General features: G+C 39.3%; 1 protein-coding gene across 2 annotated transcripts; it reads right to left on the bottom strand.

Annotated features, from left to right (window-relative positions):
* Window positions 1-58,443: 58,443 nt before the first annotated feature.
* Window positions 58,444-134,551, bottom strand: ACVR1 (activin A receptor type 1). 2 transcript variants are annotated; one of them, XM_082691386.1, is made up of 10 exons: window positions 134,258-134,551; window positions 115,936-116,009; window positions 98,669-98,932; window positions 96,224-96,435; window positions 92,456-92,555; window positions 88,694-88,840; window positions 81,964-82,239; window positions 77,675-77,872; window positions 60,618-60,748; window positions 58,444-59,665 (listed from the first exon to the last, which is right to left on the bottom strand). In XM_082691386.1, the coding sequence occupies exons 2-10, from the start codon at window positions 116,000-116,002 to the stop codon at window positions 59,531-59,533; spliced, it is 1,530 nt and encodes a 509-aa protein (XP_082547512.1). In that variant the 5' UTR covers window positions 116,003-116,009; window positions 134,258-134,551; the 3' UTR covers window positions 58,444-59,530. The 2 variants fall into 2 exon arrangements, with proteins under 2 accessions (XP_082547512.1, XP_082547513.1); XM_082691387.1 differs by having other exon boundaries at window positions 134,374-134,550.
* Window positions 134,552-144,179: the final 9,628 nt, after the last annotated feature.

Below are 144,179 nucleotides of genomic sequence, written 5' to 3'. Positions count from 1 at the left end.
ATGCTAAAAACTATAGAACACTTATGAAAGAAATTAAGGAAGACACAAAGAAACAGAAAAACATTCCATGCTCATGGACTGGAAGAAAAAATGTTGTTTAAATGTCTGTACTATGCAAAGCAGTCTACATATTCTGTTCAATCCCTATCAAACTACCCTCAGCATTTTTCACAGAGCTGGATAAAACAAGCCTAAAATTTGTATGGAATCAGGAAAGACTCCAAATACCGAAGTAATGTTGAAAAAGAAAACTAAAGCTGGAGGCATCACAATTCCATATTTCAAGCTGTGTTACAAAGCTATAATCACCAAGGCAGTATGGTTCTGGCCCAAAAACAGACACATAGATCAGTGAAATAGAATATAGAACCTAGAAATGGACCCTCAACTCTGTGGCCAACTAATCTTTGACAAAGCAGGAAAAAATACCCAATGGAAAAAAGACCATCTCTTCAATGAATGGTGTTGGAAAAACTGGACCACTTTCTTAAACCATACATAAAAAATAAATTAAAGATGGATTAAAGACTTAAATGTGAGACAGGAATCCAACAAAATCCTAGAAGAGAAAGCAGGAAGCACCCTCTTTGACCTTGGCACAGCAACTTCTTACTAGACATTTCTCCAAAGGCAAGGGAAACAAAAGAGAAGGAAAAATGAGATGAAAACAGAGAGGGCAGCAAACCCTAAAATTCTCTTAAATATAGGAAATAGTTTAGCTGGTGGGCAGGTGAAAGGGGGAAGGGGTAATTGGGTGATGGACACTAAGAAGAGCATCTGATATAATTAGCCCTGGGTGTTATGTGCGACTAATGAGTCACTAAATTCTACCCATGAAATGAATAATATTCTATATGTTACTAAACTGAACTTAAATAAAATATTAAAAAATAAAGTTTCCTGAATTATTAAAAAAAAAACCCCTTTCAGTTTTTCTTCCTTAAAAAGCTTTATTCAACTTCATTTTTGAAGGACGTTTTCACCAGCTATCTGATTCTAGATTAACATAAATTTTCAACACTTCAGAAGTGTCATTCCAATGACTTCCAACTTGCAAGCTTTTAATGAAAAGTTTACAAGTTATTTCTCTGTACATATTGTGGACTTTCTTAAAATCCACATTACTATATTTTTCACTGATTTTTAGCAATTTGATTCTGCCACATCTTGGTGTCATTTTTCTTAGTTTTTGCTAAGTTTAGGGCTTATTCGGTTTCTTTTGTGGGATTTCACTCATCTCCTTAGATCTATGTAGGTAGCATTCATCATTTTTGGTAGATTTTTAGACATCATTCCTTCAAATATTTTCTTTCTCTTCACTTTCTGAGACTTCAACTACATATATATTAGACCTCTTGATATTGTCCCCAAATAACTAAAGCACTTCTTTTTTTTTTTCATATTTTTTTTCCTTTTCCCTTTGTTAATTTTTATTTCTATGTCTTCTAATTTTGCTTTTTTTTTTTTTTTTTCCTTTCAAGACTGTGTTTAAATTAAACTTAGTTAACATACAGTGTGGTATTAGTTTCGGGGATAGAATTTAGTGATTGAGCACTAGCATATACCACCCTGTGCTCATTACAACAGGATTACTGACTTCCTCATCTTTTTTGTCTCATCTGCTGGTATCCTAGCAAGTAACATTTCCATTTTGTTTATTGTCATTTTCTCCTCTAGTATTTCAATTTAGTCAGTCCATATTTTAAGTCTGATCACATTAACCATATTTAGCTGTTTTAAGTATCTTTGTTTCCATTTCTATCACCTACATCTGTATTGTCTTTTGTTGTTTTTGGTTATGTATGTATTACATTTTCCTTCTTTGTATGTGCAATAATTGCATGCCAGATTTGTGCATTTTCATTGTTGAATGAATGGTTGTATTTGATTCCTTTAAAGAGTTTTGGACTTTGATTTGGAAAGTATTTAAATTATTTGTGAATGAGTTTGAAAATTATAATTGATGGGGTTTTCTGAGTTTTGTTTGTTTTTTAATAGGCCTGGGAGAGACATTGTTCTAAGTTTAACTTGACACTGCTACTAAGGCATAGCCTTTCTGAAGTCTCTACAGAATATTTTATGTATTCAACAGGGAGTCTTTATTCTGGTTATTATGAACAATTTCTATCCCAATTTAAGCTTGGGGAATTTTTAACTCTGAGGGTCCCCTATGATTATTTATTCCTTAGGGTAGATCATGAAGCTAGATGATAAAAACTTCTAAGCATGTGCAAATTGTTACTCAACCAGAGATTTGAGCATAGCCCCATAAATATTCTTAATGTTCTTTCTCTGTGGGACAGAGTAGTGGAGAAGATGGAATTATACAAATTCCAGCCACCTTGGTTTCTCCAATCTGCTCAACCCGGTAATATTGCAAGGATTATTTCTTGTTCTTACTCCCCCATCTCTACATCCTCTCTTCCTCATTTTTAGGACTTACCTCATTTGGCTTTCAGCTCTTTTCAGCAGAAAGCAAGTATCATTATAAAGTTTACCTCAGTTGTCTTCCATCTCCTGGCTGTCACAGTCCAGTGTTGTCCATCGTGCTGCCTCATGAAGATGTTTCATGTATTGTATCCAGTTTTCTAATTATTTATGCTAAAAAGGTAATACTGCATATTACCGTTCTTGTACTCAGAGTCACAAGTGGAAATCTGGACTGTTTTAAGTAATTTTTTTTTCAAATATTTAAAACATTTAAAAACAAGGGGTGCCTGGCTGGCTCATCTGGAAGAGCATACAACTTGATCTCGGAGTCATGAGTTCAAGCCCTACATTGGGTGTAGAAATTAATTTTTTTAATAATTTTAAATCTATTTTAAGCTTATAACTCATTCATGTTAAAGTGTATTAGTTTCCTAGTTCCTGCCATAACAAATTATTATAAACTCATTGGCTCAAAACAACACAAATATATTATTTTACAGTTCTCTAAGTCAGAAAAGCAAGACTGGTCTCATTGGGCAAAAAATAGTTTTTCATAGGATTGCAATTCTTCCTGAAAGATGTTTTCTTGTCTTTACAGTATCTAGTATCTAGTGGGCCCTTCCTTCATCTTCAAAACCAGTAGCATTGCATCTGTTAGACCTTTTTTCCAGTCACATCTCCCCTCCTCTTTTCTTCCAACGTCTTCTACTTTTGAAAACCTCTGTGATTACATCAGGTTCACCTGAATAATCCAGAACAATCTCCCTTTTTTAAGTACACCTGCTTAATAAACTTAATTCCATCTATACCCTCATTACCCCTTTTCAATGTAACCTATTTATAGCTCTGGGGATTAAAAGAACATCCTTACAGTACTGTTAATCTACCTACAACAAAGGACAAATACACAGTCCATCATAGCATCTTTCCAATTTTGATACTGGATTTGGCTTAAGACCTAAATCTAAAAATGTAATTTCTTATATAACACTAAACCCTACTGTTTACAGTCTTAAGAATACCATTGGCAACAGGATTTTAAAAGCATAAAGTTAATTTCCATTTATATTTTTGTAAACTAGAATGTAAATGAGAAAATGAAAAATTCTGATTTATAGATTTCTAAATGGTTACTTTTTTCCTTTTAAGTTATAACTTGCACAAGTCATAAATAGATGTAGATATGGAGTTACGGAGGTACATCTCATTTATAGTAGTTGCAATTTTACTATAAAGCCATGTGCTTATATGAAAAAACAGCTCCTTTTCTAAGGTGTGGGATCTTCGAGATTTTCTTCTCCAGTTATATTCAAATACAACTGATATACAGTGCTCATAAGTTTAAGGTGATATGGCTTGACTTATTGATTTGACTTCTATTATGAAATGACTACCAAAATAACTTTGTTAACATCACCAACTACTACAGATACAAAAAGTTAAAAGAATTTTTCTTTTTACTTTGTGGTGAGAACACTTAGGATTTGGTCTCTTAACAACTTTTAAATCAACCATACAACAGGGTCAACTATAGGGATATGCTGTACATCATATTCCTAGTACATATTTATCTTATAAATGGCAGTTTATACCTTTTTAACCACTTCATCTACCTTAACTTTATGTCCTCTGCTGACACATAAATTCCCCTTCCTCCACTGTGTCTCTGGTAACCACAAATCTGCTCTTTTACTCTAAGCTTGCGGGGCAAGGGATGGTCTTGTTTTTTGTTTTTAGATTTCCACATGTGAGATCACACTACATTTGTCTTTTTTGTCCGACTTATTTTACCTAGTATGATGCCTTCAAGTTCCATCCATATTGTCACAAATGGCAGAATTTCTTTCTTAATGATTGAATAATATTCCACATATATGTGTATATGCAACATATATGTACAAATAATGTATATATGGTGTATGTTTGTGGTTTGCATACATACATGCATACATATGTACTCATATACATGAATACATGCACAGACCCATTTCTTTATTCATTTTCTGTCTATGCAAACTTACTTTGTCTCCATGCTTTGGCTATTATAAATGATGTTGCTAAGAACATGGAGGTGCACTTTGACATGGTAATTTTGTTTCCTTCAGATACATTGCCAAAAGTAGAATTGCTAGATCATATGGCAATTCTACTTTTAATTTTTTGAAAAACCTAATATTTTTTTCCATAATAGCTGTACCAGTTTGCATTACATTTCTACCATTCCATTTTTTCCACATTTTCAGCAGCATTTTTCCTCATTCATTCATTCATTCTAGTGAGGGGGGAGGAGAGGCAGAGGCAGAGAGGGAAAGAGAAAATCTTAAGCAGGCTCCATACTCAGCATGGAACCCAACATGGGTCTTGATCTCACAACCCTGATATCATGACCTGAGCTGAAATCAAGAGTTTGACACTTGACTGAGCCACCCAGACACCCTACTTTTCTTTTTTTTTTTTTTTTAATGACAACCATTCTAATAGATGGGAGATGATATATCATTATTGTTTAGAATACAAAATCTACAAACACGGGTACCTTTCCATTTATTTGTGTCTTCTTCAATTTCTTTCATCAATATCTTCTAGTTATCAGTATAGAGCTCTTTTACCTCCTTGGTTAAATTAATCTGTAAGTAAGTTAATCTGTAAGTTTTATTGTTGACACTTTTGTAAATGGGACTACTTTCTTTATTTCTATTTCAGATAAACCATTCTTAGTGTGTAGAAATGCCACTGGTTTTTGTTTGTCTTATTTTCTTTTTTTTTTTTTTAATTTAAATTCAAGTTACTTAACATATGGTGTATAATTAGGTTTAGGGTAGAGTTTAGTGATTTATCAGTTGCACATAACACTCAGTGCCCATTACATCAAGTGCCTACCTTAATGCCCATCATCCAATTACCCCATTCCACTACCCACCCTCCTCCATCAACCAAATAGTTAAGAGTCTCTTAGGGTTCCTGTGTGGCTCAGTCATTAAGCATTTGCTTTCAGCTCAGGTCATGATTCTGGGATCATGGGATCAAGCCCTGCAATGGGCTCCCAGCTCAAAGGGAAGCCTGCTTCTTCCTCCCCCTGCTTGTGTTCCCTCTCTCACTATGTCTCTCTGTCAAATAAATAAATATCTTTTTTTTTAAGTCTCTTATAGTTTGCCTCTATTTCTGTTTTTATCTTATTTTTTCCTTCCCTTCCTATATGTTCATCTGTTTGGTTTCTTAAATCCCACATATGAGTGAAATCATATGCTATTTTTCTTCTTCTGACTTATTTTGCTTAACCTAATATCCTCTAATTCCATCCATGTCCTTGCAAATAGCAAAATATCATTCTTTTTGTTGGCTGAGTAATATTCTACTTTATGTAATACCACCACATCTTTATCCATTCATCCACGGATGGACATTTGGGTTCTTTCCATATTTTGGCAATTGTGGGAATTGCTGCTATAAACATTGTGGTGCATGTTCCTCTTCAAATCACTACTTTTTATCCTTTGAATAAATACCTAGATGCAATTTCTGGGTCATTGAGTAGTTTCATTTTTAACTCTGTGAAGAACCTCCATAGTGTTTTCCAGAGTGGCTGCCCTAGTTTGCATTCTCACCAACAGTGTAAGAGGGTTTCCTTTTCTCTGCATCCTCACCAACATCTGTTGTTTCCTGAATTGTTCAGTTGAGCCATTCTGACAGGTATGAGATGGCATCTCATTGTGTTTTTGATTTGTACTTCCCTGATGCCAAGTAGTATTGAGCATTTTTTTCAGGTGTCTGTTAGCCATTTGTATGTCTTTTTTGGAGAAATGTCTGGATCCTGTCTTCTGCCCATTCCTTGACTGGATTTTTTTTTTTTTTTTTTTTTTTTTTTTTGCGGGGGTCGTTGAAGTTTGGTAAGTTCTTTATAGATTTTGCATCCTAGCCCTTTATCTAATATGTCATTTGTGAATATCTTCTGCCATTCCATAGGCTGCCTTTTAGTTCTGTTGATTGTTTCCTTTGCTGTGCAAAAGCTTTTTTATCCTGATGAAGTCCCAATAGTTTTTGTTTTGTTTCCCTCGTCTTTAGAGACATCTAGTAAGAAGTTGCTGTGGCCAAGATCAAAGAGGTTGCTTCTTGCATATCCTTTAGGATTTTGATGGATTTTGATGGATTCCTATCTCACATTTAGGTCTTTCATCCATTTTGAATTTATTTTCTGTCTATGGTGTAAGAAAGTAGTCCGGTTTCATTCTTCTGCATGTGGCTGTTCAGTTTTCCCAACACCATTTGTTTTCCACTGGGTATTCTTTCCTGCTTTGTCAAAGATTAGTTGGTCATGAGTTAAGGGTCCATTTCTGGATCTTCTATTTTATTTCATTGATCTGTGTGTTTGTTTTTGTGCCAGTACCATACTGTCTTGATGATTACAGCTTTGTAACACAGCTTGAAGTCTGGTATTGTAAACCCTCCAGCTTTAGGTTTCTTTTTCAACATTACTTTGGCTGGGGGCACCTGGGTGCCTCAGTCATTAAACGTCTGCCTTCAGCTCAGCTACCAATTCCAGGATCCTGTGACTGAGTCCCATGTCAGTCTCTCTGCTCTGTGGGGAGCCTGCTTCTTCCTCTTCCACTCCTCCTGCTTATGTTCCCTTTCTCTAGGGCTCACTCGCTCTCTCTATCTATCTCTCTGTCAAATAAACAAACTCTTTTTAAAAATTACTTTGGCTATTTGGGGTCTTTTCTGATATAAATTTTAAGATTTTTTTTTCCAGCTCTGTGAAAAATGCTAATAGTATTTTGATAGGGATTTCTCTGAATGTGTAGGTTGCTTTGGGTAGAACAGATATTTTAACAGTATTTATTCTTCTCGTCCATGAGCATGGGATATTTTTCTATTTCTTTGTGTGTTTCTCAATTTTTTTCACAAGTGTCCTACAGTTTTTAGCATATGGATCTTTTACCTTTTTGGTTAGGTTTTTTCCTATTTATCTTATGGTAATGCTACTGGTTTTTATGTTAGTTTTGTATCCTGCACCTTCACTAACATCATTTACTACACCTAAAAATTGTTTGGCGTCTTTAGGAATTTCTGTAAAACTATTTCATTGGCAGATAAAGAAAAATTTGCTTCTTTCTTTCTAATTCTGATGTTTTTATTTCTTTTTCTTGTCTGATTGCTCTGGCTAAGACTTCCAGTACCAATTTGAATAGAAATGAGAGTGGGCATCCTTGTCTTGTTCCTGAACTTAAAGAAAAAGCTTTCACTTTTTCAGCGCTGACTATGATGGTAGCTGTGGACTTGTCATATATGGTCTTTATGATGTTGGGGTATGTTCTTCCTTTAGCTCATCTAAGAGTTTTTCTTATGAACAGATGTTGAATTTTGTCAAATACTTTTTCTGCACCTATTGTTACCATATGTTTTTTCTCATTCTACTAATGTGATATACTGTTTGAGTATGTTTAAAAATCCTTATTACGTCCCAAGGATAAAGCCCATCTGATCATGGTGAATGGATCCTTCAATGTGCTGTCAAGTTCAGTTGGCTAGTATTGTAATTGTTGTATCTATATTCATTGGGTAACAACTGTGGGTTTCTCAGGTCCTTTTCTGGGCTTTAGAATCAAGATAATGCTGATCTTTTTGTATTTTTGGGTCATGGGCAAGGAAGAAGAGTTTAGGGAATATTAGTGTTAATTTTTCTTTAAATTTTGGGTAAAATTTATCAGCGAAGCCATCAGGTACTGGCCCTTTCTTTTTGGGAGTTAGTTCATTACTGATTCAGTCTCCTTACTAGTGGTTTGTCTGTCCAGATTTTCATTCTGATTTCATCTTGACAATTTGTACTAAGAAGTTTCTAGGTCTTCCAGTTTGTTGGTATATAATTGCTCATAGTATTCTCCTATGATCTTCATATCTCTGGAATATCAGTTTTAATATCACTTTTTAATATATAATGTTATGGGTCCTCTTTATCCTTGATTAGAATAGCAGAAGATTCTCAGTTTTGTATTTGCCTTTTCAAAGAAAAAACTCTTACTTTGGCTAATCTTTTCTCTCATTTTCTTGTTCTTTTATTTACTTCTGCTTCAATCTTTATTTCCTTCCTTTTAAGGTAATTTTGGGCTTCATCTGTTCCTTTTTTAGTTCCTTGCTCCTAGGTTGTTTGAGAGATATTATTTAGATATTCAATTCTATAAACTTCTCTCTTAGGACTGTTTTTGCTCTGTACTATAAGCTTTATGTTGTATTTTCATGTTCATTTGTTTCAGATTTTTTTAAATTTCCCATTAACTTCTTTTTTTCATGGACTATTCAGAAGAGTGTTTTCAGTTTCCATGTATTCATGAGCTTTTCAGTTTACCTTCTGCTATTGATTCCTAGTTATATATTGCTGTGGTCAAAGAAGGTACTTGGCATGACCAATTTTCTCTAAATTTCTAAGACTTGTTTTGTGGCCTAACATATGGTCTATCATAGAAAATATTCCATGTGTGCTTAAGAATGTATATTCTGTTGTCAAAGACAATGTTCTGTATATATCTGTTAGATCTATTTGGTCTATAATGTTCAAATTGGTTTTTCATAATTCATTTTGTCTGGATGATCTATCTGTTCTTGAGAGGGGGAGGTATTAAATTTGCCTAATTATTATTGTATTAATGTTTCTATGACCTTTAACTATTTGGGTGTTCTGATGTTTCGTGCATAAATACAATTGTTAGGGGCGCCTGGGTGGCTCAGTGGGTTAAGCCGCTGCCTTCGGCTCAGGTCATGATCTCAGGGTCGTAGGATCGAGTTCCGCATCAGGCTCTCTGCTTGGCAGGGAGCCTGCTTCCCTCTCTCTCTCTCTCTGCCTGCCTCTCTATCTCCTTGTGATTTCTCTCTGTCAAATAAATAAATAAAATCTTTAAAAAATAAAAAATAAATAAATACAATTGTTATATCTTCTTGATGAATTGACAACTTCCTTATATTAAGACTTTTTTATTACTTTTAGTTTAAATTCTATTGTCTGTATAAATATAGCTACCTGTGCTTTGATTACAATTTGATTGAAATATCTTTTCCTTTCCCTTCATTCTCAGTCTATGTGTCTTTAAGGCTAAAGTGAGTTTTACAGACAGCACCTCATGGGATCTTGTTTTACTTTGTTGCTGTTGTTTAACCCATTCAGCAAGACTATGTCTTTCAATTAGAGAATTTAGTTCATTAACACTTAAAGCAATTATTTATTGGTAAAGACTTACTACTGCCACTTTGTTCATTGTTTCTGGCTGTTTGTAGAGCCATTTTTCTTTATTTCTTATCCTGCAGTCTTTTGTTATGTTTTGATATCAATTGGTATCAGTATGGCTACAACTTTATCATGTATTTTTGTATAATTTCTTTTTTTTAACTATTTAAAATTTTTATATAATTTCCACAGGTTTTTTATTTATGGTTACCATGAGGCTTACATGGTAATTTCTAACACCCTATTTTCAATAGATACAAATTAACTTCAATAATATTCCTAAACTTTACACTTTTACTTTCTCCCTTTGCATTTTAGCTTATTGAAGTTACAGTTTACATATTTCATATTGTTTATTCAGTAACAGTCTATTATGGTTATTTTTGTCATGTTTCAACTTTTATACTAGAGTTGTAAATGAATTACACACTATTATCTTACAGACTCTAACTTGACTATTTATTTACCATCATCCGTGAGTTCTTTTCTAATTATGTTTTATGATAATTCACATCCTTTTATTCCCACTCAAGGAACTTCCTTTAACATTTTTTGTAAGTCAAGTCTGATGGCATTTGTTTGGGAAAGAGTTTATTTCTCCAAATCTGAAGGACAATTTTGCCTGATATAGGCTTCTTGGTTGACAATCTTTTCTTCCCATCCTCTCCTGGCCTGAATTGTTTGTTGAGAAATATTCTGAAAGTTTTATGGAGGGTTTCTTATATATAACTTCCTGCTTTCTTGGTGTATTCAAAAAAAAACTTTTGTCTTTGATTGTTGACAATTTAATTATAATGTGTTTGTGCAGGCCTGTTTGGTTTCAATCTGTTTGGGATCATTTGGGGCCTCATAGATCTAGATATCCCATTTCCCAGGTCTGAAAGGTTTATCCTTTTTGCTTAAAATATATTTTCTATCTCTGGTATTCTTTCTTTTGATTGTGTCTTATAAATCCCATAGGCTTTACTCACTTTCATTGTTTTGTTTTGTTTTGTTGTTTTGTTTCTTGGTGCTCTAACAGGATAATTTCAAATATCTTCTCTTTTAGGTCATTGATTTCACCCCTACCATCCGAAACCTACATGACCTCACCACCCCCACCAACACACATACACACACACACACACACACACACACACACACACATTTTCCTGCTTGGTCAACTTACTTTTGAAAGTCTACAATGTTCTTCAGCTTGGTTATTTTTCAGCTCTAGGAATTTCCATTTATTTTTTGATGGTTTCTATTTCTTTGAACTTCTCTTTGTATTTTTTTTCACACATTGTTCTCCTACTTTGATTTAGTTGTTTCTGTGCTCTTGTTCACTAAACTTAAGTGAATTATACTGAACTCTCTGGAGTTCATAGATCTCCTTTTCTTTAGTTATTGAAGGTTTATTCATTTCCTTTGGTGTCATGTTTACATGATTTTTTTCATGATCCTTGATTTCTTACACTGGTATTCATACATTTGATTGCATGATCTTCTCTTCCAGTACTTAGTTTTACTTTTCAGAAAGCATTCTTTACCAGTCCATTCAGGTTGGAAACATGTCCACTGTTAATATCCCAGGGTGGGTGGTATTTGCTATTAGGGTCTCTTTTGGGCAAAGTCACTGCCTGAGCTCTGAACTTGGGAGAATTGGATTGGCTCCGTTTCCTGTCCAGGTGAGGCTGTAAGTAAATTTCCATGGTTTCCTAGGCTCTCTGCTCAGGTTTACTAGATGGTCAGGATGAGGTGCTATACTCAGTAGTTGGCAGGCTATGAATTAGCTTCTGTTCCCTGGTGGGACAGCAAGACAGATCCCAAGGCCTGCATGGCTTATTGTTTGGGGACCTGAATTTAAACAAGACTGTGCACTGAATTACCTGGCCAACAAGTTACAAGTTTTTGCTCTACAGATGGGTAAAATCACAACCTAAGCTTTCTGTCCAGTAGCCCTACAGCAGGGCCATTGGATGGTCATTTTCACTGGGTTTCCTAGACAGGCAAGCTGAAGGTGGTATTCAGTAGTGAATGGGGCACTGAATTCATTTCTTAGATTGTCTGGAGCAGTAGAACCAGCTGCAAGTCCAACAAGGCCTTTTCTTATTTGTTGTTCTGACATGAGCTAACCAATGTTCTCTAGACAAATAGGGCCAACTGTCTTTTCTCTGTGAATGATCAGTTCTGCCTGCTGTATTCAGCTCAAACATTGCTAGGCTATGCAGCTTCTATGTATTCTGGCCAGCTTTTCTGGTTACATGGGGCAAAAAGCTATTCACAGCAGTGAAATGGGCTTAAAACTAAGATCCCCAGCCTTACTAGGGGCAGAGTAGGCTCCAGGGATGGCAAAACTTTGTTTGAAGACCCAAATCAGGAAGACCTACATCTTGCCAAGTTCCCTGATCAGACTGTACTGCCAATTTGGTTCTGCAGATGAGCCAAGCCACTGGCTGGGACTAATACTTGGTCATTGCAGATAGAAATATGGTCTGCCAAAATTTGAGCGCTGGTTATTGCAGTTCTCTCCCCCTTCAGCAACACAATCAGATTCCCAGTAATAGAGCCATGGGGTAATTCATGTGAAATGAGACCAGATTGGCATTCCCAAGAAGTAACCCACAATGCTCAAGGAGGTAGATGTTCACCTTATGTTCTCTTTTCCCATGGGAGGAACCATGGGCTCAAGGGAGACCTCTAGCTATGGTCCTACTCTTGCCTGAATGAGGTGCAATGCTATCAGCATGTAGCCATTTTTCTTAGCCTATCTTGTTTTCTTTAGAACAAAGAGGTTCTTCAACCTCATTCCTGTGTTCTAGGATTTTCTCAATGGTGTCTTGTCCAAGAACAGTTTTTAGTTCTTCTTGTTGTGAGGAAAGATAGGAATTAGGAACTATGTCACTCTCTTGCTGATGTCACTCTTGCTTTTATTTGGTTATTTATAATAATTCATCTTTTATGTAGGTCAACTTGTAATCTTCTGATCTTTGGCACAATATTCACTTCAGAACACATTCTGAGGTTTATGTTCTTCAGAGGCCATCTTAAGTTTTTATAGTAATTGGCAGAAGCTAATAATGCCTAGACCTCGTTGAGCTTTTCTTTTAAAGAAGAAAAGAAATCTGACTTTGTTTTTGCAATATTAGATTGCAAGAGTACGAAAAAAAAAATAATAAGCCTTTCTGTGTGAGGAGATATTGGCAAAGCAACTCTCAGTCAAAAGTCAGAATGTTTTTTCCCTTCTCTAATATCTCTCCCCTGCTTCATATTTTGCAACTTCCCTATCCATACTCTTCTATGGCTGGCTCGGTTTCTTTCCCAAGCCAATGATAATTTTCTGAAAATATAGACATGACAGCTGTTACCTCATGTTACCTATTTTTCCTCAGTGAATGTTGCTTATAACCACACCTGGTACACAAAGGTATTGAAGAAACATTCATAAAAATTAACAAAATTTCACTCCCCTGAAGATGACGCACTCTTCTAGGAAATTCTTAACACATTCTATATGAACTTCAGGTATTCTCAAAACTGTGTGTGTGTGTGTGTGTGTGTGTGTGTGTGTGTGTGAGAGAGAGAGAGAGAGAGAGAGAGAGAGAGAAGTATCTTTTCAGACCTTGTTTATGTTATGGTTCTTGCTCAAAACAAACAATGATTATGAGTATGATTGCAGTCAAAGGGAGTTTCTAGGAAACACTTCCACAAATCATCAGGTTCCCCAACAAGCAACCCAACAAAAACATCCCACTGAACTCCAAAAAACAAAGCAAGTTCCATCCTGTCACATTGATGCTACAATGACAAATCATCACAACTTCTTAGCTATATCCTATGAACTGCCACTTCCTTGAGAAAACAGTTTGTGAAAGCTCTATTTAGTCCAGTGATTAGCTTTTCTCCACTTCCTCTTTATCCTAGTGTTGTTCTCATTAGTCTTTATTTTTCTTCACCTTTGTTCTCTCTCCTTTTGAAATCCTTTTCTCCTCTACTAGCTTAATGATGGCTTCATTTGATCTGGCTCTGTTACAGATTTCCTCATAAACTACAATTTTTTGGTTCTCATATGTGTGTCTGTGTCTTTGCAAGCTAACCAAATCATCTACAAAATTTCAAGTTTTTATAAAAGTAAAACATATAGAACTCACTTAAAAATTTTGAACCTCAGGGACATCTGGGTGTCTCAGTTGGCTGGACGACTGCCTTCGGCTCAGGTCATGATCCCGGAGTCCCGGGATCGAGTCCCGCATCAGGCTTCCAGCTCCATGGGAGTCTGCTTCTCCCTCTGACCTTCTCCTCGCTCATGCTCTTTCTCACTGTCTCTCTCTCAAATAAATAAATAAAATCTTAAAAAAAAATTTTTTTTTGAACCTCAGATTCTCTTGGTATGGCAGCTTTGTTCTTTAGTGGCAAATTTTATATAACAATACAAATTTCTGACTTATCTTGAAAAACTGGAAAATCTGGCAACATGGGGTTATCATTCTTGTATGGCAGAAAATGACAAAGTAAATAACAGTTGCCTCCATTGATTAAACCCATACTTTCTATTATGTCTCAGTCCCTAACACTCCTTCTATTACTTTTAGCCCACCTGATTTTTTTAAAATGTGAGAGCTTTAGACTAGACAGAACTGCCAGGTAAGACAAGCACTGCAGGAAGGTACAGGAGCATTTATGACACCTCCAATATCTACAATAAAGGGAAGAAAAAAATCTTATGTATCAGGTATGTGCCAAGTGATCCTTGCTATTAAATAGCTTACATTCTATTAGGAGAGAAAGCCAAATAAACAACCCAGGTATAATAAGACACCAAAACCCAGGTAAGAAACAGCTTCTTTCTTGTTTGTGATCAGCATTCCTCTAGGCAGGCACTGACAGAGTAATTCCAGCAGCAACTATAAACTCAAACATTGGAATCTGCATTTAGGACAGAATTCCAAAACTTAAAGGAGACCGTCAATGCAAGGCAGGAATAAGGATTACCTAAGTTATCCATACATCAGTTTCCTCTTCTGTAAATGGAGATAATATCTTCTCCTTAGATTGTAGAAGTTAAATGAGTTGACATAGTAGATGAGCTAATGTTAAGCCATTAGAGTGACTTAGAACAAACTAATTTATAAAAATTTTAATAAAACTCTTATAATAAATTTTAAGACAGGCTTCTAAGGTAGAAACTTGATTATGGTGACAGTGGTGAGGGGAAGGAGTGTGGGGACAGGAAACCAGGACAGACTTGATTACAGGGAACATGTGGAGAGCTCAGAGACTATACCTCAACAAAATATACTATAAAGACCTTGCAGCAATAAAGAGCTCCTGGCTCCAGATTCCCATGACCATGAGAGTATGCGTTGCCTTTTTGCACACCTTTCTTCTTCCAGGGCAAGATAGAACTTCTTGTTTGCTTTCTAGTACCTGCTACAAGCTTACCTCTTAGTAGGTCATTGATAAAAGTTTATCAAAACAAGTGTATGAAAGAAGTGTATTATCAATTCAATTTCAAGTCCTCAATTGTTATCAGAGCTTTAGGAATGACAGGGCTGAGGCTAGAGGTGAGTAAAGGAGCCCCATCTGGGGAATGGAACGCCTCATGGGCAAAGAATGTGATAACAATTTAAACAATTCCTGAGTGCTCAAAATTTGTGGGTGATTGTATCAGCTGTGCATGTTTTCCTGCCATTTGCAGAATCAGTTCTCAGATTAGGGTCTATTTAAGAAGAGGCTGATTATTTAAATATGAATAAATTTTCCTTTTGGCAAGGAAGAGATAAACCACTTACAGAAACCAAGAGAGCAGCCACTTTTGTCTCCTCTTTTGTCCTTCTTGTCCCATTCTTGACTGGCAGAGAGGAGAGGCGGGTCATTACGTGGCTAAGAGAGACAATAAGAAGCTAGAGCAAGGCCTTCAGGACAAACAAATCTGCCTGTCTGGGAATCTGGCCCACTGCTGTTGAAAGCCTATTTTTTCTCAAGATAAATGCTTTTGCCCAACATTGTTGCAACTCCTTTTCAATGCATGCTGCCCTGTGGCATGAACTCTCCCCTTTTTTTAAATGCTGCCAACTTCCTCTCTGGAGCCAATAGCCTGTTTACCCAACATGGCTTTAGGGATCAAGAAATCCCAAAAGCTGGGGCTATGGTCCCTGAGCGTGGTCCCTTAGCTCATTGCCCTTGAAAGCCTTATGTGCATAATAGGATTAGTAACCACCAGCTCCCAACTCTGTACAACCTTCTCATTTCCTAAACTCCCTCTGCTTTCAGGAAAGAGAAAATTTGGAAAGATTATTCCTAATCAAGAAACTTTCCAAGAAGAAAGACTGTATCCTACTTTGAATATTCTCTACAGCTTGAGTAACCACTGTCATACTCAATTCTCTGCCTGATTAGAACAAACCTGTATGCAAATGAGTTTGGCAGCTTCCTGATTCTGGGGACTCAAGGGCACTGGAAATGTTCCCTAAGATTCCTTCCCTATTTAAACTGAATTCTAAGAACTTTTTTTTTTTTTTTTTAACTTTGGCACCTATCAGAATTACCTGCAGGGCTTGTTAAAACACAGATTGCTGGCTCTATACAATGCCTCACCGTCCAGTTTCCAAGTCTGTAGGTCTGAGGGACAGCCTAACTTACTTTTCTAGTAAGTTGCCAGGTGATACTAATACCATTGATTTAAGAATCACATTTAGCCACTGTCCTAAGGTATCAACTCAAAACCCAAACTTAATTTTTAAGCATTAGAGAAAACAAATGCTATGTATTATATGTGTGAAAGAGTAAAAAGATTTCAAATGAGGTCTTCTGGAGGTAAAGGCCCATATTGTATGAAGAATATTCAGGTGGTTACAGATCGTGTGTAAGAAACAACCCAAAGCTGGAGAAAGTAACCTGAAAGGATTAGAGGCAACTGTCTTTGGTTTCCACACATGACCAGGAATAATGTCTGTTTTTGTTTTAATAATGCCTATTGCTACTAAGGTTGAAAAATTTATGATTTATGGGGCATTGGGCAAAGTACATAGAAAAATCTTGCCTCAGTAGAGGGACTTACTGTCCCTAGTTTGAGTACTGCTCAGGCCCACCTAATAAATCTTAAAAGCAAGAACCAAAACAACTAAACTGCTTTTAAGTAACTTGAACCAAGAACAAAATTTAGAAATATTTAAAAGAATGGGAAAATATCTGGCACTGAGTAAGATAAAATTCACAATGTCTGACAACCAGTAAAAGACTAGCAGCATTGTAAAGAAGCAACAAAGTATGGCCTGTGATGAGAAGAAAAATCAATGAATTGAAACTGTCCCAGAATTGACATGGATGTTAAATTAGAAGACATGCTCATGAATCAGTTATTAGAATTGTATCCCATATAGGTAAAACTTTAGTGACATGAAAATATTTTTAAAACATACAGATTGGGGGGGCGCCTGGGTGGCTCAGTGGGTAAAGCCTCTGCCTTCAGCTCAGGTCTTGATCCCAGAGTCCTGGGATCAAGCCCCGCATCGGGCTCTCCACTTCTCGGGAAGCCTGCTTCCTCCTCTCTCTGCCTTCCTCTCTCTCTGCCTACTTGTGATCTCTGTCTGTCAAACAAATAAATAAAATCTTTTAAAACAAAACAAACAAAAAAACCATACAGATTGGGAAAAAAGCACTCAGATTGAACTAGAATTCTAGAAGTAAAAAACTGCAATAAGATGAAAAACACTTAGATAATATCAAATTGGACATTGCAGAAGAAAAGATTGGTGAACTTAAAGACAGAGTAATAGAAACTCTAAAATAAAACCTAGAAAGAAAACTATTAAAAAATAGCATCGATGAACTATATAACAACATTAGGTGGCCTAATATATAATTAAAATTCCCAAAGGGAAGGAGAAGAGAATGGGGAACTGAAAAAAATATTATTGGAAGAGCTATACTTTCCAAACTTGATAAATGATATATTCAGATCCAAGGAGCTCGACAAATGCCAAGAAGAAAAACAAAACACAATAAACAAAAACAAACCACTAAGGCACTTCATATTTAAATACTCAAAAACAATGATTAAAGACCTATTAAAAGCAATCAGTAGGGTAAAAGACTTTATAAATGAGAAAGGAAGAAGGAAAATGATACCAGAAGATTGTGTGGCTCTGTACAGTAAAACAGTAAGGACATGGGAAAGTATAAAAGGTTTTTTCACCTGTTGATTAAATTGTTGAATTCGGCAGCCAGGTTTATCTGGGTAACTAGGAATTGTCTAGATGAGTTGTTTTTCCTCAGTTTCTCCCACCAATCTGGAAGAAAATAAGTGAGAAACAAAAGCTTGGGGAAGATTCATGGGAAACATGAAGGCAAAAGGTTGTAGTCTTCAAAATGAAACAAGAAAAATCTTAGACTAGAGTCTTAATTAACTGAATAAGCAAGAGTTATATTTAAGGAGATAGATCAATCATATGGTCAGTTTTTAACTTAAGTTTTAGGAAGCTAGCCACTTTTAAGAAAACTTCAGGTTGCTTTGTTACTCATCTGGGGAAATTATTTTTTCTTCCGGCTCTGCTTTTTTTTTTTTTTTTTTTTTAGGATTTTATTTATTTATTTGACAGACAGAGATCACAAGTAGGCAGAGAGGCAGGCAGAGAGAAAGGGGGAAGCAGGCTCCCACCCAGCAGAGAGCCTGATGCAGGGCTAGATCCCAGGACCACAAGATCATAACTTGAGCTAAAGGCAGAGGCTTAACCCTCTGAGCCACCCAGGCACCCCCTGCTCAGCTTCTTATCTTAGGTTTATTATCAAATCATCCTTAGGCATTCATATTTCAAAAAGCTGATCTTTCCATCATCCACATCCAAATCTAATTTTATGAACAAAAATTATTAGCCTCTTGTCAAACAACAAACTAGAGAAAATTTGAAATCTTAAAGGCAGGGTGTTTTCATGGAAAAGGAAAATCCATTCATGAGGATTTCTTTAGGTATCCCCTTCCCCAGGAAAAACCTGAATTGCTTTAACCAATCATTATAATTAGGAATAAACCTACTCTTCCCGATGCAAGAAATATCCTTCACTCTAACTCCTGATTCTTTATAGTTCCCTTCAGACTTGCCCACTCTATCCTGAGTTCTACATATTACAAAATGACCATGGCAATCATTTAATAGAGAGTAAAGTGCATTTTTTAAAAGATTTTATGTATGTATGTATGTATGTATTTATTTATTCATTTATTTGAAAAAGAGTGAGCATAAACAGGGGGATCAGCAGGCAGAGGGAGAAACAGGCTCCCCACTGAGCAAGGAGCCCAGTGAGGCATTCAATCCCAGGACTCTGGGATCATGACCTGAGCCAAAGGCTGAAGCTTAACTGACTGAGCCACCCTGGTGTCTCTAAAGTGCACAAGCTTTGAGGTCAAACGGATCCAAGTCGTCACTATTACTGCTCTCCTGCCAAACAATAACCCAACCTCCCCATTTTTGTATATGTATTATTTTGGGCCTAACCAAGGCCATTCTTGATCATATCTGGCAAGTCAGAATTTCAATACTTCTATATTATACATCATAAGAGACACTGATACTATGCACCATTGAGAAAGCAACTTCAGAAAAAAAATTAAGAGTAAGCTAAAATATATGTATATTCTAAAAATACAGAGTGAGTATTATTTATAATGCCAAAATGTGGAGGCAACCCAAGTATACATCAAATCTACTGATGAATGTTTGTTTACTGATTATTACAACTTTGTAATATAACTTGAAGTCAGTAATTGTAATACTTTGAGTTTTGTTTTTTTCTTTTTTATTTGGGGTCTTTTGTGGTTCTATACAAATTTTAGGATTGTTTGTCCTAGTTCTGTGAAAAATGTTGGTATTTTGTTAGGGACTGCATTAAATGTATAGATTACTTTGCATAATATAGACATTTTAACAATGTTCATTCTTCATATATGCGAGTATGGAATGTCTTTGCAACTCTTCGTGTCATTTTTAATTTTTTTCTTCAGTGTTTTATAGTTTAAAGAGTACAGGTCTTTAACCTCCTTGGGTAAGTTTAATTCCATGTATTTTATTTTTGGTGCAATTGTAAATGAGATTATTTTCTTAATTTTTCTTTCTTCTGCTTCATTATTAATGTGTAGAAATGCAGCATATTTCTGTACATTGATTTTTGTATCCTCCTACTTTACTGAATTTATTTCACTCCTAATAATTTTTTAGTAGAGTCTTTAGGGTTTCTAAACATAGTATCATATCATTTGCAAATGTGAATTTTACTTCTTTCTTACCAATTTAGAAGCCTTTTATTTCCTTTGTTGTCTGGTTGCTGTGGTTAGGACGTCCAGTACTATGTTGAATAAAAGTGGTGAGAGAGGACACCTTTATCTTATTCCTGACCCTTGGGAAAAATTCTGATTTTTCTTATTGAGTATGATGCTACCTATGGTGTTTTTCATATAAGGCCTTTTTATGTTGAGGTATGATCCCTCCAACCTACTTTGTTTAGAATTTTTATCATGAATCAGGATGTTGTACTTTCTCGTTTTTATTTATTTATTTATTTGCATCTATTGAGATATATTTTATCCCTTCTCTCATTGGTATGTAACATGTTGATATGCAAATACCGAACCACCCTTGCATCCTGGGACTAAATCCCACTTGATTGCTGTAGATGATTTTTATAATGTATTGTTGAATTTGGTTTGTTAAATTTTGTTAAGGATTTTTGCAGCTTTGTTTATCAGCAATATTGGCCTGTAGTTCTCTTTTATGTTGTGGCTTAATCTGGTCTTGGTATCAGGGTATGGGATGTCCTCATACAATGAATTTGGAAGTTTTCCTTCTTCTCCTATTTTTTGGAAAAATATTAAGAATAGGTGTTAATTCTTCTTTAAAATGTTTGGTAGAATTCACCTTTGAAGTCATCTTATCTTGGATTTTTGTTTGTTGGAAGTTTTTTTGTCATGGCCTGGAAACAAACACATAAATCAGTGGAGAAGAACAGAAAGTCCAGAAATAAGCCCACAATTATATGGTCAATCTTCAACTAAAGAGACAAGAATACGCAGTGGGAAGAAGACAGTCTCTTCAACAAATGGTGGTGGGAAAACTGGACACCAACATGCAAAAGAATGAAACTGGACCACTTTCTTATACATATGCAAACATAAATACAAGATGGACTAAAGACCTAAATGTGATACCTGAAACCATAAAAATCCTAGAACACACAGGTAGCAATTTCTCTGACAGTGGTCATAGCAACATCCTTCTATATATGTCTCTTGAGGCAAAGGAAACAAAAGCAAAAATAAACTATTGGGACTACTTCAAAATAAAATCTTTTGCACAGCAAACGAAATGACCAAAGAACTAAGACAACATACTGAATGGGAGAAGATATTTGCAAATAACAATATCCAAAAAAGGGTTAATAACCAAAATAAATAAAGAACTGATACAATTAAATATCAAAAAATTATATGATCCAATTAAAAAACAGATATTTCTTCAAAGAAGACATACAGATTGCCAACAAATACATGAAAAGAAGCTCAACATCACTCCTCAGGAAAATGCAAATCAAAACTACAATGAGCTTCTACCTCACAGCTGTGAGAATGGCTAAAATCGGGGTACCTGAGTGACTCAGTAGTTAAGCATCTACCTTTGGCTCAGGTCACGATTGCAGGGTCCTGGGATCCAGCCCCGCATCAGGCTCCCTATTCAGCAGGAAGTCTGCTTCTCCTTTTCTCTCTCTCTCTCTCTCAAATAAATAAAAAAAAATTATTAAAAAGAATGGCAAAAATCACACAAAAAACAACAGGTGTTGGTTAGGCCATGGAGAAAGGAGAACCCTCTTGCACTGTTGCTGGGAATCCAAACTGATGCAGCCACTGTGGAAAACAGCATGGATGTTCCTTTAAAAATTAAAAATAGAACCACTTATGACTCACTAATTGTACTACTAGGTATTTACTCAAATAATATGAAAACACTAGTTCAAAGGGATATATAAACACTTATGTTTATTGCAGCATTATTTACAATAGCCACACTATGGGCAGCCCAAATATCCATTAATAGATGAATAGATAAAGAAGGCATGTGTTGTTCGTGTGTGTGTGTGTGTGTGTGTGTGTGTACACACACAGTGGACTATTATTCAGCCATAAAATGAATGAAATCTTGCCATTTGCAACAATAAGGATGGATCTAGAGAATATAAACCTATGCAAAATAGTCTGAGAAAGACAAATACCATATGACTTCATGCATATGTGGAATTTAAGAAACAAATGAACAAAGGGAGAAAATGATACACGAAGAAACAGACACTTAACTACAGAGAAGAAACAGATAGTCACCAGACAGAAGGTTGGTGGGAAGATGGGTGAAATAGGTGAAAGGTATTAAGAAATGCACTTGTGTTGCTGAGCACTGAATAATATATGGAAATGTTGGATATCTACATTGTATACCTAAAGCTAATATAGCACTGTTTGTTGTTACACCAGATTTAAAATCTTAAAAACATTTTTTAAAATGTTTAAATGTGGTATGCTTTAAATATTGTCTTAAAGAGAAAGGAAATTGATTTAAGAAATTAGATCTCAAATACATGCATTTATTGATATATTTTTTTAATTTTTAATTTTTTCAGTGTAACAGTATTCATTGTTTTTGCACCACACCCAGTGCTCCATGCAGTCTGTGCCCTCTTCAATACCCACCACCTGGATGCCCCAACCTCCCACGCCCCACCCCTTCTATGGGCTCTGAAAAACAATCTGAGGGTTTTGATATAATATTTCTTAAAACTGCTTTTGCTGCAACCCACAAGACTTGGTGTGTTGTATTTTCATATTTATTTGTTTTGAGGTAAAATGTTATTTGTTTTGATTTCTTCTTTGCCTCCTCCTCCTCCTCTACATATTTGTAGATCTTCTCATTTGTTGATTTCCAGCTTTATATCACTGTGGTCAAAAAAGATAGTTGGTATGATTTCAATGTTCTTAAGTTTGCTAAGATTTGTGTTTTTGTACTATCGTATGACCTATTCTGCAGAATGTTCCATGTGCACTTGAAGAATATATATTCTGCTGATATTAAATGTCCTGTATATGTCTATTGAATCCATTTATTCTAAGGCATTTTTTGTTTTGTTTTGTTTTGGATTTTTTTGTTTGTTTGTTTTTTATAATCTAAAGGAATTTTTAAAAAGACTTATTTATTTGAGAGAGAGAGAGCGCATGAGAAAGGGGAGGGTCAGAGGGAGAAGCAGACTCCTTGCCGAGCAGGGAGCCTGATGCTGGACTTGATCCTAGGACTCCAGGATCATGACCTGAGCCAAAGGCAATCGCTTAACCAACTGAGCCACCCAGGTGCCCATATTCTAAAGTATAATTTAATTTCAACATTCTGTTGTTGATTTTTCTGTCTGAATGATCTATTGTATTGTTGTCTTTTCTCCTTTAAGATCTGTTAGTATTTGCTTAATATATTTCAGTACTCGTGTTTGATAGCATATATATTTATGTTTGTTGAATGATTTTGATGACTTGATCCCTTAATCATTGTGTAATATCCTTCTTTGCCTCTTTTTATCATTTTGCTTGAAGTCTATTTTTAAGTAGATTTGCAGATAAGTTTAGTTATGTTATACTCTTTGTTTCTTCTTCATCCCTTCACTTTGAACCTATGTGTACCTTTGGAGCTGAAATGAATCTTCTGTAAGCAACATATAGTTGGGTCTTATTTTAATCCATCTAAGGGAAAAAAAGCAAGAGGTATTATGCTTTCTGGTTTTAAACTATACTACAAAGCCATAATAATAAAAACAATATGGTATTTGCAAAAAAAAAAAAGTCCTATTGCTCTACATGTCTAGGATTCCAAAATTAACTGTCAGCATATATGGTTAATTCATATTTGACAGGGTAGCTAAAAACACTAAATGGAAAAAGGCCTGATTCTTCCACAAATGGTGCTGGGAAAACACACCATGAGAAACGCATGGGAAACAATGAAATTGACTTCTATCTCCCACCACTTACAAAAATCAATTTGAAATAGATCAAGGCCTTAAACATATTACCTGTGCCCTAAAAATCCTAAAAGAAAACAAAAACAAGATCTTCTACATTGGTCTTGGCAATGATTTTTTGGACATGACACGAAAAGCACAAATAACAAGCAAAAATCAACAGCTGTGACCACATCAAACTCAAAAGCTCCTGCATAGCAAATGAAAAATTGACAAAAAACAAATTGAAAGAACAGCAAATCTGGAAAAATGTCTACTGTATGTAGACAAATGTCTTCATATTTTAAGTAGGAATTATAATGGCCAATAGACACCTGAAAGGATGCTCAACATCACTAATCATCAGGGAAATGCAAATCACAACAGCAGTGAACTGTCACCTCACATGTGATAGAATGGCTGTTATCAAGAAGATAGACAAAATGTGCTCGTGAGAATGTGGTGAAAAGGAAACCCTTATATACTGTCAATTGCTCTAACCATTATGGAAAACGATGTGAATTTTCCTCAAAAAATTAAAAATAACTTATCACACAATAAAGCAATTCTACTTCTGGTTATATGCCCAAAGGAAATGAAAACAGGATTTTGAGATATAAGCACTCCCATCTTTATCACAGCGTTATTCACAATAGCTAAGATACGGAAACAACCTAAATGTCCACCAGCAGATAAATGGATAAAAGATGTGGTATACATACACAATGGAATATTATTCAGCCAAAAGAAAGGATATCCTGCCATGTGTGACAACACAGATGAATCTTGAGTACATTATCCTAAGTGAGATAGGTCCAAGAAAGACAAGTGTTGTATGTATCACTTACATGGAATTTAAGAGCATCAAACTCGAAAACAAACACACACATAGATTTTGGATGAACGTGTCTTCATTCTCATTGGTTTCCATGAATTAAGTTGTTCTTTGATTTCCTGGTTGATTCAAACATTCTTAAGTAAGGTGGTCTTTAGCTTCCAAGTGTTTGAATTCCTTCCAAAGTTTTTCTTGTGGTTGAGTTCCAGTTTCAAAGCCTTACAGTCTGAGAACACACAGGGAATAACCTCAATCTTTTGGTATTGGTTGAGCCCTGATTTGTGACCCAGAATGTGGTCTATTCTGGATAAAGAATATGTACACTCAAGAAGAATGAGTATTTTGTTGTTTTAGGGTGAGTATTTTGTTGTTTGTTTAGGATGAGTATTTAAAATAAGTATTTTGTTGTTTTAGGGTGGAATGTTCTGTATATATCTATGAGGTCCATCTGGTCCAATGTGTCATTTAATGTTCTTGTTTCTTTATTGATTTTCTGCTTGCATGACCTCTCTATTACTGTGGGCGGCATGTTAATATCCCATTCTATTAATGTATTCATATCAGTATGATTCCTTATCTTGATTAACAGTTGTGTTATATAGTTGGCTGCTCCTGTATTTGGAGCATAAATATTTACAGTTGGTAGATCTTCTTGGTGGATAGACCCTTTAAGAATGATGTAGTGTCCTTCTTTATCTCTGACTACAGTCTTTAGTTTAAAATCTACTTTATCTGATATGAGAATCACTACCCCAGGTTTCTTTTGAGGCCCATTGCCATGAAAAATGTTTCTTCATCCCTTCACTTTCAGTCTGGATGTATCCTTAGGTTCAAAATGGGTCTCTTGTAGACAACATATGGATGGGTCCTGTCATTTAATCCAATCTGCAGCCCTGTGCCATTTTATAGGAGTGTTTAGGCTGTTCACTTTGAGAGTGATTATTGAAAGATATGTTTTTATTGACATCATGTTGCCTGTAAAGTCCCTGTTTCTATAGATTGTCTCTGTAAATTTCTGTTCTTGACACTCTTGGGTTCTTTCTTCTTTAATAGAACCCCCCCTTAATATTTCTTGTAGCACTGCCTTGGTGGTCCCATACTCTTTGAAACCTTGCCAGGCTTGGAAACTCTTTAATTTTGAATGTCAGCCTTGCTGGATAAAGTATTCTTCACTGAGTTCTTCTCATTTTGTGCCCTGAATATCTTTTGCCAGCCCTTTCTGGCTTGCCAGCTTTCTATGGATAGATCCCACATTATTCTGATGAACCTTCCTTTGTACATAAGGAAGGTCCCCTACGTGCTCTCAAGAGCTCCTCTCTAAAATTATGATTCATCAATTTCACAATGAGGTGTCTTGAGGTCTTTCTAGATTCTATGATTTGGTGTGTGGGGGGGGGGGGATCTTTCTGCCTCTAGGACACGAATGCTTGTTCCATTCCCCAGATTGGGAAATTTTTCATAGAGAATTTGTTCAACTATATCTTCTAATCTTCTTTCTTTCTCTTCCCCCTCAGGGATCCCAATAATTCTGACTTTGGAATGTTTCATGGTGTCATTACTTCCCTAAATCTGTTTTCATGGCTTCTAAGATGGAGAGGAGAAGTGAGTTGGGGGAAATTGGGGGGAAAGACAAACCACGAGAGACTGTGGACTCTGAGAAACAAATTGAGACTTTTGGAGGGGAGGGGGTGAGGGTTGTGTGAGCTTGATGGTGGGTATTATGGAGGGCATGTATTGCATGGAGCACTGGGTGTGGTGCATAAACAATGAATGCTGGAACATTGAAAAGAAGTAAAATAAAATAAAATGAAAAAAATTAAAAAGCAGGTGATTTCATGAGTCCTAATATTCCTCAAAGAGTACCTTTCTCTTTATAGTGGCTAATAAAGAATATCTAATCAGACCAAATGGGTTAGTTACAAAGATGTATTAGATCTGGTTTCATGATGGTTTGATTTTTTTTTAATCTATGATTGAAAGGCATAACAATAGTTAAGGGTTCCTTAGACTTAAAATGTCCATATGTCAGAAAAAAGATGTCCATATGTCAGACTTCTGTATTTTAAAGGCCCCCTCCTACACATGAAGCCTCAAAAATGGTTTTTGTGGAATCTAGCTGCCTCTTCTGCTGCATCAGGTCCCAAACCAAATTTAAAAGGTACTGTATCAAAAAAAAAAAAAAGATACTGTATCAATACAAGGGCATGTATGATTTTTCCCTGAAGTTCTTGAGCTTATTTTGAGTGATTAAGCACAAGCTCCCTGCCATTGATAATAGGGTTCTTGCTAACTCCACCCTATCTGCATTTTAAACTCACTACAGCTGAAACAGAAGGATTTCTGTTTCTCTTCCTCTAATAAGCCTCTAATAAGGTATCTCTATATGTACTTGTTTTTACCTCTGTTCTTTAGAAAGTTCCATAAGGTAGTTGGTTCAGGGTACTGTTCAAATGTCACTTCTTGTCCTGTCATTGTCAATGAATGCTGTTGTATTGAGATAAAAAAACATTTGTTGATAGAGATTTTTTAAAACCTACCATTGGGTGATGAAAGATTGATGTCAGTAATTTCAGTTTGGGTTGAATTCCTGACTAAATCAACACATTGGTTAACTCCTGAGGAATATTTTCTCTGAACCTCAATTTTAAGTTTTATAAGGTAATCACTTGCTGCTTCAAACATCTTAAAATACCGAAATGTTAATGTCAATTTCTGAAGAATTTTCAACCCATTTGTGTGGGGGGGAGACACTTCTTGCCATGTGGGTGATTAATGGAATGTTAACACTGAGAAATATTTTAAAGTAGTTCATTTCTCATCCAACCTTTTCATTTTACTGAACAGAGACATGTTGAGAAGTCAAATGCCTTAGCCAGATAACTAGTGTGGCAGTGAGGTACTTGAACTTGGATGTCCTGACTCATTGTCCAGTCCTATCTTCCTCTCAGTCACCCCAAAATGAACATGACAGGCAACTATCTCTGAATCACTAACGTAATGTGAAAAATTACAAACTGCTGGGCTGTATTCAGAATGACCTATCAGGTCTTACAATCAAAGAATCCATATTTTTTGACTCCTTACCACCAAAAAAACTCTGCTATGAAGTTAAGTTTCCTATTAATGCCTCCTCCTAGCTGCCTGGGATCTGAGTTAGTTAGCTCAGTGATGAGAATGAGAAAAATTAATTTCCAAAAGAAGAGATTCAAGGCTCCATGCATCACAGAGTTGTCTAGCATGATACACTGGGGAGTGGGAAGAAATTTCAATGTGTATATATACTCACATGACCTCTAAAGAAAATATTTTAAGCATTATGAATAATAACTCAAGGGTGGCACTGGCAGCATTGCTGGTGTTATAAATCAGAGTGGAAAATGCCCAGTGTAGATGAGTGAACAGAGCACCCCTCCCTCAAGATTTTGTTTGCTTTCAATGTATTGAAATAAATTTTTTTTAACTCCAAAGTTCATTATCATATAGTGTAGCATTGATTTCAGAATTATAATTTAGTGATTCATCACTTACATATAATACCCACTGCTCATTTAAACAAGTGCCCTTTTTAATACCCATCACCCACTGAATCCAATACCCTACCCACTTCCCCTCCAGTAACCCTCAGTTTGTTATCTTCATTATAGAGTCTCTTATGGCTTGCCTTCCTCTTTGTTTTATCTTACTTTTTTTCTTCCCTTCCTCTATTTTCATCTGTTTTATTTCTTAAATTCCACATATGAATGAAATCATATGGTATTTTTCTTTAATCTGACTTATTTCACTTAGCATAATGCACTCCATTTCCATCCATGTTTTGCAATGGCAAGATTTCATTCTTTCTGATGGCCAAGTAGTATTCCATTGTGTGTACATACTATCATTTCTTTATCCAGTCATCAGTCAATGAGTGCACATTTGGGTTCTTTCCATAATCTGGCTATTGCTGATAGTGCTGTTATAAACATTGGGATGCATGCGCCCCTTTGAATCAACACTTCTGTATTCTTTGAAAAATACCTAGTAGTGTAATTTCTTGGTTGTAGATACTTCTATTTTTAACTTTTTGAGGAAACTCAATACTGTTTTCCAGAGTGGCTATACTAGTTTACATTCCCACCAACCAGGCAAAAGTGTTCCCCTTTCTCTGTATCCTCACCAACATCTGTTGTTTTCTGAGTTATTAATTTTAGCCATTCTGAGAGGTGTGAGGTGATATCTCATTGTGGTTTTGATTTGTATTTCCCTGATGATGAATGATGTTGCGCATTTTTTCATGTGTCTGTTAGCCATTTGTATATCTTCTTTGGAGAAATGTCTGTTCAGATCTCCTGCCCATTTCTTAACTGAATTATTTTTGGGGTGTTGATTTTGATGAGATCTTTATGGATTCTGGATAGTAGCCCTTTATCCAAGATCTCATTAGCAATATCCTCTCCCATTGGTTGCCTTTTAGTTTTGTTGATTGTTTACTTTGTTGTGCAGAAGAATTTTATCTTGTTGAGGTCCCAATCGTTAATGTTGCTTTTGTTTCCCTTGCCTCTGGAAACATGTCTAGTAAGAAGTTGCTGTGACTGAAGTCAAAGAGATTGCTGCCTGTGTTATCCTCTAGGATTTTGATGGTTTCCTGTATTACATATAATGCTTTCATCCATTTTGAATTTATTTTTGTGTATGGTATTAAAATGTGGTCCAGTTTCCCCAACACCATTTGTTGAAGAGACTGTCTTTGAAATAAGCTATTCTTAAGGTTAAGTGAGCTTTTGAATTATGTATCTACTTCAAGCCAAACTAACTCCTAGAAAATAACACTTTAAAGAAAACTTCAGGTTAAATATTATAATGAAACCAAAAGCAAACAACAACAACAAAAAATACCCAGCAAAGATTACCCATCTTATTCTTAATGTACCTAATGCATAACTCATACCATCAGGTAAAAAAGCATGATTATCAATTAATGTTTTGGCTCACTTGTTTAATCTTAAGAAGACTCAAATATGGATTTACACATACTATTGTCAATAATGAACAATAATAAAATAATTACAAAAATTGATATGATTAAAATAATAAACTTTCTTAATTGGATTTCTAATGTCTTACTCTTAAATATGAATAGACAGCCAAGGATCTTGAGACAATTAGGGATTGCTCTATGGAAAATGCAAAAACTTGAATAAGAATTAGGAAGAAACAGAAATGAGGGAGTTAAAGAAAACTTTATAACATTCTCCAAAGGATAGTGAATTTTACCTCCTGAATGAAGAAGAGTCTTTAAAAGGGTGCTTTCACAACTTATGGAAATTCAAATATTGTGAACAAATGAAATATGGAATATACCTTATAAAATCTATAATAAAAATATTAAGAAAGGAAAACTGGATAAATATTGGAAGATAAAACTGATAGCCCTGAAATATTAAGAAATATTAATAGCTATTATTTGAGAGTTTACCTATAGCAGGCACTGTTCTAAGTACTTTCTAAGCCCTGTTCGGTACTGTTTCTAAGTTACTGTTCTAAGTACTAACTCTTAATCTAGGTATTAGCTTAACCCTCACAACAAGCCTGTAAGACAGGTACTACCATCTCCATTTTATAGATGAAGAAGCTAACGCCCCCAAAAATAAAGTGACTTGATCAAAATTAGATAGCTACTAAATAATAGAACTAAGTAAGATTAAGATTGAGGCAGATATGCATAGAGTCATCTTTAATATCTTCATCCTAAAGCAAGTACAACAATCTGGAAAACAGAAAAGTTTTTTTAATGAGAAGATTAGCTAAGAAGGTCCAACATTCAAGTAGCTTCAGATAGAAACGTGGAGATAAAGATTCTAGATTATTCTTCCAGCATTGAGTTGTGCAAGTTCTTTAGGTGTCTTAAATATTAGCCCCTTAGCAGATATTTCATTTGCAAATAATGTCCCCCATTCACTGAGTTGATGTTGTGTTTGGTTGATGGTTGCCCTTACCATGCAAAACTTTCCATTTTGGTGCAGCCACCATCGTTCATTTTTGCTTCTGATTCCCTTGCCTAAAGGGGCATGTCCATAAATATGCTACTAATGATGATGGCCAAGAGATTACTCTTTCTATTCCTTTAGGAGTTTTATGGCTTCAGGTATCACATTAAGATCTTTAATTCACCTTGAGTTTATTTTTAGGTATGGTGTAACAAAGAGATCCAGTTTTGTTTCTTTTGCATGTAGCTCACTAGTTTTCTCAGCAACATTTATTAGGGGGTAAAAAGTCTTTTTGCCATTGTATATTCTTGCCTTTTTTGTCATAGATTAATTGACTATGTAGGAGTAGGTTGATTTCTGGGCTTTCTATTCTGTTCCACTGATCTATGTGTCTATTTTTGTGCCAGTAGCATACTGTTTGACTACTACAGTTTTAGAATATATTATGAAATTTGGGATTACAATACCTCCAGCTTTGTTCTTTCTGAATATTGCTTTGGCTATTTGTGGTCTTTTGTGATTCCAATCAAACTTAAGAATGAATGATGTGACTTAGTTCTGTGAAAAATGCTATCGGTATTTTTTTTAAGGATTTTATTTATTTGACAGAGAGAGAGAGATCATAGGTAGGCAGAGAGGCAGGCAGAGAGAGAGAGAGGGGAGGAAGCAGACTCCCTGTGGAGCAGAGTCCGACACCGGACTCGATCCCAGGACTCTGGGATCATGACCTGAGCTGAAGGCAGAGGCCACCCAAGCACTATTGGTATTTTGATAGGGATTGTATTGATTCTGTAGATTGCTTTGGGAGGTAAACATATTAATGATTTTAATTCTTCTAATCCATGAGCATGGCATACTTTTCCATTTGCTTTTGGTTGTCTTCAATATCTCTCATCAGTGTTTTATAGTTTTCAGAATATAGCTCTTTCACTTCCTTGGTTAAGTTTATTCCTAGATATTTTATTCCTTTTTGGTACAATTGTAAATAGAGTTTTCTTAACTGCAACTGTTTTCCATATATTAATTTTGTATCCTGCAACTTTACTGAATTCATCTATTCTACTCATTTTTGTGTGTGTGTGTGGTGTCTATAGGATTTCCTAGGTGTGTCATGCTGTCTGAAAATAGTGACAGTGCTCAGAGGGGACATCTTTGTCTTGTTCCTGATCTTAGAGGAGTAGCTGTCAGTTTTTCACCAGTAAATATGATGATACCTGTGGGATTTTCCTATATGGCCTTCATTATCTTCAGGTATGTTCCCTTTAAACCTATCTTGTTGAGAGTTTTTATCATGAATTAATGTTGCTTTTGTCAAATACTTCTGTTATTGAGATAGCCATATGGTTTTTATCCTTTCCCTTATTAATGTTATGTATCGCATTGATTGATTTGCAAATATTGGATCATTCTTGCATCCCTGGAATAAATTTTACTTAATTACCATGAATTATTTTTCAAATATTATTGAATTCAGTTTGCTAATATTTAATTGGGGATTTTTACCTCTATGTTCATCAGAGACATTAGCCTGTAGTTCTCTTTTTTTGTACAGCCTTTGTCTGGTTTTGGTATATGGATAACTCTGGCCCCATAGAATGAATTTGGAAGGTTTACTTCTGTTTTTTTGAATCATTTGAAAAGAATAAGTATTAATCTTTTTTTTTTTTTTTTTTTTTTAATGATCGGTAGAATTCACCTGCAAAGCCATCTGATCTTGGTTTTTTGGGGGGGAATTTTTTGATTACTGATTCAATTTCATTGTTACTAATTGCTCTCTTCAGACTTTGTATTTCTCCCTGATTCAGTTTTAGAAGGTTACATATTTTAGGAATATGTTCATCTCTTGCCCAGTTGGTTGGCATTTAACATTCATAATGTTCTCTGATATTCCGTTGTGTTTCTGTGGTATCTGATTTTATTTATCTAAGTGCTCTCCCTCTCCTCCCACCCACTCCTCTCTTCTTTCCTTTCCTTTTTCTTTGATGAATCTGGCTAAAATTTTATCAATTTTGGTTATCCTTTCAAAGAACCAGATCTTGATTTCATTGATCTGTTCTATCATACTTTTAATCTCAATTTCATTTGTTTCTGCTCTAATTTTTATTTTCTTCCTTCTTCTGGCTTGGGCTTTGCTTGTTCTTCTCTTTTTAGTTATTTATGTAAGGTTAGGATGTATATTTGAGATTTTTCTTGTTTTTGCGATCAGTCTGTATTGCTATAAACTTCCCTCTTGTAACTTCTCTTGCTGCTTTCCAGAGATTGGGGACCACTGTGTTTTCATTTTGACTTGTCTCCATGTATATCCACTTTGATTTCTTTGTTGACCCATTCGTTCTTTGGGAGCATGTTGTATAGAGCCTCCATGTATGTGTGTTCTTACCATATCTATTCTTGCCATTGATTTCTAATTTCATACCATTGTGCTTGAATAAAAGATGTCAATCTTCTTAACTTTATTGAGACTTGTTGACTTGTTTCATGGCCTAACACATGACCTATCCTGGAGAATGTTCCAGGTGCATTGGGAAAAAAATGTGTATTCTCATTTTGGGCTGAAATGTTCTGCATATAGGTTAGGTTCACCTGTTCTAATACATTGCTTAAAGCCACTGTTGATTTTTCTACCTGGATGATCTATCCTCAATTGTAAGTGGGGTGGCAAAAGTCACCAGACATTATTGTATTACTTTCAATTTCTACCCTTATGTTTGTTAATATTTGCTCTATGTATTTAGATGCTGCAGTGTTTTTATAAATTTATGATTTGTTTTATAAATTTATAATTGTTACATGCCCTTGTTGAATTGATCCCTTTCTCCTTATGTTATGTAGCACCCTTCTTTCTTTGTCTCCTGTTGTGGTCTTTGTTTTAAAGTCTGTTTTGTGTGATAAAAATATTGCTACCCCAGCTCATTTTCCACTACAGTTTGCCTGGAATATTGTTTTCCACCCCTTTTCTTTAGGGTGGAATATCTTTAGGGTGGAAGTGAATCTGTTACAGACAGCATATAAATGGAACTTGCTTTTTCATCCATTTGATGACCCTATCTCTTTTGATTGAAATATTTAGGCTATTTTCATTTAAAGTGATTGTTGATAGGTGTGTACTCCCTTGTCATTTGTCATTTGTCATTTTATTCATTGTTTCTGGTTGTTTTGTAGTTCTCTGTTACTTTCTTTTTCTCTTGCTCTCTTTCCTTGTGACTGATGATATTTAGTGTTCTACTTGGCTTCCTTTTTATTTTCTATGTGTCTATTACAGGTTTTTGGTTACCATGAGGCTCATATACAGCATCTTAAGTATACAGCAGTCCATTTTAAATTGATCGTCACTTAAGTTCAAACACATTCTAAAAGAACTTCATAAAGAGCAAAATTCTCCTCCTCCACATTTTCTGTGTAGGTTTTACATCTTTATTTTGTGAGCCCCCATCACCAATCTTTAAGATATAACTGATTTTACTATTTTTGTCTATTTATCTTCATACTGGCTTTAGAAGTGATTATTCTGCTACCTCTACTGTGTGCTTGCTTTTCCTCATGACTTTTTGCCTTTCATAATTTTCTTCCTTGTAATTATGGTCTTTTTTTTTTCATTAAATAAGACCTTTTAACATTTTTTGGAAGGTTAGTAGGGTGTCAGTGAACTCCTTTAATTTTATTTTTCTAGGAAATGATTTATTTTTTCCCTCAATTCTGAATGACAGCCTTGCTGGGTAGAACATTTTTTTTAAATTAATATATAATGTGTTATTAGCCCCAGGGGTACAAGTCTGTGAATCACAAGGTTTACACACTTCACAGAACTCACCATAGCACATACCCTCCCCAATGTTGATAACCCCACCACCCTCTTCCTACCCCACTCCCCCCGGCAACCCTCAGTTTGTTTTGTGAAATTAAGAGTCTCTTATGATTTGTCTCCCTCCTGATCCCATCTTGTTTCATTTATTTTTTTCCTACCCCCACAACCCCCACATTGCATCTCCCCTTCCTCATATCATGGAGATCATATGATAGTTGTCTTTCTCTGATTGACTTATTTCACTAAGTATAATACCCTCCAGTTCCATCCATGTCATCACAAATGGCAAGATTTCATTTCTTTTCATGGCTCCATAGTATTCCATTGTATATATATACACCAATCTGTTGATGGACATCTAGGTTCTTTCCATAGTTTGGCTATTGTGGACTTTGCTGCTATAAACATTTGGGTGCACATGCCTCTCTGGATCACTACTTTTTTTTTTTTTAAATATTTATTTATTTATTTATTTGACAGAGAGAGATCACAAGTAGGCAGAGAGGTAGGCAGAGAGAGAGAGAGAGAGGAGGAAGCAGGCTCCCTGCCAAGTAGAGAGCCCTATGCGGGACTTGATCCCAGGACCCTGAGATCATGACCTGAGCCAAAGGCAGCAGCTTAACCCACTGAGCCACCCAGGCACCCCTGGATCACTACATTTGTATCTTTAGGGTAAATATCCAGTAGTTCAATTGCTGGATCATAGGATAACTATTTTCAACTTTTTGAGGAATCTCCATGTTGTTTTCCAGAGTAGTTACACCAGCTTGCATTCCCAACAACAGTGTAGGAAGGTTCCCCTTTCTCCACATCCTCCCTATCATCTGTCATTTCCTGACTTATTAATTTCGGCCATTCTGGCGGGTGTGAGGTGGTATCTCATTGTGGTTTTGATTTGTATTTCCCTGATGCCGAGTGATGTGGAGCACTTTTTCATGTGTCTGTTGGCCATCTGGATGTCTTCTTTGCAGAAATATCTGTTCATGTCCTCTGCCCATTGCTTGACTGGATTCTTTGTTCTTTGGGTGTTGAGGTTAATAAGCTCTTTATAGATTTTGGATACTAGCCCTTTATTTGATATATCATTTGAAAATATCTCCCATTCTGTCAGCTGTTAACTGTATCCTTTGCTGTGCAAAAGCTTTTGTTAACTGTATCCTTTGATGTGCAAAAGCTTTTGATCTTGATGAAGTCCCAATAGTTCATTTTTGCCCTTGTTTCCCTTGCCTTTAGCGATGTTCCTAGGAAGAAGTTGCTACAGCTAAAGTCAAAGAGGTTCCTGCCTGTGTTCTCCTCAAGGATTTTGATGGATTCCTTTCTTACATTGAGGACCTTCATCCATTTTGACTATATTTTCATGTGTGGTGTAAGGAAATGGTCCAGTTTCATTTCTCTGTATGGTGCTGTCAATTTTCCCAACACCATTTTTTGAAGAGACTGTCTTTTTTCCATTGGACATTCTTTCCTGCTTTGTTGAAGATTAGTTGACCATAGAGTTGAGGGTCTATTTCTGGGCTCTCTATTCTGTTCCATTGATCTATGCATCTGTTTTTGTGCCAGTACCATACTGTCTTGATGATGAAAGCTTTGTAATAGAGCTTGAAGTCTGGAATTGTGATGCCATCAACTTTGGCTTTCTTTTTGAATATTCCTCTGGCTATTCGAGGTCTTTTCTAGTTCCATATAAATTTTAGGATTATTTGTCCCATTTCTTTGAAAAGAATGAATGGAACTTTTATAGGGATTGCATTAAATGTGTAGATTGCTTTAGGTAGCATAGCCATTTTCACAATATTTGTTCTTCCAATCCAGGAGCATGGAGCATTTTTCTATTTCTTTGTGTCTTCCTCAATTTTGTTCATGAGTACTCTATAGTTTTCTGAGTATAGATTCTTTGCCTCTTTGGTTAGGGTTATTCCTAGGTATCTTGTGGTTTTGGGTGCAATTGTAAATTGGATTGACTCCTTAATTTCTCTTCTGTCTTGTTGTTGGTGTAAAGAAATGTAACTGATTTCTGTGCATTTATTTTATATCCTGACACTTTACTGAATTCCTGTAAAAGTTCTAGCAGATTTGGGGAGGAGTCTTTTGGGTTTTCCACATGTAGTATCATATCATCTGCAAAGATTGATAGCTTAACTTCTTTGCTGATTTGGATGCCTTTAATTTCTTTTCATTGTCTGATTGCTGAGGCTAGGACTTCTAGTACTATGTTGAATAGCAGTGGTGATAATGGACATCCCTGCCATGTTCCTGACCTTAGTGGAAAAGCTTTCAGTTTTTCTCCATTGAGAATGATATTTGCGGTGGGTTTTTCATAGATGGTTTTGATGATATTGAGGTATATGTTCTCTATTCCTACACTTTGAAGAGTTTTGATCTGAAACAGATGCTGTACTTTGTCAAATGATTTTTCAGCATCTATTGAGAGTATCATATGGTTCTTGTTCTTTCTTTTATTAATGTATTGTAACACATTGATTGATTTGCAGATGTTGAACCAACCTTGCAGCCCTGGAATAAATCCCACTTGGTCATGGTGAATAATCCTTTTAATGTACTGTTGGATCCTTTTGGCTAGTATTTTGGTGAGAATTTTCATATCTGTGTTCATCAAGGATATTGGTCTCTAATTCTCTTTTTTGATGGGATCCTTGTCTGGTTTGGGGATCAAGGTAATGCTGGTCTCATAAAATGAGTTTGGAAGGTCACCTTCCATTTCTATTGTTGGGAATAGTTTCAGGAGAATAGGAATTTATTCTTCTTTATATGTTTGTAGAATTCCCCTGGGAAGCTGTCTGGCCCTTGGCTCTTGCTTGTTGGGAGATTTTTGATGACTGCTTCAATCTCCTTACTGGTTATGGGTCTGTTCAGGTTTTCTATTTCTTTCTGGTTCAGTTGTGGTAGTTTATATGTCTCGAAGAATGCATCCATTTCTTCCAGATTTTCAAATTTGCTGACGTATAGTTGCTCATAAGGTGTTCTTATAATTGTTTGTATTTCTTTGGTGTTGGTTGTGATCTCTCCTCTTTCATGATTTTATTTATTTGGGTCCTTTCTCTTTTCTTTTTGATAAGTCTGGCCAGGGGTTTACCAATCTTATTAATTCTTTCAAAGAACCAGCTCCTAGTTTCATTGATTTTTTCTATTGTTTTTTGGTTTCTATGTCATTGTTTTTTGCTAATCTTTATTATTTCTCTTCTCCTGCTGGGTTTAGGCTTTCATTGTTGTTCTTTCTCCAGCTCCTTCAGGTGTAGGGTTAGGCTGTATATTTGAGACCTTTCTTGTTTCTTGGGAAAGGCTTGTATTGCTATATATTTTCCTCTCAGGACTGCCTTTGCTGTGTCCCACAGATTTTGAACCGTTGTGTTTTCATTTATTTCCATGATTTTTTTTCAATTCTTCTTTAATTTCCTGGTTGACCCATTCATTCTTTAGTAGGATGCTCTTTGGTCTCCATGTATTTGGGTTCTTTCCAAATTTCCTCTTGTGATTGAGTTCTAGCTTCAGAGCATTGTGATCTGAAGATATGCAGGGGATGATCCCAATCTTGTGATACCGTTTGAGACCTGATTTATGACCCAGGATGTGATCTATTCTTCAGAATGTTCCATGTGCACTAGAGAAGAATGTGTATTCTGTTGCTTCGGGATGGAATGTTCTGAATATATCTGTGATGTCCATCTGGTCCAGTGTGTCATTTAAGGCCTTTATTTCCTTGTTGATCTTTTTCTTGGATGATCTGTCTATTTCAGCAGGGGAGTGTTAAAGTCCCCTAATATTATTGTATTATTGTCGATCTGTTTCTTTGATTTTGTTATTAATTGGTTCATATAGTTGGCTGCTCCCATGTTAGGGTAGAGATATTTAAAATTGCTAGATCTTCTTGTTGGACAGACCCTTTGAGTATTAAATAGTGTCCTTCCTCATCTCTTATTATAGTTTTTGGCTTAAATTCTAATTGATTTGATATAAGGATTGCCACCCCAGGTTTCTTTTGATGTCCATTAGCATGGTAAATTGATTTCCACCCTCACTTTAAATTTGGAGGTTCTTTGGGTCTAAAATGTGTTTCTTGTAGACAGAATATTGATGAGTTTTTTTTGTTTTTTTTTGTTTTTGTTTTTTTTACCCATTCTTATACCCTGTTTCTTTTGATTGGGGCATTTAGCCCATTTACATTCAGGGTAACTATTGAGAGATATGAATTTAGTACCTTTGCGTGTAAGGTGACTATTACTGTATTTCCTCTCTGTTCCTTTCTACTTTTAGGCTCTCTCTTTGCTTGGAGGACCCTTTCAGTATTTCCTGTAGAGCTGATTTTGTGTTTACAAATTCTTTTAGTTTTTGTTTGTCCATGAAGCTTTTTATCTCTCCTTCTATTTTCAATGATAGCCTAGCTGGATATAGTATACTTAGCTGCATGTTTTTTCTTGTTTAGTGCTCTGAATGTATCATGCCAGTTCTTTCTGGCCTGCCAGGTCTCTGTGGATAAGTCTGTTGCCAATCTAATATTTTTACCATTGTATATTACAGACTTCTTGTCTCAGGCAGCTTTCAGGATTTTCTCTTTGTTGCTAAGACTTGTAAATTTTACTATTAGATGATGGGGTGTGGACCTCTTCTTATTGATTTTAAGGAGGGTTCTCTCCACCCTTCGATGCTTGTTCCCTTTGCCATATTAGGGATTCTCTCCAATAATTCTCTCCAATATACCTTCTGCTTCCATCTCTCTTTCTTCTTCTTCTGGAATGTCAATTATTCTAATATTGTTTCATCTTATGGTATCACTTATCTCTTAAATTCTCCCCTTGTGGTCCAGTAGTTGTTTTTCTCTCTTTTGCTCAGGTTCTTTATTCTCTGTCATTTGGTCTTCTATATCACTTTCTTTCTTCTGCCTCATTTATCCTAGCAGTAAGAGCCTCCATTTTTTATTGCACCTCACTAATAGCTTTTTAAATTTCAACTTAGTTAGATTTTAGTTCTTTTATTTATCCAGAAAGGGCTTTTATTTCTCCAGACAGATTTCTCTATTATCCTCCATGCCTTTTTCAAGCCTGGATAGCATCTTGAGAATTGTCATTCTGTCAACTCTAGATCTGACATATTGCCAATGTCCATATTGATTAGGTCTCTAGTCTTCGGTACTGCCTCTTGTTCTTTTCGTAGTGAGTTCTTCTGACTTGTCATTTTATCCAGATAAGAATATATGAAGGAGTGAATAAAATATAAAAGGTTGGCAAAGAACCTGGGAAAGTGTACTTTAACCAAAACAGAAGAGACCCCAAATTGTGGTGGGAATAAAGGGGATAAAAAGAACTTCAGAAAAAAAAATTCTTTAAATGAAGGAAAAATAGAAAAAATAGAAAAATATAAAATAAAAATACAAAAAAGAAAAAATTATATATAAAAATATAATAAAAATATATAAATAAAAATCATAAAAATAATATATATATAATATATACATAATATATATTTTATATATTTTATATAAATATAAAAATATATAATATTTATTTAAAAATTATAAAAAATTTAAAAATTATATATATCTAATATATATATGTATATATATATTAGACTGGTGAAAAGAACAGGGTCACCCACTTAATTTTGGGAGTATTTGAGTCTCTTAGAAGAAACCCCCACAATTTTAAAGAATGAAAAACATATATAAGGGTGAACAATGAAGGGATGGAATAGGTCTTTAAAGATGAAAAAAAAAGTTTTTTTTAATTTCTAAAAACAGAGTTGATAAGCTGGCTGATAGAATAAAAAAAAAAAAAAAGAAAATGGAGAGAATTTGCTCAGGCTGGAGACTAGAACAAAGCCCTGTGCTAGATTTAGGGTATATTTTGATCTATTAGAAGAAGTTGTATCCCAATTTTTTTTAGAAGAAAAAAACCCTATTTGTATACAAAAAATAAAGTTAGATACAATGAAGGATAAAATAGGACTATAACAATGAAGGTTCAAAAAAGATTTTTTTTTATAAAAGGTATTGTTAAGATAAACTAGTTAAAAATGTTAGAAGAGGAAAGGGTAAATCTTAAAAAAAACTAGGAGAAGAAAAAAAAAAAATAATTAATTAACTTTGCAAAACTAAAGAACCATGGCTAGAAAGCCATGAATTCCATGCTTTGCTTTCTCCTCCTCTGGAATTGCGCTGCTCTGCTTGGTAAATGAACTTGGTCTTGGCTGGATTTCTTGCTGATCTTCTGGTGGAGGGGCCTGTTGTAGTGATTCTCACGTTTTTTTGCCAGAGGTGGAACTGCACCACCCTTACTAGGGGTCATGCTAAGTAATCTGCTTGGGTTCGCTTTTGGGAGCTTTTGTTCCCTAACACTTTCCATAGAGTTCCAGAGGATGGGAATAAAAATGGTGGCCTCCCAGTCTCCGGCCTGGAGGAGCCAAGAGTTCAGGGCCCCAGTCCTCAGTGCGCCCTTGGAGAAAAGCGCTCAATCACTCCCATCTCCCTGACCTTCGACTGCACTCCGAGCTCACCCAGCCTGTGACCAAGCATCTCTGTCTCTGGCACATAGCCCTGCCTGGAGTCTCCAAACCCCACAGACCCTTGCACTCTTCTGGGGGGGGTCTCCCCGGATCTTGTGGGGTCTCTTCTCACAGAGCAGTGGCCTGTGCCATGGATCATGGTTCAAGGTAACCCTGAGTTGAGAGCTTTCTCCTTGGCACCATCTTTGTAGCCACCTTCCCTGCTCTAATACCTATGAGCTCTGTGACCCTCAGGCACCCCAATCCTTCCATGACCCCACAGGACCTGGGGCCACACTGTCCCTGCATGGGCTTCACTCTGGCTTAGCCTCTGGAGCGATGTCCCTCAGTGGAGCAGACTTAAAAGTTCTGATTTTGTGCTCCATTGCTCTGCTGCTTGCCAGGAGCCAGCCCCTCCCTCCGTGGTCTATGTTCCCATTGCTTTGGATTCACTTCTCTGCTGGTCCTACTTTTCAGAAAGTGGCCAAATTCCTGTTTCTAGAATTGCTGCTCTTCTTCTCTTCAATCTCCTGTTGGATTTGTAGGTGTTCGGAATGGTTTGATTAGCTATCTAGCTGATCTTTTGCTACCTGATGTTGTCTTAGCCTGCTGCTTCTCCACCATCTTGACTCTTCTGGGTAGAAAATTCTTGCTTATAGAATTCTTTTGGTCCAGCACTTTGAATATATCATGTCATATTTTTTTGCCTTGCAAAATTTCCATTAAAAAATCATTTGATAGCTTTCCCTTGTATGTTACTTTTTTCTCATTGCTTATTAAATTCTGTCTATGTGTTTAAAGTTTGACATTGTTATCATAACATGGCTTGGTTTTCTTTTTGGCTCAAGTTGTTATCAGCTTTCTGTTCCTTCTCTCCCTGAATGTCTTTTTTCTCTGCAGATTATGGAAGTTTTCATCTGTTACTTCGTATAAGTTTTCTGTCCTTTTCTCTTTCTCTTCTTTTTTAAGAATCCCTATAATGCAAATGTTGTTATGGTTGTTGATGTTGCTGAGTTCTTTTACCCTGTTCTTTTTTGTTGTTGTTGTTATTGATTTTTCATTTTCTCTTTTTAAGTTCTCACTGAGCTATCCATTCTTTTCTTAAGACTAGGATATGTCTTTATAACCATTATTTTGAATTCTTATCAACCGTACTTATCTCCTTTTCATTTTGCTCTTTTCCTCTGATTTTTTTCTTTGTCATTTATTTGGACATATTTCTTTGTTTCTTCACATGTCTAACTCTTTACTTTTGTCTCTTAATATTTTAGAGATCGGTTATACAGGAGAGTGTTAATTTCTATAATTTCTTTTAGTTTTACGGCTATTGTTGATTTCTGGTTTTATACCATGTGGCTAATGAAGATGTATAGTATGATTAATCTGTTTCTATTTGCTAAGACTTATTTTGTCTAGAATGTCCCATTCTAGAATATTTTTCATGTGCACCTGAGAAGAATCTATATTTTGCCATTGTTGTATTGTGTGGATATATTATTTTTGGATATTAGATTTATGTTCTGTATATGTCTGGTTGTCTATTTGGTCTATAGCATTGATCAAATCTATTTCCTTGTTGATTGTTATATGCATTGTTAAGAGTAGAATTTAACATCCCCACTATTACTATATTGCTGTTTACTTCTCTTTTCTTTGTTAGTCTTTCTTTAGATATTTGGTGCTCTGATGTTGACTGTATAAGTATTTATAATAGTTATGTTTTTTTGATGGATTGACCCCTTATATAAATGACTTTTTAACCATTTTTTAAAGATGTTTTTTATTTATTTGAGAGAGAGAGCATAAGCAGGGGGGAGGAACAGAGACAGAGGGTGAAGCAAACTCCTGCTGAGTGGGGAAACCAACTGAATCCCTGGCCAGACAAGGCCACTAATTTGCTGTACAAATGGGGAAAGCCACAGGCTGTGTTTTGTTTAAGTGCCACTGTGAGCAGTTGGATGAGATATCAGCTTTCTGTGGCTCTCTTTAGGTTCCCTGGTTGGGTAGGCTGAAAGATGTGTTCAGCAATGGGCAAGGCTATGAATAAGTTTCCATACTTGGATATAGTGGGAGAACCAGCTCCAAGACCAGTAAGGCTCTTTATTTGTGGTTTGACTCAAGACAACACTCTCCCACCACCCACCTGGCTAAACAGGCCTCTTTGCATTGTTCTTTAGACTATTAGCTCTGCCTGCATACTCTCTGCTTGAGAATATGGGCTGTGCAAGTTCCAGATGTTCTAGCCAGCCTTTCTGGTAAGGCAAGATCAAAAGCTACATTCAGCAATGGGCTAGATTATGACTCCACTCTCCTCTGAGTCAGACTAGGCTCCAGCTACTTGCCAGCTACCCTCTTTGTTTGAGTACCTGAATCAGTCAGACTTGTAAATCACTTCTCTGGTTAGACTGTGTCACCAGATGCATTCTGCAGATGAATGAATGATGTAGGGACCATTACTTAGGCATTGCACAAAGGAATACAATCTGCTATGATCTAAGTGCTGATTTTTTTTTAAGATTTATTTATTTATTTATTTATTTATTTTATTTGACAGACAGAGATCATAAGTAGGTAGAGAGGCAGGCAGAGAGAGAAGAGGAAGCAGGCTCCTTGCAGAGCAGAGAGCCTGATGCAGGGCTTGATCCCAGGACCCTGGGACCATAACCCGAGCCAAAGACAGAGGCTTTAACCCACTGAGCCACCCAGGTGCCCCTGAGTGCTGAGTGTTGCTAGACCTTCCCCACCTCGTCATAATCAGACTCCCATGGATCAGGCCATAGATCTTCCTGCAATTTCCAAGGGGTGAACCAAAGTGGGGACTCCAAAGAAAAGTAATCCATAATACTGCAGGAGCTAGATACCCATGCTGATCCCTCTTTTCCTCCAACGGAATCATAGGTTCAGAGAAGACCTTTCTGTGTTATGCTGTGCCAGTCTGGAGGTGGGGGCTGCGTAGTCATCATGTAGCCATTCCTCTTAACCTCTTAATTCACTCTGTCTTGGTATCTGTGGTGGAGGAGGTATTGCAACCTCCCCTTTGTGTTCTAGAATTCTCTGAGTGGTGTCCAGTCCATGAATAGCTTTTAGTTGTTTTTATGAGGGAGAACATTAGGAATATCTATGGCATCATCTTGGTAATGTTATTCCCAATTGCTCCTTTTTGTTATAAACCTTGTAGAACAATTAACCTTTTTATATAATGACATGTATAACTTAGAAAAAATAAAATTATAAGTTTACTAAAATAATTATTAGTTACCCATTAAGTCTCATTAATTAGCAGACAAACCAGACTTCTCAAATCAACACAAAATTGTCATTCCTCTAACATTCTATAATACATTCTCATTGAAAGATGGAAAATATGAAAATAATGAAGAAATAAACTTAGAGTAGCATTGCTCAGAGGTAATAGCATTAAATATTTTTGTATAATCTGACTTTTTCCTAGGTATTCCTTCATGAACTTAGTTCATACCTGCCATGTAAATTTGTGTCCCATAGTCATTTCTAAAAACATTAGAACTAAACAAGAGGAAAAAATAATTTGGGGAGAAAAAAAAATGCCAACCTCTCACTACTCATAATATGGCAATTCAGTATGTATATTCAACTGAAAAGAAAATCAATGACGTCATTTTCACACCAAAAAGAAGACAGAAAAAATGAGTAATTTCTTCTTACAAGCAGCAGTACATAGTATATTAGGAGCACAAGTGTTGGCGTCAGTTTGCCTGGGTTTAAATCCTGCTTTAGTGGTTTCTGGTTGTGGGATAGACAGTCACCCTGCCCTGAGAATTAGTTTCTGTCAAGTAAAAATTAGAATAATGTCTGCCTGCTATTCTTGCTATGAGTACCTATAAAACAGCACAGCACCAAGCACCCAGTAGTGAATGCTCAGTAAATGTTAACTATTATTACTGAACTTATTATGAATAGTAACAATCAAGAGGGTGAATTTCACACTGCAACACACACACACACACACACACACACACACACACATGCCAGGCAGGATAAACAAAGAGCTATTACAAAAACACACACAACAGGTTATCAGTGTGGGTGGAAGGGCAGGCCTCTGTTCTCTGGAGAGAGACATTGAGAAGACACTCAATGATTATTTGCTAAATAAATGAACTGTGGACACACTTTTTTTTTAAAGATCTTATTTATTTGGCAGAGAGAAAGAAAGAGCACAAGCCAGGAAGCAGTAGGCAAAGGGAGAAGCAGGCTTCCCACTGAATAGGGACCCCAATGCAGGACACGATCCCTGGGATCCTGATGTGAGCCAAAGGCAGATGCCTAAACAAATGAGCCACCAAGGTGTCCCTTGTGGACACACTTTAAAGGCAAATCTTGCCACTTCTGGAGTGACTTGACAATATTACGACTTCGGGATTAAGAAAAGATAACAGCTATTGAAGGTGAGTCAGTTGGTGGAAACTATCAAAATCAGAATGCAGGAGGAAATTCAAAGTATAAGGCTTGCATGGCAGCACATCTCCTGAAATACGTGTATTAATTCTGTTTTGAAAAACTGTGTATTAGGTGTCTGACAGAGGGAGAAGATGAGGCAGGAGGTTTTGGAAAGAAGGCTTGAGAGCCATAGAAGTGTTTGGAAGTCATAGAAGTAATTGAGAAAATCATTAAAAGCATTCCAATTTAATTGGAGATATTGTCATTTATTAAGGAATAGGGGCAGAAACCAGAACAGCTCCTTTGTACAGAAGGGAATATTCTAGGGGGAAAAAAGATTAGGTTAAGACATACGTCATTTAGAATTCAAACACAGTGAGAAATAAAACCACAAATACAAGGCCTAATGACCTTCCTTTTCTTAGTGTTTCTCCTTGGAGGGATATGAATTTGGGGGTGAGGGTAGGGATAGGCTTGAAGGAGTCACAAGGTAACAGAACTCTGGCCTCAAAATTTAAGAATCCAATTTTAGTTCTGCTACTAACTAGTTGAGCAGTCACCCTTCACTTATTGTCTCAATTTTCTGATCTATAAATTGGGGTTGTAACGTCTCTACCTCAAAAAGTGTCATTTGGTCAGGGGACAGCGACTATACCAGATTTCTGTTCTTCAGTGGAGAGAATAGTTAACTAGGTATAACAAATTATTAATGGGGTAACTAAAAAGGCCTAAAAGACACATTAAGATATGGCCAAGAAAACAACTATCAGAGGAGCTACACCCCAAAGGGTAGAGCAACAAAGGGAAGAGGGCAGAATTAGTAGAACTCAGAGGGTTAAGAGGGAGGACACATAGCTGACCTTCTGATCTCAGAAGAGGTGGAACTTGTGGGGCGAATGCTGGTGGTGTTACATTCAGAGGTGGACCCATGTGGCGGGACTCTACTCTTTGAGAAATGAACGCTTGGGGTTAGTGCTCAGATCTCGAGGTGGGGGCGCAGTGAAGCTACTTCTGCAGATATTGGAACCATGGCAAACCATTTCACCCGCTTACTACTTAAAGCCCTACGCCTGCTGGGGCAATGTTGATGGAGTAAGAAGCACGATGGAAGGGCCAAGTCCCCTCTTTCACCTCCTGCCTTTTCAGTCTCCCTCTGATGCCTCTCCTTGCCAGGGCAGAGCCAAGCCAGGGTGCTCAGAGCCCCACCAACACAAGGTGCTGTATAACGGGTTTTCAGCTGGGAAGTAACAGCTTCACATGGGGTACAATGCCCATAAGAGAAAGAATAACACCTGCCTGTTATTTTTTTCTTACAGGTCCTTTGGAATATGACATCTCTGTGATATTAGAAGACAATTGGGTGGGGGTACTTTAAGGAAGTGAGCAAGTCAAATACACCCTCACAGAGCTTTCAATAATGGCCGTGCAGCTTGGAGAATGGGATTCCATGCCCATGAAGGTGGGAGAGTATCCTTTGGAGGACTGCAGCGTAGACTGAGAAATTTTATGGTGGTCTTGGAGTTAAAAGGTCTACTCCTGACCCACCAGCAGAACTCTTTGGACCTTAGTTTACTTACTGGATACCCAGGTATTATGATTCTGTGTAAATCTGGTGTTTTAGAGGATCTAGTGTGTTTTATTGTCTTCTTCTGTCACCATTCCCTGACCTCTTCACATACATAAATTTTGAATTGTGATTAGGTTTCAAGACCAGCAAATAAGGGAAGAAGTCTTTGTGGTCAAACTTGCTTAGAAATACGCCATTTGGGAACACCAAGGTGGTTCAGTTAGTTGTGTCTGCATTCGGCTCAGGTCATGATCTCAGTCTTGGGATCGAGTCGCACATGGGGCTCCCTGCTCAGCAGAGTCTGCTTCTTCCTCTCCCTTTGCCCCTCCCCTGACTCTGTCTCTCTTTCTCTCAAAGGAATAAATAAAGTCTTTTTAAAAATATGGCATCTTGAAACCTCCATATAACCCCTCATCTACACAGCCAGATTATCCTCCAGAGTGGGAACAAATTTTTCAAAAGATGAGTACCAGATGAAGTTGTTAGATTGTTAAAGGCTCATGTTGTGTAAAAAATAACACGGATCACAAAATGCTAGACTCCAACTCCGCCAGCACGTGGGAACTGAAATCTATATATACATCTTAGAACTCGTTCTCACATGTGTTCTACAGTCACTGAGAATGGCAAGAGCTATTTAAACAGTAGCATTTACTCCACCCTTTCTTTGTTTTGTTTTGTTGGGTTTTTTTTTTTTAAATATGTGTACAACACCCACCAGAATGACTAAAATGAAAAAAAAAAAAAATTAAGTACTACTAAAGTTTCAGGACAACCAGAACACTCAAACATGACTGGTAGGAACTTAAATTGAACAATCCCTTTTGGAAAATGGTTTATGTTTACAAAACCTAAATCTGTCCCAAACCTTATGATCTAGTGATTCCCTCTTGCATACGCACCTACCAGCATTCATACTGAATGATTTTAGGAGAAGTTCAATAAGTGACTATAATCTATGCTATTAGGAGTCAGGATGGTAGCTACTCTGTGGGGCTGATAAGGGAGACAGGAGCTGAAGGGAGGCTTCTTATGTGCTGCTTATGTTTTGCTTTTTTAATTGACATATATTTGACATATATATTGCATGAGTTTATTGTGTATAACATGTGATATTACATTTGTATACTGTAATATGAATGCCACTGTATCACATTACAGGATTATCTTTTTAGTGGTTGGAATAATTAAATTCTAGTCTCTTAGCAAGTTTGTTGCTTATAATGCAATATGGTTATCTATATTCATTATATTGCGCATTACATCTCCAGGGCTTATTTATTACTACTAAGTTTTCACCCTTAAACACCTGTCTTAACCATCCACTCCCCATTCTCTGGTAACCACCCTTTTACTCTGTCTTTACAAGTGTGGTTTTTCTTAGATATCATACAATACTTGTTTTTCTCTGACTTACCTCAGAATGCTTTGCTCAAGGGTAATTCATGTCAAAAATGGCAAAATGTCCTTGCTAGTGGCTGAATAATATTCATATGTGTATTCAGGAATTTATTTACATAATCTTTAGTCCTTCATCTCTTGGTGGGCACTTAGGTTGTGTCTACATCTTGTCTATTGTGAACAATGCTGAAATAAACATGGGAGTATCTCTTCAAAATCCTGTTTTCATTTGCTTTCAATATTACTTGGAAGTGAAACCACTAGATCATAAGGTAGACCTATCTTTAAATTTTTGAGGAGGCCCCATATTGTTTTCCATAGTGATTGAACCAATTTGTATTCCCACCAACAGCCTTATAGTGTTCCCTTTTCTCCACGTCCTGGCCAGCACTTGTTATCATTTTTCTTCTTGATACTAGTCATTCTAATAGGTGTGAGTATCTCATTGTGCTTTTGATTTCCATTTCCCTGATGATTAGAGATGCTGAGCGTCTTTTCATGTACCTATTGGCCATTTGGCTGTGTTCTTTGGGGAAAAAAATGTCTATTTAGTTCTGCCAATTTTATAATTGGACTTCTTGTTGATTATCAGTTTGTATGGTTTTTTAAATATATTTTGGATCACTATTAACCCCTTTTCCAATATATGACTTGCAAAAATGTTTTCTCATTCTATATGTTGCCTTTTCATTTTTTAAATTGTTCAGTCTGTGCAGAAACTTTTTAAGTTTGATTTAGTCCCACTAAATTTTTACTTTTATTGTTTCTGATTTTGTGTCATATCCAAAAAATCACTGCCAACACTAATGTCAAGGAGTTTTTTCCCTATGTTTTCTTTTAGAAACTTTATAGGATCAGGTCTTACGATTAAGTCTGGTCCATTTTGAGTTAATTTTAGTGAATAATGTAGTATAGGGGTCCAATGTCATTGTCCTGCATGTTTTCCTAACACCATTTGTTGAATAAACTATCCATTCCCCACTGAATATTCTTGGCTCCATTCTTGTCTAATGTAAGTTGACTAGATATGCAGAGGTTTAATTCTGAGGTTTTGTTGTTTTTTTTTTAAAGATTTTATTTGACACACAGGGAGAGAGAGTGTGTGTGTGCACAAAAGGGAGCTGCAGGCAGAGACAGAGGGAGAAGCAGGACCCTTGCCGAGCAAGGATCCCAATGCGGGACTCCATCCCGGGAACCTGGGATCATAACCTGAACCAGAAGCAGAGGCGTAACTGAGCCACACAGGCTTCCCTAATTCTGAGCTATTTTATTCTGTTGGTCTATGTGTCTACTTTTTGCCAGTGTCATACTGTATTTATGATGATAGCTTTATAGTATAGTTTGAAGAGATTAAATGGGATACTTCCACATTTATTATTTTTCCTCAGAATTGCTTTGACTATCAGGGTCTTTTGCGGTTCCTTAAAAATTTTAGAATTTTTTTATTTCTGTAAAGAAAGTCATTGTTATTTGGGGGGATTATGTTAAATCTCTAAATGGCTTTTGGCATGGACACTTAAACAATAATAATTCTTCTGGTCCATAAACATGGGATGATTTTCCATTTGTGTCATCTTTGATTCCTTTCAGCAAAGTCTTGTAGTTTTTATTGAACATATCTTTTACTTTCTTGGTTAAGTCTGTTCCTAAATACCTTATTGTTTTTGAAGCTACTGTAAATGAGATCATTTTATTTAATGAGAGAACATCTGAAAAAGAAATAGTGTATAGAAATGCAACTGGGGCATCTAAGTGGCTCAGTCAGTGAAATGTCTGTCTTTTGCTCAGGTCATAGTTCCAGGTTCCTGGAATCGAGCCCTGTATCGGGCTTCTTGATCAGTGGGGAGCCTGCTTCTCCCTCTCCCTCTGCCTGCCACTCCCTCTGCTTGTACTCTTTGTCAAATTAAAAAAAAAAAAAAAGAAAGAAACTGATTTTTGTATGTTGATTTTGTTTCCTGCAGCTTTACTGAAATTGTTAATTAGTTCCAACAGTCTTGGTTGAGTCTTCAGATTCTCTGCTTTTAAAATTACATCATCTGGAAATAGCATCAGTTTAACTTTTTCCTTCTGATTTGAATTCCTTTTATTTCTTTCTTGGTCTTGCCTAATTGCTGTTGCAAAGATTACCAGTGCTATATTGAATAACAGTGGTGAGAGTGGGCACCCTTGAAAGGAAAAGCTTTCAGTTTTTCTCCATTGAGTATAATGTTACCTTCGGGCTTGTTGTATGGCCTTTATTATGGTGAGCTATGTTCCATTCTGTTGAAAGTTTTTATCATGAGAGTATGTTATATTTTGTTGTATGCTTTTTCTGTCCCTCTTCAGATGATCGTGGAATTTTTACCTTTCATTTAAATGGTGTATTGCATTTATTGATTTGCCTATGTTGAACCATCCTTGTGTCTGAGGGATAAATCCCACTTGGTCATGATGTTTAAACCTTTTAATGTGTACTTGACGTTGGTTTGCTAACATTTGGTTGAGAATTTTGCATCTATATTCATTAGAAATAGTGGTCTATAGTTTTCTTGTGGTGTCTTTATTTGGCTTTGGTATCAGGGTAACACTGGCTTAGAATGAATTTAGAAGTATTTCCTTCTCAAAATTTTGGAGGAGTTGAGGAGGATTAATGTCCATTTTTCTTTAAATGTCTGGTAGAATTCACAAGGAAAGCTGTGAGGTCTGGGCTTTTCTGTGTTAAGGCTTTTTGATTAATAATTCAGTCTCTTTACTTGTTAATGACCTATTCAGATTTTCTGTTTCTTCATGGTTCATGTAGGTTAGGTTGAATGTTTCTAGAGATTTATTATTTCTTCAAGGTTATCTTTGTTGGCATATAAATTTTCAAATGTCTCGTGATCCTGTGTATTTCTGTGATATCTGTTGTAATGTCTCCTCTTTCACTTCTAATTTTATTCATCTTACCTTTTTTCTTTCTCTATTTCATTTATTCTACTCTGATTCTTATTATTTTCTTCCTGCTAACTTTACGCCCAGTTTGTTCTTTTTTTTTTTTCCCCACTAGTTGCTTGAAATATAAAGTTAGGTTGTTTGAAATATTTCTGATTTCTTCATATATGAACTTATCACTATAAACTTTCTGCTCAGAACTGTTTTTGCTACATCACATTAAGTTTTGATATGTTGTATTTCCATTTTCATTTGTCTTGAATAACTTTATATTCTGTTTGGCTTCTTTTTGACCCACTGATTGCTCAGTAGTGTGTTGTTTACAAATATGTTTCTCACATATTTGTAGATTTTCTTTCCTCTTTATTGCTAGTTGATACCATTGAAATCATACCAACTATCTTTTCTGGCCACAATTTTCTTTATGAATATGATTCATATGATTCACCATGGAGATCATTCTGTGCACATTTGAGAAGAAAGTATACTTGGCTGCTATTGGACAGAATATTCTATAAATTTATCTTAAGTTCCAACATTACATTATTGATTTTCTGCCTGGGTGACCTATCCATTGCCAAAAGTGACATATTGAACTGTACTTGAGAACAAATGAACTTGAATCTCCTATATTATTATCATCTATTTCTCTTTTTAGAACTAAATTTGCTATATATATATTTTCATGCTCCAGTGTTGGATGTGTATATATTTCTGATCATTATATATTCTTCATGTATTGACCCTTTTATCATTATATAATGACTTTGTCTCTTGTAACTTTTTGTTTTTGTTGTTGTTGTTTTCATTTTTTTCCCCCCTGGGGGGAGGGATAGAAATTTATTTGGTCTGATAGAAGTATGGCTATTCCTGCTTTCTTTTTAGTATTTTCACTTGATGGAATATTCTCTTCCATCCCTTCGCTTTGAGCCTATTTGTATCTTTTAGAGATGAAATCAGTTACCCTGTAGGCAGCATATAGTTGGGCTTTAAAAAAAAAAAAAAATCCCCCTGGTGACTTTGCTCTTTGGTGAATTCAATTCATTTGCATTTGAAGTGATTATCGATGTATAAGGAGTTTATATATTGCCATCTTGTTGTTTGCCTTCTGGTTGTTTTACACCGTCTCTTTTTTTTCCACCTTCTGGTTCTGCCTGCCTTTGAGCACATTACAAGGAATACCATCAATTTACAATATCCCCCTTATGATTTATAATTCTCTTCTAGATTTTTGCTTTGTGGTTACCATGAGGCTTACATAAAACATCTTGCAGATAAAAATAGCTTTTTTTTAAACTTTTTTTTAAAGGTTTTATTTACTTATTTGAGAGAGGGTAAGTGAGAGAGAGTGAGAGTGAGAAAAAGAGAGAGAGCACAAGTTGGGGAGAAGTAGAGGGAGAGGGAGAAGCAGGCTCCCCGCTGAGCAGGGAGCCCAGTGTGGGGGCTTGGATTCTGGGATCATGAGCCGAGGCAGAGCTTAATTGACTGAGCCACCCAGGCATCATTTCAAATAGCTCATTTTAAGCTGATAGTAACTTATCTTCATTCATCTATAAATTTTCCCACTTTTGTTTCTCCCCTTATATATTTTTGATGTCACAATTATATAAAGGTCAAAAGAAGGAGGGTTAGTTAACAAATTCACAGCATAAAAAGAATTAAGTGGTTAGCATATTAATATAGTTTTCTAGTTCTAATTTTCACATTTACCAGGATATTATGTATTTATTTTTTGTGTCACTAATTGGCATCTTTTCATATTCTTCTTGCAAGGCAAGTCTACTGGTGGTGAACTCCTCCAGCTTTTATTTATCTAGCAGAGTTGTCCTTGAGAGGAAGGAGGCTTTCCCAAAGTGTTCTTTGCTGGCACTTTATATCTTTCATCTCTTTGAATATTTCACTCCACTCTCTCCTGGCCTGTAGAGTTTCTGCTGAAACATCTATGGATAACCTAAGAAGGAACCGTTGTTAGTCTACTCCCCCACCCCAACCCAGGACATCTTTTTGCATTGAGATAATAGGGTGTTCTACTAGTATATTGTGAGCCTGTATGTCCAATTCCTTCCACAGGTTTAGGAAGTTCTCAGCTATTTTTAAATAAACTCTGTCCCCCTTCTCCTTCACTTCTCCTTAAGGTACAGCAGTTCCTCTACTTTTCCTCTTCTTCTTTTTTGAAAAATAACTGTATTTAATTAATCATCTGAACTCCTACAATAGTTTTATTTCTCTATACTTTTTGGGTGCGTATTCTCTGACCATCTTTTCATATGACAACAATTTTACAATATTTTCCCTATAGAATGTAGGAATGATAATTCAGTCTTTCTTTATAGGTTGGTTGAAACCCTTTAGTATTGTAATTTTACTTTTTATATCTTCTAAGTTTTATTTTAATGTCAGTACTCTACTGCTTTGATCGCTACAGCTTTGTAATGACTTGAAGTCTGGAATTGTGATGTCTCCAGCTTTGCTTTTCTTTCTCAAGTTTGCTTTGGTTATTCAGGATCTTTTGTTCCATACAAGTTTTAGGACTATTTATTCTAGCTCCGTGAAAAGTGCTATTGATATTTTGATGGTGATTGCATTAAATGTATAGATTGCTTTCGGTAGTATAGACATTTTAATGATACCTGTTCTTCCAATCCATGAGCATGGAATGTTTTTCTATTTCTTTGATTCGTCTTCAATTTCTTTCATTAGTGTTTTACCATTTCCATGGTACAGATCTTTCACATCTTTGGTTAGGTTTATTCTTACGTACCTTGTTTTTGGTACAATTGTAAATGGGATTGAATACTTAATTCTCTTTCTACTGCTTCATAATTGGTGTATAGAAATGCAACAGATTGCTGTATGTTGATTTTATATCCTGCAACTTCACTGAATTTGTGTATCAGTTCTAGTTTTTTGGTGGAGTCATTTGGGTTTTCTATATAGAGTATTATGTCATCAGCAAATAGTGAAAAGTCTGTCTTCTTCCTTGCCAATTTGGATGCCATTTATTTCCTTTTGTTGCCTGATGCTGTGGCCAGAACTTCCAGTACTATGTTAAATAACAGGGATGTCCACTTTCACCACTGTGTTGTTTCTGACTTTAGAGGAAAAGCAAAAGTTATCTCTTTTCCCCCACTGATGATGATATCAGCATGGCCTTTATTATCTTGAGGTATGTTTCCTCTAAACCTACTTTAAGGGTTTTTTATCATAAATGGATGTTATACTTTGTCAGATGCTTTCTCTGCATCTATCAAAATGATCATATGGTTCTTATTCATTTATTAATGTGGTGTATCACATTGATTCATGAATACTGAACCACCCTGGCAACCCAGGAATAAATCTCTCTTGATTGTTGTGAATGATTCTTTTAAAGCATTGTTGCTAGTTTATTGAGAATGTTTGCATCCATGTTCATCAGGGTATTGGCCTGTAGTTCTCTTTTTTAGTCATCTTTATCTGGTATTGGTGTCAGCTAATGCTGGCCTCATAGAATACATTTGGAAGTCTTCTTCCTTTTCTATTTTTTGGAATAATTTCAGAATAACAGGTATTAACTCTTCTTTAAATGTTTGGTACAATTCACCTATGAAGCCATCTGGCCATGGGCTTTTGTTTGCTGGGAATTTTTTGACAAACTTATTTAGTTTCTTGTGGTTTATTGGTCTGTTCAAGTTTTCTATTTCTTCTTGGTTGTTTTAGCTGATTGTATGCTTCTAGGAATTTATCCATTTCTTCCAGGACGTCCAATTTGCTAGCATATAGTTTTTCATATATTCTCTTATACTTGTATTTCTGTAGTGTTGGTTGTTATTTCTCCTCTCTCATTTGTGATTTTATTTGGGTCTTTTCTTTGTGATAAGTTTGACTAGAGGTTTATCAATTTTATTGGTATGTTTCAAAGAACCAGCTCTTGATTTTATTGATTTGTTTTATGGTCCATTTTTTAAAGTTTCTATGTCATTTATTTTTGCTCTAATCTTTATTTTCTTCCTCTGCTGGCTTTAGGTTTTGTTTGTTCACTTATTTGAGATCTTTCTTGCTTCTTGTTGTAGACCTGTATTGCTATATGCTTCCCTCTTAGGACTACTTTCGCTGCAACCCAGAAGTTTTTGACCATTGTGTTTTCATTTTTGTTTATTTCCATGTATTTCTGTAATTTGATGGTTGACCTATTCACTCAGCATGTTGTTTACCCTCCATGTATTTGTGGTCTTTCCAAATCTTTCTTGTGGAGGACTTCTAGTTTCATAGCATTGTGGTCAGAAAAAAGTGCATGGTAGGATTTCAATTTATTAGTTGAGGCTTGTTTTTGTGACTTAATATGTAATCTATTCTTAAGAGTGTTCCATGTGCACTTGAAAAGAATGTGTATTTTGCTGTTTTAGAATGAAATCTAAAAATATCTGTTAAGTCCATTTGATTTTCCTTATTGAACCTGATACCTCTCATGGGGTTTCTCCACCCCTAAAAAAGAAATAGTTCTTTCCAAGTCACTTGTTCTTTTCTTTCATCTGGTCTATCCTATTACCTATGCTCTCTAATACAGTCTTCATCTCATTCATTGAATTCTTCGGCTCCAGAATTTGTTTGAAATTTTAAAAAAAGAACTAATTTCTTTGATGATGATTTCTGTTTATTAAATTTATTCCCGAGTTCATTGAATTGCCTTTCTGAGTTTTCTTGTAGCTTGTTGAATTTCTTCATAATGGCTATTTTGAATTTTTTAATCAAATCACAATGTTCTGTGCCTTTGAGTTTGGTTGCTGAAGAATCAGCATTTTTTGGTAATATCATATTTCCTTAATTTGTTGTTGTTTCATACTTCAAATGCAAAAGAAGAAATACATATCCTTTCTTTAGTGAAGAATTTGTTCACTCTGGTTTTTATAGTTCAAGACACTGACAATTGGAAACCTTGTGTCCCAGAGGTAGTGCTATAATTCAAGTTTTTAGTTTTTTCTGTTGGGGCTGGAGACTGCACTCAGCAATACATAGAGCTAGCAGAAGGTTCAGAGGAGGCATGGGCTTAGCACCTGGGGCTATGGGGGTGCCCATGATTGAGAGGCGGATTTTCCAGAGTGGGACTCCAAGAGGTCCATCGGTGGACCTCCTGCCAAGATCCAGAAACAGAAGGAAACACGTTTCTTCAATATGCTTTGGTATTCTTGTTGACCTCCTTTCCTTTTCTTTCTTTCATCTCAGTAATGGAGATCCCACCTCAGAAGTTTAGGGTCCTACTGGAGAGAAATGGATCACTTCAGCCACAACCCCTACAGGTGGGCAACCACATTTGCTTTCCATTTTCTCTAGCAGAGAGGTAGCCACTGCTGCTGCTGACAAAAACCCAGTATGTTGCCACACTGCCGGAGAGAGGTAGCACGGTGAGTTCCTGTGTAACTGCACCCCAGCAAACTCTAAGCCAAGGATGGACGATGGTCTTGGAATAGCAAAGAAATGACCAGGAGATAGTGCGTGAGACAGAGGTTTATTGAGGGAACTTACAGGAAGCCCAGGAAAGGCTGACTAGGCAAAGCACCCACTGCTAGAATCTGCACAAAGCAAGTTTTTATAGTATAACAACTAGCTTAGGAACTAACTGTAGCTATCCCCCTCCTAGCACAGCCAGTGTTTTGAGGAGATCAAGGTCTGCCACCCAGGTATTCTTTCATTACGGAGGTCTTCCAGGTTACCCATTCCCAGAACCTCAGACCTTGAATGCTAAACCACACATTCTTCTGTATCTTTTGCTTGATGGGAATAAAGAAGGAGGATGGGATCTATATATTCTCAAGACAGTGATTAATGGGGACATTCGGGATGTTCTTGTATAAACCAAACATCCAGCATATATCATGCAGTTCCTCTCTCTCTGCCTCCAAACTCCTCCCAGTCCCAATGGGATGACTTGCTAGGATCCTCCATCAGGTTGGTTTAGACCCCTACAAATATGTGCATGTCTACCCAGTTTTGTACTCTCCAGGTTCACCTTTTCCCCAATCATAGAAGGGGAGGGTGGGGTAGGCTCACTGACTCCCTTGGGAGTCTCAGTCTCTTCCAAGGTCCTATCCATCCACTTTCAGAGACATAGGTACATAGAAATTGCTTAGGTGTCCTGCTGTAATGTGCAAAGGCACTTTTGTTGGATTTACAACTAACTGGACATCAAAAACAAAGGATGAGGGGAAAAAGGATTCATGCCACCATGATGCCGACTTCACTCTAGAGAATTCAATGCTGTGCTTCTTGATCTGGGTGCTGTTTCCATGAAAATAACCAATTAATAAAAACTTGTGAACAACAAAAAATTTAAACATGCATCAAGCCATACAATTGGATGCATATGTATATATATGCATACTTCAATATAAGTTAAATGTGATTCTATTCTTCTTTAGGGTATATAGCCAAAAGAAATGAAAGCAAGAAATCAGATATACACCCATGTGGATGGCAGCAACCTAATTCTCCATCAAGAGGTGAACAGGTAAACAAAAAAAATATATATATATTTTATATATAAAACATTGGAATATTATCAGCCATGAAAAGAAGAAAATTCCAGTACATGCTATAATAAGGGTGAATCTTAAAGACGTTAGTTAAGTAAAATAAGCGAGTCTTGCAAATACTATATAAACCCACATAGGAGGTAGTTAGAGTAGTCAAATTGTAGAGAAGGAAAGTAAAATGATGGTTGCCAATGACTGTGGGCAGTAAGGAATAGCAAACTGTTGCTTAATAAGTAGAGCGTTTCAGTTTTGTGACAGGAAACAAGTTCTGTGGATGGACAGTGGAGACATCAGCAAAACAGTGTGAAATGTACTTAACCACTTGATTATGTGTACTTTACCACAATTTTTTTAAGTTACTATATGCCCTCTAAGTAAATGCATCTTAATGATGTTATCAACTTACCTCTGGTGAACATCCCCAAAATTCACCCCTCATCTCTTATTTGGGTCATTTTAAACCTTACCTTTTCAATCCTGTTGAACACAAGAAGTGAAGAAAACCAGCAGCGGGCTCTCTCCAAGCAGCAAGGTGAGAGATTTAAGACCACTTTCCACTCATACAGGACCTCATACTAAAAAAAATGCTCGGATATCATCCCTCCTATTTATACTCACAACCCTTAAGCAAAGAAGACAGATCAAAAGGCTCCATCACCTTCATTTCACAACTGGGTGCACAGACCAGGAATAAATAATCACAACCAAAAAAAGAAAGAAAATTCAAATTTTCTGATATCACATTCAAGCTGGATATCACCCTCATAAGACCCTCAAGATTGTCAAGAGACTTGAAAAGCAAATTTGATTTACAAATTCATTTTGTGCTTCTATTGTTCCCATAATAAAATGCATTCTAGAATATAGATCTTATATGGCAAAAAACGTTCACTTTTTGACTTGAAAACCTTTTATTTAATTTATACAAATAACTACTAAATACAAAAAGTAGATTAAAACAAAATAGTTATTTTTTTTCTGGCAGAGTTTAAATGCACATAATGGATAATTCCGAAGAAAATGCATTTTCCCCACAGCGTTCAGGACTAAAATTCTACTGAAATCTTTGCTTCTAAATCAGTAATATATTCGGTGGTGTCACATGGGTAATGGCTAAATACATTTTTGCATATGAACTGAAAAAAGTTACAGTCTACACACATACAAATGTGAAGCACTTAAAATGTGAATTTAACTGATAATAAAAGAAAATGTCCATTTCAGAGTATAGTGTTAAAAACATTTCAGTAATAAAATCATAAGACCACATAAAAATAAGCTTTAACATATGCACGAAGCAGTTTTGTAAAAACTGCTAAGGGCACAAGTAATAAATAATTTGCAAAGTTGTATATAAACAATTCCTAATGTTTCAGCATCATTGTAAACATCAGCACATGTGTAAAATGCAGCAAAATCTGACATTACATTTTGTTTTGCCAAATTGAATTCCTATTATCCAAAGACAGACCAGTGGAGTACGCAGCCAACGTTTTGGCAAGTTGGGTCTTTAAAATTAAGAGTAACAGTGCAAGTAAGGAATGCAAAGAATTCCTAGTGCAATAAAGAAGAGAAGCACAGGCAATATTGCTGATAAAAATTCACCACCTCCTTGAGTTTCCCATGGGGAGAGTCTAGGAGACCTGTGAAAGATATGCAAAGCCACTGTCTTAATGCCCAGATCTCTTTTAGGATTTCTCTGTGTTCCTCCAGTTCCCCTACCTTTGCAACAGTGTCTGTCCGACATGAGTCTCTGTGGTGTGAACAGTTTGTGAAATGCCCAGTTCACAGTCATTGAGCGAGGTTAGGGTGGTTTTGGTGTCTCCCCAACACATGGCTGGGTCGAATGTCTGCCTTGTCAAAGCAGCCATTTGCGGAGGGAGACAGCTGGATTCTGTTCTGACAACCAGTCAGGCCAGCGTTAGGTCCCAGCTGGACAATGACAACGTCAACTCTTCCTTCTTGACACCATGAAAATGTCAACAGTCAGTTTTCAATTTGTCTAGGGAATTATCAATTTTGGTCAAAGTCTTTTTGATACGCAGGGCTGTGAGTCTTGCGGATGGATTTTGATACCAGCATTCTTTCATCAGCTTAGCCAGAGAGGTTAATGTCTGAGGAGAGAAAGAACAAATACCAGGGTGAAAAAGTAGCTTTTTCATGGCCCTAGAAAGTTGGCAGATGCTGTGTCAAGAGATTTTGCAGAACTCTGCGGGTCTTGGTAGGTCACAATGATGTTACTGCCATCTTCTTTATCAAATAATCTAAGCCTTGACCCCTGATAAGAGTCCCTCTTGAGTTTTGATGAGTTCTGGCCTTTGGACTCTGAATGCTATCAGCTGACTTTGAGGTAAATTACAAAGAATTGGCTGGACCCCCTGATGTTTTATGCCTGCTAAAAGAGATAATGCTATCCCAGAGTTAACAATGAAATCTGCAGCCTGCGTCTTATCTCAATGTTTCAGACTTGCGGCTACTGAAGAGAAGCAATAAGAATCTTCAGGGATGCCTGGGTGGCTCAGTAGGTTAGGCCTCTGCCTTCAGCTTAGGTCATGATCCCAGGGTTCTGGGATCCAGCCCCACATCAGGCTCTCTGCTCAGCAGGGAGCCTGCTTCCCTTCCTCTCTCTCTGCCTGCCTCTCTGACTACTTGTGATCTCTGTCAAATAAATAAATAAAATCCTAAAAAACAAACAAACAAACAAAACTTCAGCTGAACAGCTCTGTTTGGAATTTTGGATATGCAGATATGGAAAAAGGTTAGTCTTGCATTTTACTTGTGAGCAGCAGAGTAATGAATCCCCTAACTCCTGGAGCTAGTCAATAGTAGAAACTCCTGTGACTACTATCACTTACTAGCAAGATCAGAGAATTTCGCTCTTTCAACGATACCATTTTGTGAACTGACTAAACTAGGTCCAAGACCCTTCTACATAACATAGAAAGCAACAGACAGGGCGATCATTCAGGAACTATACTATTGGCTTACTCTTGACTTTCAAGAGTAAAGTACTTTTCTAGTAAAAAGGTGAAGGTTGCTCTAAAACTGAGAAACTGGCACTCTTACCGGGTCTGAGAACCATCTATTGGGTATGTTTGGCCTCTGTTGATCCACACAGACCACCTTTCTCATATCTTCAAAACTTGGGTCATTGGGAACCACGTCGTAAAATGGTGGCTTGTAATCCTCCACGATACCTGCACACGTGGACAAGAATAGTGTCAGTTAGCAAGAGGACAGAGAATCCCCCTGGGGATTTCTTAACTGGTACCATGGGTTATAACATGATCAGAGAAAAACTGAACATCTTCCTTACGTCAAGGTGATTCTGAAAGCTACAAAATAAGTGGAGAACGAGGTAATAATTCTTCAAATCTCTGCAGGAATTACATTAGAAGAAAATGTGGCTACTACTCATGTAACTACATTTATTGACAAATGAGGACAAAATTCCTTTCATAATCACAAAATAACAACATTCCAGTACAAGATGGTGACCTAGGAAGAACCTGAACATCTCTCCATTATGGATACCCCAAATCTATACCCACTTATACAGCCATTCCTCCTGAAGAAGAACTGGGGGCTGAATGAACAGCTTCTGTACAACAAAAGACCATAGAGAGAATGGCATAGAAATGGAGACATAGAAATGAAGGGAGCCCATACCCCCAACACTGTGGCACTATAGCAGGGACAGCTAGTACCAGGGGACCATGGACAGGTTTATCTACCTGGGGCACAGAAAAAAATGTCACAGTTTAAAACATCAACTAGAATATAAAAGAGCCAGCCCTGCAACTCCACCACATGCAGGGAATCTGCTGGAACTCTCTCAGTCAGGGCCTGGTGAACACCACTGCTAGGTATTCCCCTCCCCGCCCTGCCCTCAGCCCTTAGTGCAGACAAGAGAAGGGTCTGCAAACCACAGCTGGCTGACTGTTCCAGTGAGCTCCAGGCCCACATCCCACACTAGCCCTAGCCATCCACCAAGGCAACCACATGCAGCACACACTAAGACCCTCCTGGTCAGTGCTCACTATGGCTCCAGTCATCTTGTCAAGGTGACACAGGTATAAACTACCCAGGAACACTCCAGACCCGTAACACTTCAGTTCTAGACAGCCTGGCAGGGCACCACCTCTGTACACTGCACCTGCTTCAGCTCAGGCTAATCCAACAGGATCCCCCTTCATGAAGCACCCCCATCTACCCCTGGCCTGCGCAACACTTCAGCTCCTCTTGCCCTGCCAGGATTCCCTCCTCACAGAGTACCCTGGGATAACCTGACCTGCAGCCACTTTAGCTGTCCTGCAAGGATGCCTTCTGTGTAGAGAGCCACAGATCTAGCCAGCTAACCAAAGTTACCAGGCATTGTCTTATGGGAAAAGACAGTAAAACAGACCATCCCTTCAATTTTAAAAGAATTAGCTATTCTGCCTAATCCATAGAAACTTTGAAAGCCAGGCAAAATGAAGAGATAGAGGAATATGCTTCAAAAGAAATAAGACAACAGCTCAGGCAAGGAAGTAAATGAAATTGAAATAAGCAATCTACTTCATAAAGAGTTCAAAGAGATGGTCACAAAGATGCTACCAGACTGGAGAAGACAGGGGATAAACTCAGGAAGAATTTCAATAAATTAAAAAACAGAATCAATTGGAATTGAAGACACAATAACTGAAACAAAGTATTTACTAGAGGGAATCAATTGTAGATTAGAGGATGCAGAAGAATGGATCAATGATCTATTGGTAAGCAGTCTAAGGTAATGGAGAGCATCCAAGAACAGGAAAAAGAAAAAAAAATATTTAAAAATAAGGACACACTGGGATCTCTTAGACATAAAAAAAGATCTGCATTCTATGGGTCTCAGAAAGGAAGATAGAAAGGGGGCAAAAAACGTACTTGAAGAAATAACAGCTGAAAACTTTCCTAACCTGGCGGGGGGTGGGGGGTGTACAGCAGACTTCTAGGTACAGAAGCACCAAAAGTCCTGAACAAGATGGAAACCAAGGAAGTCCACACCATGACACATAATAATTAAAATGTCAAAGAAAAAGACAAAAGCAAATAGTCAAATACAAGGGAAACCCCAAAAGGCTATCAGCTGATTATTCAGCAGAAACTTTGAATATATCATGTCACTCCATTCTGTACTACAAAATGCTGAAAGGAAAAAATCAAACAAAAAACCACTAAGACCAAGACTATCTCCTTAAATTCTGAATGATAACTTTTCTGGTAAAGGGTTCCCCTAATACACAAAAGTTAAAGGAGTTCATCACCACTACTAAATAGATTTTATAAGAAATGTTAACAGCACTTCTATAAGTAAAAAAGGAAAAGGCCAAAAGTAGAAGAAAATGATGAAAGAAAAGAAAATTCATGTGTTCAAAGCAAACACACTAAAGGTAGTAAAGCAATCACTTATAAAGCAAATATGAAGATTAAAAAAGACAAAAGTAGTAAAATCAATTGTAGGTGACAGGTCTTCACAAAATAAAAATGTAAAATATGACAACAAATAAAACGAGGAAAATAAAGTTCTTTTAGAATAATGTGTTCAAATTTAAATGACCATCAATTTAATACAGACTGCTCTATACTTAGGATTTTATAAATAAATCTCATGATAAACACAAAACAAAAACCTATTGTTTGGGGGGATGGAGAATCAAATTCCCCACTGAGCAAGGATCCTGATGTGGGACTTGATCCCAGAACCCTAGGATCATGACCTGAGCTAAAGGCACTTACGCAAAATGGAGGCACCCAAACACCGCAAGAGATTCACTTCTGACCCAAAGACAGAGTGAAAGTGAAGGGATGGAAAGAGACATTCCGTTTAAATGAAAGCTGAAAAAAAAAGGTTAAAAGCTGGGGAAGCAATACTTAGATCAGATTAAATGGATTAAAGCAAAGACTGTCACAACAAAGAGCATTACATAATGATAGAGGGTTCAATCCAAAAAGAGCATTATAACAATAGTAGATATCTATGCACCCAACACTGGAGCATCTAAATACATAAAGCAAATAGCAACAGACAGAAGGGAGAATTTGACAGTAATGCGCTAGTAGTACAGGACTTAACATCCCACTACATCAACAGATCACCCAAAAAGAAATCAACAAGGAAACAGTGGCTTTGACACATTAGACCAGATGGACTTAAGTATACACAGAATACTCCATCCAAACACAGCAGAGAACACATACTTTCCAAGCGCACATGGAACATTCTCCAGGATAAAATGTCTGCCCACGAGTCTCAATAAATTTAAGTAGACTGAAATCCTACCAAGCATCTTTTCCAAACACAGTAGTATAAAACTAAAAACCAATTACAAACAAACAAACCTGGAAAAGACAAAAACAACATATACTACCAAAGAACAAACAGACCAACAAAGACATGAAAGAGGGAATACAAAAAAAAAAAAAAAAAAACACAGACAAATAAATATGAAAACACAAGGGTCCCAAATCTTTGGGACACAGCAAAAGCTGTTCCAGAGGGAAGTTTACGGCATCCAGGCCTACCCCAAGAAAAAAGAAAAATCTCCATCTAACCGTACACCTAAAGGAACTAGAAAAAGAATAAACCCAGACTTCGTGGAAAAAAGTAAATAGTGGTAATCAAGGCAGAAACAGAAAATTGAAAACACAGAGAGAAGAAAAGGTTAATAGAACCAAGAGCTGGTTCTTTGAAATATCAAGAAAATTAGTAACCCATTAGCCGGACTCATCAAGAAAAAGAAAAAAGGCCCCCCAAAAATCAGAAGTGAAAGTAGAGAAGTAAAAACAGAACACAGAAATAATCCCATCCATTGGTAGAATGCAAATAATATGAAATAGTCATTTCTTCGTTCTATGGGCAATGAGTCACCTCAGACTGCCAGACGCAGTTGCTTGCTTGATGGCTCTATTATCTACTTTCAGACTGAAGGCATGAAATGAAATGTAGAGAGAGACTGTCATTTGGGAAGACAGTAGAATGGCTGAAAAGCATGAACTCGCTTCTTACCCCAAGCAAACATGAAAGAGGTTAATTTCAGCTGAGCATAGCTTCCAATGCCTTAGAAACCCTTTTTCCCCAGAAAAATTACTCTTCTTTGTGAAAGAAATTGATGTAATTCTACAAAGAGAGAAATTTTAAGCTTCATCACTTAGAATTAGAAAATTGATTCTTCTCCTTAAAGAGAAGAAACCAAGAAATTCATTTTTCTTCTATCATCAAAGGCTTCAGCAATGAGGCCAGGGGACTACTTGGTTGACTGTTCTCTTTTTCTTTCTCCATGTAACTTTCTTCTATTCCTAAATACCTAACAGGTTGTTTGGGGAAAAGAAAGAAAAATTGAATTTTAACTTTTTTCACAGCCTTCTAGTTCCTACAGGTCACCTGAAAAGCTTCAATCCCTTTGTTACTGATCAAAGAAATTAAGTTACTTAACTGCAAGAATCCATTTTATAAATCCTGTATAAATACACATCGTTTATGCAAAAGACCAGTCATGATAAGGAACGTGCTTAAGATCTATGCAATTTCTTTAACTTCATTGATTTGACTAAGTTAATTGATAACTACATTCCATGTTTCCAGTAAGGAAAAAAAGGTTTCTAATTGAGACTGTTTAAGTCTAAATAACTTACCCACATTGTATAACTGTAATCACGAAGGATATTAGTCAATGGATTAAAACCTTTCCTGGCAAAACCTAAACCACTGCTTTCAGAAGATTTGTGACCCCTCATCTCAAGGGCCTTATCTCCTCCTGTGAAAAGCCCATGAAACTTTTAAACAAAAGTATTTCCTTCTAGTACTAAGACATACCACACAAAATACAACTAGACATGGATGCTTATAACTTATTTAAGGGCCACATGAATTTATAAGAAATATAGTGAGAGATGTGCCCTTCACGGGGTCTTAATTCCTCCAAAAGAGACTACATTTAGTAGCCTAATTTAATTTTTTTAAGTTAGCATAATAGCATTGCCTGTTCACACTCACTTAGCCAGTGAATAAGGGGATAATCTGCCTGAGCGAAGTGGAGTTTTTATTACAAATATGCCAAAGAAAAGGGCATGGGTGGATTTTTAAAACATGAAATCCAGTGATCCCGAACAACACATTTCACTATACAAATCTGGTTTTCCCTCGTGTTTATATTTCCCATACTTTAATCTCATTATCTATCTGCCCCATGTTTTAACAAAAGGAATCCAATTTAAAAAGAAAGACCATTTAATGGATTATGCCTGGGATTTAGTCACACTTCTCTTTCTTCAACTACTGGTCAGTTGCTGATAGCCTCCATCTTATTCTGGAGAAGCATGACCAGTGCCAAATAAATCTGGGATTAAACTGTAAGAGTCAGGTGGAACTCCCTCTGGCCAAAGAAAGCAGTGATTTTATTTCAGTCAATATAAAGTACATTATGTGTCTACAAGGTGTGGAGCACCATATTAAACAATAAGGATGATGTAAGTGGAAGACATGCTCTTGTTTGTCAAGGGTCTGGAAATCTGTGGATGAGGACAAGCCCTTCTTACTTTAGACAATGGAAATCTTATAAAAACAAAAGAACCTCAAAAATGGTTTTGACCCCACTACTATCTATCTTTGCCTTTCAAAATACATTTTTATGTGCTCGTTCCTAAATTGGCATACACAGTTTACGGGATCAGAATGGTTACTGAGTCAGAGGTTGTGTTTGGCACTGGGGATACAAGAATAAAAAGAGATGTGGTGCTGGCAATAAGGCGCAGAACAAGAGGCAAGGGAACCAGGACAAATTAGAGACAGGCATTAGAGGAAAGAGCAGGGAGAACGTGCGGGATAGGATACTCCACAAGTCTTAGAGGAAAAAACCAGCTGTGTGGTTTTTTGACACCAGACATAACGGGGTGTCATGGAAGCCTAAGTAAGCTTTCCGGGAGCTAGGGCTTAGGAAGACAGATGGGAATGAGAAGCACCAAAAAGGGACATTTGTGGGGGGAGGGGGACCAAGGACAAAGACACGGGTTACAGATGACCCTCACTTGTTGTAAACGGGGAGGAAATTCCCTGTGGCTGAAATCAGGTGCACAGGAGGGCAGGGAGAGTGAGAGGTCAAGGATGATGGAAATGGTGTGTTGTCAAGGTAGGAAGTTACTTCTAACTGCTCCTCACTTCTGCCAGAAATTGGGGGAGCCAGGCAAAAGAGCGGACTCTTACGTCCTTTGAAGACAGCACTCAATGAACAACTGCCAAATTATGAGCCAGCAGAGAGGACAGCAGGGAAAGTGACTAAAAATGCAAAGTACTTGGAGTGCCAGATGAGGGGTGCATACAGCAAAAGGTGTGGGAACGCAGGGGAGGCAGAGCCCTTACCCAGTAGTCGGGGAAGGACCGAGGGAGCCAGGCCCTGCTTTTCCATGAAAGGTGGCTGGCGTGACTCAAAGGGCACAAGAAAGGAATCAGAAATTATTCATAAGCTACTCCCCCACAACTCTTGGCATACGTATTTGATTTCTACAAAAATGTTTTTCCTGGGCATATGTCTGTTTGGAACTCTTCTATTCTCTGCCGCAAATATATCTTTACCAAGCAGTAGCCCTCCCCTGGATCTGCTGCACAGTCCTGAGTAAAGAAAGCCCTTAATTGCCAGGCCTTAGTTCCAACACCTTGAAGTTCACGCCACAAAGCTGATACACAGACCAAAAAGAATGCCCTCCACAGTGTACCAAAAAGCATGAGATGCCGGCCTTGCATCTTAGACCACTCTCTGGAAAGGAAGTCTTCTCTGCAATCCTCCCCCAACAAAGCCTTAGATCGGGGTATCACTTCTCCCTGCTGTGACAGCTGTATCTGGGACTTCAAATCCCCTCCCCCGCAACTAGCCACTCACCATATCCCCGGCCCCCTGCAAAACCTTTAGGAGAAAAACTGAGGGGAAAGCTTCTTATGTCTGCATGGGCTCAGGCTCATTACCCCCAGCATGCTGCCCCACATACCTGGGCATCGCCACACTAGCGTGGCTTGCGCTTCTGGACATAGGGCACCTGTATCAACCCCCACAGTGCTTCCTTTTGCCCAGGATACCAACTGTCATCCTCATTGGACTGTATTTCTCATTCCCATCTACATGTCCGCCCAGGCTAGTCCACCTGACTGGCTCCTTTCATCTCACGACTCAGTTCACGCTTTCTATCTTCAGAGAAGAACCCTCCCTCCTCGCTACCACAATTCCAGGCCCCCGGACAAAGTTCCATGTCCTCCCCACACTCTGTGACTTCCCCATACACCTCAACCATAGTCACTTCATCTAGTAAATATTAAAGAGATAAATTAGAATTTTTTTTTTTTTTTTTTTTTGCTCAACTGCTTTCCAGGGCCTAAAGGAATACCTAGTATATGCATACATATTACTTGAGTGAATGTTGATTATGTCCACAATCCTTTATCCAAAACCCTTGAGGTTAGATCTGTTTGAGGAATCTGGAGGGTTTTTTACACTTTACAAAGGAAATAAGGGGCACATACCCTATTTATATGATACCCTAGCAGAGTCTGAGGGATACCCCGCAACCAAACACATTTCTATACTGAAATGGATGAACAGTCCCACTAAATGGGATAAATAAAAGCTATAAATGGATTTATTTCAATTCAGGTCAAGTCTGACTGCTCAATGAGCTCAGGTATTCTGCCAAGTAAGTTATGAAAGGCTTGGATTCTAAAGTCGATGAATTTCTCAAGCACAGATAAGAGACTATTGACCTGGTTATATATCGAATAATCTGAAGGTTAAGGTGAAGAGACATCATGGGATGTCAGAATCGTGTCCGTTACATCGCAGTCCTCTTCCTTCACAAGAAAAAAACTGAGAACTACACAGGAAAACTTACTTGGTCCAAGTTCCCAGGTAATTAACAATAAAGCTAAACTAGCATCCAATGCCTTGTTTATATTCTAGAATTTTTCCCAACAAGCTGACAGTGACATAATGAATTACACTCCTCTCTGCACTAATCTCATGTCGCAAGCTGCTCACTTCACTGTCTCTCTCCACTGTCCTCCAACGTGGGCAGTCACCGTGATATCCAGGGAACAGGCGAGGGGAGAACATCATCCCTCACACCTACATCCACACCGAGAGCTGCTGTAAACTCCTAGAGAAATTCTGAAATCCTTCAGAGACTAGAACTTTACAAGTAAAGCCATTTTAGTAAGAATTAGAATGGTTTGTGTTTGGCTCCTGAGAGAACTGGAAGATAAAACACTATTTCCTTCAAGAGTAGCATATGAGAAAATCTGAAGTGGTCATGGACAAAAACCCTTTCATCTTCACACACAATATCATACTCCATAGGGAAAAGTCGAGAGATTTTCCTCTAAGATCTGAAGTAAGACCAGGATGCACTCTTGCCACTTCTACTCAGCATAGCACTGAAAGTTCTAGCCACAGCACTCAGACAAAAACACAAGAAATAAAAGGCAATAAAGTAATAAAACTGTCACTATTTTTAGATGACCTACCACTATACATAAAAAGCACTAGACTCCACCAAAAAACTACTTGACTAAAAGAATTCAGTACAGTTGCAGGATACAGAATTAATGCGCAGAAATCTGTTGCATTTCTATGCACTAATCATGAACAGCAAGAAATTAAGAAAACAATCCCATTTATAATCACATCAAAACGAATAAAATACCTAGGGATAAACTTACCCAAGGAGGTGAAAGATTTGTCCTCTGAAAACTATAATCTCTGATGAAAGGAACTGAAGATATCACAAGGAAACGGAAAACCATACCACAGACTGGAAGAATTAATTCTGTGGAAATGTCCACATTACCCAAAGTGATCTACAGATTCCATATGATCCTCATCAAAGTAACAATGGCATTTTTCACAGAACAAGAACAAATAATCCTAAAACTTTTGTGGAACCACAGAAGACTCTAAAGAGACAAAGTAATCCCGAGAAAGAAAAAGCTGAAGGTATCACAATCCCAGATTTTAAGACATATTACGAAGCTGTGATCATCGGGATGCGTAGGTGGCTCAGCTGGTTAAGTGTCTGCCTTTGGCTCAGGTTATGATCCCAAGGTCCTGGGGTGGAGCCCCTGTTGGGCTCCCTGCTGAGCGGGAGTCTGCTTCTCCCCCTCTTGTTCCCACTGTCTGTGTGCTCTCTCTTGACGGCTCTCTCAAATACATAAAATCTTAAAAAAAAAAAAAAGCTGGGATAATCAAAGCACTATGATACTAGCATAAAGAGCAGACACATAGATACATGAAATGGAACAGAGAGCCAGAAAGAAAAACACACACTTACATGGTTAATTAACCAATGACAAAGGAGGCAAGGATATACCATAGGGAAAAGACATTCTCTTCAATAAATGGTGCTGAGAAATCTGGACCACTTTCTCACACCATAGACAAAAATAAAGTCAAAATGGTTTCAAGATGTAAACATGGCACCCAAAACTATAGAACTCCTAGAATGTAATATCGGCAGTAATCTGGACATCAACCATAAAAACAGTTTTCTAGATACGTCATCAGGCAACAAAAACAAAAGGAAAAATAAACCATTGGGACTATTCCAAAATAGAAAGCTTTGCAGAGTGAAGGAAATCATCAATAAAATGAAAAGGGAACCCAATGAATGAGAGAAGATATCTGCAAATGATATATCCAGTAAGGGGTCAATATCCAAAATATAAAGAATTTAGACAACTGGACACCAAAAAATAAATAATCTGACTAAAAGTGGCAGAAGACCTGAATAGACATTTCTCCAAAGAAGACATCCAGATGGCCAACAGACACATGACAAGATGCTCAATATCACTCATTATCAGGGAAATGCAAATCAAAACCACAACAAGGTATCGCCTGACACCTGTCACAATGGCTAGTATCAAGAGGACAAGAAATAACCAATGCTGGTGAGGATGTAGAGAAAAACCCTCATGCAGGAATATAAATTGGCACAACCACTGTGGAAAACAGTAGGGATGGTCCTCAAAAAAACTTAAGAGAAATACCATCCAATACAGTAATTCCACTACTGGGTATTTACCCAAAGACAATGAAAATACTAGTACAAAAAGATATATGCACACCTGCATTTATTGCAGCATTATTTACAATGGAAGCAATCCACATTCCCATCAAGAGACGAATGGATAAAGACAATGTGGTGTGTGTATCTACACACAAACACACATGCATGCACATACATATGTACCGAGTGGAATATAACTCGGCCATAAAAAAGAAGGAGATTTCACCATTTGCCACAATAGGAATGCACCTAGAGAGTATCATGCTAAGTGAAATAATTCCAACAGAAAAAGACAAACACCGTATCAATTTACTTATTACGGAATCTTAAAAAACAAAACAAAAGGAAAAACAAAAAGCAGAAATGGACCCATCAATACAAAGAACAAACTGATGGTTACCAGAGGGAGGGGGTGGGGAGATGGGCAAAATGGGTAAAGGAGAGGTACAAGCTTCAATTATGGAATGAGTAAGTCACAGGCATGAAAGGTACAGCATAGGGAACAGAGTCAGTGGTACTGTAATAATGTATGGTGATAGTTGCTGCAATCGTGTGAAGACAGCCTAACGTACAGACTTGTTGAATCACTATGTCGTATACCTAAAACTAACATAACATCATCAACCAGGCCTCGAAAATGAAGTTTGAAAAAAGCCAAGTTAAAGAAAAAGATTAATAAAGGTACAAATTTGGATATGGGAAAAAATCACAAAGGTAGTATGTGCATAAATGAATTTAGTCTCACCAGAAAGAATGCTTGCGAACTCTGTTCTTTAAGAACCATAAAGGTATTTCCGATATTTGTGTTATTGCGATTAACATTCCTAACAGGAAGCCTTCAGACATTTTTTGTGCTGTGCCCCACATCAAACACTGCTAATAGGTGAATGGATAAAGCTGCTCAGAGCAGAGCTGACGACAATGCAGCAGGTTCTGGGCCCCCTGGGTCCTGGCTCACTGCTGGAGATTTAAGAGAATCAGTAGCTCAAGGCCTTTCTGTAATCTAACACCACACACTTGGCGGGAAGCCCTGCCTTACCCCGTGGCAAGTACTCCTTTCTGCAACAGGAAGGGAGCTGGAAGAGCAGGTCTGCCTATTCCCTGCTAGGTAGAGAACACGTATGGCATGTCCTCATGCCTCTACCCCCACTGCCATCCACAAGCATATGGAAACATGCACGTCACTCAAGCCAAAACGGACTCTGTTCTCAGACATCTGTGTCAAAATTACATAAGTAATTTCTATTATCGAGATTCTCATCAATGTAACATAGTTACAATGTAACATAGTTTACAGATCACTGTGTAGTCGGACCCTCCTAAAAGTATACATTAATGTCACAGTTAGTTGTCAGAGGAAGAGGACAAAAAGCCTAGGAGAGTTAAGCCATGAACAGGATGTCTCAGATCTGGCCTAGGGTCAACACCTAGAGGGAGAGGGAGAGGTTCCACGAGAGTCCCAAACAGTTGGCAGCTTCCGGGGTCTCCCAGGAGAGGGAGAATGTTTCACTGAATGCTGGGCTGTTACAAGGTTTAAGACCCTGATACCTGAACAGCACCCAGTCAAGTTCTGCCAGGCTCAGATTATTTGGTCATGAGATCAGTTGATGACCCTCCTCTGGTCTGGATCTCTAAATCAGGCCCATGAAATTCTGGGAATCAGTGGGAAAGTAGCCTTCTTTCCTCCCTCCACCTCTAAACTCCTGTCCCCAGCCCCTTAACGAAAGGATCAAGAAAACAAGCAAACACAAAAACACCTGAAAGAAATTAGTCTAATATTGAATATGACAAACATTCCCTAACATGAGAATTCTTCCCTTTGTTCAAATCTTTCCGTTTTTAAAAATTATTTATTTATTTGATGAAGAGAGAGAACAAGTAGGCAGAGCAGCAGGCAGAGGGGGAGCGGGGAAAGCAGGCTCTTGGTTAAGCAGAGAGACCAATGCGGGGCTCGATCCCAGGACCCTTAGATCACGACCTGAGTCGAAGGCAGAGGCTTAACCCACTGAGCCACCCAGGTGCCCCTCTTTGTTCAAATCTTAATATATACAAGTGGAAAAAAATCATGAAACGTGGATATGAAGTTGCTAAAGAAAAGTTGTCATGGTTTCCATACACAAGCCCATTGGGCTTAGGAACGGATGTGCATGCAGGTCCCTGGCAAGCCCAGGGATTACTGAGACTAAGTCCATGTTTGACACACATGCTTGAAGAATCTATTCTAACAAATATTTCCTAGTCATCACCCCACAGAGGATGCAGCAAGATACATTTTCACATGAATCCATCACAAAATAAGCAAAGCCAGTAGCAGTGAAACAAGCGTGTGTCCACCCAGTCCTGGGGTGGGGAGTCAAGAGGGAAATGCATGTAGTGTCCCAGTAAAGGGCCGGCATAAGGAGAGGTGAAGGAAGGCCAGTGGAGAATCCCATGCGTGGCCTCCACCACTCATTTCCAGGGAACAGCAAATACCCACGGCTGGGTTACTGAACCCTGACCACATGCCAGACACACGCAGGGTGCTCTACACACACGAGCTCAGTCATCATCAGAACACGTTCAAGTAAATTCTATTACCAGCAATATTTGCTGGACGATGACACTGATGTATGTGATCAAGGCAGAGTATGACCGAGAGCCTGACATGTTAAGGCTTACACTACCTCCTCAGAAGGCCCAGGGCCGCAGCACACAGCTGCACAGAATGACACCCTTCCCAGCAGCTTCCCTGCACGGAGCTCTGGGCATGAGGAAAGCCAAAGCAAGGGAAGCGAGAAACATGGCACAACAAGGTACTTAGCAACCAAACATAACGAAGGAACAGGATCTATCCCATCATCTAAATGTGCTTGCCTATACAATCTGGGCACACTGCCTTTTCAACATTCCTAGTGCATTAATCCTGAAGTGTGCCTGTCACAGAAACAATAATGTTATATGACATGAAACTGCCATGAAATATACAGCTGTCTGTGAGCTGTGTGGAGGTGAACAGAGGCTCAAGCTGCTCAGACCATGCTACTCAAAGATGTGCTGGAAGATGGATGATGAAGATTATCTTACTTGGTTTTTAAGTCCTTGAGCAGATGATCCCAGTGTTAGAACAACACACCTCCCGAGTTTCTGCATATAGAGATCCAAACAAGGTATGACACTGAAATCTGAGGCTCCAGAGAAAGAGCTTCTATCCTGGGGAGGGAACATACTACTGGGGATGCTTAGAAGGGTGACTCAAGATCTTCTATCAGACCAAAGCTAAATGGCACAAGTCCACAGTAACAATGTATCTATTTACCTACCCAATCCCCATGTAAGGTTCTGTCCTCACACAACACAGAACTCAGGTAACCAGACACAAATCTAGCCACTGATCTCTGTATCAAAGGAGGAAAAGAAGAGTACTGTCAGACGAGTAGCAAAAACCTAGAAAGAAAGGCCATGAGCTAGATCCAAGACTCTTAAAGATGAACCCCTCTTAAGCTTGCAAGAGAGAGCAGGTGTCACGTAAGGTATCAGAAACATATCACAGGCATCCCGCTCAGAGAGACTGTCGGCATCCTGGAGGCTGCCTATTTCCCAGCCTGGGAAGACGGATCCCATGTCAACAGGAGCTCTCGAGAGCATGGTCCCTGATGCAACAGTAGTATGGGGATCACCTGTGGCCCTGTTAGAAAGGGATGTTCTCCGTCCAAACCTTCTAAGTCAGAAACCCTGGGGCGGCAGGCCCAGCATTCTGTTTCTAGACAAATCTGACGCACACACAGTTTAAGAACTATCAATCCAGGCAAACCTCTGCCTTAAGCGGACCCCCAAAATTCACACAGGAAGGGTAAGAAACCATTTTCCTTCTCACCGACTGCAAATTCGGTGTCAGACGAAACATAATAAGTATAAAAGACACTAGTGAGAAGTTTTCAGATGTGCACATGGACTTAATTCTCATTTCCTATATAGAAACAGCATGAAGTTTATTATTAGCAGCAAATAAATGTAACATTCCAATGAAAATACAAAATGCAACATATTTTTATACTCATGGTTCACTTGAGGATCCTATTGCTCCTGGAGAACTATCTGGTCATCAATTTTTATCACGGACTCAGAAACTCAAAGGATGCATAATTATAACGACCTTCCTAAGATAAGACATTCATATATTTAAATGAGCTACATTTTATATGCAATAATTTCAAAAATATATATTCTTTTAATGACAGTTCCTAAAGCTAGTAAGAAAGTGAAATAGGTACATCACACCCTGGGGTGAGCGGGAGATTGGAAATTAGTGCAACTCTTATGAAAAGCAATTTGGCAATATGTGTCAAGCCATAAAACCTCCATACTTTTTGACCTATTAGGTCGACTGGTTTCCAGATTAAGAATTAATTCCCCAAATGAAAAAGTTATATGAACAAAATGTACCTAATATAGGACCCAAATGGAGGAGATGGGATGTCTGCAACATGATCATGGCTAATAAAATATCACGCGACCACATAAAATAAACACAGACTAATGACACACTTGAATGAAAAAGATGATACAGAACTGTGTCTATATTATGACGCTAACAAACTCAAAAACACATACAAGGGTGCATAGAGAAAAGCACAGGATGTTAGAACATACGGGTAAATTTTCTCTTATTTTTCTTTCTACTCATCTTCGTTTTGGTGTAGTAATAACTAAAATATTAATAATAAACCTAGCAGTGTTCAATCCCACATGCAAACCTATTTTGAGTCCAGATAAAGTGATTTCCATCTGTGCGCGTGCGCGCGCCTGAGAACATTCATGGGAGGAGTGGGGGGGGGACTAAAAAGAGAAGGGGAAAATATCAAATTAGTCACTGCCAAGGGACAGTAACTGATTTAAAAGGAGACACAACATACCCTTACCTCCCACTAAAAATCTAACCACACCACAGAAGAGAAGTTCAACCCACAGAATTTTAGGAACCACAGAGCCACCTAAATGATGATGTAACAGGAAGTCAATCAATCAAACAACCAAAATAGTCTCTCTTCCTCTACTCTCCATGATCTTTTTCAGCAAAATAACATTCAGCATAACTACCATTTGCTGAGCTCAGTTTTAAACCGGCGACTCTAATTTCACACGGACTCCTATTAGGAACAAGTGATCTTTAAGAGCCACTTGGGTTGATGCCTGTGACACAGGGAATGCATTTGCAACATGAATTCTTACAAAGCCCAAATCCCGCATTTCTGCCAAGCTCCGCTTTCATCATGCAGGCCTGCTTGGAGCTGCTCCAGCCCAGCGGCCGCTGGCCAGCTACCATCCTGGCCTCGGGATATTAGTTTCCTCTTCACGGGGGGCAAGTTCCCCAGTGCATAGTTGATTATGACGCCAATCCTTCTCTAAACTGTGTGCTAAAATAAACAAATTAAAATTAGATTTTCAGTTCCAAGATGCTCAAGGATTATTGGGGAGAGGGTGAGCAAATGAAGTCGATGTGTAATTCCAGGCAAAGTTCAGAGCTTCATAAATCAGCAAAACAATCTCCCTGCTGCAGATAATTCTCAAGGCACTGGACAGCCCAAAATGCTAGTCGGTAAGCTCCCAACGATTGAGAAATAATTACCAAGAAGATGTTCATGACTCCATCAGAAGAACGAAAAGAAAAAGAAAATTAAAAGAACGGTCAGGTAGCAATGCATGTACGTTTATGTTTAATCTGAAACACTGCCTTTAACAAACACTCTCAAGGGTCTCAAAGCCAGACACACTCTGCTGTTAGAGAAAAAAAAGAAAAGAAAAAGCAGCAGCAGCAGCTACCATGAAGGCATGCCAATTTGAATTACTGCACACGAAAGCTAGGGTAAATTATCCCGATGCCACTTTCCTCAAAGAACTTCCTATTCTCTGGTTATGTTGTTCAGAAAAATTATGATTGCCCCAAGAATCTCAGTCCTTAAGAATTCACACATTATTTCCTTCATACTTCAAACCAGGATTCCAAGGACTCCTAGGAGGGGAAAGTAGCTTTTGAAAATAAATATTAATCTAAACAAATAGTATTTTCCTGTTTTTCTGGAGCAATTTCTGACCTGCCCTCTGAAAGAAGACTTCCAGCGGAGAAGATAGAAGTCTATTTATTTAGGTGGTTCAAGAGAGCCTGCCGTAGAAATCCACTTTCTGGGTAGCTGGGGCAGGTGCAATTTAAAACAGTCCACTTAGTCCTTTCAGAATACAGTGAACTTCCAGTAAAGTTCAACAATGTATTTGCGGTTGATTTGCATACAGGAAAGACCAGAATAAGTTAAGACTTGATTGTAGGGGCCACAGGTTGAAAATGACTGACACGTGCTTCTGTAACCATGAAGATGACACCATTTCACAAAACTTACTCGTAAGAGGACCAGCACTGGCCACCTACTCAGGGCTTCCTGAATTTGAATCCCACAAATTCAGAACACACAGCCTGCTCCTGACAAGGAGGTGAATTCTGAGTGTGCAACCTGAGCCTTTTCTCAATAACCCACATTTAAGAAGTAAAAATACCTAAAACAGCAGAATTCACTCGTAGATTTACTGGAGCACTCTTCTCATGTTAAATCCCACTTGTGGGAAGAACAAAGGAGGAAAGTAGGTGGGAAGAAAGGCAGAATAGGAAGATGGAGAAAGGAAGGAATGAAATATGGACCAAACAAAAGAAGAGCCAAAGACTAACTAGACTTAACTAGACTTTTCCAGAGATATTCTTTTTTTTTTTTTTTTTTTAAGAGTCAGGCAGTGTTTATTGGGGGCTTACACTCAACCACCAGGGAGGCAGTGCCAGGACCAGATGTCCCAGCCTGAAATATTCTTCTTTTTCAACCCTCATTTCCTCTTGTGTAGCTAAAATATAATGCCATTACATTCCACCTACTAGCCATAAATCAAATATAGATGCTGATAGCTTGATGTATGATTCAAAGAATAAGTATGATTCATGGAACAATGTGGACTTAAATATTTCCTTTGCCCTTTTATAGACAGCAGAATCAAGAGGACTCGGGGAAGGACATTACTACATTCGATCAGGTACTTACCATTGCTCACCATACGTCTGGCCACTTCCCACAAGACAAGTCCAAAGGCCCAAATATCAACTCTCTTGTAAGAATCGAAACAATCCACCTGGATGGTTTCATCTAGAACTTCAGGGGCCATGTAGCGTTTGGTGCCCACACGGGGGTTGTTCCCCACATCGAGCTGATTGGTACTCTGGGAATGCATGACTGCCAGGCCTGAAAGGGAGAAAACAGGGTGGGTCAGTTTACTTCCTTTCTTGGAGAGGGTTGCTGAAGAGTTTTTAAACAGACCCCATCAGGAGCGCCCTCTGGTGGTACTCCTGGTCACTGTGGCACCATACCCAGAGTAAGTAATCTCTGGAATATTGTGGAGAGGACTTCTGTGACAAAAGAAAAAAGAACTAATGCCAGAAACAGTCGGAAGCTCTTAGGTTAACACCTGAACCTCTGAAACAAAAAGATCTGGATGAATAATAAACCAACACACCAAACCAATAGGAAGCCAGTATTTCAAGTCCACAGGAAAATAGTCTCACAGGCTAAGTGGGAACCTCCAAAGGTCTTAGGAGAAGTAAAGCTCTCATGTTCCACCACAGCTCCCAATAGTGGGCAAACACAGACTTCCAACAGTGTGAGGCAGAGAATGTGAGGTGATGTATCACTACTTGAAGGACGGGCTGCTGCAGGCACGGCTCCATCCCTTTCAGAAGAGCTGTTTGTCTGAGAAGTAGTGACACTGACCAAACCCACAGGCCTTTCTCTACAGTCATGCGTACACCCAGCATCAAGCTAGACCTCGATTCAAAGCTCAACTCTCATGCTAAATGGCTTTGAAGCACTTTCTCAAACCATGACTCATTTCAGAATTCTTCAATTAGAGAGCCCTGGCATTCCTCACCGACCAGGAGGGTTAGGCAGATACATGCATGATTCATTTGAGAATGAAATTACTTTTTGAGGTAGATGCTGACCAACTCAAAATGATTCCTTTAACACTCAAAATAATGAGAGGTGCCAAACTGGAACAAATGGCCTATGAAAACCTCTGCAGCCCAACGATCCCTTGGGGACCCCTCAAGCTTTCTGTGGAGAATGCTTCTCCCCTTAGCTCCATGGCTTTGAATGTGTGGGATGAGGACTCCTTCTCATGCCAAGGAGATGGCACATGGTATCACACCCTTAATAATTACAGAGAAATCAGCAACTGCATTCACTCTACTACACTGGTTCCTTTTCCTGGTTCTTCTACTCAACCCCAAGATTCTGTGGCCGTGGTGAATATCTCCCGAAACATATACACTTCTCTACGGTTTCCAAAACCAAAGAGTCAAAATACCAGAATATGAAAGGTGTAGTTTAAATAGATCACAGCAATACTAGCTGTGGTGGTTTAAAAATACGTCCTCAAGTTCTTTAAAACGTCTCCCTTCTGGAGGTGAAACCCAATTCCCCATGCCCTGAGTGTGGGCTGGACAGTCACACAGACCACGGCAGAAGTGAGCAGAGATCTTCAAAATTAGGACATAAATGGCACCATGGCTTCCTCTCTGCTCTCTCTCTCAGTTCTCTTGTGTTATGAGGACACTCACGCAGCCCTGTGGAGAGGTCCCCAAGACCAGGGACTGAAGCTTCCTGCCACCAGCCATGTGACTAGAACCATCCTGGGAGTTCCTTCAGCCCTGACGAAGCCTTTAGATGCTTGCAGCTCTAATCACCAGCTTGAGTGTGTAACCCCTACAAGAGATCCTGAGCCAGAACCAGAGGGCATAGTCATCCCAAGATTACTGACCCTCAGATAACGACATAGAATAACAGATTTGTGTTATTTTAAGCTGCTAAATTTTAGAGGTAATATGTTACCCAGTAATAGATAATTATCATGCTACCTAAAGAGGTAAAACAACCAAATGCAATGTGTAAATCTTGGCTGAATTCTTGTTTGAGAAAACTAGGAAAATCTGAAAATGGACATTAAATGCTATTAAAAATTATCAATAGTTGTAGGTGCTATAAACTGTGATTATGCAGAAGGCATATTTTGAAGTATTTAGGAGTAAAGTGTTGTGATGTCTGTAACTTATTTTCAAATGTATGAGTAAAGACAGATGTACGCCTACATATAAAGCAAATATAGCAAAATTTTAACAATTGTTGAATCTAGGTGTTGTGCATATGATCATTATACTTACTACTCTTTCAGTCATTTTGTTTGAATTTTTTATAATAAAAAGTTAGAAAAATAAATAGAATACTGGTATTTCTGCAGTATCAATAACAGAACATGATTTCAAATGAAGGATCCTTAATTTCTGGGTATAAAGTGACACACAAATGACGGTGTCATCGGAGCTGTCTTCGGTACCAAGAAACTATCCCCTGAATAGTATGACCTTAACACAGATTTGGGTACAAATCCGTATGTCTAATTGGAAGGCTACAGGCCAAAAGAAAGAAAAATGAATAATTAGTGGGACTTACTGAAAAACACCTCTGACTCCCTATCAAGCCCTATAACCAAAGCCAACAACGTCCTCAATTTTCCATCTCCCTTAGACCTCTGTACTATAATAGCAGTGACCATCTGATGCTTACTATTTGCCAAGCAAGTATAATAATTTCTGAATTTTACAGGAACCATGTGATTGATTTTGAGTAACATGAATAATACTCGGGCACATAATGAACATTTGAAGCAATACTGAAGTAGAGTGCAGAGTGTCGAATGCTAAAGTGTTCCTAGCTAAGCCCCCCAAACGAGTAGAAGTGGTCCTGCACTCTGGGCAGATAAACAGATTAAAATATCTGCAGAGATATATGGGGTGATAACTGGGAAAGCCAGGATTCAAATTCAAATCACCCTGCTCCAGAAGCCAGGGCATGGCCATAAAAGTCCTCTACATCACAACTAAAACTACCCACAAAATACTTTAGAGCCATACCCTTTCAACGCTATCCTAAATATTTTTCTTCTCACACTTGCAAAATACCGTAAAATAATTCTCAGCATGAATACAAAGACTTTAAAGAATTTCAAAAGAAATACATTTTCTGGACGTGTCAAATCCTTTGTCTAAAAAATAAGAATAAATTTCATCATGTATATACAAGAACTAATACTATCCAAACCTTTATCAGCCTCACAATGACTACAATGATATGAATATAATATAAACCATGTTTTAATCAAATAGAGCGAGGACTCTCCATAGTTCCACTGAAATGAATAACCAATATTACAATTCAGTTCTCATTAGTGTAATTATTCAGCCAATATCCAAGTTGACTATGGTTTTCTATACAGTGTCACTACAAATGAAAATAATCTTATTTATAATGCAATTAAAGCTACACTGAGCATTACCCTAACACCACAGAAATGAGATATCCCAGCAGGGCAAACTGTGAATTTGTTGCAGAATATTTTTCTTCTTTCTTGACTGATAATTTTGCCATGGTTACAGAAAAACAACTTTAGAAGCCATTTTTAAGATGAACTCATTCCAGAGGTTTTCGGGTTTTGTTTTTTTTTTTTTAAGATTTTATATATTTATTTATTTGGGGGGAGAGAGAGACTGGTGGGAGAGGGAGAGAGAGTCTCAAGCAGACTCCACACTGTCCATGGCACAGGGCTCCATCCCACGACCCTGAGATCATGACCTGAGCCAAAACCAAGAGTCGACACTTAAGCGACTGAGCCACCCAGAGGCCCCTCATTCCACAGGTTACTTAATTGTGTACCTACTTTGTGTAAATGCTACAGACTACAGGTTGCTGCTGAGAGTGGGCGGTCAGGAACTGACTAAAGGAGCAATTCACTTGGAAGTGACTTTCCAAGATGATGCGAAGGTCTGAATTTCAAAAGAGATTTGGATTTTACAGCATTTGTCAGAACTCTGAGAATGTATTACTTAAGATTTGTTTATTTTGCATAAAACTGAAATTTTACCTGGAGGGAAAAAAGTCAACAAACAACAGACTCCAGTGCACGACACCGTGGTATACACGCTCAAGTCTTGAGAAGAGAGGGCTCTTTCCTCTGTCATTCACTTGGGGACATATCAATGATTAAAGGCAGACTGATGAGTAGGGAGGCAGGGATATGGCACAAAGCTTGAGAACAGTAAAATGTTGATGGGAGAATCTAGGTAGTGGGTATACTCACTGGGAAGTTCTTTCAATTTGCCTGCAGGCTTGAAAAGTCTTCATAACAGGATGTTAGGGGATGGGGCATGGATGTGACCTAGCTAACCAACAGAATAACAACAAATGTAAAAACTGTATTAAAAAAAATATTTTTAAAACCTTACCCAAATCTGCTATGCAACACTGTCCATTCTTCTTAACCAGGATGTTTTTGCTCTTTAAATCCCGATGAGCAATGGCTGGCTTCCCTTGGGTCCCAAATATCTCTATGTGCAAATGCGCGAGACCACTAGCTATAGACAGCACTATTCGCAGGCAGCTAACAGTATCCAGAGTAGTGAGCTGAAGATAGTCGTACAAAGAACCCATTTCATGATAATGTGTGATTAACCACAACTGGGTACTGGAGTGTCTTGATGTCATGTCTGAAGCAATAAAACCTGGAGAGAGCAAGAACAAAATTAGCAGACATGTAAGAATTTCACATTATAACTCTTAGTATAAGGAGATAGTGACCCATACAACAGATGACACCTGTAACAAAAAATAACCAAACTAACCAACTGCCATGAAAGGTTTACAGAGGCATCAACAGAAAAACATAGTACTCTTCCTACTTCCATAAAAAGGTACTTCTAGGGGCACCTGGGTGGCTCAGTGTGTTAAAGCCTCTGCCTTCAGCTCAGGTCATGATCCCAGGGTCCTGGGATTGAGCCCCACATCGGGCTCTCTGCTCAGCAGGGAGCTTGCTTCCTCCTCTCTCTCGGCCTGCCTCTCTGCCTACTTGTGATCTCTGTCAGTCAAATAAATAAAAAAAATCTTTAAAAAAAAAAAAAAAAGGACTTCTAATGAGCAGGAAATGTCAATATTCATTTTCATTATATATAATCCTTTAGAAAGGTTTTATGTTGCGTTACAATTCAGATAGGAATAATATCTTTGTGTTTATCTGTAATGATAGTATCAAACTCTTTATCATGTTCATTTTCCAAGCTCAGATTATTCATCAGCCACCCAAAAAGAATAAAAAACATAAAATCTAAAAACCTGTGTTCCAGTATTGACTTTGCCTGTAATTTGCTGTATAATACTGGGCAACTCATTTAGGTTCTCTGGGTTATCTCTGTTCAGATGTAAGATAAACGGATAAGTTCATATGACATGATTGACTACTTATCAAATAAAAAAGAAACCAAATATAATAAGCATCTGTGATGCTCTTTGTCAGTCACACAAGAAAACTGAGATGATAGTGTCTGTTGGCCAGAAAAGCAGACAGATACAAAAAGCAAAAATTACAATATCATGTAATGAATACGATGAAAACTACTGTTAGATCTGCAAAGGGCACCATGTATCCAGAATAGGGAATCCTAATAATTCAGATGAGATGTTCCAACAGGCTTCTATCAAGAAGCAATAACTGAAGCAGTCTTGAAAAGAAGTGAGGTATGACAGATGCCAATAAGGAACCTTGAGCAAACTGAATGAACTTTAGAACTTCCCAGCCTACGAAATAAACTGTGATATATGTGCTTGTCTCTCCTACTGCAAACATGCTTTCCACCTGCTCACTTGTGCATTCTCTCTCTCTCTATATATATATATAGTATATGTTATGTATATAATATACATTGAATATACTCTATGCTGATACATATATATAAAATATACACACCTAATGGTCATACTTACAAGTAGTGACATCTGGGACTTATAAATAAAAGAATATTTTAAAAAACAACAACAACAACAAACCAGACAGACATGGCTTAAGGCAGGATTAAAAGCCTTGTGCAAAGATCCCGGAAAACAGAAATAGGCAGAACATCCCTCACACTTGCACAGAGTGTGATATAAAGTTTGTGCTGCTCTCATACACATTTTCTCACAAGAATTTTCTCAATACACCAGGAATACAGATATCATTATTCTCAGTTTATAAGTAATGAAAGTGCTGCTAGGAAATGCCAAATCGCGTATCTGTTAAGTTGTCGTTGATCCCAAGTTTGGTGCTAGCCATGTGGACACACCACAGCTCGTACGGGAAACTCTGGGAACAAAGAAAAGGTCCCCTATTTGACTGTCGTCATCAACAATAGAAGCAACTAGTACTTACTGGGACTAACAAAGTGCCAGGCACAATTCTTCTAGACACTCTGCACATAATCTAACACTCACACAGGAAGGAAGCAGAGGACAGCACTGACATTAAGGCTAGTAATGGTCTCTGGCAGCCCAGCTCCAGAACCCATACTCTTAACCACTATGCCATACTGCCCCCAACGGGGGGCTCTGACTTCTACTCAGAGAAAGACAATGTGACACCTGTATCCTTTGGACATCTGTGAAGTGAACAAAGCAATGTCTCCACACCTTGATCCCCTACCTCTCTTTTTCTTGCCCTCCAAGCCAGTTCTCAGGGGCAGCCTCAGACTCTCACTCCTTCCCTCGCTCCAATATGTCTCTGTGGCCCCACAGCGACTTCTCTTGGGGCCCTTTGCTGCCGTAACACGAATAATCAAAATGCATACTCAGATACTAGTTATTCCTACTAGAAAAGATGTTTCTACTTTATCATTTTAAACCAAATGGTATTAATCATTAATGAGATTTTCAAAAATAAATATCCTAAACTATAAGTACCACTCAAAAGAAATTAAATTACTGTTGTGTATTTATGTAGTCTCTACTGATTTCTCTGCCCAAGGGAAAGCAGCCTCTGATTAAATAAATAGATAAATAACAAACAAATGTTTTTTCTCTCACCTTCCCTAAGCCCCTTAGGTCTTAGAGAAGGATTCTGTCTGTCCCGTTAATTACGCTCTAGACCTTCCGGAAAAATGACTTTTTAATAGGCAGGACTTATTTTTAAACTATTTATCTCCCAAGTGTGAATTACAGAACTATGTTTGTTTCAGAATGCCAGGGCATTTTTATGGAATTTTTGCATTTTCCATCAAAGCACTCTCCTGTTAGTGAAGGCTGAACAGAACAGGTACTTCTAAGTTGGAAGGCTGGCACAGCCACTGGATGTGTTCACAATGGGGAAAGAAAGTGTTCAGAGTAAAAATCTCTTATTTAACAGCCCAGGTCATCCTCCCAGGCTCCTCAGGAAGGAAAATAAAACCCAAAATCGTTAGTGAGGTCATCCGTAGCCCCTGTGAGCCTCTCCCTGGTGACTCTCCCAGGAACCAGGCAGCTAGGACAGCTGAGGACTGAGGCCACCACAGTGGGGCATGGGGGCTGCAGAGCGCTGGGCCCCGGAGCTAGACCGCTGAGTGCCAAGACGGGCTCCACCATTCCCGAGCTGGGTGATCTCACACAAGTCATATAAAATCTCCACCCTGGTTTCCCCATTTGTAAGATAAGGATAACGTCAGCAGCACCTCCAATGGGTACGGTGAGAACGGACGAGTTAATCATAGGTATAGCGCTTCATGTGAAGCCTAACACGGGAGGTATCGAGAATAACTGGTTACTATTATGTTTCAGAATAGCTCAGAGGTCGGTGAAAACCACAACAACCCTGCAGTGTAGTATCTTTTGCGGGTAACTTCCTTTACTTCCCCTTGGGTCTCAGGGAAGTCCGATTAAATGCTCAGGCGCTATCTCTTCAGAGTACAGAGCAGTTCTAGAGAGGGAGGGTGGCAGAGGCTGCACTATTTGACTGTACGTGTATCACTGAACTCTCCACTTCATACGGCTAAAACAGTAAGCTGCATGATTTTACAATCATTTCTTAAAAAGCATGCAAGATGAGACTTTGGAGTAAAATTCTCACATTAACTTGACTCCCTTGGTCTTCGTAATGAGGGAAAGAATGCTCAGAAACATATAACTTTGGCCTAGAGTCACACAGTGGGCATGGTGGAGGTGCTGAGAGTAGAAACCAGCGTCTCCAATCCCCCGACCACTGCTCCTGCCACAAACCAGCACAGCCTCCCCTTACCCCTTTGGCTGTTGACTTCTACACCAGACAGAGCAGAAGAGCTGAAAGCCAAGTCTAGTCATTTGAAAGATACTGTTGTAGGGGGATAAATAATGAGGGCCCAGAGTGTTGTATGTATGCATATATGTGTAAACGTGTGTGTGTGTCACTTGATTTATTTTGAGGGGCTAGAGTTGGTAATACTCCAGGGTGGGTGGGAAATCATGATCTAATATTCGATATAAGATGCTCCTTTGATAGAAAAGAAAAAAGGTCACAGAAAACCTTAGTCTCTAAATACAGAAAACTGGCAAAGCAAGGAAAGAACTGTAACCAAGTTTAGCCCCCCAAAACTGAAACCAATGAAAACAGACAAACAAAAAACTGGTGCATTTCTATGAGCTTTCTTTTTTCAAGATTTTATTTATTTATTTGACAGAGATCACAAGTAGATCACAAAGAGAGAGGAAGGGAAGCAGGCTCCCTGTGGAGCAGAGAGCCCGATGCGGGGCTCGATCTCAGGACCCTGAGATCATGACCTGAGCAGAGGGCAGAGGCTTTTAACCCACTGAGCCACCCAGGCGCCCCTCTATGAGCTTTCTTTTTAAAGTCAAAAGAACTACACAATGAAATCAGTCCATACAGCTGTAAGTATGATGAGGGTAGAAAGACCTCAGAGATACAGAATTTCCCAGGATCATTGGGTAATAAGAAATGAACAGTGTTTTGCCCTAGGTGGTCACACTAAGGGAACCTCACTTCTCACGTGAATCATGTTATGAAGGTGACTTTTCAAATCTCTTTTATGATTAAATCCAATTTAATAAATATTTACTGAGCACCTAGTATGTGCAAGGTACGACTGTCCTCAGTACTGCATGTGGTGGCAAAAGCAATGGAAGTGATTCTTGTCCTCAGTGACAATGGGAGGATATCATGGTTCATTTAAGTCAAGGGCACAGATAAAGTGACTATTTGCATGGCTCTGTAGTATCTAGTGCATTTTGCTCAATGAACCTGTGAGCCCATGAGAATGAGAAGGGGTGCCTGAACATGCCCTTCCTTTAATGAATCCCAGACGCCCCATACTTCTTCGAGTATGTGCACCTGCAAAGTACAAGCCATTCCACTGTTTAAAGAGAAGTACTCCCTGTACATCACAGCTTTGAACACAACTGACGCTTTCTCTGTGGCTCACCCTGTCTGTCCCAGGGTCAGAGGGAAAAGTGGGGCATTTGGGGTTAATTCTGACTGTGGCTGAATCTTCACCTCGTGCTCTCATCATCGAATCCCAACTAGCTAACTACCACATAAAGTACAGAACTGTGGCTAAGAGACACACTGCCCAGTGTGACTCTCAGCTCCACGGTGTGACCTGATGGGTTAACTCATCAGTTACAACTAGAAAAACAAGAGTACCTACGCCCTTATGGCTGTGAAGCTGAAAGGAGAAAATGCACATGACGCACTTAAAGCAGTGCTTACTGCACGGTAATGATCATTGCTGTTCTACATATGCATCTAGCTGTGACATAAGCTTGTGCGATCAGAGTTACAGCACAGCTGCAACATGGGGGTTGGGGGGTGGAGCGGAAAAGCACAAGTAAATCCACTGGGAGAAACTGGAAAGGAACTGAGACTTTGTCATGGAGGAATGCGTGGCTGGAGTGTGGGGTGGGGATCATGCATGATCAAGACCACGAACAAAGGCACAGACACCTTAATGTTCATGGCGATCCCAAATAATGGCAGATATCCAAAGTGACTGCCATCTGGAGATATTTGTAGAGAAAATCTAAGACTCCCTGGGACCCCAACAAATAAGGAGTCTGGACAGCCTGGCCTAGAAGGCACCAATGTCAGGCAATGGAAGAGTCATCGAAAAGCACTTTGAGGAGTATCTTGGCTGCGTGCAGTGAAACATAACTCGGGGTAGCAAGATGGACTAGAGGTGGGAGTCCAGCATGGACTGGAGATCGGAGACCAGCAGCAACGACAGGAGCAAGGAGAACTGGGGGACAGCTAGGCCCCCACAGGTAAGACAAGGGGAGAAGACAACAGCAGAAACACACAATTCAAAGATGGAACACATCACCACACTGTTAAAGAGAAACTTTAAGACAACTGTCGAACCATTCTTGGCAGACAACCTGACTCAGGTTTAATACTAAAACGACAGTAACGGGATAGAAATAAATTCTGGCAATGGCCTTCTGATGAACCAAATCTCATCCAATAGCCATGAAGTGGCCAGCACTATCCTGTAGAGTCAATTTCTCTATAAACCTTCTATCCACTATTGAAGAGGCCCTCTGGGCAGCATTCATCATACGTGTATTCGCATAAACACCCTGAGAAAACGCTCCAAAACCAGAGAAGTCAAAGGGAACAAGGACCTTCTCATCCCTTATACCTCTACAGCAGAATTTCAGCGGGCTCTTCACAGATTTCACAAATGGTTCTAAGCTTTAGTTTCCAAATTAAAATGGATGCTAAATCCCTCTGTAAATCTGGGCTTTGAAAACCATGCCTAGTTTGAGGGAACGTGCATTTAATTACGATGTCCCTGGGAGCTGTGAATCTCTAGGAAATCGTCCAAAGAGCTTTCTTAGTTTGATTCAATAAATATTCAAAAAGGGTGCGGTAAGTAGAACAACGGATGAAGCCTTGAAGTGAACAATATGGGGTAAATTCTTGTTGCTTAAATAACAACCTACAGAATAAGAATTAGCAATAATGATTTCATTTTCACCATCCAGAGAATCTTCAAACTCAGCTTCTCTGCAGATTTAAACAAGAAATTAGTGTTAAAAGAAAATTGAACATGATATAAATGCTGATGATTCCTATTATCACTTTTCAGGGGAGACTTGCAAATTCACACACACCAAATCGGAGAGGGCAAAGGTAGGTAATTATTTCTTTCTAGATAAAATTAATGAGGGGATTATCTTGGTACTTACCCAAAATATTTTCATGCCTCAGCATCACAGTGTTGTACAATTCTGTTTCCCTGAACCATGACTTCTCATCCCGGGAGGAGAAGATCTTCACGGCGACGTTCTCCCCTTGCCAGCTGCCCCTCCACACCTCACCATACCTGCCTTTCCCTGGGGAGAGCAACACAGAGGTGACACAGGAGGGAGCCAATACATTTCTTGCCCGCAACTCTGGCCCCCTCCCTTTGTGTACTTGACAAAACTTCATCTGGCGCTCTCAATCCCACAACCTTTCGCCTGTGAAGACATACAAAAGTAAGGTGGAACCCGCCCCTCCAGCCACCCATTGTCACAGCAAATTCAACACCTTCAGTATCTACATTGTACAATAACCTGCTAACTATAAGGTTTACAGCTAAATTCCTCTATTACACGGTATGAAACATGTATGGTTCTCAAAAGCACACAGTTAGTAAAACAAAATGGTACAGAGTATTAGATTCCAATGTGCTGAAAGCCAAAAAAGAAAAAAAAGGAAAAAAAGCACACATCGATAAACTGAGTAGCTGACTAGATCCTTTCCCTTCTACAAGATCAATGCGGACATTTTCCTGTGAGTCCAAATTTGCAAATTTACATACACATTTATGTTCTTCATAAGGGAGACAATTAAGTTGGAGATCTGTATTCTAAAGGATCAAAAAAAAAAAAAAAAAAACCACACACACACACACAAAACAATGCTGTGGAGGAGACCAACAAGCAACCATTACCTTCCCTAAAGGATTTCTTGGCAGAGGATATATTTCAAAAGAGGATTTGCAGAGTTTTAAAGACATAATCCCAGAACAGTTCTGATTCCTGACATTGGTCATGGGTATTTGCTTGTTAGACAGCCCCTGGGATGCCAGAAGTGGGCCACACCGAAGGGGCCCCTTGGAGAAAGCATTTCCTAAAAACGCGAGGACCCCAGCCTGTGATCTGCTCTGTGGGGTGCGTGCCCCCTCCTGCACCAGCAACACGGCTGTCGGCCTGTCACTGACATGCTCCCTCCTCCGTTCTTCTCTTTCGTTACAGGGGCGGGTGAGGAGGGAGGCTGGGAGGAGCAGGTAATTACCGCGAGACCATGGGGCTCAACACGGGGTATAATGAGGGTAAAGACGCACGCGGCGCCTAGATAACAATGCAGCGGGAGACCCACCTCACAGGGCAGCAGGGCTCTCCCCCAGGCAAGGGGTTGCTGGGAGTCACGGCTTGTAATCAGCAGCTGCAGCAGCACCTGCACACCCAGGACTACAGCTCTTTGCTCCAAAGCAAAGCCACGAGAACCCAAACATGGAGGAAGAAAGCACGTCGATCCAGGGGATTAGGTCCTGACACAAAATCAAAGCCACTCAGTCTGGACTCCGTCCTGACAAACAATGTCCCTGTGAAATACCAATGACTAATGCAAAAGGAGGTTAAACGTGGCCAGTAAGTCATCACTGTGGGCTGCTGTGAGGTCGCAAAAATCGTATTTAGAGCAGGACTAATTTTAATACCGTCATAGCAAATGCCCGGCATCTGTAGTTCAAGACGAAGGCCAGTGCTAAGACACTACAAAACGGGCCGCCGGAAACAGTATGCTGATCTTTTCCTGCCTCCGGTTACATTCCATCTCTTTATTTTCCCTTTGTCCTCACAGTCTCATTAGGAAGGAGAGAAAAAATATCCCGGAGAATTGTATACATTACTGTAAAGTTGCCTTAAATCTTTTTTTTTTTTTTTTTTTTTTAAAGAAAACAGAGATGGATTGTCAGGATAAGTAGACAGATTGAAAATAGAATCCTACTTCAATGGTTTTCAAATGCTTTTAAGTTGTCAAATGCTTTTTAGAAATGCAACCCTATTCAGGAGTTCCTAAAAACAGAAGCAGAACTGCCCGAATGTACAGGGCACGGAGCCCCCCATGGGAATCCATACGGTATCTGAAACTTTGGGGGTTCATGAATCACTATCTGGTAACAACTGGTCTAGTCCAATTTGAACCCCAAATGGTAACACACTACCCAAGCAGTTCATCACACACATTTTTATTCAAGGCTACACCACATGAACACTAACTAGAAGCTACTGAAATGGCATTGCTTTGATGAAAGTCTTTAGCACTGAACCAACAAAATGCTATCATTGAATTTATACTATTTCCAAAAATGCTCAAGAATATCTACACCACCAGAAACAGCATGTGTTTTTTAAAGGTACAACACTATTTTGCCCTTTGGACTCTGGGGTTGGGCTCTGAAAACTGATATGGAGATTGGCTGCCCTGTGCATAGCAAGTGGCCATGGGGGTGAGAGGGCAGGAGAGCAGGGGTAATAAGCAAGATAGGCAAACAGCCCGTCACTGCCTCCTCACTCCTACCCAAACACCCTTGTTCATAAGCAAACTGGATGTTAGGCAGTACAAGAGAATGACCCTGGCTGGTCACAATGGGCACATTGGGGGCGTGTCCATGCGTGTTTGCTCCGCCCACAGTCCACTGAGGAGGAGAAATGTGAGGTGTGGCTCAGAGGCCCAGGGACTGCAGACCCAGAGCAAAGGCAACAGGCTCCTGCTGGTTACCTGTGTGCCTACAGGTGACACCTGCTGCTCGTGCTACACTGCCTAGCCCCTTTCCCACTGTCAAGTCTGGGGATGTCCTGATTTCCAAAAACTCAGAAGGAAAGGTGGGAGAACAGCAGCCCAGTGGTGAAGGCAGGTTATGACGTCCAGCTACCTCCCAAAAGCAAAAGAGGGAATGACTGGAGTTGCCAAAAAAAGAAACCAGGAGAACCAGAAAGAGTATAGAGACACTGCCAACCTATCACCACCCCTCTGGCTGTCCCTATGTGTTGCCCAAAAAGAAATTAATGACAACTATCACGTGACTTGAAAATACCCACCAAATACAAGTAAAAACCAATAAAACTGAGAAACCCCCCCTCCAAAAAGGCATTCTGTACCCTCTTCCTAGAGGGCAATCAGCAATTTATAAACAAGCCATAAAAAGGTTACAAAGTTTGACCCAGGAACCCCAACTCCTGGGAATTTATTCTGAGTACTCAAAAGAAAGGTAAGATGCATGCAAAAGCTTTCTCGAGTAGTACTATTACATACAATTCAATGATCATTCAAAAGACCCTCGTTACACAATCTCTTAAAATATTTGTGATGTGTACAGATATATGGAAATGTCTGTGAGCTTAAAACGGAAAGAAGGAACATAAATTGTACACCCATTAAGATTGCATCTCTATATAAACATGTTCCTAGATGGGAAAAATATGAGAGGCCATAGAGAAATGGATACTGCTCTTGTTTAACAAAGCAATTATAAAGGTAGCTTTGGTAAATTTATCTCATTATTTTTAAAGGCAGTGGGAGAGTGAGAGGGCTTGGAGAACCGCCATAGGCAAGTGCGTTGTCCAAACGCCTACTCCCCTCGGATCGCTCAATGTCTCCAGTCAGGAGCAGACATGCTAACTCATTTCTCATGCCTTCCCGTCATCCCAAAAGGTCTACTTGCCACTAAAAGCTTTTGACTAGCCATTCATCATACTAACTAGCGACAGATTCCTTTGACGAGAATTCCAACATGTTGAGGAGTTCTGACGCAAGGCACGGAGACCAGAAACAGAGCCACCCCGTCTCCTGTCATTTCAGGAGCAACAGGCAACATGAGACAGATTTTCCAAGTTCCATGCTGCTTCTAGAGCCACAGTTAACATTGCATTCAACCCACAAAGAAGAGAAAAAAGAATTACCGACACACTCCAACAGCGTGATCTGACGAGCCACTGTTCTTTGTACCAAGAAAGGGAGACCAGAGCCGCTTCCTGATGTGCATGAATGATCCAATAAATCCTGTGGTTCAAGACAAGGAGAAAAAGAAACTACTGAGAAACAGTTCCCAGCTTAATGTACAAGCATGCATATCATTGTGACTCGCACGGAGACGCCAGTCCTGGACATGCGGCCCATGGGTGTGCATGGACCACTGGAGAAAGAACGGGTTTTCTTAGGAAAACCAGAAGCTAGCCCTTTTTATGATAGGTTTTCCTGAGGGGTAAGCAGTCTTTTCTTGCATCCAGAGTTTTAGAATAAAAACATATATATTAAAAAAAAAAAAAAAAAAAAAAGCCTGAGTAGACAAGGTTAAAGATGCAAACTAGAAAGTCCAGGAAGCAGGTCCGAATACAAGGGGAAACAGCAGAAAGAGGAGCACAGAGAACAAAAAGGAAGGGAAGGGCCTTCAAGACCAAGGCCAGGGCATAACTAATCATGTTCTGCTCTGTTCATAGGTATCTGTGAAAGGATTCACTTTCGCCAACATGCCAACTAAAGAACTCTAACAAGGAACAAACAAATCAGGAATAAGGTACAAACAACTCTAATGTTGTTTCTACTGCAAAGACTCCATGGCCACGTGGGTCCTCTGGCTGGTACACTCAAGCAGAGAGGGGTCACCTGGAAGGATTACCCTTTAGGTGGGTGAGGAACAAAAGCATCACAAAACTTAACCTTCAGTGTCATTTTTAGGTGTGAATTATCCACAGATCCGAGAGGGGAAAAAAACCCAGGACTTTCATTTAAAACATAAAACCGTGCCCAAATCTACTTCTAAAAAATCAACATATTGTGAAAAAAAATCTCCAATCAATTCATTCATAAGTTTTCTCTTTTGATTCTCAGTGCAAGCCAAGGAGTAGACGTTTCTTTGCATAAGGAATGGATTGTTTGGAACCCCTGGTATTGTGCCCATGGTGATGGTGGTAAGGTTATAGCAGTGTTGAGCTTATATTCCCCAAAGTTCATTCTTTCCCAGACATCTTAGCTGGCCTGCTAAAGCAATACATTGATTTGTCTGAATTTCATCTTCTTTTACTTACTCCACCACTGTGAAGTACTGTTGATCAGCAAAATTACTAAAATCTGAACATCCAAAGGAAGATATTTAGAATCCTTAAAAACCACAAAATGGATAATCAACAAGAAATTGAACGTTAGATGAAGTAGTTTCACATCTCCCTAACCATCTCTTTTGCTGTACTTTCTTCCCTTTATTCATTCAATTTTTTTGAGAGAATAATTCTGAAAATTAAACAAATGTGGGTTTTTTTTTTTCATAATATAGAATCATGGTTTTAAATCTAGCTCATAGACTTAAATCAGGGGGTTGCCATCAGCCGATGACTGACAAACATCGACTTCAACTCCTGAACCCAAGGCTTCTTTTTCAATGCAGGAGGCTGTTCAGCGAGATAGGCTTTGTTGAATAACATAAATGAGCGTATCACTTAAATAAGCAAGTATATATACCAAAAATGATAACTTGTTTTAAACAGTGTTCTTTGCTATGATTGTTATCGCGATATACTGTCCTCTAACATGATTGAGTGGAGAAGACAATTCTGGTATACACTCCCATTCCTCCACCAAAGTGACAGAAGCTATTCAAACAGTGATTCACACTAGATATTCCTATCATTAGCCATGGAGGTTAGCAGTTCTGCGGAAACGGAGTTCTGACTGATTGACTTTAGAACCTCAGGATTCAGCCTCATATCTTGCTCCTAACTCAATAAACTCATTGAGTTTTCCTTAATATGGGAAAGAAATGTCTAAGTACATTTCAAACGAAAAGCTATATTTCTCAGGGTGGCCTGGGTGGCTCAGTGAGTTAAAGCATCTGCCTTCGGCTCAGGTCATGATCTCAGGGTCCTGGGATCGAGCCCTGCATCGGGTTCTCTGCTCAGTGGGGAGCCTCCTTCCCTCTCTCTCTCTCTTGCCTGCCTCTCTGCCTACTTGTGATCTCTCTCTCTCTCTCTCTCTGTCAAATAAATGAAACCTTGGGCAGGGGGGAGCTGTATTTCTCTACTTTGGGAAGGAGAGTGTCCTCATCTCCTCTCTTCCCCAGTTCTGCCATACCATGATCTAAATAGGGAGGTAAACGGAAAAAAACAAGGTTCCTTCCTGGTTTTGTTTGTTTGTTTTTTGGTTCCTTCCTGGTTTTTATACAGAAATGTATGCTTGACTGGTGGCCCAAGGATAGGGAAGGCAGGAGGATGGGCTATTTCTCAGCCTGTATCAGCCACCACCAAACGTTTTAACAACTCGCCAAGATTGGTCCAAGAATAGCACCTGAGCTACAGAGATCGGTGAGGGTGAGTCTTCTCCAGTGGAGAGGAAGCTGGAGAGCAGGCTCGCCTGCAGACCTTCCACAAACTCATAAGCTTGTCGTCTAGCAGAACAAGACTTAATAGGAGATGATCTTAGCTGATGCATGACCATGACATCAAATAACGCTGGATCCCATTAGAAAGTTATAAACCTGGATGGTCCTCCATCAAATATGACAAGGAGAGTCCTGACTGGGTATCAGCATGTCTTTAACACCTCACACTCCCTAATCTTCACCTTTTTCAGAGAAGGCATCAGACTCAGCCTAGGATCGTTTCAGAATGCTATTATCACTTCTTTCTTTTGCATATTATTGTAACCTATTTATAGCAAGTGGTTCCCTTTTCTCACTTAAAGTTTAAGTTTCTTCCACATTAACACTTGACAATTTTTAAAAGTTAAAAAAAGGAAGACACTTTTTCATGTGATTTTACCACCGAACAATATGCAAAAGAATAACTTGAAAACATATGAATCCAATGGTGTCTGACCCTGAGCTGTCTGTGAGGGTAGCTGCTAGCCACGTATTGACTTTTAGCAAGTGAAATGTGGTTAGTCTGAGCTGATATATGCTGTGAGTTTAACATATGCACCATATTTTAAAAACTTAGTTCAAAAAAAAAATAAAAAGAATGTAAAACAGCACATTCATAATTCTTTCTGACTGATGATTATATACTAAAATGGTAACTATATACATTAGGTCAAATATGCTGTTAAAATTAATATCACCTACAGTGGGGGTTTTTTAAACTTTTTTTAAAGTGGCCACCAGAAAATTTAAAATTACAGATGTGGCACACCTATTTCTATTGGACAGCACTGATTTAACCAAACGACTACCTCCACAAGGGGGCAGCACAGGAGCGTGCAAAGTTTAACAGCAGCTTTTTTGGATGTCAAATTTTAAAGTCTTAAATTACAGGGTGTTAAAATAATCTAGAAGGGAAAGTGATTTTAATATTAAGCAAAGGTGCTTTTTTTGAAAGCACTTATATTGCTAAAAATAGAGTAACTGAGTTACTCCAAGCCCCACCCCACCCCTCTGCCCCCCAATGATTATAGGCAACCATTCTCCTCACCTTTCCCTTACTCCCAAAAGAAAAACAACTACCAAGAATCTACTAAAAAAAATCCCCTCCCTTACTGAACATAAATGTCTGTCTAAAAAATGGTCTCACATATGGGAGACTAAACACAGGCCAACACAGGCTTGCCTAGGACACAAGTGACCAGTGGTACATGTGCACACTGTCCAGCCCCCGCTACTAGTTAGCATTTCACGATGGAAAGAAGAAAGCATGTTTCACCATCTTTGTTATGCTTGGGATTCCCTGGGGTCTCAAACTCACTGCTAAAGTGCTGTCTCCAACATTGGTGGTGATGAGCCCTTCGATGGTGCCGTACTCCACATCTCTGGGATTGAGGCGTTCTTGGTTGCGCCTTTTAAATTTTCGGAGAGCGACTCCCAGGAGGCAAGCTAGAAGGCATACTGCAAATACTACGGACAGAATAATGAGGCCGACCTCCAAGTGGAAATTCTGTGTTCCAGGAAAGGATTTCCCTGGAGATGGGGGAGAAAAGGAATGCAATTGGCTGTAAGGATCACGGTTTACTTATTATTTAGCATAACTGATACCTAACAAGTAGCTCCTGAGCCTGACCACCTGGTCTCCTAAGTCACGAACTGTTAAAAACTAAAATATTTCCTAATACCCAGCCAATGGCCTGGTCATTTGAACCATTATTCATTCAGGCACAACCAAAGTTTGAAAAACTCTACCGAGAACCAACCACATTAGCGCACGTAGGTGGAAGTACGTTTATGATACAAAGTACTTCACAAGTCTCTGGTACTACTCTTCTTAACACAAATTCAATCGTAGGAATGTTTTATCCTGAGCCCTTACAGACAGAGATGATGCTAGGATACTCCTATAAGAAAGTGCTGAGTTAAAAACAAATTACCCAATCTGTGGTCTCTCTCCTCAGTGTATCTTGGATGTCTACCACTGAATTCTCATTGATCTTTCCACATCACGATTTCTGCCTGGGAACCGATTCATTCATCTGTTCTTTTCCTCACTTATTCAATATTCACTTGCTCAAAACATTCATTCACTGATTCACTCGCTCGCCTAATCACTCATTCACCCCCTTGCTCGGCATTATCACGTTACCCATTCAAACAGCCGTGTATTCGCTCCAACACTCACATACCACTCGGGCAAATATACACAAAGACTTTCTACTTGCCTAGGGAGTTAAACAAAAAAATCTCTTGGTTGGATAGTGATGGTCCATAATTAAAAGGTCCCCAACCAATAACCATCTCTGAATGTCAGACCCCTTAAGACACGGTGTCACCAAAAGCCCCATTCTTCCCCACACAGGCCTTTTCCACGTCTCTGCTGCCTTCCGCAATCCACAATCCTTCCACAAGCCTGACAGCCTTTATACATTTCTTTTAACTTTCCGAATCCAAATTAATCAACGACTTGGCACATAATACCCCATGGTACATGTCATTTGTACGATAAAGTGTAAAACTAATTATATACAACATTAAATTATAAATATGGTGCCTCCCTAATTGAATTAGAAATTCCTTAAGTCAAGAAAATAAATTTCCTCTTACAACTCCAAGTCTTACAGAGTGTTCTACAGGTTAGGAACTTTCCGTACTGTAGGTACAACTCCTGCGTCAGTGCAGATAATTCTTCATGGCCATCCACTCCATTAATTACAATTTAATTCACAAAGGTTAAGAGAAAAGTTCATCCCATCAAGTACCCTTTTAGTTTTAGCCATTTAAACACTTAATCTCTCTTTTAAAAACCTTCTTGTATTATTCAACCCCATTTGCATATCAGAATTAACATTTTCTATATGCCTTCCGGTCATCACCATAACTGAAATACCGCACAGCATAACCTCCTACCGGTTTTTGGTTTTTTTTTTTTTTTTCTGTCTCTCCCCCTGCTAGCTGATCCTAGGAGCCTCTCCCATTCCACTTTTTTGGTTTGTTTCTTCTTTTCGGAGTGCAAAATTAAGTACTTTTAAATTTAAGCCAATTAAAAATGTACAATAGGTTAAGAGAATCAACTGGCTTGGATGAGTCTACAAAGACTAAGGAACATTATTATTTGCAGGGACTTCGAGATAGCAAATTGGGGCTCATTTTATGGGGTAACCGCTCCAGAGCGAGACTAAATTCCCCTGGATATGGAGTCCATATGAATACAACATAAAGACGATGCCACATAAACTACAAGGTTCATGTGAAATCTGACCCAGCTTCAAGACTCAGTGACGGTTCACTGGGAAATCAGATATGGGAGCAAAGGTTAGTGAGGCTTTGTCTCTTTCCTCATAAAGAAGAAAACCTATTCCAGTCAGCCACCAGAGTCTTATGTTCCATTTTCCTTCCTACACGCTTAACATAGAGATAAATATTTACCAAGCCGAACTGTTTCTGAAATTATGACATCATGGCTCCTGAACAGAGAAAGGAGCCGTTGGCCTGCACACGACGACCAAGAGAGATCTAGAGAACCAAACCATCCCCAAGATGGCCATTACCTTGCTCCCTTACCCAAAGATATCTATACTCCCTTTAGATTCCAAAAGGCCATACCTTTCCCTTCCTCACCTAGAGCTATCTTTCTTCTCACTCCTGGCCTCTAGTTTAAAGAGTAGGAGGAAAGCCTTGTGGCTACTTCCATCTTTAACCCACACAGAATCAGAACAACACCAACGGAAACCCTTGATCTAGAAATAGAAAAGTCCATGGGAACCTTTAGTGGGCAGCTGGGCCGTGATGTTCCTGTTACACCAGTCCCCTTGGCAGCACTCCACAGCTTGGCCGGGCGATGGCGGGGTCTTACAGGTCATCTTCCCCTGCTCGTAGACTTGGAAACAGCCTTTCTGGTAGACATGGAAGCCGTCATTTATGCTCAGTGAGGAAAAGCACTGCTGGCCTTCACAATGGTCCTCACTCCCGCAGGAGAGGCCTTCACACACACACATGTAAAGTTTGGGGTTCACCTTGGGCTTCTCATCTGCAAAGGAGCAAGAACAAGGAAAAGAAAATCACTACACAGGTTTTATTCCCATTAGGCGAACAAGACCGTTTCTCCAAGACCATTACAATACATTTACCAACAGAAAGTCGGGCCAAGCATCATCGTTGGCTGTTATGTCCACATTCTGTTATCTTTTACCTCTCACTTGACCAACCACCAAATAATAATCACCTCTCAATATGAGTACATTTATCTGAGCTGTGTACTCTTTTAGATCATACCAGGCCAAAGAATGGTTATCATGGACCTACAGGCTTCTGACAATGAACTTTCCCCACTGTGGCTTTCACGTTACCTTTGGCCTGATGGGCTCTCACATCCCAATTCTCTCGCATCAAAATGAAATGTTCTGGGGCACCTGGGTAGCTCAGTCAGTTAAGAGTCTGCTGCCTTGGACTCAGGTCATGACCCCAGGGTCCTGGGATTGAACTCCATATGGGGCTCCCTGCTCAGTCAGGAGCCTGCTTCTCCCTCTGCCTGTTGCTCCCCCTGCTTGTGCTCTCTCTGACAGATATATAAGTAAATAAATATCTTTTAAAAAGAAAAAAAATAATAATAAAATATTCTTCCAGAACATAATGCTTATCAACTTTATGTTTAAAAAAAAAAAAAAAGCCTCCTAAATATATGGCAATTGTTAATATCAGTTCCTGGTAACTCTGTACTAATCTATCAACCAGTAATAGAAGAAATGCTGGTGTTCCCGCCATTATCTGTAATTTACCAGTATAATCGAGAGTTTCCAAGGATGCAGCCTCTAATTACAAATATCTCTTACCAATATTTGCAGCCAGATGCCTAGACTAATTTTTCAATACTAGTAACACTGAAGTTTTCATGTTCATTACAATGGAAATTCATAGCTGCTTCCACATTTTGAACTGGCAGAAAAAAACTGGCACTGATTATTGAAGATAAGGGTGCAAGGAGTCAGAGGGCACAGAACAATGTTTTAACAGTAAGGAAAGGGGCAGGACCACAGGAGCAGTCCACACCTGGTGGGTCCAAGGTGTGGTGGAAAGAGGCAACAATGTATCATCCATGAGTGAAGCACATCTGATCAGACCCCCTAATTATCTTCTTCAGGAAACACTCATTTGCAGTCTAATTCTTCAGACCATTCTTTCTTTTCCCTTGCCTGGTCAGTTCAGACTTGCTGGTCCCAACAGTTTGCACTAGTCAGGAAGGAAAGTGCAGACAGGACGTAAACAGCCAAGTCCTGGAGGTTCTGAAGCAGCGTTCATATAAAGATATGCAGCTTGCAGAAGCTCGCTCCGAAGGCCTCTGGCACAGATTGACTGCCTTCTAATTCTTGAACCCCCTGCAGCAGGTCTGTGAGATAACTGCTTCTTTCTTAAAATAACAGGTCGGGTGGCTGTGCTTTCAAGAGGAGACCTTAAGGTAAGGTCTTTGAAAATGTCAAGTTCATTTACCCAGATTTGTGTGGGTGTGTGTAGAGACGTGGGTTATCTCAAAAAGAGAAAAGTGTTCTTAATCTTTCTTCTTCCCTCTTCAAAGAAGTGAAAAATAGTTCACTACCCACTGTAATGTGGGTGCCTCATCCCACAGAGTAAGTGCATACAGACACACAGACACAAGCCTTCTATTTATAATTGACTTGCTCGTTCTTTTGAAAACCACAAGGGGCTCATCCAAGAGCAAAGACATGCCTGAAAGCAGGAAATCCAAAATAGCCGCTGACAGTGTGTGTATGTCACCAGTCTCACCCCGAGAATCAAGAGCCTCCGACATTTTTAATGAGAAAAAATTTTAATGAGCCAAAAGATAGCCTTTATTTTCCCTGCCTAGAGAAATTCCAGTACCAATCTATTTCTATGAGGATGAAAAACATATATATATCTGTTGACATAATCCAGCAAAAAGTTTACACTTGCCAAAAGTGAGTTGAAAGATAATATTTCTAGGGAGTCTAGACATGCTTGCCACTCTTGAATGGCACAGAGCTGGGCTGAGGGTTGCCAACTATGCTGCCAACAGGTGATGATTCTTTGGAGGGAAATGGATAGGCAGGGTAAGGGGGGGAGTTAATGGTGTCATGCTGATTTGTTTGTGATCTACAGCAGGGGATTTTAAATACTTTATTTTAAAACCATGCAATAATGCATTCGTGAACGTTTGAAACACGAACACATATTTTAAAATCCTAAATATTCAAGCACTGAAGAGGTTGTGTCTGTTGACACTGGGATAGGACTGAGGACTCTGCATTAGGACAAAGGAGTGAAAGGGAAATAATGCAAGAGAGTAGCTGTTCACGGATTCATAATGGACTGAGGAGTATGGGTTACTGAATTCGCTACACCTGGGATCCAGGAGGAGCAACCACTAACAGGTAATGCTAGAAAACAGAGGCCTCACTCACCATCCATCCTATGGAAATGGATGGTCAGGTACAAAACAATTAATGACATCTTGTGGTTATAATAAAAAACATCAATTTTTTTTTAAAAAAATAGATAAAAATAACAATTCCTCTCACGAGCTCTCAGACTGAACTCTTGCTTTTAAAATCAGAGCCCTTGGGGTGCCCGGCTGGCTCAGTTGGTGGACCATGTGACTCTTGATCTCAGGGTAGTGAGTTCAGGCCCCAAGCCCACCCAAGCTGGGGGTAGCACCTACTTAAAAAACAAAATATAATATAACTAAAATTAGAACCTAAACTGAATTCTAGCTCCAAAGACCTAAGATGTGCACTGCCCTTCCAAGGTCCCTATCTTTTGAAAGGATGTGAGGATGGTCTGACAGATGTCTGGATTGTAACCTAAAGAATTTTGCCAGAATTGAGGAGCCTCAGGTAAATCTTCAGTAAATTCGACTCACTATACCCAACTATGCAGTGAACGCAGGCATTCACGGGTTATCAACTGTAATCAGATCTTATCCTGTAGGGATCATAAACTAAGTCAAAGGGATTCATTCATTTATTAAACACTCTCCTTGAATCTTTCTATCCCTCCTCTAGCTGTACACAAGTGGCCTGGGGTTAACTGCCTTTAAATAGGTCATTCTTCTTAGGGTGTCAAAAACTAGAGTTTTCATCGCCTCAACTCCACAATCCAGAAAGAGAAAAAAGGGGAAGAAAGATGGTCGTTAATGATACGTGATAATTAACTTAATCTCTGCTAGAAAGAACCATGACCTCAGTCTGGCGGTGAGCTAATGGGAAAAGTACAAAGCTTTCACCAGCTTCATTTCCAATTGTGCTTCTCACCAACATTTAATCTTCTTAATTTGTATATTTCCATATAACTAATTAGCAGAGCCCTTCCTGAATCTATTTTTTATATACCACCCAGGATAAATGAAGACCCTGAATTCGTAAGTCTATAAGAATGACCACATGTTCCGCCCACATGCCTGCACGCACACACACATTAGTTAAATGCTACTTTGGCAGTTTCATCCAACAGAGTGGATTAGTCGAAGAGATGCCAAAAAGATTCCTGAGCTAAGATAACTGATTCAACAAAGAAGGTTAAAAGCAAGGTAGTAGCATTTTCCTATCTTAATATCCACAATTCTAAGAACACAGCAGGCCCCACAATGCCCATGAGTCACTGTTTCAGTCTCATCAAAATTTAGGAATAACCGTAACATGTGTGGGCCTGTGATATTTCATTTGGAGTGGTTTGGGGCGGGGGGTGGCACCTAGGATGCGAGAGTGATCACAAAATCCCTTGTAGGGCCACAGGTAATAGTCTGTGGGCCTCTAATCTCTCAGAAAGTGATAGGAGTACAGTACACACCGAGGCACAGCAAGGCATGGACAGTCACCTTCTGTGACTGGTTTTCAACAGGACAGACAGGAAGCGCCACATCTAATATGAAGTATTTTACACTTGCCTGTGCAAATAACTAGGAAGTGCCCTGGCAGAAGGCAGCCAGTCTACTCCACCTAATTGACATTCATTTAAATAATTCAGTAATTTAAATGTCAAGCCAGAGGTATTCCCTGTCTGCGAAGTTCCCCCACATTGTTTGTTCTAAAAGGCTCCTCCCAGCATTACTCAGTGTTATGGCTGGCACTGTGTGCCCTTTGTATCACCAGAACCAGGCCCCTCTGAACATACGTGCAGCCCAGCCCTGACTGGGGGCTGCAGCCGATCATGGGAGGGTTGGGGGCCAGCTCCACAACTAGGGGCCCAAGCTCAGAATCCCAAATCTTTTCAAAGGTCTTTCTTGCTCTGGGGCGCCTGGGTGACTCAGTGGGTTAGGGCCTCTGCCTTTGGCTCGGGTCATGGTCCCAGGGTCCTGGGATCGAGCCCCACATCGGGCTCTCCACTCAGCAGGGGCCTGCTTCCACCTCCCTCTCTGCCTGCCCCTCTGCCTACTTGTGATCTCTGTCTGTCAAATAAACAAATAAATCTTTAAAAAAAAAAAAAATCTTTCTTGCTCTGGGAGATACTCAGTTCATCCTCTGGACACAGCTACTCTTGTAGCCTAACCATAGACTATCATAGGAAGAGCAAAGAGCACTGTGGACTTTTTAAGACTGTCCACAGTTTGGCATAATCTTGTACCTCAGAGTAAAAAGTATTCACATTTACATTTTATTTATTTATTTTTTTTTAAGATTTTATTTATTTTTTTGACAGAGACAGCACACAAGCAGGGGGAGTGGGAAAAGCTGACTCCCTGCTCAGCAGGGAGCCTGATGTGGGGCTCAATCCCAGGATCCCAGGATCAAGACCTGAGCCAAAGGCAGACAGACACTTAACTAACTGAGCCACCCAGGCGCCCTCCACGTTTATGTTTTAAGTGGGACTTGACAAATCGAAGCACAACACTACGGGCTTATCCTCAGCGTTCTCAGTCATGCACTCCCTAATACTTAAAGCATTTAAACTGATTATCATTCTAAATGATGCACAAAACCTCATTTTTCCCACTAAAGTCTGACATAAAAGACAAATAAGAAAAGACTGCAAGTAGACCAGCTTGCAGCTATGACCCCAGAGGTCAGCAAAAGAAACAGACTGAATTTCTTAGAGACTCACCTTAAAGTAGCACAAATAACAATGTGGTGATTAGACCACTCTTATAAAAGTCACGCAGCTCAGAATTTTATAGGCTAAAAAAAGGAACCCCAAACATCCTGGATTCCTTCCAACAGCATAAATGATTCATTCATTTGAAATGACAGCTTATATTAAGCTTATAGTTACGGGAGTCCTTCCACGGCCTCCTAATCCAAGAGTGCAGCTTGGCACTTCTCCAGAATCGGAAAGCATTTGAGATCTCTGGCATTAAACAAAGGCTCAGTGACGGATTTGGCAATGCCAGGTATCAGTGCCAGAAGCCTGCTCCTAAGACAGAAACACAAAGGTCAGTCTGGAATGCCTCGTGAAGGGCATCTGATGGTCTGGCAAGAAGGTGAGCTATATGCTCGGGAATACAGTGCATCATGACCCTAAGTGCTCGCATTATAAAAAACCCCCACTTAGGGAACCCAAATCACTTTTTTTTTTTTCCTGCTCATAGAAACCAATACTTGGCCAAGTTGTAAAGCCAAGAAGAAAACATATTCCAGGAGTTAAGAAAGATCAAACAGGATCACGTACAAATTAGAATAACAACAAAAAATGATTTCAGGATTCCCAAGATTTTGAACTGACAATGCCTATAAATGCGTCCTTGCTCCAGCATTCTGGAACTGAGCAAAGGGCATCCCCATTCAGATGTAGTCCTCTCTGCCTGCCATGGTTGTTGAAATAGAGACGGGGTGGTTCGTGGGGCCATAAGTCCTGGTGGAGCTTATCACCACCTCTTTAGGCTCCTCTCCATTTCTGGAAGGCCTCTCTTGCTCTAGAACTTCAGGTCCTTTAGATATGGAATTCCCCCCGCAGGTAAGACTTCACTCCCTTCCTGACGACACCCCATTTTCCTAGTTAGCATCTGCCTTCCCTCTGGGGAAACCCTTGTGCATACCCTTGGATTTAGAGTAGGAACCACCTGCATACACTCCCATGCACGTGTCTGTTTGGCGACAAAAGGTGCAAGTCTTTCCTCTAGACTAGAAACCCCGTGAGGGTAGGAACTGAGCCTACTCTGTTCACTGTTTTATACCCCCACCTGCCTCAATAATTGAAAGGAGTACACGCCTGATGAGTATTTGCTTCACAATGAATTTTCTCCTCACAGACAGGATTTAGAGGGGGGAAGAGACATGATGCTGGTTTTCAGAGCAGACTGAGCCTATAAAGTCTTTAAATGTCAGCAGAGATCTTGAGGCAAGGCTTAGTCACTGAGCCAGCATGTCTGTGCAAACCACTTCTCAGAGGAGCTCGCCGGCACATCACATCTGTTCACCTACTCCGGCTTACAAGTGTAGAAAATGAATACTTGTGGTGAGGTCCGGTAGGTGTTCTGTTTGTCTGTCTGTCCGTTCAGAGAAGGAGGTAAAACACAAGTGTCCCTAAAACAAGGAATTATTTAGTACATTAATAGAACAGCAGGGCTCTTAATGATGATCCTTCCCTGGATGGCTGATGGGAGGACTTTGGGCTACTATGACGCGAAGGTGACCAGAACGATCGACGCATCATAAGCGCCCCGACTCCAGCCACGTGAAGGGCGTCATGCAGGACTTGCCTGCTCGGCAGTGAGGAGATGCCCCCTGGTATTTGCTGCCATTTTTCTTCTCTCGGTGAAAGTAACGGTGTTTTCAGCAGGGAGTGGGGAAGAGTGAATTACATCATTTTCCCCTTCTTGCTCTGCTGAAGGTGATAAGGATTCCCAAGTCATCCTGCATTTGAACCGCTGAAGCCGAGAGTTGGGGGGGGAAAAAAAGTGCCATCTGTTTATTTTGTGTCTGGGCTGACTCCTTGTCTCTGAAATAATCCCTATAAAATAAGCCTTATTGCAGCAGCCACACTTTCGATTTCAAAGCCAAAAACTTGGTCTGTGTTTAAGTGACTAACAAGTTAAAGAACATCGTGGGGTACTGACCTAAGACAATATTGGTCTGTCTTTTCCGTGCTTTTTATGATTCCCAGAATGTAGCAAAGACACAGCTTTCCGGCATGCACCAGGTTGATGAAACAACAGGGGAAAATATGACCTTTTGCATCGTGTCTTCAAACTTCTTGACTCTCCGCTTCAGAGAAATAAATGATTACAAGGCCTAATGGAAACTACGTACTAAGGAATTCCTTTAATTACCAGAAAATATCCCCACCATATATAGTGACAATGCCCCGGTCTGAAGGAAGCTCTACGTAACAGAAAGAGTAAGACAGAGGACCACAGCTTGAGGGTGAAGAGAAAAGGACCTGGTGAATGATAACAAACATTTCAGGGAAGCCATTCCTGGTTTAGGTTTGAAGAGAACCTGCGATGGTGTCCCGCCCATCCGGTGTTGAGGCTAGAAGCTCTGTTCACAGTGTGGGAAGAGGTGTGCCTAACTCATGTGGGTTGTCTCTCAATGCTCCAGAGGCTAACAAGGCAGTGCATGGCTTGCTCCAGTGAGGGTTTCCTAGCCAGGCTCTGTATGGAAAATTCTGGTGTTAGGAAACTCCAACCAGGGGTTCTACATGGGCTAGAACAGTGGAGAAAAAACTACAGGGTGGTTTCAGAGCAAGGCTCCCCCCTCTATCTGCCCTTCTGTACCCTACCAGCAATGGGGCCTTCAAGGTTGCCCATCTTGGCTCTATTTACCAGCAGCAAAACACCACCACACCCCATAGCCTTTCTGAAAGCTTTCCAACCATAGAGATAAATCCTTCAGAAGACAGGCAGGGTTACAATTTGTTGGACAACAGTCTTAGAATGTCAGCCTCTAGGCATTTGGCATTTTTTAGCCAAAGGTTAAAAAAAAAAAAATTTTTTTTTTAATGTCCAGAATTAGTTAAATTCCTGCTTTCTAGCTCCCTACTCTACCCCACTCCAGAAAAAAAGCACAGAGGGAACAAGGTGCTTTCTAGACTATTTGCTCCCAGCCTGGAAGAAGCCCACGAGATTAAGGTATCTAAGAGTAAAAAACTAGGGCAACGATCAAGCCTCAAATACTGCTACTTCCCTATCCCCTAATTTCCCAGTTCATGTCCTAAGGCCCTACCAGGCCCAGAACACCAGGCAAGGTTAATTGTGAGAAGAATCCCATGCCTTCGATCCCATGAATACATGCCTTGAGCATCTGTATTCCAGCCTTTAACTGGACCTTTGCTCTGTAAATCTTCTTTCCCCTATCAGTCTAATTAATACAGTCCACAAGAATTCACTAATTCCCAAATTCAACACTTAAGAAGATTGGCTTATTAGTCATAGACTTAAGGGTTCTACAGTCACCATGACACAGTTGAGTCTGGGTCATTTTGAGCTTATTCTCTTTTAACCTCTGAGCCCACAGAAAGGCTCCGGGTGCCTACACTCAAGGTAGAAACCAAAAGCATTTTTGGAGAGTGCTGTGAACCAGAACTGGCTTTTCAAACACTCGTTCCCTCTCCCACCCCACCCCAGTCTCTGTGGCACAGCACACCCTTCCCAGCTTCCACAATCATCTCGGACCTTGGCAGAGGAAAGGCAGCTAAATCTGAGATGTGTCACGAGGCCACTGGCTGGGGAACGAGAATATCTAAACACCAACGAAGGCAAAAGCAACAGTCCAGAGTTTCCACAGACTCCCACTGGCTCCCGGAGCTGCAGAGCCCTGATAGCCTAAAGATAACCCAAGTATCTACGAAGGGTCACTTTTAAATAGTAGCTTTAATACCACCAGTCATTTCAGGAAGCATTTCGTTCCAGAGCCCGCTTCCATCCACATTGGCATGCTAACTGTGCCCAACAATGGCAAGTCGCTGAGGAGATGAAAACCCAGAAGGCAGTGGAAAGAGCCCCAAAGGGGAACAGACAGTCCTCTCACCTGCTGGGATTCTATTCTATGCCCACATCTGGACTGCTGAGAAAGAAGAAGCTGGCAATGAGACCCCCCATTGAAGTGATCTACTGACAATCATGGGGGATTCAAGAACAGGTTAAAAAAAAAAAAAAATCAAACAAAATAGTTTAAACCAATGCCTCCCTGTCCTAAACTGAGGCAGTAGAAACCATGCATGGCTACCTTCTGGGAGTTTTTCAGGGAAGCTGCTACTTCCAAGAGAAAACGTATACCCTCAGTCTACTGGACCACCGTCTGGCCGAGCAGAAAGAACTGCATGGAGTCTTCAGCACATACTGTTGTGTACGCAGCCACTGTGACCACCTGCTAACTCCACAAGTGCCAAAGGGACCTGCTCCGAAGAGGCTGCTGCCTTTTGATTGTCTATTTAAGCCAGGCCCAAAGGCTCCCAAGATCTTCCCAAGAACCAATAAAATCCAGCAGCCCCTCACCTATGCACCAAGCTGAGTCCCCACTGTCCTCGATGGCAGTCGGCCAGGGCCTGGTGTACAAGGGACAGGTGCTCAGTGGGCTATTTTCAGTGGCTATCAGCTCCATCGGGAGCCGCACATGCTCAGTAGGCAGGCAAGTCTGGGTTGCATTTCAAACTCCAGGCAGCCAAGAGACCTACACCTTTCACGGCTGCCAGGGCCACCAGCTGCCCCGTGCTCCTCCCAAGACGGGAGCAATGACAACAGTATAACCTGGCCAGCCGGCATGCCAGCGAGCAGGCTGTACCTCGCATGTCACTGCCCGGGTTATTCTGAGCCGGGTTATTGACACTCCATGGCAACACAGGAACAAAGGGCCGGCGAGAGGGATTTAAATGTCCTGCAAAAGTGGCTAGAAAAGTCAGCCGCTCAGGCTTCGGTTTTCATAATAAAAGTAGTGGGGGCATTATTATTAGCTTATTGTGTGTCGCTCCTGCAACTGTTATTTGCAAATAATAATAACAAAGTTCTCCTCTTTGAACTAAGGTTCTGTTTTTGTTTTGCTCGCCACCATGACGTTGTTATAGTTGGGATACCTCCCAAAATACAGCATGCGGGCCTGCCCCCGACAGCATCACCGCAGGACTGGTTTTCCTCAACCATTTACCTCTCACGCCACCATACCCTGTGCGCACCCCGCCCCCCATAACCTTTCAACAGCTCTCACTGTCCTCCGGATAGGAGACTACCCGCTCATGACCCCAGGCCCTGCCAGGCCATCAGGATCTGTGCTCCCAAGCCGGATCCCTTCTCAGGACTGCCCTGGCCATTTTGGACTGGCCGTCCATTCCTCCCCCTCGCAGTTCTCGGGGTGAGGCCCCTCCCTGCGCAAGAAGTCCTTCTCTGTCCTCCCTTTACTGCTCCAGGGTCTGTGGAGCCCGCCAAAGTTTGGCTCCCAGGACTGCTGCCTCCAACCCCAGCCCTGTGAGATACAGAGGCCCTTCCTGTAGCTATCCCCGGTGCTGGGCTGTAACCTTTGCCTTCCGCAACTAGACTGTGACTCCTTGCCAGCAGCAACCACTTCTGCTTACGTTGACATCATCTATGCCTACTGGCGTACTCACACTGACTTATCAAAGATTGTACGATTGTGCTATAACTGATTCTCTTTTCCCAAACTCAGAATAAATTCTTTGAAAGACATGCTCTTAAGATCTCCCCAGCCCAGACCAGCTCCTCTTATAGTATCTTTTTTTATTATAATAACCATTATTGTAGCCAACATGATTTATTCATTCATTTGTCAAATATTCATTGAGCACCAACTACATGCCAGGTGCTGTTTGTGGTACACACTGGGGATAAAATGAACACCGCCAAGTCCAGGCAGGCCTCCTCCACTCCGGGCCTCACTTTGCAATTTTCCCCACAAACTCACAACCATCCTATTGCTGTCTCCTTGGTGCAGCTGCAGGAACGGCCCCTGACAGATGAGGTAACACATGCGCAAGGACACATGGGAAAGAGGACGAAGACAGCTCATGGCAGTGTTTGCCTTTGTCTCTCTCCTGAGAAAAGCCCGATTCCAATGCATGGCCCAGAGGTTCCATTCAGAAGACACTCTTCAACTAGCAACATCATTTACCTACCCAAACTCTCCCCAACACTCTGCAAAACGGACACTGTGAAGCCTACAAAGTAGGACATGGTGTTAAAGAGAAGTCATGACCATGTGACTCCACCTGGCAACGGGCAGGATGATACATACAGCACAGAAGTCTGACTCCCCATCCGACTGTGGGTATCTTTGCGCCCCCCCCTCCCCACGCTCCATTATTCTTTACAACTTTCCTGAATGGATCCATCCAAACTGGCTTGGTGTGGGTACCGGCATTGAGAAGAGGAAATAAATGCAGCAAAATAAACAAAACAAAACAAAAAAAGAGGCCACTCCCATTCCAAATCACCATTCAGTTACAGGCAGGGGTGGGGATTTTGTCTGTTTTGTTCTATTTCAGGTGATTTTCACTACCTCCTTCCCAAGAGAGATTTCCTTCTTCCTCCTATGCCTTCTCTCCTTCCCACATCCTCCAGTGTCATATTCTCAGAACGTGCCGGCTCTGCTCTAACTCATAACAAGGAATTAGATGCCACACTTCCCCGTGGATCTAGGAAAACACCCGGTCTGCAGAGCTCAGATTCAGCTGATTAGGAGCAGGCAGCAGCTGTCCCAGTGTTGGGACCGAGGCTGAAGAGACACAAATGTAAACTTCCCTCTTCCTGTCAAACCACTGGCTGGGGGGAGTGAGGATGGTCAGGCTTCGTGGAAATATAAAAGGCCCCAGACCCGCTCTGCTGCAGAACACACACAGCACTTGTCAGAACTTTCACCTGAGAGCAGCAGGGATTTCCAGGCAGTAAGCTCTTGGAAGCAGACTGGAGTCACCTTTCTTAAACCTTGGGTCAAGACCTGTTCCTAGATAGGGAAATCGATTAAGTGGTTCAAGAGAAGGTCTCATTCTTTCTTTTCAAATAAAATAGAGCCAAAGAGAATGGAAAAAAAGAAAAAAAGAGAAAGAAGAAATGAAAGTACATTAAACAGAGTAAGAGTAACTGCTGGTTTTTTTTTCATGAATTTTTTTGTTTTAGATGCGTGTGGGTCCTAACCTAAAATGTTTCTAAATGTAGATGCTTGGGTCCAACTGTAAAATGTTTCTTACTGTGAGTCACAGTGAAGTTTGAAAGTCACTCCGCCCTGGGTCTTACAGGATCTTGGAATTGACATGAGTTCTGAGTAATTATGACTATCCTGTATAATCATTATCTGTGGAAGCTTGCCTGAGGTCATGCTGGGCTGCAGAAGGAAGTTCCGAGGCTGGTTAATAATGTTTGGGGAGTTACAAAGTAATTCTTTATTGTGTCTTGTTTTCCTCCGTCTTTATTTCTTTCCAAGAGCAAAAGTCACATGTACAGCACACCTACAAATCGGCTTCACTAGCTTTTCCACAAAGAGGTGATGGCATTCATCTTCTCATTCTTGAGACCTGTCTGCATAAAAGAGAAGCCTAGAAGCCACAGCACTACCCTCTCACTGTTGACCACAAGGAAATCATTTAACAAGCTTGGGTCTTAGATTTGTTTTCACATCTATTCAATATTTGACTTAGACTGAATTTTTAGACTCCTCCGCACCCTACTGCTATTACCCTCCACTCATAATTGCCCTGAATGTGAATGTTTTTAAATGTCCACTGGAAAAAAAAATTGGATGTGGCTTTAGTTTAACTGCCCACAGCCGAAACATACATTTCCCAAGAAGTAAAAAGCTCAAAGGAAGCTTTGTCATAGTTCACCTTACATCCACTAATACATCATCATTCTGTTAGATGAGAAAATCCGACAACAAAGAAGCAGTATCTTAATAGTGTGTAGCTCAATCAGATATTTACAGTTTAGGTCCTAGGAATGAGTGGCAAATAGCTCACTGTATCCCCTAATGTCTCTCTTTTGATGATGTATCTGTGAAAAAGATTTTATTCTCAACAAACATAATAAATTATAGTAATGAGAAATGAGAGCAACAAATTTAATAGAAACATTTCTCGTACATTCATTCTCCCCTTCAAGAACTTCCTGAATCTTCAATAATGAGAAATTCAAAGAAAGGCCTATTCTATTCTTCTCCCACAGTGGCAAAGAGGGGCACCTTTGTGGACCCTAACAAAAAGTCTATTGACATTATCCCCTTCCTTCCCTCATTGGGTCATTGGGCTGGAAAGTCTGAGTGGTGATGGCTTCGGAAACAGTAAAATCAAGTCAGCCCACAAAATAATTTAGAACTCAGCAATCTTCTCTAGGACAGGCCAAAATCTCTTGCAACAAAACTCTGCAAAAGTCCAGCCCTTGTTGCTATAATAAAATCTAACTATGGCTCGCAAATTTGATAAAATGTGGGTCATCTTAGCTTAGAAATATTTCTGAAGCAATATTCCATTTTAAGTATTTGTGTCATGGACGTCACCTGCAAATGCTCTCGGGGACAAAAGGAAAGCCAAACATGGAGGTTCTGCAACAAAAATGGACTTATCCCCAGTAGCATAAGAGCAGTATTAGAGCATGATTAGTTTTATTAATGGGAAAGGAAAGGAAGGATATACGGATAATTAGGACTCAAGTGCTCTTCTCAGTAAGAGCAAATAAAACTCTTCCTGCAGCTAGAGTTGTATATATAATGAACATGAAAAATGAATATTGGAATGAGAGATGAGAAAGAAAAAACACAAACCCAGGTGAAGGAGCCTGATCATTTGCTCTTACTAGCTCTCATCGCAGCTCTCAAACAGACTGGACTGAGCTGGATTCTAGCATGCACCAGATATAATGTGAATGTGATGTAGCTAATTTAAGGGACAAAACAACAACAACAAAAAAAGCCCAAATCTGAAGAAGATGGATAATGACTGAAACTCTTGAACACCATTCCTCAAAGTACATCCTACCTTTTGTTGGCTGTGTAACTTTAAGCAAGAGGTTTCAACAATGCAAAGGCACATCCCCCCAAAACCTATCTCATGAGGGTAATCATGAGGATTATGAGAAATAATACATATAAAGCAGGTCAACATTTGGCACATATTAGCCACTCAATAAATATTACCTAAAATCATCAAAGAGGTACTTATACTAAGCAATATTTTCTTTTTTACCTTGGAGGATTTAGGATTTCATACAACTTGAGAAATGTTCTAAACCACACTCATACTGACCAAACCCTATCAAAATCAATGTTTGGGACCTAGTATATGAAGTGCTAACACTATTTCTAATTAATATTTAAGACGACACTTGGGAATAATTTGGGAGACAAAGGGGAAGAATTTCTGCTTGGGTTTTTCCCCCCGCCTCAATGAAAGAGTAGGTTACCCAACAAAATCTCTGTAGTTTTCTTATTATGCCCCAGTAATGCCATCTAGCTTCACTGAAGCACAATCAATAAGGTGTTCGCAAACATCAAACATGGGTCTATTTCTTTTTAAACTTGGTCTAAAGGTCTGCACTGGACAATGTATGGGGCTAGTGTCAAGATTTTAGTTAACTTCCCTATTATTTACCTCTTTTGGTTAACTATTTTGTACTGAACATTTGCTTTATGACTAATGTTGAATATATTAGAGTGAATTACAATCAGGGGTTCTCAGTGTGTTTTTTCAATTCCTAGTAAATATACAAAAACAAAGAGTCCTTTCATAGAATATGCTATTGACAGTGAACAAGGAGTTGAGTCATGGAGGGAAGACGGGACTGGGGCAACTGTTATTATGATTAGAGCACTCTAGGCTGTAGCACTCACTGGATATTGCCGGCTGAAGAGAAAAAAAGCTATTGCAACTAAAGGATGATATGTCCTTTTCCTTCCTTGTAAACATCCTTGTGGTGGTGGTATATTAAATAGCTAAACTTTAGTGGCCATCCATTTCCACTTCAGCCAGACGGACTTGTTTCATTATGTATCTTTACTGTGACATGAGAGGGTCATTTGCTGGATTCTTTGGGCAGCTGAAGAGCTAAAAGCAGGAAAAAACAACCAATGATCCAGTTGCTGATACTGATTCATAAATGCCCTCTTCCCCTTCTCTCTTCTCCATTCTTTTTTAACGTCTCCATCTCTAGTCACACATTGCCACCTCAATTTGCCTTCCACTCTCTTTCTTTTCAATCATGCCCATAACCACAGTTCCATCCATGATGTCAAATGAAACCAAAAGGAACTGCCTAACACCATGGAGAACTGATACTATACCTAGGGAAGGGAATGGAATTTGGAGGGACTTTATTCTACCACATTCTGTAGTTTTTTTTTCCTAGTTATCATAGTGTTTAGCAATTATACAGTGGAGGAAAATCCCTAGAAACTTGCCTGTTATGTCTTCAGACACTGTCAAATACTCCTTGGGGAGGAACATAACCCCTAGGTAAGAGCTAGTAATCCATTAAATTTTTCCAACTCAATTCTTATTAATTCCTATAACTTAGGACTCAACCTCTCCTCTGGTTTAAACACCTCTAATTCTTTTAAACTTACCGCACAGAATCCTTACTTTATATCTTCCTGGCACTAAAAGACTGAAGCATTACTGAAATGTTTTTAACATACTGTTTAGAGCAGAATCTATAGACTGTAGATACCCAAGTTGGTCACAAGAGCACTGTCCAATAGAAACTTAATGTAAAGCCCATTATGTAATATTACGTCATATAATATTATTAGAGAGCATAGAAGAAAACCCAGATGACCTTGGGTACAGCAGTAAGCAACTTTTCAGATGTACAATCTGTGAGAGAAATAATTAATAAGCTGGACTTCATTAAAATTAAAAACTTCTGTTCTTTGAAGAACAATGGAAGCAAGTCACAGAATGATAGAACGTATGTGCAAGTCACAGAATGACTTGCAAAGGCAAGTCACAGAATGATAGAAAGTAAGTGCAAAAGACTCATGTGACAAAGGACTGTTATTCAAAGTATACAAAGAACTCTTAAAACTCAAAAATAAGCAAACACAACGACCTGATTAAAAAAATGGGCCAAAGATCTTCACAGACACCTCACCAAAGAAGACACACAGCTGGCAAATAAGCCTATGGAAAGATGTCCCCCCATCAGATGTCATCAGGAGAATGCAAAATAAAACGATAAGGAAACACCTATCAGGGGGGCCAACACCCAGAACACCGACAACAGCACACACTGGTGAGGACGTAGAGCAACAGGAGTTCTCTTTCACTGTTGGCGGGAATGCAAATGGTACAGCCGCTTTGGAAGACAACTGAGAGGCTTCTTTCAAAACTAAACATATTCCACCATAAAATCCAGTAATCACAAGTCTTCGTGTTTACCCAAAGGAGCTGAAAACTTACATCCACACACAACCTGCGCATGGATGTTTATAGCAATTTTATTCCTAACTCCCAAAACCTGGAAGCATCCAGTATGTCCCGTCAGTAGGTCAATGCATAAATTGTGGTCCATCCAGACAATGAAGTATCATTCAGTGCTAAAAGAAATGAGCCATTAACCCACGAAAAGACACGGAGAAACCTTAAGTGCCTATTAAAGCCAATCCAAAAAGAATCCATACTGCATAATTCCAACTACATGTCTTTTTAGGAAACACAAAACTATGGAGGCAATAGAAAGATCAGTGGTTGCTAGAGGTAAGGAAGATGGAGGGAAGGGAGGAACAGGTGGAGTACAGGACAAGCGGTACTCTGTATGATACTCTAAGGGTAGATACATGTCATTATACATCTGTCAAAACCAACAGAATGCATAAGATAAAGAGTGAACCCTTAAGCAAACTATGGACTTGGGTGATAATGATGTGTCAGTGTAGGTCCAACAATCTTAACAAATGCATCGCTTCCATGGGGATGTTGGTAATCAGGAAGTCTCTGTATGTGTGGGGGCAAGGGGCATGAGAACTCTCTATACCTTCCACTCAATTTTGGCGTGAACTGGAAACACTACTTTAAAAAACATAGGGGGAGAACGGAAGAGTATTAAGTATGATAGGATTAAGAACAAGCTAGTTTACAGAAAGCCAAATGATACCCAGAAACTTACCCTCTTCCAAACAGCTGTGAGCCACTTACCTTCCATACTCGGGGAAGGGAAAGCAATCATCATTAGCACAGGAAGGATCATCACTCCATCCACCATTGTACAACTGTGGAGGAAAAATAAGAGATAAAAGTAAAACAAAAAATTTAACTGTAGGATGACAAATTAAATTAAGCATACTATCTTCAAACTGCCATTCAAGGCCTTTCTTACAAATCCCCCTCACATATGTCGCCTTATTTCTTGCTAAATTTAAACATATACCCTTTACGTAGATCTAAGCAAATCATCTTAAGGAGTTCATCAGATTTACCTCCTACTGGTGGCCACTCTAAGGTAACTACCCTCTTACAGAGAACTCAGGAGGGACAGGAAAAATTCTCAGCTATAAGGCTAACCATTCTCAAAGAATTTTAAGTTCGAATTTTATCTTAGCCTATGAAATGCAAAAATGGCACTAAATTTAAAAACTCTGAGAAGCATGAATAAACTGTTATAACATGATGTTAAAGATTAAGTGACTGCATAACTCAAGTCAAATTACTGTGTTTGAACCTTACTCCTCCATTAAAAGAATCAGAAGTGGAGGAACCACCACACAGCCCAAAAGGGGACCAACAATAACAACAACCACCAAAACCAAAACCAAAACACCTACAACTTATCCCTCATCTATCGCAAAGCAATGCATTCTTACACAAACCCCAACTTTAATAAAGAATACATACAACCAAGACAGGAAGAAATCTTCTAAGTTTATAATATATCAAACTATACAAATGAGAGAAAGTGAGGTACCTGATATAAATTTCAGGTTGATATTTCTGTGAAACTACATTAACAAAAGCTCAATTTTTCTAAGTCAAATGATTACAACAAAGAACTTATCCATTTAAATAATTCCTATAAAAATTTTAGGAAGGGGCACCTGGGAGCTCAGTGGGTTAAGACTCTGCCTTCGGCTCAGGTCATGGTCTCAGGGTCCTGGGATCGAGCCCCACGTCGGGCTCTCTGCTCAACGGGAAGCTTGCTTCCCCCCCTCTCTCTGCCTGTCTCTCTGCCTACTTGTGGTCTCTCTCTCTCTCTGTCAAATAAATAAATTTAAAAATCTTAAAAAAAAATTTAGGAATATGATGAGTTTGGTTACACTAATTCTTTAGTACAAGAAATAATACACATTAAAATCACATTGTGATTTTCTGGATGGTAAAAAAGAAAACTGGTAAAGTTCTTTAATGCACAGGGGAGTGTGCTATCTTACACCTGTAGCTCAAAGTAAAGACCAAAAGCCAGTTGCTATTTAATTTGCTGGGAGTGCAAATCTGTTTTGAGAGCACTGGGAGGGGCAGAGGGAAAGGGAGAAAGAAAGGATCTGAAGCAGAAGCTGCACCCAGCGCCCGCGGGGAGCACAACAAAGGGCTTGATATCATGACCCTGAGATCACGACCTGAGCTGAAATCGTGTCAGAAACTTAACGGACTGAGCCACCCCAGCTCCCCTGGAGTGGACACCTTCTGATTGATCGTAAAATCAAATTTTTTGGTTGGTGGTCAGACTGTTCATTCTCCACACCCCCGTCTTATCTTACCACCCTCATTTCAATTTAGCCACAATTAAATTTCGGTCTATCCCTTTTCTCACAGCAACATGAAGAAGAGAGGTAAAGGACAGTTTTGTGTATCTTCCTTTTATATTTTTTAAAGTCTATGGAACTCAAGTGACCCCTTTTACAGCTGTTATTATAGGACTATGTCCATGTTCATACAGATCTTTCTGCAGCAAGCCCCTGATTGGTGGCGTGCCAGGACATCAGAGCCAGACACTGACTCCTCATCACCATCTTGTCTCCATGACTTTGAACATAAGCACACTGCTGGTTCCCTCTGCCTCACATGCCCTAAGCCTCTTCTTCCACCCTTCTCCCACCCACTCCCCTCCTCCTGTCATTCATGACCTCCCTGAAGAGGCAAACACTTGGTGAAACAACTCCCCATCAGCGGTGATTTCAAGCCTGCAGCACTGGTCTGCTGCCACTTGACATCAATTACTTGTCAATTACTTGTCTTGAGCACTAGCCCACCTACCTCGAAAAGAGGTACAGGCACCCTAGCGTCATGCAAGAAAATTCACTGACTTACAGGATGAAAACACAAAACTTTCTCTACTTGTGATGGGAGTCACACCCTGATAAACCCATCATAAGTTGAAAATATCATACGGTGAAAATGCATTTAATACACCTAACCTACCAAACACCATAGCCCAGCCTTGCCTACCTTAAATGTGCTCAGAACATTTACATTGGCCTACAGCTGGGCAAAATCATTTAACCCAAAGACTATTTCATCATAAAGTGTTGAAGATCTCATGTTAATTGAATATTGTACTAAGAGTGAAACACAAAATGGCTATCTGGGGACAGCATGGTAGTCAGTGCATCAGCTGTTCACCCTCGTGACCATGGCTGACTGGGAGCTGCAGCTCGCTGCCACTGCCCACAGTGTCATAAGAGAGGACCATACCACATGTTGCTAACCCAGGAAAGGATCCAAAGATCCAAAGATCCAAATCTGAAGTACAGTTTTTATTGAACATTTATCACTTTCACAACATGGTAAAGTCAAAAAATCATTAAGTCGAACCACTATGTCAGTGACTGTATGTACCGAAATTTGCATCTTACAAAAACTGTTTTAATATAGTAGATAGATAAGTAACTTGAGCCTTCATTTGGTGTGTCTCAGTTCCAATGACAGTCTAGTTCAATAATTCTTCCAGAAAGAGTAGAAGTTACTAAAAAGGTAGGCATGGCTTGTTTAGAGTATAGCCATGTACCATAATTTTGAGGGTCGATTTAAGAATGTTATGAAAACAAGCCCTTCCCAAATTGCAAGTGTTCTAAAACCATTAAAGAAATTACAGATCGAATATATTATTAATGAAAGCACCAGAAGGAATAAGAAAATGGTGAGGCTGGTATCTCTATTCCTAGTGGTTCTTTGTCAATCACCTTATTGGGGGCGGGGAGGTGGGGTGGCAGGGAAAGCAGTTAACATTCACTTCCATCTGATAGAATGCAAGGTCCCCAAACTCAAAATTAAAAAATACTTGAGGGGCACCTGACTGGCTGGTTGGCTCAAGAGCCAACTCGTGATTACAACCCAGGTCATGATCTCGTGGGTTGTGGGATCAAGCCCGTTGCAACAGGCTCTAAGCTTGGCACAGAGTCTGCTAGAGAGTCTCTCTCTCCCTTTGCCTCTGTCCCTCCCCCGATCTCTCTCTCTCTCTCTCAAATATATAAATAAATCTTAAAAATAAAAATACTGGGGCAACTGGGTGGCTCCATCAGTAAGTGTCTGCCTTCTGCTCAGGTCATGATCTCAAGGTGCTAGGATCAAGCCCCACAGCAGGCTCCTTGCTCAGCAGAGAGTCAGCTTCTCTCTCTCCCTTTACCCCTTCCCTGCTCATGCTCTCTTATTCCCTCTCTCAAATAAATAAATAAAACCTTAAAAAAAATGGAATTTAAAATAATAAAGATACATAAACACTGTGGTCCTTACTATCCTGGACCATATCATAATTAATAATTAATTACTCATACTTATTGTGCTTTTGAACATATGTCTCCTCAGTAGACTATAGATTCCATGCTAGCCAATTCTATAGTCTATTCGATTAATCACTACCCAGTAGATGCACATTTAATATTGTTAAGTTCAGATTTCCCTGAATTAATCAGCTCAATTTAAGTTTAAATTCTAAATAAATTAGCAATTACTCCCATGCCCCAACACACAAAATATACACATCTGCAAAGAAACTGTAGCATTAAAATATTTATCATCTCTGTAACTTTAATCTCTACAATTCAAATCAGGTACTAATAAAAGTCAGCAGTTAAGAAGCTTCAAGCTTTAAAATGAAGAATCCTTTCACTATTGGGGGGGGGGGGGACCTAAAAGTGAAAAGACAATCACCACTGACATTTTTTCCTGTCACAAAGCCAATAAAAGCCCAGGCCCCAAAAGACATTTTCACAGATTATCATGCAAGCAGAATTAAAACATTGATTTAGGCTCCTAAGTGGAAAACAGGAAAAGAAAGAAAAAAAAAAAAAAGGAGTTGGAAATTCAGTCCCCCCAACTAGTCTGTTTATAGGATGACTCAAATCTGCCAAAAAAAATCTTTGGAAAATATGTCAGCATCACTATTGGTTGCCATTTTGTTCAGTTGGCAGAGTCTCTGCTGACCAGTTAATTTAGCTATTAAAAATGGAACCTCCAAAAGAAAAGGGGGAAAAGAGCGTAGAAAGGAGAATGTTCCGGAATAAAATTCCTGATCAGACTGTATTTATAAAAAAATCAACATGCTAAAGTCCCAATTTGAAGCCCTAAGGATCTATTCCCAATTTTAAAATACACTAAAAAGAAAATACTGCTTTAAGTTTTCAACTGTTCTGCTCCCAAGTATTTTTGGTTAAGAAGTTCCAGATACAGGTTGGCAAAGAAAGAGGGGACTGGTAGTGGGAAAAGAGAGTAGCAATAAATCAATAGTTCAGGGATGCCTTACTCCAGTGGTTTTCACACTTTTTGGTCTCAGAATAACTATACAGTCTTAAAATGTACTGAGGACTCTTAGCAGCCTGTCAATGCAGGCCATATCTATCAATATTTACTCTGTTACAAATTAAAACTGGAGAATTTTTTCATATTGCATTTATTTTAAAACAACAATAAACACACTACCCTGTGTTCTATAAATTTAAAAAATAAAAACTATTATTTTCTCCAAAAAACATAGTAAGGAAAGTGGCATTACTTCCCATTTTCATAAATCTCTTTATGTTTAACTTAGTAGAAAGCAACTAGAGTCTCATATATGATTCTGATTTACATCTGTCACACTGTGTTGCACTGGTTAAATATGGAAAATACAGTCTCATACACACATCATTGGAAGAAGGACCTTGTGAACTGCTGAGAAAGTCACAGAGAGTCCCGGGATTCTGGAAATTTTGAAAACCATTGCCTTAATCTTTAAATGATCACTCCTTCTATCATGCCATGCCAGATAACCAGAGGGCACCTGGTAGTTTAGGATGCACATTTACACATGACAAAAATATTAGTGTTCCACATGTTTAGAAATCTCTTTAACTTCTCTAACATCAAAGAAGTGAACAAGTCTAATGGTCAAGGAAGAAGGCATAAGACATTCTGAATGTAGGAATAATACTTTATGTACACAACTAAATATTTCTTAAATGAAACATCAACCTACGATAAAAAGGTTCTCAACTTTTCATCCTACTTCAGGTTGAACCAAAATTTTTATGTAATGTTTTAAGGTCAAAATGCTTAACTGAAAAGTCATAAGTTACTGAAGGATTACAGTCTATTATCTGAAGGGTTCAGAGTCTAAGTTCTTGCCATATATATATATATATATATATATATATATATATATATATATATATATTCTCCTTTCTGGTCTTGGATAAGGCCTTCTATCCCTAGTAATTGATCTGTCTTTCCTTCAGACACAAAGAAATCAGCTATTCAGAAAAAGGGGTTATGGACCTCCCATCTTAACTAAGGCACCCTCTTTCAATCAATACCATGTCTTACAATGTCTCAGGACTATTCTCTTGGGAGATTGAACAGTCCCATGATATTCTACTATAAAAGGGTATATCACCAGGGCAGAACAGAACTGCTTTCCAAATCCCATGGTACTTTTTAAACTCCATTTATAGACCACACTGACTTCCGGTTAAAGAGCTACAGTTTAGCTCAGTTTCTAACATGTGTGGGCTTGAGACCAAGTTTGACACTCCTTTTGCTCATCCCAATTTTACAGCTGGATAAAAACCATAAATACATTGCAATACATTTACCACCCCCCCCAAAAGTATCAGAAAACATTTTGATATTGGTCACAGAATAATCAAGAGTATAATATACTTCTATATTCAATTTTTAGAACTCCTATTAAACAATCTAGTTGATAATCCACTATTAGAATAAAGGATGTTTCTAAAACCTAGACTTAAGAATAGATAACAACTTGTTATCTATAATGTTGAGGATAAAGGAAAAGTTGTAAGACGTATTAAGATTATTTCCCATCAGAAAATTCTACAAAATGTACATTGTCTAGGGGCGCCTGGGTGGCTCAGTGGGTTAAGCCGCTGCCTTCAGCTCAGGTCATGATCTCAGGGTCCTGGGATTGAGCCCCGCATCGGGCTCTCTGCTCAGCAGGGAGCCTGCTTCCCTCTCTCTCTCTCTGCCTGCCTCTCTGTCCACTTGTGATCTCTCTCTGTCAAATAAATAAATAAAATCTTTAAAAAAAAAAATGTACATTGTCTAGAGAGCTTAAACTGATCTGCTTTGTCCATTTAGCTCAACACATAATTTACTGAGTACTTATTCCATAGGAATTTTCTTGATACTCTCTCAATTCAACTTCTGACAATCTCCAGGTTAGAAACAATTTTAAAAGACCAGGTTGGAGGCACCCAGGTGGCTCAGTCGGTTGAGCATCCAGCTCTTGATTTCATCTGAGGTCATGATCTCATGGTCCTGAGACTAAGCCCTGCATCGGACTCCACGCTCAGTAGGGAGTCTGCTTGAGATTTTCTCCCTCTCCTTCTGCCCCTCCCCCTGCTCCTGCACACTCTCTAACATAAATAAAACTTAAAACAAACAAACAAACAAAAACAGGTTGTACAGTCACCCCTCCCAATTTTAAATGACTTTTATACCATCTACTTGTGGGCTGTCACTACTTTTCCACAGTTTTCTTTATATCTCTATATGGTCTATGTCATGCCTTCTAGGAAAACAAATTCATTCTCTTTAATATAAAAGGTAAAGGCAAAGGAAGGAAAAGGATTGAGGAATTCTGTTTCCTCTTAGCTTTCTGTCAACATTACATGATTACCAACCAGCAGTAGCGGCACATACTAACCAGCCAGACATTGTGCTTAGAGATCATATGCGTCATCTCATTCAATCTTTCCCCAGAACATTCTAAAACAATACTCACATTAATCCCATTTTACACAGAAGAAAATGGGAGGGTAGAAGTAACTTGCTGCTCAAGGACACAAAGTGAATGAAGCTCAAGACCATCTGACCTGAGTTCAGGTGTTACTCAACCACCAATCACAACCTTTGTTAAACCAGCCAGCCACGGCTTAGCAACCCGCTTTTGTCATCCTTAACATTTTATCCAAGTGTCAATGCATTCTGTACTTTAACCATCTTGATTTTCCTCTTAGAAAATAATCTTTACTCATGGTTATTAGAACCACCTTTCAATCATGTCTTCTTTCCATCTTTGTAACCTCAAAATTAATTTCATATGCTCTGTAACCTCAGATTATCTCCCCCACCCCTGAAAAAAAGATCTTGATGTGAAAGGAAAACCAAGCCACTCTCATATTGTTCATCAAGTGGTTTCTACCTCCCAACCCCGATCCCACTCTCCAGTCCTCTTGTAGCTCATATTTTGAAATAAAAAGAGAAATTAGTGTGAGTCTGGCACATTTGGGACAAAGTTAGAACCAGTAAGACAAATTCAGACATAAAACTTTGAGGGAAGGTATACTTAAAAAAAACCAGCTCCGGGGTGCCTGGGTGGCTCAGTGGGTTAAAGCCTCTGCCTTCGGCTCAGGTCATGATCCCAGGGTCCTGGGATGGAGCCCCATGTCGGGCTCTCTGCTCGGCAAGAGCCTGCTTCCTCCCTCTCTCTCTGCCTGCCTCTCTACTTGTGATTTCTGTCTGTCAAATAAATAAAGTCTTTAAAAAAAAAAACCACCTCCAAGTGGGAGAAAAATCATCCACTGTGTACCAACAATTCTGTCTCTTCTATGCTCAACAGGCAGAGAGATAACCCAGGGGCAGCTTGCTCCAAACTACCTGGCCCCGTGGAAGGGCTGAAAAGAGACAAGGGCTGTCAGTTACAGCAGCCCCCCCCCCAAAAAAGGGGGCTAAACCAAAGCCATCATACCATATAAGTCAGGGTCTTTTTCCCAGTTCACAAATGACCTGTGAAATATTTTTAACACCACGCTGTGTCTGAACTGGCGGTGTGTAAGTTGCCAGGGTTTGGTTTTATATAGACTTCACTGTTGCTGGAAGGTTTCTGGTGGGGTGTTACTTTCAGAATATTAGCATGTAATTTGATCTTCCGCGATAGATGAATACAAATAGTTTCTTGGACAAGTCCTATGGAACTGAAACCCAGCCCCTGGATCAGTTCATCCTGTAGTTAGAGGAAATAATTACAGATTATTTCGGGAAAGAAAGGGTTTCGACTGAAAGAGTTACACTACAAACATTCCAGCTGTGACAGATGAACCCAAGAGAAGGCTTGGAAAGGAGACGAAAAGAACAATATAATCTGTGAGGGGTGGAAATGGAGGGGAGATGAGGCTTAATTGAATGAAAACAAGTGAAAGGTTTAAGTTAGGCCCCCAAGAAAGAACCAAAGAGTCCCCAGTAAATTCATTTTAATTGCTGTATACAGGATGAAACTGACTGCCGCACCCCGGCTCGATCTACAGATGAAAACTGAGCAAAGCTTCTGAGATTCTGGTGCGATCACCCGCTGCATGCCTTACCGGTATCTAAAGACACGGCTTTATTTTGACACGCTTGACTAGATGGAAACCGTCCCTCATTTTCCACTTCATTCCCTCTGTAGCAAATAGCTGTGGCTCTCCTGCTTTGTTTCAACTGATAGGACCCCATCATCCCCCAGCTGTTTTGTTATAGTCTCCTGGGCAGCACCAGACTCATGCCTCTCCCTCCAGTTCACAAACTGTGACTAGAACAGTTTTGGGGGGGGGGGGTTGTTTGTTTGTTTTTTCACCTAGTGGTAGGAAGGACCCCGCTATTCCCCACCCCCACAACTCATGGATGCCCAACTATGGAAACCACCTAAAATCCCACTTCCTCCCTAAGTCTTCAGTCAGATGCGGCCTCGGCCCCGTTTTCTCATTTCTGACTATACCTGAAGCTTCCCCTTTCACCTAATAGTGCAGACTTTCCTACCCGGCCCCCATACCAGAAAAAATGGTGTTTCAGGTGCCCACCATCTGACACAACTGTCCCAATTTTAAGACTAATATGATTACCCTATAATAATTTAAAGGTAGGCAGGTGGGCGGGTAGGGAGGATGTTAAATAAAATAGATGTCAGCACCAGGGAAGTATCTCTCTCTCCTTCTTCTTCTTCTTCTTTTTTTTTTAAATAGGAGACACTACAGCATATTTCTGTGGAGGTATTTAAAAAAAAAAAAAAACACCCTTTATACACTAGCTTGACCAAAGCGTTCCTTCTCATCCACACTACCTACACACTCAAGCCCATTCCTGCCTCAGAACTTCCCACCCCCGCCCCTACATTATATTACCCTACCATTATCTTCTTGATAGCACATAACACTGTGAAAACTGCTGCTGATTTATTAGTTCATTGATTTTTATTATGTTTCTCCCCACTCCCCACTCCTTCCCCACACATCAAAATATAAGTAGCATGAAAGTAAAAATTCTACCTAGCTTATGGCTACATCACCATTCCTGGCACATACTAAGCATTCCATATAAATTAAAACACATTAACTTTAACTTCTTAGTCTATGCTACACTTGGATTTAGATGGGGAGAGGGAAGTGAGGTTTAAGGAATTCTGTACACACTGGCAAAGAAATGACGGGGGGTGGAGAGTGTACCTTATCATCAATTGCATAAAGCAGCAACCAGATATTTTGAGATAAATTAAAAGATATCATTGGTAACTTAGATTTCAGTTTTCAAGGGTGTCATCCAAGAGAAGTAGCCAAACCAAAAGATGGCTGGCAGACTCCGGGTATACCAGACAACTCCCTGGTGGACAATATCCCATTTGGAAAGGCTTGCATGGATCTCTAGTTGCAGACACCAGCTGATCTGCCCAGAGCCATCCCCAGTGACCTCTGAGACAGCTTCTGTAGCTTGGAAATACATCTTCTCAAGTCAGAAATTGACATATTATCTCCTCCTCCCAACCCCAGTCTTCTAACAGTTATTGATGTTTGGAAAGCCATGTTTCCATGCCTATTAATAACCTTCAGAAAGAACCCCAAGGAAGTGTCAAGAGAAAAACAGATCTGGCTGGTGGAAGCCGAAGACTCAATCAGAGTTACAATTAGCAATTAATATATTTGAACAAAAAGAAAGTTGTAACATCTTCTGTCTCATATGTTATCTGTCCAGGAAGCTTAAAACAAAATACTTTGCCAATGAATTCAAGAAATGTTTAATCAAGAACACTGGTCTTTACAGAGAAGAACACTTTTAGAAGACCTCTTTATCTACTTAAATAGACCAGCACCAGCTACTAACTTTATCTACACATTAATGATGCCAAGGAATTTTGCCTTCAAGGCTAATATCCTTAAACCTTTATAGTTATTTACATCTTTTTAAAGTTTCTTCAGATGACTCCTCCAACAGCAACTACCTCACTCTACTCTAAAATAATGGAATAACTCATTAACAATCTTTCAAAAGACTTTTCTTAGTGGTCAGTCTTTCTCTCCCCCCTCCCCCAACCAGAATGTGATTAATGGAATTCTCTCACAACTTCGCTTGAAATATGCTTTTGCCAGTCGAGCAGCTAATTGTGGTATGACTCAACAAATGCACAGCTGTTCATTTAAATATATCCATCAAAAGTATAAATACGATCATGAGAAAGAAAATGAACTGTGTATCAGGGTCAGTGTACAAGCTGAACGGGTTAGCCCTGAAGTAACCACAACAGAAAACAAGGAGAAGGGGAGATGGAGCCGAGAGAGAGTCTGCATACCAGAGAGAAAGAGATCAAAAAACTGATGTAACTGAAAAACCACGCACCCAACCCAAACTCTCAACCGGTCGAAATAAGAAATTAATGGCAAGTTAAAAGTAAAAACAAATGTGCTCTACTATGTGGAGAACGAAAGGATATCTGGGAAATGGCTGATGCCCCAAGTACTCTGAGGTAGAAAATCTATGGGCCAGAAATGAGGAACCCAATCTGTTATTAAAAACAAAACAAAGACCCTAAGGCAGAGGAAAACAGGAGGAACAGGATTCTTACCTCAGTCCTCTCTCCACAACCTACCAAGACTGATTATGAAATCATGAGATGTAGGAATCCCTCCAATCGTCCCAAAGCAAATCATTGGAAAATACCACCCCATACCAGGCAACATCTGTAAGAGGCCCTATTGTACATGAGGGTGCCCCCTGAACACGAGGGAAAGGAAATCAAGAGAAGGAAAACAGAACGTGAAGAGGGACCAAGGGAACGCTGAATAAGAGAAAAAAGTGCCTAATCAGCCCCACAGACCCCATTCCTTCCTTGTTCCTCCAGGATGGGCCTGGAGACCCGTCAGAAGATGAGAAGCAAAGGCAGTGAAAAGACATGGGAGCCTCTCCTCTTCTAATATGTAATTCAAAATAATAATAAACAAAATGAGTATCTAATCCATGATGATGATTTCCAAGCTTTCCCTGAACTATCAAAACCAAGTTCTTGCCAAAAAATCATCCCTCTGGTAGTAGGGGGCTCTCGCTTAGCCTGACCATTCAGTCATCTTGCCAGGAAGCCATTCATGTTCTCCATATTTAGAGGAAAACCTCTCACGTAATAATTATTATTATCATTATTATTATTATTTCAACAACTACCACCAGCCGCAACCCCTAGTCTTCCCACACCTACCTTCTTCACCTTTCATAAAAGACTTTCTAGAAAAAGCAATCTACACAACTTTTTCCACAACCTCTATCCAGTCCATCACCAAAGCAGCTCATTGGATATGTAATGGAGCTTCTTCAAAATGTGGACTCTCAAGCCTCAACCCAAGATTTTGAGTCGACTGACCTGAGATGGGGCCTAGGAACTCCCAGTCCCACAGCAACTCAGGTGGTTCTGAGAACGCTGACGGTGGACTCACTTGCCCATTCTGCAACATCACGGTGCTGAAGACCCCCTTCTGCCCCGGGTTCCTCCCTGGTTGGGATTCAGAAGCTCCACTCTCTCTGGATCTTTGCTTTTATGGTTTGGACCTTCTCGGCTTCCTTAGAGTTTTCCTCTTCTGCCACTCATCACTTAAATCTTAGTTTCCCACAGAGGCTCACATCTCACCTCACTCTTCAATCAAGGTGGTACCCAATCCCCGAGCTTCAAGACCACTGTGCTGAGCCTGAACCACCAGGCAGAGCATGGAATCGCCTGTTCTTTACTCACATCCACATCTCCCCACACCATCGAATCCTTATTACTTTCTTCTCTTACCGTACGTACTTGGTTTTTCCACTGTTTATTCATTTTAAAAACCATATTACAGATATTTCAAATTACATAGAAACTGAAAAGTATTTTTGAAAAACCCTACTCTGACCTCCTAGTTTTAATTATAAAGCACCATCCTACCACCCAGTTTGAAAAATAAGCCATCTTATTTACTCTACTCTGCCCATTTTCTTCCTGAGGTAGTTTGATGAGAATCCCACATGTCACATCATTTCACCCACAAATTCTCTCATAAATAAAGGCTTTTTCTAAATACAACTATAAAATCAACATCTTACCTAACAAAAATTAAAATTATTCCTTAAAAGTATTAAAAGTATTCCATCTCCAAATATCATCTAAAAGCTAATCAGTGTTTAAATTTGCCCAATTTTCAACTATAACCATCTCCTGCACTTACCCACCCCCTGCCCCCACCAAAAAAAAAAAAAATTTCAGGGAGAATAGGAATAGCATACTCATAAGAAGTTCTTCTCATTGCTTTTCAGTTATTGTAACGAGTGGCTCAGTGCTGAGATTGTGGCAGTATTGAGAATACTCTGTATATAACATGGCAGAAAGCTAACAAGTTACTGTGGCACATTTGAATTCTGTCATCTCCTGCTGGTTTGGAGAACCAGAATTCTCCATGTGAAATACAGGTAGTAACAGAGGAAGTTAAATAAGAGCTTCATCACCTGATTTTTGAATTGGAAGTATCAGTATGAACTCACGACATGTTTTCTGTGTTGTTGTCCTCTGTCCACTAAAAGGCCTAGAAACAATGATCTACCCAGTAGCAGTAAGCATGACTGGTGCCCAGAGAGTGGTGTTAAAACACTACTTCCCACTCAAAAAATAAAAGAACAAAGTTGAATTGAACTATGAGGTTGCAACCACCAAACCCAGCCAGTAGGAAATCAGAGGTAAAATGGACGGATTCTTCAACAGACAGACTGTAAGGAAAGGGCCGCCGGGGGAATCTGATGTTTAAGAGACTTAATAAGACATAAAATAAAAACTAAAGTACAGTGGCTAAATATGCATACATGGGTGATAAAACCATAAAGAGAGACAACAGAACAATTACTACGGAAGTCATGAAAGCAGTGACTGACTTCTGGAGGGGGAGAGGAGCTATGTCTGGTATGGGACACACCGGGGGGAGGGGAGACTGCTAATATTCTGTCTCCTGATCTGTGTGGTGGTCACAAAAATACTCCCCGTATAATAAATTAAAAATAAAAAATAATAATAATATAAAATTAACAATAAATATAAATAATAAATGAAAATACCTTACAATAATTAACTAAGCTATATAGGTGTTGTATGGATATCTGGATCTGTGTCTTATTTTACAATAAAAAGATAAAAAAGAAGATAAAAACAGAATGTGTCCTGTTAAAAACAAAAGGTGCAGACTAACAGACACATATACACTGAGGGAGTAACAGCACAGTGTATCATGTATACACAAAAATCTGCCCAGGTTTGTGTCACAAATAAGTTTTTGTAATAAATTCCTGAAATATCAACAATTTTTTAAAAGATTTTATTTATTTTTTATTTATTTATTTTCCAAAGAGCGAGAGAGAGCACAAGCAGGGGTACCATAGGCAGAGGGAGAAGCAGGCTCTCCACTGAGCAAGTATCATAATCTAGGACTCAATCCTAGGCCCCTGAGACCATGACTGGAGCCAAAGGCAGACGTTTAACCGACTGAGCCACCCAGGCATCCCATGAAATATCAACTATATGTTATCTTCAAATAGGAAAACTGTTTTCTCACGTTCCAAGTTTATTCATTTGTAATAGAGAAATAGGCATCGGTTACCTAGTCATAACCAGAAGTCAAGTATTAAATACAGTTATTACAATAGCTTTTGATAAGTTGGTCGTTCCCTCTCTTCCTTCAATTATGTTTCATATATATATGGTCGAGGATATAGATAGACTGTAGATTCCAAATCAATGTTTCCCAAATACTGTCAATATTATCCTCCAGCAAAAAAAAAAAAAAAAAAAAAAAAAAAAACCTGACATCAAAAAGATGTGAGCCCTTCACAAAGTATCTATATGTATAACACAACCCCATTCATAGTACTAGCAGGTTTTCTTCTCAGAGGGGAGGAGTGGTGAATAGATACGATTATTTTAAAGTTCTTTGTTTTTTTAAAAAAAAAACCTCACACATAAAAATAGCAATGAATATTCTGTAAAACAGAACTTTAAAATTCTGTCAAAGGAAACTTAAATATGAAAATTTTGCAAAATTGAACAATCCCCAACACAAGGTAAAATACACATAAGCTTCAAGAGTTCAAAAACTGATCCTGGTACATGTATGGGCAGAGAGATCAATGAAACTAAACGGATATCCCCAAAAGAAACCGAAGTGTACAGGAGAATGTATAATACAAAAGAAATCAAAGAGGAAAAGATGGAACTTTTCAGTAAAATTGGGAAAACTGGCCACTGTGACAAAGACCACTGATTTTCCATTAAAATTCCTTCTTGGCTGCTTCTTGGGTCCATGCTGACCTGCAGAGACCACACTCCCCACTCTCCCATGCAGCTACTCGTGCCCCAAGACTAAGTTCTCACCAATGGAAATAGAAGTGGTGTGTGTCCAACTTCTGATCACTTGCCCTGGACTTTCTCCTTTGTCCTTCACATGGAGGGAGCCCAGATATGGTGCAAGCCATCTATGACCATGTGCATAACTACAGTGACAATTGCACAGAAGGAACATGAGTCTCAATGACTAGTGGCTATGGGAGGTTCTGCTGACCTGGTTTGCTCACACAGGACTGTTTAGTAAGAAAAAAACCAACTTCTATGCTGTTTGAACCATAACATAGCCCTTGGTTATAGCAACTCAGCCTTAGACTAATAAATAGAGCATCCAGAGAAAAATTCAGTTTTGATTCATACCTAACATTCCAGATGGATCAAAGATTTAAACCTGAAAATGTAACCACAACACAACATCCAAGGAACCATGAGATAGGTTTTTAGCCACAGAAAGTTTATCTGTTTAGCTCTACAAGTCACTATGAACATCTGCTACTGATGTCTCTTTCACTACAATGTAAGTACCATAGAACAAGAATTGGGATGGGTTTTCTTTCAGTGTTCTATATACTGCTGTCTAGACAAGTGCCTAATACCTACAAGGCATTCCATAAGCAGCTATCGAATGAATACATTGATAAATATAAGTGTACTAATTTTTAAATAATCTGCACAGCAAAATAATTCTTATTTTTGTACAAATGACAACATATAAATATCACTTACCACACTTTATTTTGTTAAGGCACAGGTGTTTCTTTAAACTGATAATAGATCAATAACCCAATGGGTAAACAGACTAAGTACACAAACACAGGGGGAACACAACAGGAAATACAAATGGTCTTTAAAATTATGAAAAAATGCTCAGTATCAATGAAAATAAAAATACAAATTAAAGCTACATTAAACTATCATTTTTCACCTATCCATTTGGCAAAGTACCTATCCATTTGACAATCATACTGTGATCAGCAGAGTTTGAGGAAACACCCATTGCTGCTGAAATCTAAAACTGGGGCGCCTGGGTGGCTCAGTCGGTTAAGTATCTGCCTTCAGCCCAGGTCATGTTCCCGGGGTCCTGGGATCAAGACCCATTTCAGGCTCTCTGCTCAGCAGGGAGACTGCTTCTCCCTCACCACCCCCACTCATTCTCTCTGTCTCACTCTCGCTCTCTCAAATAAATAAATAAAATCTTAAAAAAAAAAAAAAAAAGAAAAAAAGAAATGTAAGAAAAAATATATAAGAAAAAAAGAAATATAAAACTTTGCAAGCTCGATGAACAGAGTAACCTGGCAATAAATTTCTACCAAATTTAAAATGTTTGTAACTTTTGACACAGCAATTCTACTACTAGAAATGGATCCTATGGATATACTCATAAACACGTTTAAAATGCTATCTGTACAAGGTTATATTCCCTAGAGCCCTGTTCATAATAATAAACAACAGACTAGAAGTCATCCAGGTGCCATCGACATAGCACTGGTTAAATAAATTATAGCATATGTCCACAGTGGAATACTAGGCATCCATTAAAAAAGAATGCAGTATTAATATAGAAGATCTTCCAAGAAATATTATCGCAATAAATAAAGGCACAGAACAGTGTATATTGTTACCATCGGGGTTTAAACACACACACACACACACACACGGGCGCCTGAGTGACTAAGTTCATTAAGCATCTGCCTTCAGCTTAGGTCATGATCCCAGGGTCCTTGGATGGAGCCGAGCCCCTCACAGGCTCTCTGCTCAGCAGGGAGTCTCTTTCTCCCTCTAATCCTTCCCTTGGTTGTATTCTCTTGCACTCTCTCTCTCTGTCAAATAAGTAAATAAAATCTTTAAACACACACAAATAAAACCCTGCAATAATCTAAAGGTTATGTGTCGGTATATTATATATGCCTTGAAATCTCCAAAAGAATACACAAAGAACTGGTAACAATGACTGACTCTAGGAAGAACAACTGGACGGTTGGGAGATGGGAGGAGTGAAACTTGTATTTCTTCACTCTTTCGTACCTTTTTAATCTTATAAACAGTGATTATATCACTTTCCTAAAAACAAGTGTTTTATAAAGAAACAAAAATAAAATATTCATCCCCAATTCCAGGTATCTGAAAACTTCTCTGGCGATTCTCACTGTCAAACACACTAGGGAACTACTGAGCTGAACCATCTTAACCCTGTTTCATAATTAAGAATCACAGGGTTAGCAATTAACAAACACCACCATCTCTTCCTCCGTCACATAAATGCATATGCGAAATAAAGTCAGCCTCTTAATTCCATCCCTGTTATTTATTATCTCCTCTTAAAACTAATTCAACCTCACACCACCTTAAATGGGCATGAAAATCTCTCAAAATGCTCCAAGGATAGTAGCCAGAACCAACAACTATACAAATATATTAACACAGCCTAGTGCCAAAGTTCCTTCCAGGCATCCAGAAGATGAAAATCGGACATAACGGACACTTCAGCAACAGCCCAAAGCTGTGCATCATGCGCCCTGGGAAACAAAAACTCACATCATTAAAGACTAAAAAGTCCAATGTCAACAGCCGTGGCTTTTGTTTTGTCCCTCATGTGAAAGGTCTCCCCGCCCCCCACCCCCCGCATCCCCCTTTAAATTACAGGCTAACCCCTCACTTGAGGACTGGTTATTATGTTACAGCCTTATAAGGAACACTAAGCAGTCATTTAGACTGAGATTCTGCTTAAAAGGGAAAATGTCCATAGCTTATGGACTGGAATGAAAAAGCAAATTGTAAAACAAAATGTGGGGACATGTTCGTCAATTCTGAAACATAATTAATATGCAGATTTTATATGTAATACGGTAAGATTTGTGTATGGAAAGTATGTGTTCCAAATTAGTGGCTACGGGTAAAAGAGGATGGCAGGGAGGAAATTTTACCTATGTATATGTCTGTACTTTATACTATTTTGTACTATTTGAAATTAAATAATCAAGGGGCACCTGGGTGGTTCATTCATTTCAGTGGCAGTTTTGCCTAGGAGGGTGATCTTGGGGTCCTGGGACTGAGCCCCATGGGGCTCTCTGCTCATCAGGGTTTCTGTTTCTCCCTCTGCCTCTGCCCATTCCCCTGCTCCTGCTCTCTATCTCTCTCAAATAAATAAATAAAATCTTTGAAGGGCGGCGGGGAGGGGGGGGGCGGGGAGGAAAGTGGCCCTCTGAGGGGAAAAGAATGGCAGAAGTATTTTATATTTATTGATAGTTTTTTAATAAAGTGGCCAGTGGTAAAGAATAGCTAAGCAGCTCCACCCGAAAAGGAAAAAAAAGAGAGAGAAAAAGAGAAAGAGAGAAGCCCCCCTTCCAGGCCATGCAAGAACTAGAAGAGTTAGGCTAGAGTCCTACCCTTTTAATACCGGATTCATTTAAACCAACAAAATCATCACTGTGGCTAAGAATTTACCGTGTTAGATTTGATCTCTGCCAAAGAGCATTAAAAGAGGTGATTTGTTGAAATGGCTCTAGGGCTGGCTCTGGCAACGCCGCTCGGAGAGCTCCTGGGGAAGCTGACTCAGCTACCTTAGAGCCCGCGCCTGGTCATGTCCTCCCACAGTCCCGCAGGCGGTGTGCGCTCTGGCTCCGAGCTAGGCTCACTCGTTCACCGTTCACCGGAGACTAAGGCCGCGGCACGCGCTCCTGGAGTCATGAGAAGTTCTCCAGTCGTTCTGCTCTGGTGATGTGAGGATCCCAAGCGGCTCAGGGCTGCAGAGGGGAAGAAGGAAAACAAGCTGAGCAGAAGAAAATTCAGCAGTTGTGAATGTGCTGGCTGAAGGAAGCGCACACTTGACAAGCCTTTCCACGGGACTGCGAAACGAAGGGCATTTTACAACTGAAGCAAATAAGGAAAGGGGTTGAAAAACAACGACACGCAGTATGTCGAGGTCACCGATCTGCGCTGGTCTTTAAATATTTTCTAAATGACACAAAACGCAGTAAGATCTGCAGTTGGTAAATTTCAAAATCGAGTTCCTTTAAAGCCATATACCATGGACTCCAGCCAATTACAAAAACAAACGAAAAGCAATGGCTTCGCATATATTAATTATATATACTTGGTTAAAAACAAAAGACATTTGAACGGTACACAAGTATAGAACGATAAGTCTCTCTCCAGACCCCCCCAGTCCTCCTAGAGACACCCCATTGTACCAAAGGAACCGGTTTCTTGTGTGTCCCACCCAGAAAGGATCTGGTTTAGGTCCACTTTCAACCACCATTCTCAGCTGTAGATAGAACTAGTTCAAAGGCTCAGAAAACAATGGTGCGGAGGGAGCACCAAACGGAAGGGAAGGGGCTCTAGATAACTGAAAAACAAAAAGCCACCCAAGCTCCCCTTTCCTTTAGGAAGACTTTAAAAACATCAACATTTGCCAAAGGAAGAGGAAATTTTTATTAGAACCAAACTTTTCCATTCAAATAAGTCACACAAAACACTGAAGAATTTACTCCTTTCAAAAAACAGCACTTTTTTTTTTAACCTCGAGGAATATTTTGCCAAGAAAACGTTCGTGTAAATAAATTTAAATGGAAAACAAACCCAAAATACAACATTCCTCAATAATTATTTGAAAGGAAAATCACAACCCTGAAATTAAAGGGAAATGTTTTATAAGTAATATCAAACCTTTCCTTGCTTCAGTTTAAAGTAAGGCTCATAATCAATTTGAAAAGATAGTCTAGACATGTAAAAGGCACACGAAAAATAAGACAACAATAATTATCCCCCCAAAATAGAAAGGTCAACCAGAAATTTCATATCTGCAGCTATCATTTAGGGAAGTTACAGAGTAAAAATCCATTTCTAGAGTGGGCATCCTTAAAAACAAACACATTAACTAAGCAGAAGACACAACCTCCATTTTCAGAACAAACTGCTAAAATCCTGGTATTTTCTGAGAGGCGGGGGCCAGAAAAATTTGGCGGACTGACACTGAGGTTGCTTTCCCCTGTGCCAAATCTATGTAGGGGGCCATTGCTAAGCTGCCCTGCCTAGGGTTTACCAAGTTATAGGTACTGTCTGGTGGCAGGGGAGGAGGGGTTAGAGAGTAAGAAAATAAGGAAACACTGGTGCATATTTCTTTGATTCTTTCAAAAAAAGAATCATCAGAGAAACTGTCAAAGTTTAACTTTTTAATTACAAAGGTGCTTCTATTTCCTTTCCAACTTCCAGCCCTACCTATTACCTTAACTGCATGGAATTCTTTAAGACCGTGCGCTCCCGCCTCTGTTCAGCCTTCTTTAATGATTTCTTATATTTTCTAGGTCTTTCCATTCTGACTCCTCTGGCATTTAGATTCTTTATGACTCAACTTGGCACTTAATCCTCTGCCTTGAACTAGGTTTGTCTCAAAACCAATTTAAAATTAGGAAAGAATCACATATTATCCTTCTACTATATTCTTTCTTTCCCAATACCTAATAGATAGGTGGTGCTCAAGAGTTGCTAGATAAAACTAGAGTCTTCAAATTAAACATAATTTAATATTTGTTTTAGAATGCATCAGGTTCTCAAATAACCTGTGGATTGAAGTCAAAACTGTGGTGTATTGTAAGGAGGAACAGGTTGGTAAAAAGGGAGCCAAAGAATCTGGAGCAAATTCCAGGTATTTAACTCTTAAATGTTCTACACAGGACCCATCTCCACACAAATACATTTCATGCCAAGAAGCAAGCTTGGCAGATCCTGAAAGGCAGTGGGAAGCAGTTATGTTCAAAACCCCAAGAATGGTTAATAAAAACAAAAACAAACCAAACCAAAAGAGATGTGCACCAATTAAAATCAGTGCTATAAAATAAGTATCGATGTAGCAAACTCCAGCAACTTGTCACAGAACTTCCACTGAGCCGAGTTTTTTCTAAAACCACAGCCAACTCCTTTGTTTGGTTCACTGAGGTTTAACTATTGGCAGCTAATCACGTTGTGCGAAAATCTGACCCTTTATAAAGGTTAGAGGCACATTCCTCTCCAGTGGTGGAGAGTAAAGAGAAGGAAAGGGGAAAAAGAGAAAAAAAGAAGAGCTCTTATTCCAACTGTGGGTTTAACATAGCAGTTGTTTTTCCTTAATGCAATTTAAAAGAACATGCATAGTTTCTTAAAAGTTACTGTATTATGATGGGACCTGAGTAACAGGAAAGCATAAAAGGTACTTAAAATCAAACAAGTTCTTGGCAGTCAACAAAGCAGCTAAGCAACAGGAAGAAAAAAAATTCAGGGCAGGTTTTCTCAGCTATTTAATTATAACTGCATCCTTGGCCTCTAGAAATTGTAGCTTCCAAATACTGCAGATTTCAAGACAGCACTCCTTGAGCGGCGATGGATGTTAATTACACTTATTATAGCGATCATTTTACAACATACACAAATATCAAATCATTGCGTTGCATACCTGAAACAGATATTGTTATTTACCAATTATACTTCAATTTTTAAGAAAAAAAATTAAAAGTCATCATCCCATACCTTTCCTGTTTATCCAACCAGCTGCATAACCCAAATAAACCGTGGTGGATCTTGCTGTCAAATTACTCTTAACTGCAATTACTTTAAGAAGCAGCATATGGTTGCAAGAACATGGACTTAGGAAAGAGCCAAACCCAGTTTTCCAACCTACTTAATGTGATCTTCTCCCAAATCACTGAACCTCTGTCAGTTTGTTTTCCTTCCCAAGAAACAAAGTAAATGCCTTCCATCTTTAACAGTTACTAATAATGCCAGCTATCATTTAGTGAGCCCTTAGTTCCAGAATTTTGCTAACCACACACTTGCATCATCTGATTTAATCCTAGCAGCACGAAAATTGAGATGAAGGCATTAGTTTTCCCATTTGAAAGATAAAACAATGTTAGAGAGGTTAAGTAAAACTGCCCAGGATCACAGTTTTTTAAAAAAGATTTTATTTATGTATGTATTTATTTATTTATTTACTCATTTGAGAGAGAATAGGGAGGAGCAGAGGGAGAGGAGCTGATTCCCTGTCGAGCAGGGAGCCCCCTGTGATGCAGGGCTCGATCCCATGACCCTGAGACCATGACCTGAGCCGAAGGCAGACCCTTAACAGACAGAGCCACGCAGGCGCCCCATCACATTTTTGTAACAAGTGGAAAAAACCCAAGAATCAATTCAAGTTTTGCTAACTCCAAAATCTATGTTCTTAATTGCCAATAAGTAAAATTGCATCTTGACAGTTTGTAAGAACTGCACTTAATGTTCATAGTAAATACTCTTAATCCCCTCTCCTGTTTTCTACTCCTTAGAATAGTAGAAGTATGAAAGCACTGTGGTAGGACACCAACCCCAAACAATAACACCAATCATCTACAAATCACTCGACAAATGTCCTCTCGTTCTGGCTCTAAAATAACATTGCTACCACCAAGCATATAAATGTCGGGTATCATTGAAGAATTACCTATTCCAGACACTTGAATATATAAGAAAGACGGGTATGATCGCTTAGTAATTCTGGAGAAAGGCAATGGGGATATCAGCCGTTCCCAAGATCCCCAGTCTCCCAGTGGAACAAAACTGGGCCACATGCCCGAGACAACTGATAAACTCAGGGGACACTGCAGAGCAGAAAGAACAGGGAAAGCCGCACGAAGCTGAGAAAAAGATAAACTGGCGACTAAATCAGGAAGTAGGGAGGAACGTGGAAATACAGCAGATCCCCTTCTCTGGGGGTTTCCAAATTCTCCATAGATCTTCATCTTTGGGATTTAGGGATGAGAAATGTGCATTTCCAGGAATTTCTCCAGAAATACTCTCCCAATTATAGTTCTTCTTAAAATACTTCCAAATATTCTTCAGCCACTATTACAGATATCTTTTTAAAAATGTCACCTAAGTAAGAAATAATGGTATTTACAAAAAGCTCTAGCCTGTAACAAATACTCAGATGCTAGAAATACCAGTGAACATTATTGGGTAGTATTCCAAGAGCTGGCCAAATCCAGCCCGCAGTCTGTTTTGGTAAATAAATGTTTTATTGGAACACAGCCCCACTTGTTCATTTGACGTATAGTCATGGCTGCTTTCATGCTCAAACAGCAGAGCTGATAGTTCTGACAGAGTCCATATGCTTTGCAAAGCCTAAAATATTTGCTATCTGGCCCTTCAGAGAAAAAGTTGCTTGACCCCCGCAATGACCTGCAGTTTGAATCTATGCGGAAGGTTAACAGCATTGCACAGCATCACATGTTGAAATGGCCATTTTAAAGACTTCTGCTTCAGAAACGTATTTTTTGGAATACCACGCACAGGATTTGTATACAATATGCTATGTATATAAACTTATTTTATTTGCAAGGATGACTCACCAGTAGCAGCAGACAGGGCCACAAACACATATTTATAACCTAGCAACAGCTACACGCAATCACGACCGATTCTCTCCTCTGGGCTCCGGCCCTGTCCTGGCTCTGGGAAACGTCAATCTTACGCTTCCCTCCACAGGCTCGCGTTCAACTTGACATCAGCGGATTCCTTCGATCTACCACTGCCTCTATGTTCATTGTTTAATTCTCGCAGGAGAATTGCCACACTTCTTCCCATCTACCTGATGTCTTAGCTGACTGTTTTGGGCCATCTGGAAGGACAAAAACTTCCCAAAAAATCCTGGGAAGGAACTCTGCCATGGAAATAACGATTCTCTTCAGGTGTACGGAGACTAAGTGGAGATCGAACCCCCTACACTGGTAAGGGACAGAAGAAAAAGAGTTGAGCGCAGGAGGCAGAAGGAGGAAAAACAAAGTTCAGGATGTTTTAAGGAAAAGACTAAGTTCTGTCCCAACGCCTAGAGAGAAGAGCAACCTAAGTGGAGATAAAAAGAAGATGAAATTTCCTCATGCTGTGGCCCCAGTGATAGATTTAAGGCCCAAATATCACAGCATCTTTCTCCTTCTAGAATTTCAGTTATAATTTGGCTGAGATGAAAGATATTCACTGTGAATTATGACAGGAGTAAGTGTCATTAAGCACCAAACTATTCTGAAGATAACCTGCTTACAGTTCATAATCTCAAACACCCTCATCTAAAGTGGCTGGGCGGGGGTCCACCAAAATCCCATTTACCCATCTGTGCAACCAAAGATGCATTTATTTGTGCCAGAAGTACAAAGCATAAGAACCAAGGGTAAAACACAAGGGAACAAAGGCATTGGGATATAGCAGCACCAAACGGATCCCAGGCTTGAATCAGAGAGTCCCAGGCTGAATCCCAGCCCTGCCAATCATGTAATCTTGGGCCAACTGTCTGGGCCTCAGTCTCTCCAGGCAAAATGGGCATCATGACTTCCTCACAGAGTTGCCACATATGACATCCACGGCCTACAGGGGGTTCTAATGAATGGTAGCTATTATTGTAAACACAGAATTTAAGAAGCAGGTAAAACAAGAAGAGAAGAGAGAGTGACAAAGAGAGAGAATCACAAGGGTTGACATTACGTTGAATCATTTGAAAATGCTGTCATTTGACCATTTTGCCTCATAAAAATAAGCAATTTTTAAATATAGATTATAAAGGGCTCTGTAGGGAAGCCTGAAAGGAGACAGCATGAAAGACTAATACCCCATCCTCATTCCCCAACTGGTGGCAGCTCAGAAGAAATCCAGACACCAGATGGGAAGGCTGCAGACTAAAATAGAATACCCCTTAGTCAACTCCTCACGAGAGAGGAGGTGTGACTTCAGGGAAGAGCAGATTCAACAAAAGACAGACAGACACACACACCTCACTCCTAGGTAGCCCACGTAACTTGCTCCTTCTCTCTTTCCTTTTCCGTTCCTGTCCTGTCCTTTCTTTTTGTTATTTCTGTCCCTAAGTGAAGCCCCACGGTGTCTTGTTAACCAGTTGGGGAAAGAAATAGCATTTCTGCTCCGCTGATGTTACCAATTGCCCAGCAAGCCTTCAGTAGGCCTTGCAGCACAGCTGGCAGCTCGTGAAGAAATCCAGTGGGTCTGGGGTTGTCTGGCTGGCTCAGTCAGTTAAATGCCCAACTCTTGATCTTGGCTTAGTTCTTGATCTCACAGTCACAAAATCGAGCCCCATGCTGGGAACGGAGCCTACGTTTAAAAAAAAAGAAAGAAAAAGAAAAGAAGGAAGGAAGGGAGGAAGGGAGGAAGGAAAGGGAAAAGAAATCCAGTGGATCCACTGCATTTTCCCTGTTATTTTTCTGTCTTCCCTTCATACTGTAGGTGTTAATTTTTTCAAGTCCTCTTAGCCCTCCCCCAAGCTAATGGGTCTGTGGTTGATTCATGGCGTCATGTCAGTTCCTAGATGCGATCTGAGTTTCAAGACACCCCACTAGCCCAAACCCAACTAGCTCCATCCCAGCTCTCTCTCCCAGAAAGGTTCTAAGTGAGAAATCAGAACACCTTGTGTCCCGAGGGATGAATTACAGGTAGAGGTAAGAATGGAGGAACATGTCATTTCTTCCCTCCTCCCAACCCATACTCTCAAAACAGAAGTAGACTTCCCTAATTAGATTGCTCTTCTCTGTTGGGTCAGCTTTCACGAACGTAAATCCAATTTCGGCAGCACCGCCGCAATCCCCATTTACCGTGTTTCCTCTGTTGTCTCAGAGTAATGTGGCAATCCTTGATGATTACCCTCACACACAAAACTATGGAGGCTTTCATCAGCTGATGATCTCAAAGCATTTTTACAAGAGTTCGCAGGGATGCCTCCCACGTGGGCCAGAACCAGACTTTCTGGTTTTCTGATGGGGTGTCTGGCGTTTTGTTTCTCCTAAGCTTTACTCTAGAGTTCCTGTGTTTATATCCTCACTAGATAGACATTAGCAAAGCTTCAACAGGGAAGCTTCTTGGAAGTAGGGGCTCTGTGTATCCAATATCCTGCTGTAACCTCCATAACCTAGTCTAGCATCACACCAGATCTACTTAAATATTTGTGGAATGAATGAAGCTTAAAATTATAGAAACATCCAAAGCATTAATAATTTCAATGTCATAAACTTGTTAACCTAAAGCTTCTCTATCATTAAATGGCTAAGCCTCTACCCTAGACTTAAATTTCAAAACAGTGCAAAATGTACTAAAAACTCTTACTTGAGTGAAACAGGCTAACATAAAGGAACATATTTAAAAAATGTAGAAAAAATTCTATTTCATAAAAGCAGTTCTCACTTTAGAATGGTAGTAAGTTTTCTTAATACATTTACTAACAAAACATCTCCAAAATGAGGTTAAGTTTTTCAAAATTGTATCTATAGAAATTTCCGGAAACACTGATAGGACTCCTGAAAAACAGGAGAAAAGAGAACTAAAGCTTTTAAAAACCATTCTTCCAATCTCTTCTTGAAAATATTTATGTCATCTACCAACCTAAATAAAATTTTCACCAGATCCCTCTCCCTAATTAAGGTTCACTGAGAATAAACTGAATAAAAGGCAATCAACATTCTTTTTCTAATTGTTTGGCCTAATGTATTATTTGCCCACAGGCACATAGACATTTCCAAGTCTAGGCGGGGAAACTGCTTGCCCCCCCATGAGGAGAGAACAAGGTAACAAACAAACAAACAAAAAAACTCCAGTAAAGTTTAAAAAAAAAAAAAACACTTAAAAAGAAGTGGACAATATTTTTATGGCTTTTTCTTATTGTTACTGTCTTGTGTGCATGTGTATATATTACATATCCGTAATTATGTCAGATGAGCCATGCATTTTATAAGTAGCTGCCAGTCCTGCAATGAGTTATCTGAAAAAGTAACCTGCAACTTCTTAAAGAGAAAAACAGGCTCTTACTCATCTTTAAGTTTTATAATAATTGGGGCAGCATCCCTTCCATACTAATCAACAAATGCTTGCTGACTGATGAACAACAGTGAGATTAATTTAAGATTAAAGTCAAGAATCCGGGTGACTGGGTCTACCGGAGATTGAGCAGCCTTGAACATTACAGTTCTTCCATCTTTGCTCCATCATGTTGATGGGAGGACTGTAGGGAGTCATCAAAGTATGGTGGAGAAAACACCAACATGAGGAGCTAGACGTGTCCCTACACCACCAGTTGTGTGACATGGGGAAGTCTCTTATCTTCTCTGGCATCCATTTTTCCTAATTATAAATTTAGAGTGGCGGCCCAAGTTGCTAAGTTTCCCCCCAGCTCAAAAATTCTGTTTAGATATTTCTTTGACAATAACTAGAAGGATTCCTCAAGAATTATGCCAACAAGATGGGCGCCTGGGTGGCTCAGTGGTTGAGCCGCTGCCTTCGGCTCAGGTCATGATCTCAGGGTCCTGGGATCGAGTCCCGCGTCGGGCTCTCTGCTCGGCAGGGAGCCTGATTCCTCCTCTCTCTCTCTCTCTCTGCCTGCCTCTCTGTCTACTTGTGATTTCTCTCTGTCAAATAAATAAATAAAATCTTAAAAAAAAAAAAAAAAGAATTATGCCAACAAGAAAGGGTATGTCTTTAATTAAAAATGGTTTTCCAGTCTACTCCTGTACCAAGATGGCATATAACCTACTCATTTTTTAAAAAAGGTTAAAATAACACTTTTCATTTAATTCAGCCCTCAAGTTCCTAACTCATAGAGGTCTGCTTTTAATTTAATTTGTTTACCAATAATCTGTTTGCCAACTAAAGGATAATTGAGTAAGAAACAGCACAAAAAGAAGTAGAACAGTGTTGGGGAGAGGGGAGGAGGTCATTCAAGAACAGTCTCTCAAGGGGCATGAGAAAATGCCCAGTTCCCAAGACAAAAAATCTAGATTAACAAAACTAAAGTCATAGGGCGCCTGGGTGGCTCAGTGGGTTAAGCCGCTGCCTTCAGCTCAGGTCATGATCCCAGGGCCCTGGGATCGAGCCCCACATCAGGCTCTCTGCTCAGCAGGGAGCCTGCTTCCTCCTCTCTCTCTCTCTCTGCCTGCCTCTCTGCCTACTTGTGATCTCTGTCTGTCAAATAAATAAATAAAATCTTAAAAAAAAAAAAAAAAACTTAACTAAAGTCAGCATGTCCACCTCAGTCACCACCCCAAATCTGCCAGTCTTCCTTTACGTCCAATCTCATGTAATGGAACCACCAGTGAACCTTGATGACAAAGTTGGAAACTAAGGGGTTCACCTTACAAACCCCATCACTGCCTTTGTTTCAGCTCGTAGGGTCTCCCATCTGCAATATTTCCAACTGACTCCTTGGTGAGCTCCTCCAGGTACCTGCCAACAGTGCAGTCAACACCTACTGAGCCTCTCCTCTGCTTAAACATCAATAGCTCCCCTTAGCATGAGCAGATTCCTGATCTCCATGACCAGGCCTGAGATCTCTCCAACCCCATCCAGTTATCACCCTACAGGTGCTCTGACCCTA

This window comes from Mustela nivalis, assembly GCF_964662115.1.
Source record: "Mustela nivalis genome assembly, chromosome: 11".
Classification (NCBI taxonomy): domain Eukaryota; kingdom Metazoa; phylum Chordata; class Mammalia; order Carnivora; family Mustelidae; genus Mustela; species Mustela nivalis.
The sequence above is the reverse complement of the archived record's forward strand: the minus strand, read 5'-3'. Positions and strand labels throughout refer to the sequence as shown.

What these genes read in the sequence shown, in the direction of transcription:
- ACVR1 (XM_082691386.1), bottom strand. Translation starts at nt 116,002, where the DNA reads ATGGTGGATGGAGTGATGATCCTTCCTGTGCTAATGATGATTGCTTTC. An exon ending in CACGCTGTTGGAGTGTGTCG is followed by an intron (nt 88,841 to 92,455) that starts GTAATTCTTTTT and finishes TGCTCTCCCCAG; the next exon opens with GGAAAGGCAGGTATGGTGAG. An exon ending in GAGGCATGAAAATATTTTGG is followed by an intron (nt 82,240 to 88,693) that starts GTAAGTACCAAG and finishes TGCTCTCTCCAG; the next exon opens with GTTTTATTGCTTCAGACATG.